This window comes from Sminthopsis crassicaudata, chromosome 6 (assembly GCF_048593235.1).
Source record: "Sminthopsis crassicaudata isolate SCR6 chromosome 6, ASM4859323v1, whole genome shotgun sequence".
Classification (NCBI taxonomy): Eukaryota; Metazoa; Chordata; class Mammalia; order Dasyuromorphia; family Dasyuridae; genus Sminthopsis; species Sminthopsis crassicaudata.
In genome coordinates this window covers 43,437,161-43,581,339 of record NC_133622.1, presented here as the reverse complement: position 1 = coordinate 43,581,339, position 144,179 = coordinate 43,437,161, and positions in this window count along the sequence as shown.

Below are 144,179 nucleotides of genomic sequence, written 5' to 3'. Positions count from 1 at the left end.
AAAATAGATAAACCTTTGGTAAATCTGATCAGAAATAGGAAAGAGGAATTACAAATTCAAAAAAAGGAAAATCAAAATTTTAGTCTTAAATATGAAAAGGGGGAACTTTCCACCAATGAAAAGGAAATTAGCGTAATAATAAGGAGTTATTTTGCCCAACTTTATGCCAATAAATTTGATAACCTAAGTGAAATGAATGACTACCTTCAAAAATATAGGCTTCACAGATTAACAGAGGAGGAAGTAAATTGCTTAAATAGTCCCATTTCAGAAAAAGAAATAGAACAAGCTATTAATCTATTAATCAACTCCCCAGGAAAAAATCCCCAGGGCCAGATGGATTTACTTGTGAATTCTACCAAACATTTGAAGAACAATTAGCCCCAATGTTATATAAACTATTTGAAAAAATAGGGAATGAAGGAGTCCTACCAAATTCCTTTTATGACACAGACATGGTGCTGTAGGTTGAAAATTGAGAAAGAAAACTGTAGACCAATCTCCTTAATGAATATTGTTGCTAAAATCTTAAATAAAATATTAAGATCAGATATTAGCAAAAAGACTACAGAAAATCATCCCCAGAATAATACACCATGATCAAATGGGAGTTATGTCAGGAATACAAGGGCTGGTTTAATATTAGGAAAACTATTAGTTTAAAGGACAATATTAATAATCAAATTAACAAAAAACATATGATCATCTCAATAGATGCAGAAAAAGCATTTGATAAAATCCAACATACATTCCTACTAAAAACACTTGAAAGTATAGGAATAAATGGATTATTCCTTAAAATAGTTAGGAGCATCTATTTAAAACCATCAGTAAGCATCATATGTAATAGGGATAAACTGGAACCTTTCCTAGTAAGATGAGGAGTGAAACAAGGTTGCCCACTATCACCATTACTATTCAGTATTGTACTGGAAATGCTAGCCTCAGCAATAAGAGTCCAAAAAGAGATTTTTTTTTCAAAGAGATTTTTTTATTAATTTTTATAATTATAACATTTTTTGACAGTAAATATGCATAGGTATTATTTTTTTTTACAACATTATCCCTTGTACTCCCTTCTGTTCCAGATTTTCCCCTCCTTCCCTCCACCCCCTCCCCTAAATGGCAGCCATTCCCATACATATTAAGTATCTTATAGTATATCCTAGGTACAATATATATGTACAGAACTGAATTTTGTTGTTGTTGTTGCCAAGGAAGGATTGTATTTGAAAGGTAAAAATAATGTAGGCAGAAAAACAAAACAAAACAAACAAACAAACAAAAAATGCATACAGTTTACACTCATTTCCCAGTGTTCCTTTTTTGGATGTAGCTGATTCTCTCCATCATTGATCAATTGGAATTGGATTAGCTCTTCTCTATGTTGAAGATATCTACTTCCATCAGAATACATCCTCATACAGTATCATTGTTGAAGTTTATAATGATCCCCTAGTTCTGCTCGTTTCACTCAGCATCAGTTGATGTAAGTCTCTCCAAACCTCTCTGGATTCCTCCTGTTGGTCATTTCTTACAGAACAATAATATTCCATAACATTCATATAGCATAATTTACCCAACCATTCTCCAATTGATGGACATCCATTCATTTTCCAGTTTCTAGCCACTGTGAAAAGGGCTGCCACAAACATTTTGGCACATACAGGTCCCTTTCCCTTCCTTAGTATTTCTTTGGGAAATAAGCCCAGTGATAGCACTGCTGGGTCAAAGGGTATGCATATTTTGATAACTTTTTGGGCATAATTACAGATTTCTCTCCAGAATGGTTGGATTCTTTCATAACTCCACCAAGTTGCATAAGTGCATAAGTGTTCCAGTTTTCCCACAGCCCCTCCAACATTCATCATTATTTGTTCCTGTCATCTTAGCCAATCTGACAGTTGTGTAATAATATCTCAGAGTTGTCTTAATTTGCATTTCTCTGATCAATAGTGATTTGGAACACTCTTTCATGTGAGTGGAAATAGTTTTAATTTCATCATCTGAAAATTGTCTGTTCATATCCTTTGACCATTTATCAATTGGAGAATGGCTTGATTTCTTAAAAATTAAAGTCAATTCTCTGTATATTTTGGAGATGAGGCCTTTATCAGAACATTTAACTGTAAAAATGTTTTCCATTTGTTACTTCCCTTCTAATCTTGTTTGCATTAGTTTTGTTTGTGCAGAAACTTTTTTATTTGGTGTAATCAAAATTTTCTATTTTGTGATCAGTAATGGTCTCTAGTTCTCCCTTGGACACAAACTCCTTCTTCCTCCACAAGTCCGAGAGGTAAACCATCCCATGTTCCTCCAATTTATTTATGATTTCGTTCTTTATGCCTAAATCTTGGATCCATTTTGATCTTATCTTAGTATGTGGTGTTAAATGTGGGTCCATGCCTAGTTTCTACCATACAAAAAGAGATTAAAGGAATTAGAGTAGGTAATGAGGAAACCAAACTATCACTCTTTGCAGATGATATAATGGTATACTTAGAGAAGCCCAGAGATTCTACAAAAAAGCTATTAGTAAATAATTCACTACTTAAGCAAAGTTACAGGATACAAAATAAATCTATATAAATCTTCAGCATTTTTATGCATCACCAACAAAATTCAACAGCAAGAGATACAAAGAGAAATTCCATTCAAAATAACTGTCAATAGTGTAAAATATTTGGGAATCTATCTACCAAAGGACAGTCAGAAATTATATGAGCAAAATTTCAAAACATTTGCCACAAAAATAAAGTCAGATTTAAATAATTGGAAAGGCATTAAGTGCTCTTGGATAGGCCGAGAGAATATAATAAAGTACTCCCTTAACTAATCTATTTATTTAATTCTATACCAATCAGACTCCCAAGAAACTATTTTAATGACCTAGAAAAAATAACAGCAAAGTTCTTATGGAAGAACAAAAGGTCAAGAATTTCAAGGGAATTAATGAAAAAAAAAAAAAAAAATCAAATGAAGGTGGCCTAGCTGTACCTGAACTAAAATTATATTATAAAGCAGTAGCCATCAAAACCATTTGATATTGGCTAAGAAATAGTGTAGTTGATCAGTAAAATAGGTTAGGTTCACAGGACAAAATAGTGAACTACTATAGCAATCTAGTGTTTGACAAACCCAAAGATCCAAACTTTTGGGATAAGAATTCATTATTTGACAAAAAAACTGCTGGGAAAACTGGAATTAGTATGGCAGAAATTAGGCATGGACACACTCTTAACACCACATACCAAGATAATATCAAAATGGGTCCATGATTTAGGCATAAAGAATGAGTTCATAAATAAATTAGAGGGACATAGGATAGTTTACCTCTCAGACTTGTGGAGGAGCAAGGAATTTGTGACCAAAGGAGAACTAGAGATCATTATTGATCACAAAATAGAAAATTTTAATTAGATCAAATTAAAAAGCTTTTGTACAAACAAAACTAATGCGAACAAGATTAGAAGGGAAGACAAACTGGGAAAATATTTTTACAGTTAAAAGTTCTGATAAAGGCCTCATCTCCAAAATATAGAGAGAACTGACTTTAATTTATAAGAAATCAAGCCTTTCTCCAATTGAAAAATTGTCAAAAGATATGAATAGAAAATTTTCAGATGATGAAACTATTCCACTCATATGAAAGTGTTTCAGATAACTATTGATCAGAGAAATGAAAATTAAGAGATACTACTACACACCTGTCAGTTTGGCCAAGAGGATAGAAAAAATAATGATGAATGTTGGAGGGTCTGTGGGAAAACTGGGACACTGATACATTGTTGGTGGAGTTGTCAAAGAATACAACCACTCTGGAGAGCAATCTGGAATTATGCCCAAAATGTTATCAAACTGTGCATCCCCTTTGATCCTGCAGTGCTACTACTGGGCTTATTTCCCAAAGAAATGCTAAAGAAGGGAAAGGTACCTATATGTGCCAAAATCTTTGTGGCAGCCCTTTTTTGTAGTGGCTAGAAACTGGAAAATGAATGGATGTCCATCAATTGGAGAATGGTTGAATAAATTATGGTATATGAATGTTATGGAATATTATTGCTCTGTAAGAAATGACCAGCAGGATGAATACAGAGAGGCTTGGAGAGATTTACATGAACTGATGCTGAGTGAAATGAGCAGAAACAGGAGATCATTATATACTTCAATAACATTACTGTATGAGGATGCATTCTGATGGAAGTGGATATCTTCAACAAAGAGAAGATTCAATTCAGTTCCAATTGATCAATGATGGACAGAATCAGCTATACCCAGAGATGGAACACTGGAAAATGAGTGTAAGGTGTTTGCATTTTTGTTTTTCTTCCCTGGTTATTTTTACCTTCTGAATCCAATTCTTCCTGTGCAACAAGAAGTTCATTTCTGCACACATATGTTGTATCTAGGATATACTATAACATATTTAACATGTATATGACTGCCTGCCATCTAGGGGAGGAGGTGGAGGGAAGGAGGGGAAAATTAGAACAGAAGTGAGTGCAAGGAATAATGTTGTAAAAAATTACCCATGATATGTACTGTCAAAAAAAAGTTATAATTATAAAATTAATTTAAAAAATAAAGTATAAAAAAATAAATAAAATAAAATAAAAATCATTGCATTTCCCTTCTTAATTTAAATATTTCCAAATGATTCCAGCAAGTTCATTTTTATATCATTAAGTGCACAGTTTAAGAACCAGACACTAATAGAGAATATATCAATCTTGAAATTAAGATCAATTGAGTTTAAATCCAGTTTCAAATATTTAATAGTTATGTGACCCTAATTAAGTTACTTTAACTCTGATTCTCGGTTTTTTCCATCTGTAAAGTGGCAATAATAATAGTATCTAACTACCTTAGTCATTGTAGTATATAAATGAGAGTTTATGTAAAATACTTTAAGAAACTTAAAGTATAATTTATATTGTGAAATATTGTTATACATATTTTGTACTGAATTGTTTTTCCTTTGAACCTTTAATAAAATTCCCAGTCCATGTCTCTTCCAGAGCTAATTACTTTTGTCCTACCACATGTACGCTGAATGCATTGTTAACTTGCCTTTATCATGTGCTGAAAGGAAAAAAATGCCTTCCACGTAATGAAATTTAAAATATCATTAAATAATTGGTGTGTAACCATAACTAGAGATGAACATAGCCTCAATATATTTTTTCTCTCTCTTCTGACATTGTAAAGATACCACAATATACCTTAAGGAACTGTCAAAGGAAAAAAGATCAAATGTCCCTTACACCTTTGACATAGAGAAATTCTAATTAATGAGTCATAATGTACACTAAAAACTTTTAGACAGCTTCAGAAGATATACTTTCATATTTGTGTTTTGTGGAAGTGAGTTATGAAGTTGTGATGAATATGTTGTTTTCATTTCTTGCTTTTTATGCACAATTTTTTTTGACTAAATGAATACTATTGTGGTAGATTCGATGCAATTCATTTGTTCTGCCTCCTTGTGCTCAATTAAGTTTTAAAAACTAGGGGAAGAACCTAAATATTATCAAGTAAAAATTCAGGACTTAGTAAAATATATAATGGGAAATGGCCAATGAGCTTAGTGGACTTCACAGTTGACAAAAATCTGTACTTGGTTCCATTTTTCTTACTCCAAGATAAAGTGGCACCATTTATATTCTCTGCAGCTACATAGCCAGTCTTAATTTGACTTCTTCCTGCTTTGCATAGTGAGAGAAGAGGCAATGTTGTAAGAGAAGAAGTCTCAGGTTCTCCCCATGCCAGGTCAATATGTAGTTCAGGAATATAAACTTTGTTTTTTTCTTCAATCTTTATGATTTTTTTTTCTTTTCAAGGTGAGGAAAATTCAAGGAAACAGTCTTGTGATTTTTGATACATCAGAAGAGCAAACCACCAAGAGATTTTTGACATGAAGACCTTTGAATTGTTCAGCTTTGAGGTTTCTAAGGATCAAAGATCTGCCTTTGGGATCTAGCCCACTGATAGCTGAGACAGTTTGATCCAGAAACAACATCACATTTAACTGTGAAATTTATAAGAAATTGATTTTAACATTATTTCATTGCTAGAAGCAGCTACATTTTTGACCAATAAAGAGGGGTGGGGATATTTTCTCTGACAAATACTGATTGTGTTGTAATATATGGATTTTCAGAATGATATGTCATCATAAGCAACATCTAACAAGGAAAGAGTTATGGTTGGAAATAGTGTTCAGGAACAATGGAAACATCAACAGGCTAAAGTATTTTTTTTTTTCCCCCTGAGGCTAGGGTTAAGTGACTTGCTCAGGGTCACATAGCTAGGAAGTGTTAAGTGTCTGAGACCAGATTTGAACTCAGGTCCTCCTGAAATCAGTGCTGGTGCTCTATCCACTGTGACACCTAGTTGTCCCCAACAGGCTAAAGTATTAAAAAAAAATGTGAAATGCTTCTAATTTAGATCACAGTTTTAAATGCCCTCCTAAACATATACACAATCCATCTACTTCTAGAGTGATTAGAAAAGTTGAGAAAAAATGTTGAATAAAATGAGTTTGCTTCTTATGAGAGTGGGAGACTTTTCACAATTTAGTAATTAAACCATTTCTAAAATACTGGAATGAAACAATAATTTAGCACCCTGAATGCAGGATTAGGCATTGATTTCTGTGATACATAAGAAAATTGAAGAACTATATATTATCATGAGACATGATTTCACTAAATACAGATGATTTTTATTCTAAATTACTTTGGTTCAGTGATTTCTGGTAGTCTTTTAAAAGCTTCATTATCCATATGACTCCTTAGAAGAAATATTTTCCAAGTATTCATTTGGTTGGCCCTGGAGCCTCAGATCCAAGCATAAAATGCTAGATGTCTGTTTCTTTTATTGACTTATAAAACTTTGGAGGAGGAAGTTACTTCCCCTACAAATCCCTGCTTATTCAACTACTTTAAACATGGAGGTGACCTTACGGAAATGAATTGAAAGCTTTTACAAGAGCTACTAAATCTGATTCAAAAACTACTTGTTTGAGAATTTTCTTTTTCCTTCAAATGATTTTTTTTGGCCATCTATAGAAATGCAGTAAATGCAGGTGATTTTAAATGGATAATTAACATAAAAAAACAGTTTCATTGGATACTTCCCATTCAGTGGAACATTTTAAAAGAAAAAGAACTCATCATATTTTCATATTTTGGGGGGCAGGGGGAAACATGATGCCAGAAAGTGGGGAATAGCTGGAAAATAACCCTAAAGAAATGCAGAGAAGATCATAAACAGCAAATGATGGTAAGCCCTCCTCCAGTGACCCAGATTCTGTATTAGAAAGAATGTTAGAAGCCTATTCAGGCAGCAAAAAAACATTGCCATCTATATAGATCCTGCCAGTTGGTGGAAAGCAAATGTGATTAAATGAATAAGTTGGGCATCATTCTTGCCCAGGAATTGGTGAGGCATATGGGAAGAATATCCCATACTAGTATGAACATTGGGTACAGCTGGAAAACAGCTAAGCTCTGAAGATTGGGTAAGGGAAGTTAAAATGTCAGTCCCTTGTGAAGAGTGAAGGATTCTCTGCTCTTTGTGATTTTCTTTTTAATTGCATTGCTAATTTCATTTTCTTCATGGTAAAAGCTGATAATCTATAAATTAAAGCAATTTGAGATATCTTTTAAAGAAAGGGATCTAACATTATAATAATTTATGAATAATGATAAATCAAAATTGTACCTAGATTAAAAATCTGAAACAAAATCCCCAAAAAAGCAAATATGTTTATGTTCTGAGCATCCTCACTTATTGATAAGAAAATTACTCGACTCTAAAATACACTAGAAATAATGTGGAATAGTTAAAGTTGGATTAACACCAACTCAGTAATTTCTTTAACTATGAAACTTGGAGTTGAAATTTAGCTCTAACCCCTATGAAGTACAAGTGCTCCTCTGGCCTGTGTCAAATGGAAACCAACTATTTCATGGAAAAGACCTCAACTATAGTATTAGGCTTGCTAAGTGCTTAAGATCCCATCCTCACAAGAGATCATTCCTCAAGAAATTTGATGAAGACTTTTAAGTAAAACATGGAGAAAATATGATCCCATGCAGATGACAGAAATACCATGACTAATGAAATCAAGGATACTTTCATGTACTCAAGAAGTTATATTGGGTACAGCTACCAGCAAGGTTTCAATTGCTATGACTATTATTCCCTAATATCAAAGGTTTACTTGAGAGCCCTTGCTATTTTAGGGATCACAGCACTACCCATTCTTAGCTTTTCAGGACAAAAAGCTATTCTTCTTTCATCTCGATTTAACTTTTATCTCCACTCATCTATCAATGTTCCATCCTTTATATTAATGGGATACCTTTAGTATACTTCTGTGGGAAGCAGGGACTTCAAATCATAAGATAGCTTTTGGTACCAGTTATAAGGACTAACAAACTAGAGAATGTTGGGTGAACTATTTCCTGTAGCTGAGGTCCCATTAAGTGAAATGTAAATGAAAATAATAAAGTATTCCCAGTCTTTATCACAAGATTTTGTGGATAAAAGCATTTTGTGAACTATAAAGCTCTATACAAATATGAGTATTGCTATATTTCCTGTCTTCCAAAAATAGTGAGTTGAAAAATTATAGTTTGGAGAAAGTTCTTGAAATCTTTAAAGCACAAGTATAAACATAGCATGTAGTCTTTTAAAATATGAATGATTTGGGACATGTACATGTTAAGATTAATAAGGTGATCTTAAATTAGAAATTCCTAGAGGGCAGGAAAATACTCAAAATTACACATATAAGTCCTGTGGATCCTTTCTCTCCAAGATCTCTCTCATTCTTCCCTTTTGTATGCTCTGCACCATACCGGCATTCAATCTCACCTATCAGCACACATAATACTCAATCTAGCCTAATAAATTCAGAGTACTTCATTTCACTTTTTATTATATTCACATGCCTTTTAAATTTGAGACACACTTTAAAAACACTGAGATAATGTTGAAAGATATATCAATTTTAAGAGAATCTGAATGATGTTGAAAGATGACTAAACTGACTTTTTTTTATTTTTAAAGTATTATTTTGTCATTGTGTAGACAACTTGGCAATATTTTTACAAACTCTCCTGAAAAAAATCAACATAAATATCATGGTGACAAATATACCTTTTTACACTTTAGAAACCTTTCATTCTAAGAAATGAATTGAAGAAACTGAATGAAGACCAAAATTACAAGTTCACCAGAAAACATATAACTAAAAATAAAAAACACATTATATTTTTGCTTAGAATGTGTATCCATAAATACAGTTCTCAATAAATCATGCTTTTTCTTTGAAGCTTTGAATAGTGAATTTTCTCTCCATATAAACCCAGGGAAAGAAAACACTTAATTGTTTTTTTTGGAAGAGGGAAGAAATATTTCCTCAATACTTCTCACTAGATGTTTCTGTTACTATTACAAAGAGAGCTACACATTGTAGCAAATATGGCCATATAGTGCTATGTGAGAACAAAAAAATAGTAAGGGTATAGTTGTTGAGCTATATATACTTGTATCATCCTACTAATATACTTTTATCCCTTGTGGACACTATGAAAGTTTCATAAAATACTACATTAGCCAGGATCCAAAGGAATCATTTTATCTCTGTTTAACGTTGTCTTTTAGAATCCTTAGTTTCCTTGAAGGTAAAGATCATTTTTAATAGGAAGTTTTTCTTGATCCTCTAGTTGTTAGTATTATTTTCCCACTCAAATTGTCTGATATTTACTTATATTTTCAGATATTACTTATGACAGCTCCATAAGGACATGTGCTGGCTTTGATTTTTGCTTATATATCATTTACATTCAAAGAAGATTTTCAGTCCAGGTGACTAAAAGTGCCTTATACTACAAACCAATTTACTATAGCCCAGACTTAAATAAATCAAAATACTGAATTCAAGTTTTTGTTTTCTTTTGTTTTTTTTTTCCAGGTAAGCAATGGAAAAAAAAAAAAAAAAAAGGCCTATTAAAGATAATAAGGAAGTCTTGTTTTCTTTATTTCATAAATAATTGGATAAATAAATAAAATACCTTGGATCAAAATCCCCCTAGCTATGGAATATGTAGTAGCATCACTACTTTCAGTAGTCTTTAAGAATCCTATGATTTTCTAAGATGTGATTTAGCAGTGGGAAGAATAAAATAAATTTGTTTATGATTTATGGCACAATTTTCATTCCCCTATGATCATAATTTGTAAATTTATTGAATTATAAAATACAGAATTAAAAGAATCTTAAATATTATGTATTCCAATATCCTATGTGGTACAGATTGGTTTTTTTTGTTTGTTTGTTTTTTTGTTTGTTTTTTTTATTAATCCTAGAAAGCTATGTCTCCTTAAATGTCTGTCTTCACAAGGAGATTAGTATTTTATGAGGCACTCTTCAATTGGCCAGTTAGAAGTTTTTTTCCTTGATTGAATCTGGGCTTCTAATGTGCACTATGCTTCCTGTTCTTCAACAATCATGATAAAAACAGACTTTCTCAGTTCCTAGAACACTATGTTTTATGTCCTTTGCAAGTTTATGACCCAAGATGACACAAAATGCCTGGGTTGGCTTATCCAGTGGGCTATTACTATAACAACTCAATTTCTTAACTCAGGACATGGGCAAGGAAAATTAGAACTTTTTTTTTTTTTCCCTGAGGCAATTAGGGTTAAGGGACTTGTGAAGGCTCACACAGCTAAGAAGTGTTAAGTATCTGAGGCCATATTTGAACTTAGGTCCTCCTGACTGCAAGGCTGGTGCTCTATGAAAATTAGAACATTCATAATTCAGCTTTTACTGTCCATCTCTAATGATGCATCATGATAGAAAATACTTCTGAATTCTCAAAACCTATCTAATTTCTAGTTCTCCAAGAGTAGCTCAGAGTAGCTTGAAGAAAACCATCACTGCAAGATTAGTCACCAAATCCTCTTCTCTTCCGGGCTGGTGCTCTATCTACTGCACCACCTTGCTACCTCCAAATAAGTCATTTTCAAATGATGATTTGTAAAGCCATCAGTCAAAGGTATCTCTCCCCCACCCATGGGGGGGGGGGGCAGAGAAGCACTGCCATGTGATCATTTACAAAGAAAAAAAAAAAAACATAACTTCAACCAAGAATAAAAGAATAGAAATATTCACCCTAGAGGTGATAGTTGAATTCAAGTGAGGATTCAGCATAAATAGAGTTGTTTTAATATGTGAGGCTTATGAAAACCAGATTTCTGAATTATCTCCATTATACATGGTTCTCCTAGGTATTTTGTAAAAACTAGACTTTGGCAGAAACCAGCTGTAATTATATTAAATACCCATTAAGATAGATATAATGTTGCTTCAATAAAATGCATATAAGTAGCTCTGTTAACGTAATTAATATAATGGAACTTGCTCTAATATATGCAAAAGGAAAAACAGACTACTTCAGTTCTGTTTCCAATCTTGCTAAACAACTATCCCAAGGTAAAATGTCAATGACAAGAAAGTGGGGGCACAATGTCCTTGCTGTAGAATTTTGCTCTTTCACTCATCCTTGACAATGTTCTAATTAGAAATTCAAAATCATTTTATTTAAACTAAAAGTTAATGGTTTTCTTTTCTCTCTCATCTTTCACATGACTGCTTTTCACATAGAAATTACTTGTGCAGGATAGGAAAGAAACAATATTCACAATTTTCCATGAATAAATGCTTATCAGTGAGGATATAGCATTGTTTTCCCCTGGGATTTTTTTTTTTTCAGGAAAGAAAAATCTTTGGAAAGCAATTGGGTAGTTAAACCAGAGAATCAAAATATTTACACAGCTTAGAACATCTTGCCTAAATTTCTCCAAATAGCAAGATCCCAGTTTTAAAACCTGAGCATTTTGTATGAAATTGTTTAAATATGAGTCTGATTTAATAAAGAGAAAGTTGATGACCTAAGTGAAGGACAAAGTTTATCCAAGTGATTTTGAAAACAAATAGATATTTTTCAACTCTAAGATACTACCTTATACCTATCAGACTAGCTAACATGAAAGAAAAGGAAAATGTCAAATGCTAAAGGAGATGTGGGAAGAATTGGAACTCTAACATATTGTGCATGGACTTGTGAACTGGTTCAACATTCTGGAGAACAATTCAGGAAAATGTCCAAAGGGCTATAAAGCTGCATACTTTTTAACTCAGCAATGTCACTATTAGGTCTGAATTACAGAAAGATCAAAGAAAATAGAAAAAGACCAATTATGACAAAAAATAGTTGTATCATTTCTTTTTATTGTAGCAAAGATCCAGTACCTGAGGTGAATTGAGGAAAGTCTGAACAAGTGGGAGTATATGAATGTGATAGAATACTATGGTTCTATTAAAACAACAACAACAAAAAAAAAAAAAAAAAAAAAAAAAACAAGCAAGATGATTTCAGGAAAACTTGGGAAGATGTAGTATGAACTGATGCAAAGATTATACAATGTTCAATTCTGACAGAAATGGCTCTTTTCAACAGCGAGGTGATTCAGATCTGTTCAAATAGTCTTGTGATGGAGAGAGTCATCGCACCCAGAGAAAAGACACTGAGAATTGTAAGTGGACCACAAGACAGTATTTTCACTCTTTTTGTTGTGGTTTGCTTGCATTTTATTGTATTTCTCATTGTTTTTCCATTTTGATTTGATTTTTCTTATGCCACATGATATTTGGGGAAATATGTATTGTAAATATTTAACATATATTGAATCACTTGTCATCTAGGAGAGAGGGTCATCTAGGAAGGAAGGGAAAATGGAACCAAATGTTTTATAAGGGTAAATGTTGAAAATTACCAATGTATATATTTTGAAAATAAATGTTTTAATTAAAAAAATAAAATTGTGAAAGATTTATCTATTCTGAGCAACATAATGATTCAAGTCAATTACAAATGACACATGCTGGAAAATACTATCTTCCTCCAGAGAGAGAGAGAGAGAGAGAGAGAGAGAGAGAGAGAGAGAGAGAGAGAGAGAGAGAGAGAGAGATGAACTCTGAGTATAGAGTTTACATTCCTTATGTATAATCAGTTCTATATGACTTGCCTTCTTAAAGAATGATGAAGAGATGGGAGCAAGGCAGAAAATTTGGAACTCATATTTTGGAAATGTTAAACATTTTTCATGTAATCGAAAAAAATCTGATGAAATCAAAGCAGACTGTAAAAAGAATGTCACTGAAGTCATTGAAGAATAATTCTAGATTCAAAGGGAGATTACCAAAAGTACATGCATATAGTGAAGCTATTTACTCAATATATCTTGATTTTCAGCTTGTCTTTTTCCAGACTTTGGGGAATTTCTGTTTGGATATAATGTGGATCTTTCTTTTCATTTTAGTCGAAATCTCATCTCATTATGCATTCTGTGTATTTTCTGATAAATTATAATCTGCACAGGTACTCCAATTACTATTTGCTGTTTTGTTGAATAGATGGTTTAACCAATATTTGTTTTAATATTAAACTTTAGTAAGAAATTCAAACTTGTAATTGTAAGTTAAGGGCTATTGACTTAAGAAGGTACTTTTTGTTCTCAACTCCGCACAGGGTAGCGGGAAAGAGGGAAGAGAAAGGAGAGATGGAGGGAGAGGTAAAGAAGGATAGAGGGGGAAAGAAAGTCAGAGAGAAACACAGAGAGAGAAAGAGAGAGAATGCCCCTAGAATGGCAATAAATAAGAATAGAGATATAAAACTAATCCAGTGCTCCTCTCTGTATTAAAAAAAAAAGAAGTACCTAGGCACCCAGATTTAGGATCCTTTTACTACTCTCCTCAAGTCTCAGTTTCCCTTGGAAAGAGGTAGTCAAGATTTCATAAATATCTATCGATATCTTTCTAAAACTACATTAAAATGACAATTGAAAATGTGTTTTATATAAGCAACAGAAATTATTAAAGTAGCATTATTGAATATAAAGTTAATTTAGATTTTGTGTGTTTGAAAATTTTTTGATCAAGTACAATTTTATCTTGAGTGATTTGGACACTTTAGCTAAATTGATGCAATAGATTATTATTTTTCTCTTATTATTAAGCTCTTAGCTTGCTGGCTGGTCAGGCTAAAACACTGCTTAAAATTTAAGAAAGCACTGTTCTTGTATGTTTCTTATTTTTAAAGGAATTTTAAAGTTATTGAGGCAGAGAATGAATCATGGATGTTTCCCTGAGATTGAATTTAATAAATTGTGGTTATAATATTTCATTTTAGAAACTCTTAGTATTTTTTCAACCTTACTAAAAGGTCATAGCATTTCATAACTGAGGGAAATAAGAAAATATTGAAAATGAAGTGAGAAGGAAATGACATAAATTAGGGATAAAGTCAGAGGGTAATGAATTTCTAATTCTTGTAGCAAATCTAGTTTAAGGGAAAGCGCAGAAATGTTCAAATTCAGGTTTTCTCTTTGTGTAACAGATGTGTGGATATGAACCCTAAATAATTTGTATTAATGTAGAAAAATAAGTAGAGATGAAAGAACTTATCTTCAAAGGAAATTACAAGGGTAGATTTGAAATGCTGTTATATACTTGATCATACAATATGCAGAAGTTTCACTGTGTTCACCAGAAACAATGAATCATTGGACTGGATGGCTTCATTTCCTTTGTAAGGATAATGGTTTTCAGGGTTCAGTGAAATTCTTATTTCTTGGAGAAAGAAATAACCTATCAAGCAAAATTTAATGATTAGTGAGCATGCTGAATGTATGTCCTGATACATCATTATATGGTAAGTAAGCTAGGTTCAAATGAATACATACCAGTACGAAAGCCAAGCTTGTAGCTGCTTTCTGACATTTATGGTCATATGGTGCTATGAGTGCAAAGTGCATTATGTATATGATCTCTTTTGATAGGTTCAAGTTTCTTTATTGTTAAAATGTTAAAGTTTCATTCAAATAAGCAATGTTGTGAGAGTAGAGATTTTTCAATTCCTGAAATGTATTGTCCTGAGTCCAAACTTTTATGAATTAAAAAATGTTCATGAAATTATGGAAATAAGTCACATTATTGATGAAATCACTCATAAGAATTATAGTCTTTTTGGTCAATACATTTTTGACATCCTGAAAGGATATGTCAGGGAAAAACTATGGTTAAATATTTATGTTTCTCAAATATAGATCATATTGACTGCTGGCTCTCTTCTTTCTTAACAATGTTATCTCATATCTAACACTTTTGCTAAATGGAGAAATCATAAGTATACAAGATGTGGGAAAATGTAAAATTAACCAACTGGTATTCTACTTCTGATAGGTATAAATTTACCTTACCTATAATTTTACTTCAGGAGGAAAAAAAAATTTTATAAAAAGGAACTTAAATAAATATTAAACACATCTTACTTTTCTTAACTGTTAATATAAGACAACTTGTAAACCTCAAAGCAATATATACATTCTCATAATTACTCTTTTCAAAAAGAAATTTTGTCACACAATGTGGTGGGTTTTGTTATACAACACCACTAAGAGTATTCTGGGTAATCATTCATTATTGAGATGATGCATTAATACTCTAATGTTGATAGGACACATAGGAATGTTTGGATACAAACTTTCTTAGTTGCAATATCACTCATTTTCAATTATAAAATTTATATTGAACTAGCTCTTTATTAAAAAAAAAAATAAACCCAGTCACAAGATAAGTTAAGAATGATAGAATATGAAAGATACAATCAGCATGACTGTAAAAGGGAAACAACTACTTAACCTACTTAATCGTATTTATATAAAATTTCAGGTTTGACTGCTTTGTTTTGTTTTTTTACTTTACAAATTATTCTTCAGCACTCATTAATGTGAAAGTTTTATCTAAATAGGAGAGCAATAAACATGGAGACAGGTGTGTTCTATCCTCTTCTCTCACTGACTGATTCTAACCTTGAACACTTTGTAGAACATTTCTGAGTCTGTTTCACTTCCTGAATAAATTATCATGAAGTTCATATCCAAGATTTGTTTCAGTTCTATCTTTTGTAGATGGAGTACAAAAATACAATGTATTAATGTTCATCCAAGATCCTGTATAATAAAACTATTTCCATGTACTAGGAAAAGATAATAAAGGGATGTTTACCTGATCTTCAGAACAAATGAACTGCTTGGTCTCAGTCCAAATAGCAGGAAGTCTACTGCAGAAAAAAAAAAAAATACCAGAGGGTATTTCAGAAGAGAACTGACTGGAATCCTCTTTAATAACCAGTCTGAAATAATTTACTATTCTCCTTTCCAATAATTGTAAGCTCGTAGGGGAATATTTTAAAAAATAATCACAATATGAAGCTTGGGAGTAAAGATGAACACTTGAACTATTTGCTTGTGTCTTTTTTACTTCTAAGTGCCTGTTCTCTATTGATTTCTTCCGATTATGTGTGTGTATATATATATATGTATGCATATATATATATATGTATGTATATACACATATACATATATATATGTTTATTTGTATATAGTAATTCTTAAAGATATTAATACATATATCTATCCATATATATGTGTGTGTGTAGATAGATAAACATAGATCTACATATAGATAGATGACAAATAGAAAGACATATATCTATCTTAGATAAACATATATAGATGTAATGGTATATATGTTGTGAGGAGATAGAAGGGATACAGAGAGAGAGATGGATGGATGGATGGGTGGATGGATAGATAGAGAGAGAGATGGATGTTAAATAGACAAGATATATGGATAGAAGGATAAATATATAAACAGATACATAGATGATAAGTAGACTAGATAGATAGATAGATAGATAGATAGATAGATAGATAGATAGATAGATGGAAGAATGGATGAATAGATAGATGGACAGAAGAGACAGAGAGATAGAATGAGAGAGAGAAAGAAAGAGACAGAGAGAGCTAGAGAAGGAAAGAGGGAGAGAGAGTGGGAAGGAGGGAGAGAGAAAACACAGACAGCTTGTATAGACATAGTCATATCCATGTTGTCTCCTTTTTATGAGTATGAATTTGTTGCAGGCAGAGGCACTTTTTTTTCCTTTTTTTCCTGAGACTGGGGTTAAGTGACTTACCCAGGGTCACACAAAAGTGTCTGAGACCAGATTTGTACTTGGGTCCTCCTGAATTCAGGGCTGGTGCTCTATCCACTGTGCCACCTAGCTGCCCCCTGGCAGAGGCACTTTTAATGCCTTTTTTGTAGCCCTAGAATTTTGCACAGTGGCCAGTAAGTGTTGAAGAACAGTTTATTGTCTGACTAACTGGATAATATCTCTCCTGATCATCTCACTGTTGGCATCAATAGCAACAAACTGGATAACATGGTTACTAGTGAGAAAAGTATATATAGCTGAAAAATGGTCACAGCCAATGTAAGATATCCAGGACAAGTCATTATAATGAAGTCATATGTCTAAATTCTCTTCCATTTGAAAATCACTTTCATAGCACTGGATTTGGCTCTTTATAATGATACTTTCTGAGTTCTTCCGCTAATTTACATGAAAATTGTGAATGAAATCTGCCTGTTAGAATCCAAGGTTTCCGCTGAAACAAAACTCAGATATTATCTTTGATATGAATCATTTCTTAATGTTCTTTACTTTTACTGTCTTTCCCTCAAAAAATCATTATATACATATATATGTATGTATATATATATACATGTATGTTGCACATATTTATATATATATATAGAGAGAGAGAGAGAGAGAATGTTTTCCCTTCCAATAGAATGAGCTTCATTTTGTTTGTATTCCCAGATTTTAGGAAATTAAATACTTTAAAAATATTTTCTTAATCCATGTGTATTTTTTGAATGGTAATGATTTAAATATTTTAGATATTCTTTACATTTCATTCATTTGGTGACAGTTGAGGAGAAATAATGTAGTAGAGTAGAAATACTGCATCTTACCATTCATTGACTAATAAAGTTCTTTAATCTCTAGGTGCTTAAGGCAAATTCTATTGCATATCTCTGAAATCATAGACAAGTTTCACTTATGTTGATATCCTAGGCCCTTGACTTAACTAGGGATATCTGTATGTGCATAAGATTCATATTTTCAAAATGAGTCTTAGAATTTGAAATCTCCAAAAAGAATTTTGCTAGTATGCTCAATAGAGTGGTCTGACATTATAGAAATTGAAATTACCCAGAGAGCTTTATGGAAAATGGTTAACTCTAATTTTGATTCAACATATATGTTCAATCTACTTAGTTTACTTTTTTTAGCAGTAAGTCTGTGTTTTCTTCATAAATATAGTGCTTTTTAAATCTGAAACACCTTTTGTAAATAAAAGAGTGTTTATCTTCACATAATCTAATAAAACTGTAGATATTTTAGATTCAATTTCATAATTATCTAAACAATCCTTGATTGATATTCTAATGAAAGTTCATTGTTTTTGACCCTTCAGTTATATGAGTCTATTCCATACAAGGTTTCAACAATTATAAAAACAGAAATCTCAGAGTGAATTTGGACAGATGTAAGAAGCAGTATCCACTTTTGTGGCACAAAGAGACAGGAGACAGTAGACCTTACTAAAAAGCAATTAAAACTTTTTAACAGTTGAGTTTATCAAAAATATGCTTTCACGAATATCTTATTATGCTTTTATCAGGCATGCCAATGAGGTTTCTTTCAATAGGATGGTGTGGTTTGGCAATGATTATCTCCAGCTTCCAAATTTTAGCGCAAAATTGATGAAAATCAATATTGCATTCCCAGTCAGATAAAAGAAAATATCTTTTTTCATTCACTGAGTGGTAACAAGAATAAGTTGCAGATCTTTCAGCATATCTTTCATCCTACTGGATTATTAAAAGTTATCTGAAACTTTGCTCAAATTCAAAAGAATTTTTCCCCCCTGAGGCTGGGGTTAAGTGACTTGCCCAGGGTCACACAGCTAGGAAGTGTTAAGTGTCTGAGATCAGATTTATACTTGGGTCCTCCTGAATTCAGGGCTGGTGCTCTATCCACTGTGCCACCTAGCTGCCCCAAGAATGGGTGTCTTGCCAAGATTGTGAACTTTCCTGAAATAATAAGAGGTTTTTTGTCTCTTTATTTTATTTTTATCCCAAAATATAAAGCAAAGAGTCTATAGCAGTGGTCCTCAAATTTTTTAAACAGGGGGCCAGTTCACTGTCCCTCAGACTGTTGGAGGGCCGGACTATAGTAAAAACAAAAACTCACACTCTGTCTCTGCCTGTAAGCCCATTTGCCATAACCCAGTGGGCCGCATAAACATCCTCAGTGGGGGCATCTGGCCCGTAGTTTGAGAATCCCTGTAAGCCTATCTGAGTAAATTCTTGTTCTTTTATCTTTTAGGTTCCTCTTCTGGGTTTTTCTTCTAGTTTCTCCCCCCCCCCCCATATACATAACCCAACTCCCATTCCTTATGTGCCTTTGTCCTATGTTTGGGTCTTTTCAAAATTTATTTTTTTCTCTTCAAGATCCAGCTCAAATAACATTTACTGCATAAAACCTTCCTTGTTATCTTCTTCCTAGAAACACTAAGAAAAGAAGTCAGCCCACTTCAATCTCTCACCACACTCTGGCCTCTATTATTGACTTAATTATATTCTACTTAACTATATTTAGTTGTTCACAAATCTCTTTTTGCTACTAGATTATAAGAAATATGCTGATTAGGGACATGAACTTTGTTCTTTTATAATTGTATCCCAGTATCTAAAACCTTAGCCATATTCTTAGGCTTTTTATAATTATTAGTTAAGTTGACTAAAATTTACATTTGAATTAATATATCTATAGATTCTGAACTTCTGTAAGAAGATAAGTATAAATAATGGTACTTTCAAGGCATATGACTTCATTGCTCAAAAACCTTAAATATGTCTCCACTGCTTAGTGAATATCAAAACACATTTATTTATCATTCAAATTTCCTGATAATCTGACTCCAACTTACCTCTCTAGCTTTATTTCAAACTTATTGTATTTGTCATGCATACTGCATTACTACACAACTTACCCTAAATTGTCCTCTACTTTCCTGCCTCGGTTTTTTTACTTGTCATTCTCTAAACATATATTGGCATTTCCTAGATATTATTTGACCATGTTTCACCAAGTGAAATGGTATCTGTCTTTCCATGATCAGTTAAAATGCATTTCAAAAATAAATAAATAAATAAATAATTCAAATTCAAATTTTTAAAGAAAAATATGTATTTCCCTTCCATGGAACTGTCTTTGATTCCTCCATCAAGAAGTGATTTCAATAATTCCAATGAACTTTTATTTTGCATTGTTTCTCATTAGCCATTGTCATGTATACTACTTTGTTTTACTTATTAATTTACTCTTCCAAGAAACATTCATTAATCATCAAGTGTGGGCAAAGTACTATGATATGTACTGGAACATGGTTCTTACTCATGAGAAATTTCAGATTTTAGTTGGAGATTAAAATTATAGGTCCACATTGGAGCTTGGAAGGATCATAAATTTAAACCTGGAAGGGGTCTTAAAGTCCATAGAGTCCATATACTCTTGTTTACAAATGAAGAAATTGTGATACAATAAAATTGTCCAATGTTACAAAGCTGATAGGTTATTGAAGATGAATTTAATTTCCAATCATCTTGACTCCAAATCCAGTTATATATACATTTTATAAAATGAGCATAAATATAAAATATGAATGCATAAGAACATTATAAATTGGCATAATGTCAGTTGAGAAAGACATTTTCCTTGAGACAGTCTATTCACTTCCAAGGCAAAATATAAAGATAATAGAGGAGGTGTGAAGATGTTCTTGGTGATGGGTCAGAGAAATTATCCTCTAACCCCATCTCACCAAACATCACTATGTTTTTATTGACCTCTCATTACATGAAGCATAAGCAAATTGGTCTGCTTTGATAACTACAGTACATACTCCTATTTTAGCTTCTATGTTGTTATCAATCAAGCAGTTGAAAGAACGCAATCAGTTTTTAAGTGCTTCTTCACTGATTAGGCCACTATGTTCCAAGTACTCTTTCATTGGGGACATTGATGTTGTCTTAGATTACTTGGTCAAATTGATAATGAATTATGCTCCTCCAGGCTGTGGTTAATTAAATTGGCTACCCTTTTGTCTTCAGCATGGGCAGCTAGGGCATTACACTGCCTACGATTGATGAGTCCTAGTTAAGAGAAATCCCCCTGGGATGTGAATTCCTGCTGTCAGACAGGAATATGATTCACATCACAAAGTTCTCCAATCTATTAAATAGGTCACAATCTCTAAGGGAAGAATATAAAACAATTTAGGGTCTCTTAAAATATGTAACTGAGCATAATTAGTTCTTGTATCAAATAAACCTATAAAATGCTGAGTTCCATAATAGAGTTTTGAAGAAACACTTGGGAAAGCCTTTGAATTTAATGTGGAAATGTTCAGACTTCAGAACAGTGTTGTAAATAGCTATATGGTCTGGGATATAAGGTCTTTCTGGAACTTTGACATTTTAAAGAAAATAATATATTCCAAAAGAATACTAATAAAAAATACTAATAAGAACTAATAAAATATAAGATGGAAGAATGTCTATTATAATACACATATGAATATATAGATATACATCTTCATATGCAGACGTGCATCTTGTGTGTGTATATAGAGAATATAGATGTGATTTTATTGATAAGATACATTTCAGAATAAACTCTCTCAAATAATACGTGGTGGCCCCTTCCCTAAAATTTATAGCCTTAGAGTATTTCCTCAAATAAGAAGACTTTTTGAGTTGCTGAAAATTCTCTTCCTATCTCCATCTAGTTTTGTTTTACTACATCACTCCTTCTGCTTTTTCTCTCTGTTTCTGTCTCTATCTCTCGCTCCCATTCTCTTTCTCTGATTCTGCCTCTCTCCATCTCTGTGCATCCCTGTATCTCTATTTCTGTTTCTGTGTGTGTCTCTGTCTCTGTCTCTCTCTCTGTCTCTGTCTCTCTCTCTGTCTCTGTTTCTCTCTCTGTCATTTCTGTCTCTTACTGTCTTTTCTGTCTCTTTGTCATTCTCTCTCTCTTTCTCTCTCTCTTTCTCTTTCTCTCTCTCTCTCTCTCTCTCTCTCTCTCTCTCTCTCTCTCTCTCTCTCTCTCTCTGTGTGTGACTCTGTCTCTTGTGTTTGCGTATTTCTGTCTTCCTGCCCTGTCCCTGTCTCTCATTCCCTTTCTCTTTCTTTGGCTCTGTCTTTTTTCTATTTCTGTTTTTTTTTTTCTGTCTCACCATCTCTCTGTCTCTGTTTCTCTTTCTATCTCTCTGTTTTTCTGTTTGTCTGTCTCTATCTCTCTTTCTTTCTCTCTGTCTCCATGTGTCTCTCTCATTTTTTATGCATAATGTGTTTTATCCCCAGAGAACCTACCTGTTTAATCTTTCTCCAGAGCTCCAGAAATCCAGAGCTTCAAAGCTCTACTCATTTATTACTTTTGCTTATTTCAAATTAGACTGATTATGACCAAAATAAAACTCATTCTCTTTCAGACAAATCCTGATGCTCTTTTGAACTTCTCTATTCTCACAAGCTCTGATTTATCCTTTAATTTGCATCTATTCTTCACATGATTTGATCAGGGTTGGAGTTATCTTCCCATTAAACTTACTCCTCCATTCCTCTTTACTCCTTTCCCTTACTAATCCATTTTCCACCTACTATCAAATTGCTATTTCAAAAGTACAGATCTGACTATGTCCCTCATCTTTTTGATAAATTACAATGGCTTCCTATTATTTTTAGAATAAAAAAAACAAATTATATGTTTGGCCAAAAGCCTTTCACAATCTGTCTTCCATCTAATTTTAAAGGTGTAGTGATGTTATTCTCATTCATGTACTCTATTTTTAGTCAAATCTATTCCTGTCACAAATAATATTTGATTTCCCCTCTTAATGCTTACTCAGGGAACATAATATTTGCTCTCCTCTCCCCCCAAAAATGGGAGTTAGTTCCCTCAACTGATATTATCTAATTCAACCAAATTGTCTTGGTCTTTACTTTAATTTCACGTGTATATACTTATTTATTCTGAAGTTGTTTCTCCAAACTCCTGAAAATGAGGGAGATTTTTGCTTTGTCTTCATATTCCCAGTGGCCAACATTGTGTCCTATTTCATAGGGTTTTCAGGCTCAAATGAGAAAATGTATACTGTGTTTTGAAAAATTTAAAGCATTATACAAATATAATTTATTTTTCTAGAAAGGATGTTTATTTCTTTTAAGGTAAACCGTTTCTGAACTGCAATCAATGCCCTTAAAATAAAGAAACTAAGTGGTGATTGCTTTTTTCATAGGCAAATATGGTGCTATTTTCATCTGTATGAAGAAATTAGCAGAGTTCTAGTGTTTATAGGTCCTCTCTGATGAATTGAAATTATCAAGTGAAGCCCAAGTTTTTACCTATTTATCTCAGAAATATGCAGTATCTTATCTATTATTATTATTAGCTATTTGAAGTTATAATATAAAAAGTGTTTTTATAGCAAAACTTCAGATAACTCAGATTTGATATTCTTCCCTGAAATGAGTTTGAACAAAGGAAAGGAAGATAAGGAGGTAAAAGGAATATGTACTTTAGGACTACAAATGCCCTCTAATATGTATCTGCATAAAAGCCTATGAAATAAAAACTATTAAAATATTAAATAAGAGCACTAAATTCCTATCATCATTTAATGGAATATTGCAATTTGGATAGCCAAAAAGGTGAAGAGAGAAGAGAGAAAAACATGTTTTTCTGAAGATGCAGAGGAAGCTGTGACAGTAGCTACATAAGAATAAATAACCACATTAGACAAAAATAGCTCAGAAGTAAAACTTACAAAGAATGATATCCTAGAAAATGGATTTGGACAAAAAAATTTGTCCTGTGAAAAATCAAGGAAGAAACTTTGGTTTGTAAATAGCATCTGATTGTTAGGACAGTTACTGTGTTCTAAAGTATAAGAGATGGAATGTCACAATGAATATTAAAGCATTGAATTCGAGATACGATTTTAAAAAGTAATAAGTGATTGAATAAATGAAGGATTTATTAGTGAAGTGTTTATTATGGGCCTCGACCACTCTTTCATGGGCTAGAGATGCAAATAGAAAACAAGGCAGTTCTTACTTTCAAGGAACACTCATTCCCTTTGGAGGAAACTAGACAAATAGGAGAACACATCTGCAGGGTAGATTAAAGATCTTGCATCCCTAATGCCTTAATTATGGGGCAAGGAGAAAGCCTTACATTGGTTAGAGTTTTTTTAGTTTATCAGGTGGCAGTTATATTGAAACATGGTGCCATATCAAATGATAAGACATGGCAATAATCCACTTTGCCAAAAATAATATGGTGATAGCTCCTTTGATCACTTTCCAAGCTATGTGACCAAACACATCCTCTCTGTAGGAAAGGGGACCTAGGTGACCCAGTCTATCTATACTGGTAATAGGAGTGTCTAGTCATTGAGGGTCTAGTGATAAAGTTATTCTGAATTCTGTCTTGCTGGGTTGGAGAATTAAGATGCCAGAATTCAGTCAGGAAAAGGGAAGAAGACAAAGAAAAGTGACAGGAAAGTTGGGGAATAGCTCGAGTTATTTGATTCTTCCATATTTCTAGGTTGTGTAAATAAGTAATAGGATAGGGAAGATGAGTTAAGGTTGTAAATAAATTGTAATGCAGATTAAGATGAAAAGGCACTGCATAATAATATTGCTACATGGTATAAAACGACAGGTTAATAAAACTAATAGTTGATTACTGAGGTTTTCCTGGTTGCTATCCAGCATGTGTTTAAAACATGTATAAAGGGAATTAAAGGAAATATTATTCAATAAAATGAATAAGAAAGACTGTTAATTGCAGGTACATAAAAACATTACAAATTCAGCACCTTTCATCCATCTGTTTCTATTTCTCATAAAAGCATCTTGAAAAATAAGCTATTTGCACCTTTCTTCTAGGCAGCCAGAGATAGTTAAGTGAGAGATCAGGTTAAATTCAACTGAGATAACATATGTAAAGCCCTTTGCAAACCTTAAAATGCAATATAAATGTTAGATATTACCTGGCTGAATGCCTGAAGATTGGCTTCCGGCCGCAAGCTATTGGCAGCAACTTTCAGAGCACCTGAAAGAAGTGTCACCAGGGGTGACCATAGCCTATCCACACTTACCTCCTTCCAAAAAGCCTGCACTGTGATCACTGAAAGTCCTTTCACTACTTTCAAAATTTTGAACCACCATTGAAAGGTGAAAGCAATTTGCATTATTCTACAACACTTCAGTTCATGAGCACAATACAAAGAACACTACTATTGTATCATGCGGCCTCATATTTAAACCAACAAGCATTTATCAAGTGCCAGTTATGGAGTAGGTACCATGCTAGTGTCTAGTTATATGAAGTCAAAAATGAATTAGCCCATGTCCTCAAAACAAAATTTTATTTATAATCCACCAAATAAAATGACCATCATATTAGTTGAAAATTTAAAGATCAAGATGCCTTAAATGATATGGTTGTCAAAATATTTTATACATTGTAAATCTATAAGCTATCAAACCCAATACAAATGGAAAATATGACTATCCTCAGAATGATGGAAAGAACTTTAATATTCCTAAAATAAAAGTATAATAGCTTTACATATTTTTTTCAAATATATTCAGCCATTTCATCTTGCTTAGCAGAGAAAAGCCTATATTTTAACCCCCCCCAATTTAGCTTCTGCCTTTTTTTACAGAGTTATTTAATATTCCCTTCATGAATTCAGCATTTTTAAAAGCAAGGTTATTTGCTATTTCATAAACTCAGCCTTCTATTTGCTACCTTTGTGTCTTTACATAAGCAGCTCTTTCTTTAGAATGCATTTCCCTTTTATTTCCTCTTCATTCAAGTCTCAGCTTAGGTGCCACTTCTTATACCAGAAGAAAGAAAAATTATGATAGTTTATTTTTTATTGTTTTTATAGAAAATGAATCTATAGTTAAGTGACTGGATCTAGAAAAATGTTATTTTTATTACTGGATCATCCTAACTTTTTTGTCCAAAGGTCCAATTGTGAAAATATGATCTCAGATAGATGACATGTCTAAAGAGAAGGATTTATACACCTGTGAATGTCTCCATAAAAATAAATTAGTGGCTTCTTTTAGTTTAATCAATTCAATTAAAGAAATATTTATTATTATATAAGATGCAAAGGATTTCACTAGCTGATGGACATATAAAGACAAAAACAACACAATCTAGACAATGCTTATTGTCCAAGATTTTGCCTTCTCTTATTTGAGGAAAAGAGATTAAGAATGAATAAAAATAAGCTAATTGTAGAGTACCAGGTAAAGAAGACAAATACAAGACCAAACAAAAAACTCAAGGGGAATTTGGAGTACATGAGAGTATCAATGATTGGTTGAGATAAAAGAAAACTTCAGAGAAAATTAAGCACAGGAGCCAATGATGAAAAAATTATTCTGAAAGGGACAAACTGGAGGTAATACATTCCTAACATTGCTAGTTGAAGTACACAAGAGGCATTTTAAATTTGGGGAACAGCAAGTGTTCTAGCTTATCAAGTGTTCTTATTTATCAGGAATTCAGAATAGAAAGGTTTATCTATTTATCTATATAAATATAGATCTGTAGATCTGGATATTTATCCATCCATTATTTATCTATTTTTCTATCTTTCTACCTAGATCTCTAATTAACAATATCAATAAGCTTCACAGAGAAATTTGTAGGTTCCCATGACCTTTTGATTTCAATTTAAGAGGATGGCACATCAACTAATCCAGTCTGTGAAGCAATAAAATCCCAAGAAGAGTTTCAACATTTCAAGGGGGAAAAAATAGCTTAAACAATGGGAAATAGGGACCTTAGGAAAAACTAGCCCAATTTACATGTCAAAATAATAGAAAATACTTTTATCACAAAGGTGCTAGTAATATGAGAAGAGGGAAGGGAGGTGGGGGAAATGGGAGATTTATCTCAGTTCTTCCCTATTCTGAAGGGTCTATCTAATACATAGATTAAGTGAAATAAGTCAATCATCATGATGCTCTATGTAATGATATTTTTGTGGATAATGCTTAATGGACTGAGGATTTTCTTGCAAAAATGAAGATGGGCTGACTTTCCTTCAAGACAATACTTAGCCAGCTTCTTTCTTTAGAGTTTGGTTGTTAAAATTCTTTGCTATCTAGATGATGTCTCTCTGGATCTGAATTTTGGACTGTAGTTTTACAATACTTCATTTGTATTTCTAACAACGGTTAGGAATTGTCAGTAAATTCATTATGCACATGCATAAATAGTTAGAAAATTACCTGCACAAATCAGGGAAACAACCAAGCACTTTTATTTTGTAATTAGGGATTGGTAAAGGTCTCAAATTCAGTTCATCTTGCATAAGAAGAAAAATTGTAGGTAATTATGTGAGCCTTGTCTAAATTTTCTAAATCACCTGTGATTATCAACTGGGTTTTTTTATCCTGAATTTATATACATCTCTTGTTGATTTTGCATAGTCCATCCATTAATTGTGAATAGGATGCTTTTTAGAGGTACTTGAATGGAACAAGTAATAAAAAACCCAGCATATGAAAAAGCTCTAAATGAAGTCATTTCATTTCAATCTTCAACCTGCAGCATTTTGAATGATTTCTTAGCCTGATATTTGTTTTTTTCTGCCTCAAATCTCTGCCTATGCCAATCTATTCTCCACTTGCCCGAATGACTTTCCTAAATCACATTCTGACACTGTCACCCAACAACTCAGTCTTTAATAGCAAATATGGGATACTTGGCTATTTAAGCTCTTCATGAACATTATAACCTCTACTAACATTGTGAGTCTTCTCCCACATCACTCTCTGCCACAAACTCTATCGGTAACTAAAACTATATAAGATATCATTACTTGTGCAGGCTCCAGCCTGATCTTTATGCCTTTATACTGGGTATCCCATAGACTCTCTTCCTTAATTTTTAGCTTCTTTCCTTCAAAAATCCCCTAAACACCTGGTTTTTAAACTTTTCCTGGAGGCTTTTTCTGGTTTCTAAAGCATTTGGTACTATCTCTTTCAAGGTGGCCTTGATTCTGGTATCATGCACAAACACACATAAACAGACACAAACACATATGTGAATATATGTGTGTGTGTTTGAAGAGGGGACCTCAAAATTCTAAAAATCCTTGAAGGAGAAAATCTCCTTCAACTCTGCCTCACTGAGGAACCCTGCCCCAAGGAACAAATAATTTCATTCTTGTTACCTAGATGGGGTCGATTCAGTCCTAAAACTCATTGAATTCTAGTTAAATTCAGCTCAAGCTGAATCCCAGATTGTAGAACTCTACCCAAGAGTTTCCTTCAGCTTGTTGCTAAAACTCCTTTATTATAAAAGAGCCAATCTAAAATCCTCTCTTTGCAGAGGTTCCAAACATGCCAGCTATGCCATGCTTGCTATGCCAAAGAGCGTCTGTCCACTGGAATATTCTTTTCCAGTGACACTCTCTCTTTACCCTCACCTATTTCCCTAACCAGACTTCATGTTTCTCTGTCAGGATTTCTAATCTTACTTCCAAATTCCTATAATAAACCTCTTTTATCAATCTAGGTTTTCGAGTCTGTAAATTCCTTTACAGAAAATCTCTGCGCTGCCAGAAGGGAGTTCCCCAAAACTCCTTACCCTTTGTGCCAAATCCAAAGTGGGGGGTGCAGGAGAGCCAAACCTTTCCATTTGGAACCCTGAACCTCGCGCCTGCCACAGACCTTATCATTTAACTCCCTGACAACTAGAAACCCTACCTAATCTCATATTGGTTCCCTAAATCTAGACCTTATCATATTTATACATGTATATATATATATATATATATATATATATATATATATATATATATATATATATATATATATATACATATATATGTAAATTAAATATATGTATATAAAAAGCAGAAATGCACAAATCATTACTAAGCTTATAACATATTCATATATGTGTGTAATATGAAATTATATATGTAATAAATTTGTATTGTGTTATATATTGTATTATGTAATTAATTTGTATTAAAAATATACTACTATATAAATCAGGGCTTCTCAAACTATGGCCTGTGGACCAGATGCGGCCCACTGAGGACATTTATGCAGCCCACCAGGTTATGGCAAATGGGCTAGGGGACAGAGACAGAGTGTGAGCTTTTGTTTTTACTATAGTCCGGCCCTCTAACAGTCTGAGGTACAGCAAACTGGCCCCCTATTTAAAAAGTTTGAGGACCACTGATATACATACACACATATATATTACATATGTATTATACAGTACAACATTTATGGGATGTAAATAAAAATATTATATATGCATGAATATATATATATATATACATATAATGCAATTATATGAAGATATTGAAGGAATTGAGGAGATTAGGACAACAAGTGGTTAATTCTGGATATCAAATGAACCACACTGACTCCAATATGTGATTCAATTCTGGACCTAGTTGAATTCACCTTCTGTTCAGTTATGGAACTAATCCAACTTCTATCTTGTGAGGACTTTATTCATTGTGAGAATTTGAAGAAAATGTTATCATATTATTTGAACCTAGCCCAGCATTGCTAGAAAGTTAAACCACTTCTATTTACTTCTGAGAGACAAAATTAAAAACACAGGTTAGGCTAGCCAGTCAGATTTAAAAATATCGCTAAAAGTTTTCTCATAATTGTTCATCACAAGAAACCTATAGATCTTATCTGAAAACTGGCCCCATAATGATCGTTGTTATTATTTCCATACCCCTTTCATTGTTCATGGACACCTGGAAGGGGGAGAGGGAGGCATCTCTTTTTCTGGTTTCAGAAATTATAAACAGGAATTATATCTGTTTTCTCTCTTTCTTCTAATCTGCAAAGTCTCTAATCTTTTATCCAATTATAAATCGGATTACCTGATATATTGTTTCTGTCTATAATTAATTAGCTTTATTTGATTAATTTTTTTTAACATATAACAGTCTCTCTTCCCCTGGACTTGGGGGCTAGTCTAATCTGAGGAGGTCTGCTCCCAGTTTGTTGGATAATTGCCATGCAGTGCTTTATAAATCAAAATATTTGAAAAATTGAGCCTTTCTTTCCTCAGTCATTTAATCTTTCACCCACCATATTACATACCTAATTTTATACTACATATATGTATATGTATACATATGTATGTGTATATTATAAACTTATCAAGGGCCCTTTGTATTTTTCAGTTTATAACAATGCTGGATAATAAATAAGTACTTAATAAAGACTTTTTGGTTAATAGTTAATGCTCACTCTTACCTACACATAAAAAGGGTTTTAGTTGGAACAGTTTATTTATAAAGGAAGATATTGACTAAGAAGGGTAATGTATTCAAAAGGGATCCAGCAATGTCCTAGTCTGTTTTTTTTTAATTGGAAAAAGTGCAGTTTAGACAAATTTAGATTTTCTTCCACATGAGTATAGTCACTTGAGTAAAATGGATTTAAGTCTGGCAATATTTGTACAACTTTTGTTTCACAATGACTACAACTTTCTGCTTCTTGAGAAACTAAAGAAGAAAATGATAATATTTGATCTCTTAGTACTATCATTAATGAAACCATTAACTTTAAAAACCATTCTAAAGATATTTAAGATGAAAGGAAGAAACATTTTAACACTTGTCAATAATACAGATTTATCCAGCTTAATAATGTTTTTTTGAGATAAAGTTTAAAATTATTTTTTTAAAATTATCAATGCAAAAGTGTTCTAAAGATTCTCATAGTAAGTATATGTTTTCTAAAGGAAGAGAAGTGTCTAAATCTATGATTTCATTAGTATCAGAAATCTATCTATTTCCATAGATAGATTTCACTGATCTAAAAGTCATCTATGGATGACAGACTAAGGTATTTCCACAGGCAAATTTGAAGTTAGGTGATTTGCAATTTTTCATATAAAACCAATTACTAAATAGGGATAGAAATTGAACTCACATCTTATTGACTTTAAAGTTGACTACTATGAGAAACTGCTTCACAATGATTGTATTCATTTTGGAGGGAAAATAGCATATGCTCTTTAATAAACTGTATGTGCTTTTAATAAAATAAGACCTGAAGAATGGTGAAGTGGAATGAGCAATGTACCTGGAGTCAAGATACCTTGGAGAACCTGATTTTGAATTCTGTTTCAGATATTTAATATCTATGATATCATGAACAGGTCATAAATTCTTTTCACCTGAATTTTCTCATCTGTTAAATGAAGAGATTGGATTGAATGGGACTTATCAAAACTCTCTTACTCTTGCAAATTCATGTTTCTATAGGATGTAAACCATATCCATCTTAAAGAAAAAAAAATTAATCATATTGATCTTCTATATGTATATTATTGTTGTTCATCCTTCACTCTCAAAAAAAAAAAAAATGAATGACTTCATAATGGTAATGTCTCAATTTGTAAATGAATTGGACCTAAATGAATCAGAGCTGTGCAAAGTTATAACTGACTATCTCTTTAAAAGATATCAAACTCCAGTGGAATGACAAAAATCAAAACTGGTAATGGCCCAGGATGCATTGGATGACCTTGACTTTGCTGAATTAAGGTCTTTCCTAGTCACCAATTTGTCTGAGGCAACTTTCATTCAAAGATTAAGGGCTAGATAGAGACAAAAGATATCCTAATCTATTGTCATAAAAATATCAGTCTGAAAAAAGACTTTTGAGCTTCTGGCCAAGATAGAAAACAGCTATTATTTACATGAATTTTAAGCTATCAAAATCTAAACAATAAAGCAAAATGATATTAAAATTTCAAAACTAAATGCAATTAAGTGGAAAGAGCTGAACTGAGCAAAAACCAGAGTGTTGGGCTCATGATTAAAAGTAGTTTTTTTGTTTTTGTTTTTGTTTTTTGTTTTTGTTTTTTGAGAAGTGACTTAAATGCCTCTTGACCCATACAAAATCCCATAATTGTTGCCAAAAATGAGGCAAATTTTTGTCTTCTAACCCCTAGTTCAATACTGTAGTACAGGAAGGATGAAATGGAATAGCTTGTGAAAAAGCCTTGCAATTAGTTTGCTAATATTCCATCTTATCTTAGAATCAGCATCTGTCCCCCTTCAAGGTAGTCTACATTCTCTTTTAAACACCTTGACACTATTTTAGAGATTTAAGTGGTACAAGGAACTAAGGCTCAAAGCCCTGAAATATCAAAAGTCAGAAACTTACAATATGTTGTTTACAGGAAACACATTTAAAGCAGGGAGATACATACAGAGTAAAGGTAAAAGCCTGGAGCAGAATCTATTATGCTTCAAGTGAAGTCAAAAAAGCAGGGGGTAGCCATCCTTATCTCAGATCAAGAAAAAGCAAAAATTGATCTAATTAAAAGTGATAAGGAAGGAAACTGTATCTTGCTAAAGGTAGCATAGACAATGAAGCAATTTCAATATTAAATATATATCCACCAGTGGTATAGCCTCTAACTTCCTAAAGGAGAAGTTGAGAGAGTTGCAAGAAGAAATAGACAACAAAACTATAATAGTGGGAGATCTCAATCTTGTACTCTCAGAATTAGATAAATCAAACCACAAAACAAATAAGAAAGAAATTAAAGAGGTAAATAGAATATTAGGAAAATTAGGTATAATAGATCTTTGGAGAAAATGGAATGGTGATGGAAAAGAGTATACTTTCTTCTCAGCAGTTCATGGAACCTATACAAAAATTGACCATATATTAGGACATAAAGATATCAACATTAAATACAGGAAAGCAGAAATGGTAAAGTCTTTCTTTTCAGATCATGATGCAATAAAAATTATATTCAACAAAAAGTTAAGGATAAATAGATCAAAAAGTATTTGGAAACTAAATTACCTCATCTTAAAGAATGATTGGGTGAAACAGCAAATTATAGATACAATTAATAATTTCACTCAAGATAATGACAATGATGAGACATCATACCAAAATGTGGGATTCAGCTAAAGAGATAATAAGAAGAAACTTATCTATTTAGAGGCTTACTTGAAGGAAATAGAGGAATAGAAGATCAATGAATTGGGCTTGCAACTTAAAAAGCTAGAAAAAGACCAAATTAAAAATGCCCAATCAAATACAAAACTTGAAATTCTAAAATTAAAAGGAGAAATTAATAATATAATAAAGTTCAAATACTATTGAACTAATCAATAAAACTAAAAGTTTGTTTTATGAAAAAACCAATAAAATAGATAAGTCTTTGGTAAATCTGATTAGAAAAAGGAGAGAGGAAAATCAAAATTTTATTCTTAAAAATGAAAAGGGGGAACTTTCCACCAATGAAGAGGAAATTAGAGAAATAATGAGTTACTTTGCCCAACTTTATGCCAATAAATTTGATAACCTAAGTGAAATGGATGACTATATTATCCAAAATATAGGCTTTCCAGATTAACAGAGGAGGAAGTAAATTACTTAAATAGTCCCATTTCAGAAAAAAGAAATAGAACAAGCTATTAATCAACTCCCTAAGAAAAAATCTCCAGGACCAGATGGATTTACAGGTAAATTCTATCAAACATTCAAAGAACAATTAGCTTCAATGTTATATAAACTATTTGAAAAAATAGGGAATGAAGGAGTCTTACCAAATTCCTTTTATGACACAGACATGGTACTGATACCCAAACCAGGTAGGTTGAAAAATGGAGAAAGAAAACTATAGATAAATCTCCCTAATGAATATTGAGGCTAAAATCTTAAATAAGATATTAGCAAAAAGACTACAGAAAATCATCCCCAGGATAATACATCGTGATCAAATAGGATTTATACCAGGAATGCAGGGCTGGCTCAATATTAGGAAAACTATCAGTATAATTGGCCATATTAATAACTAAATTAACAAAAATCACATGATCATCTCAATAGATGCAGGAGAAGCATTTGATAAAATATAACATCCATTTCTACTAAAAAAAATTTGACAGTATAGGAATAAATGGACTTTTCCTTAAAATAATCAGTAGCATCTATTTAAAACCATCAATAAGCATCATATGTAATGGAGAAAGACTGCAAACATTTCCATTACGATCAGGGGTGAAACAAGGTTGTCCACTATCACCATTACTATTCAATATTGTATTAGAAATCCTAGCTTTGGCAATAAGAGTGGAGAAAGAGATTAAAGGAATTAGAGTAGGTAATAAGAAACCAAATTATCACTCTTTGCTGATGATGTATACTTAGAGAACCCCAAAGATTCTACTAAAAAGCTACTAGAAATAATCCACACCTTTAGCAAAGTTGCAGGATACAAAATAAACCCACATAAATCATCAGCATTCTTATATGTCACTAACAAAATCCAACAGTGAGCGTTACAAAGAGAAATTCCATTTAAAGTAACTACCGATAGTATAAAATATTTAGGAATCTATTTGCCAAGGGAAAATCAGAAACTATAGAGCAAAATTACAAAACACTTCCCACACAAATTAAGTCTGATCTAACCAACTGGAAAAATATTAAATGCTCTTGGATAGGGCCAATAAAGATAACAATACTACCTAAACTAATCTATTTATTTAGCACTATACCAATCAGAATCCAAAAAAAATATTTTAATGACCTAGAAAAAATAACAACAAAGTTCATATGGAAAAACAAAAGGTCAAGAATTTCAAGGGAATTAATGAAAAAAAAATTTAAATGCAGGTGGCCTAGCTGTACCAGATCCAAAATTATATTATAAAACAGCAGTTACCAAAACCATTTGGTATTGGCTAAGAAATAGACTAGTTGATCTGGAATAGGTTAGGTCCAAAGGACAAAATAATTAATAACTCCAATATTCTAGTGTATTTATATTTGACAAACCCAAGGACTCCAGCCTTTAGGATAAGAACTCAATGTTTGACAAAAATTAATGGGAAAATTGGAAATTAATATGACAGAAAATAGGCATTGACCCACACTTAACACTGTACATGAAGATCAGGTCACAATGGGTTCCCAACCTAAGAATAAAGAATGAGATTATAAATAAACTAGAGGAACATAGGATAGTGTACCTCTCAGAACTGTGGAAGAGGAATGAATTTATGTCCAAAGAAGAACTAGAGATCATTATTGATCATGAAGTAGAAAACTTTGATTCTATCAAATTGAAAAGTTTTTGTACAAACAAAATTAATGCAGATAAGATTAGAAGGGAAACAAAGTGGGAAAACATTTTTACAGTAAAAAGTTTTGATAAAGGCCTCATTTCCAAAATATATAGAGAATTGACTCTAATGTATAAGAAATCAAGTTAATCTCCAATTGATAAATGGTCAAAGGATATGAACAGACAATTCTCAGATGAAGAAATTGAACTATTTCTAGTTATATGAAAAGATGCTCCAAGTCATTATTAATTGGAGAAATTCAAATTAAGACAACTCTGAGATACCGCTACACACCTGTCAGATTGGCTAGAATGACAGGGAAAGATAATGCAGAATGTTGGAGGGGTGGGAAAACAGGGACATTGTTGGTGGAATTGTGAATATATCCAGCCATTCTGGAGAGCAATTTGAAACTATGCTCAAAAAGCTATCAAACTGTGCATACCTTTTGACCCAGCAGTGTTACTACCAGGCTTATATCCCAAAGAGATCTTAAAAAAGGGCTTTCCCTGTATGTGCAAGGACCTGTATGTGCAAGAATGTTTGGGGCAACCTTCTTTGTAGTGGCTAGAAACTGGAAACTGAGTAGATGCCCATCAATTGGAGAATGGCTGAATAAATTGTGATATATGAATATTATGGGATATTATTGTTCAGTAAGAAATGACCAACAGGATGATTTCAGAAAGGCCTGGAGAGACTTACAGGAACTAATGCTGAGTGAAATGAGCAACACCAGGAGATTGTTGTATACTTCAACAACAATACTATATGATGATCAATTCTGATGGATGTGGCCATTTTCAACAATGAGATAAACCAAATCTGTTCCAACAGAGCAGTAATGAACTGAACCAACTACACCCAGCAGAAGAACTCTAGGAGATGATTATGAAGCACTATATAGAATTCCCAATCCCTCTAATTTTGTCCACCTCCATTTTGGATTTCCTTCAACAGGCAAATTGTACCCTATTTCAAAGTCTGATTCTTTTTGTATAGCAAAACAACTGTTTGGACATGTATACATATATTGTATTTAATTTATACTTTAACATATTTAACATGTATTGATCAACCTGCCATCTGTGGGTGGGGGAGGAGGGAACAAATTAGAACAAAAGTTTTGGCAATTGTCAATGTTGTAAAATTACCCATGCATATATCTGGTAAATAAAAACTATTAAAATATAAAAAAATAAATAAATAAATGCTTATTAACTGACAAAAAAATAAATACACACTATCACCACACAGACACACACACACACACACACACACACACACACACACACACATATACACCCCATTCATATTCATCCAGGATCTATAGTTGTAACCATTCAGAGTTATTTAGAATAGTGAAGTTTCATTATAATAGATAAACTACTGTAAATATTTTATAAATAGCTTATAAATAAACTATATAAATAGCTAAACTAAGAATAATAATTTTAGGTAAAAAACAAAAACATTTAAAACCTCAAAATTTTCCCCAATAATGTCTTCAAATAAAAGTTAAGAAAAACCTGATATAAGTAAAAACTTAATCCTAGAGATACCAAGCCAAATGGAGAACTATGCTATGCAAATTGCTGATGAACTTCTGGTAACCTTTTGCAACTACAAATCATCAAAGAGGAAATCAATGGAAATGATATTTAGGGTTAGCAAAACATGATAAATATGATTGTTGTCATCTGTAATTATCTCAAAGGGTGGAAGAAGGCATACATTTTGTCATCATTAATATAAATATTGGTTAGCTAACTATCATAATTGAATTATGGCTTATCAGTGATATGTAAAAGATTAGAGAAGTCAAGCAATGGCAAAAAAGAAGTGGCATTATAGTATTCTAGTGATAAGCTATGCTTAAATGAGGTAATTCATGAAACAGTGCAATGAAATAGAAATAGGAGATGTAAAAATAAGAAAAATAAGGACAAGAATGGCATATATTTTATTAAGCAGTGATTGGGGAATTAAACTTTCTAGACATAAGATGAAGCACTATTTCTACTAAAAGTAGAAATAGAAATAAAATATTTTCAATATTACAAAGCATTATATAGTGTTTCATTTAATTCTCATAACATTCTTATGAAATAAGTACCATCTATTATCATCATTTTACATCAAAGATGCTACACAATTGTTTCCTTATTGTTTGTTTAATGTTTATGGTCACAAAACTACTAAGTGAGAGGGGTGAGATTTGGACTCTGTTCTCCTGGCCTCCAAATGTAGCTCTCTATCCATTATGCCTCCTTTGCTTTAATGAGGATAATTTCATTTTTCAGAATGTGGAAAAACAAATCAGGAACATATGTCATGAATCAAATTCCCATTATTTTAATAAAAAGTGGAAATGGTTTTGTTGGGACGAGAGAGAAACTTCACCAACTACTTGCAAATTAAGCCAGGGAGAGGATATCTATGCAGAAAATGGAGGCAAGGAGACATAATGAAAGTATAAATACTAAATCATAACATTTCCCTAAAATAATAATGTTATTGATGACAAATTCTCAAATAAACTAAAACTGTCTTCAAAAATTAACAATTTTTTTTCTTTTTTACTTATTTGGTGAAAAGATGTTGTAGTTTATATTAAGATGCTTTCTTATACAAGAATATTTGATTTCAAATCCTGACTGATACTGACTGTGGTTCTTTGGCATGGATGAATCACAAAATCTTAATATCTTTGGAAATTCTAATTTATAAATAACAAGAAGTGCTGAGGGAAATTCCACACCTCAAAACTTCCTACACTGATAAAATTACATGTTAAGGACCCCAAAATAAAGCCAATAGGAGAATAAAATGGATAGCAACACTACTAATATTGCATGGTACAATGATACCTGACAACACAGAATAATCCAATTCATTTTGCTAGGAACTTAGAACTAAAAAAGACAAAATAAAATGATCAATAGGGATTGGAGATACAGGAAAAAATAAATTTGTAGGAAGAGTGCACAAATATAGTGTTGAAAACTTGAAGTTACTTATCCCAGGTGAACTGGATTGTAGAATACTAAAACAACTGTCTAGTATGTTAACTAAACTTTTTTTTTTAGTAACTTTAGAAAGACTAATAACAGAAGATAGCTCTCCAGGATTAGAAGGGCAGCTGTATCCTTTTTCAAAATTAGGAGAGATTCTAGACCAGAGACAAATGATAGTGATTTTCATTTTTCTTAAAATTCTAATGGAAAGACTAATGTACACCTAGAAAAGATCCAGCAGAGGTTAATCAAGAAAAAAATCGTAACAGACTACATTTCTTCTGTTATAAAGTTACTAAACTGATAGATGAGAAGGAATATGTTTGCTGTATTTTACAAGATTTTAAGAAAACTTTGATTAAGTCTACATTACACTATTCTTATAGGAAAAAAACACAGATATGAAAAAAGAGTAAGAAAATAAGGTAGATTTGTGACTGGTGGAATGGATAGATTCATTGAGTCATTAATTTCTCTTTAAAAGTATCAGAAAGCTTATAATGAGAATCCTGGAAATATTTCCTGTTAAACTTTTTTTTTTTTTTTTTTTTTTTTTTTTTTTTTTTTTATCAATGATTTGGATAAAGAAAGGCAAAGATGACATTGTTGTCATAATTATTGTTCAAACTTTTTCAATTGTGTCTCTCCCTTTGGGACCCCATTTAGAGTTTCCTTGACAGATACTAGAATAATTTGTTCTTTCCTTCTCCAACTCATTTTATGAGATGAAGAAACTGAGACAAGCAGAATGAAGTGCCTTGAGCCAGGTCATACAACTAGTCAGTGTCTGAGACCAGATCTGAATTTTCTTAGTGTTCCTACTCCAATCCTGACTTTCTATACACAGCACCATTGAGCTGCCAAAAAAAATGTAGGTAATACAAAACTGGAAAAAATAACTAACTCACCTCAGTATCAGTTAGGCTTCAAAGGGATCTTGTTTGCCTGGATCACTGGACTACTTAAGCTAGAATCTAAGTATTGAAATGGGGTGTGAAAAACAACACAAAAAGGGCATATTGGGTGGGAAAAATGACTAAAAAGCAGTTTGTCCAAAAGAACAAAAAAATAGATCAATATCAATTTAAAATAAAATATCAATATTGTGCTTAGCTGCTGAGAAAGTTAACAAACATTTAGAATGTCTGAAGACAGAAACAGTGTCCTGTCCTGAGGGAGTTAAGAGGGCTATTATATTCTACATTGATCATATGATGTCTGGATTATCATCTGGATTATCATATTCAGTTCTGTATAAAAAATTCTGGGCAGGACCTTGGAGAGTTTCCAGCAGGGCTGATCAGTTGAAGGAATTAAAGATATTTTACCTAGAGAAGAAAAAACTTAGGTAAGAAATGATAGATATTTTCAAGGTTTTGAAAGTCTTTCCTACAAAGACAAGTTTGGTCTTGTTTTATTTGTTCCCAAGGGTCAGAAATAGGGGCATGTATTGGAAGCTGCAAAAATAATAAAGTTAGGTTTGATATAGGGAAACTTCCTAATGGATAGAAGGATCCAAAAGTGAAAAAGACTACTTGCCTGGTGCAGATTAGGCACAGTAATGGGTCTCATACCTTTTCTGTTTGCCTTTCTTTGAAAGCTATTCAGCTTATTGATATCCTTCTTAAACTACAGCATGTACAATTCAACATAACATTATAGATATGACCTAAACAGAGTACAGCAGGACTATGCAGGATAGAGTACAGGAAAGTTATCACATATTTATTCCTGGAAACTATGCCTTGCTGACTGCATTTCAAGGTCAATAACATGAAAACTTAAGCTTTCCGCCCCCAAAAAAAAAAAAAAAAAATCGTCCTGCTAGTTCAATGAGCTTACAGCCCAATTAAATTCATAAATTATTTTTTTGGGAAAAATACTTAACTATATCTCCCTATCTTACAATTTAAAGTTTATTTTTTAACTCAAATGTACAATTTATTTAATTATGCCATACTCCAATTCCATTCTTAATATGTTAAGAACTCTTAGAGATTTTTTTGAATTTTGACTATAGAATTCAGTGAGTTTGCTATTTTTTGAAGATATTATGTAACCTCTAAATTGTGTAACTATTCCATCTTTGCTTTGTTTTTATACAAGCTATTTTAAATTAAAAAAAAAAAAATTAAAAGTACACAGAACAAGGGCCAAGCACAGAGTACTGGAATACTTCACTAAAAACTTCCTACCAAATTAATCACTCTTGACACTGTGAGTTCTCCAGTCAACTGATTTCCATCTAATCATACTACAACCTAGTAAACAAACTTGATCACAAAAATGAAATACTTTAACCAACATGTGTTAAACTGTATTAGGAAAACTATCATGTAATTATTAGTTTAGGGATGCTATTAATAAAAGAAGCAATATGCTCTGAAAAGTCTTGTTCTATTCGTTATAAGAAAAGCATAAAAGTGAGCTGTGTGTAGGGGGCCATATCACTAGATCTTCCTTAATTGAGGAACACATTGAAAATGGTTTGACAGTAGGTATATTGGTATTTTGGGCTCTAGAACCAAAAGAGTCATATTTAATATCCACAGTCACCAATTTTCTAGTACATTCTGACACATCAAATCTAAGTGACTAGAGCAGTCATTTCAGTCAACTATTCATCAGTCTATGCCAGTGTCATTGAAAGTTTTAGAAAAGGTGTCCCCTAAAAATGACTTTTACTCCTCACATTCTAGGGAGGTTAAAAACCATTAAAAAAAAAAAAAAAATGAAGGTTTGGACTGCCATCCTGCCTTTGTCAATTTATTTATTTATTCATTCATTCATTCATTTGTTTGTTTGTTTATTTGTTTATTTGCTTGTTTATATGTTTATTTATTTATTTTTAGCTCTATGATCTTGGGCAACTTATCCTTAGCTCTCAGTCTCATTTATTTATTTATTTGTTTGTTTGTTTATTTATTTATTTTGCTGAGGCAATTAAAGTTAAATGACTTGCCCAAGGTCACACAGCTAGGAAGTGTTAAGTCTGAGGTCAGATTGGAACTCAGGTCCTCCTGACTTCAGGGCTAGTGCTCTTTTGACTGTTCCACCTAATTGCCCCCCTCAGACTCATTAAAAAAAAAATTTGCACAAAACTCTGAATTTTGAAGATAAAATAACTCACAAAATTATTTTGTATAGCAACTATCTATAAAATATTATATAAAAGTGAACTACTTTAATTATTTAAATAGTCTTATAATATTTTAATTCTACTCACATGTTTTAAAAATACAATTATATTTACCTATTTTATTCCCCCCTTATAATTTTGTTGATTCATCTGTAAGCTGAGTAAGGTATCCTTTGAAAGTGGGGAAAACATGGAAAGCTTTGCTTTCACTTAGGAAGACATACAGAAGGTTATAAATATCACTAGTGATATTTAGCAAATTCCCAAGCAGGCCCATTACATTTTTGTTTATGCAGGTGAAGATGTCATTGGGAAGACAGAGAATCAAATAGAGGCTTGTGATGAGGGATAATGGATACCAGAGAGCTATTTTCTTTTAAGAAATCATTATTCATGATCTACAAATATCAGGCTTTCAGACTATCTCAACAATCTGTCAGTATTAATTACAGGCACAGAGCTTTAAAACTCCACTAGTCTTGTCAGAGATGACTCTTAGTTGTGCTTTATCTTTCAAATTCTAGCTGTAAAGTTGAGAAGAAATTAGTTTATGTGAATCAAGAATTTCTTATTGCCTGATTAACTGTCTAGTTTAAAAGCTCTTCTTACCCTTTTGTTTTATGAAGAAAGTTTTCACAAAATAAACATTTTTTTCTTCATCTTTTATAATTATTGGCATATTCTAGGAGGAAGGCTTTGGAAGAGTTGACATTATTAACTATCTGTATCAGTGATGGAAGAAGTTGAAAGATGGATGGTAGGGGGATCAAAAAAGGTAAGTCAAAGTGGCAGACGAATAATAGACCAAGGAAGCATGAAAAGAAAAATAGTAAAGGAATCTAGACAAGTAAACTAAATTCACATCAAAGTCACACACATATTGAACACTACAGAACTAGAAATAAGCAAATAGACAAATACATACATATAAAATTAAATTAATTTCAGTGATTATTCTCCCAAGCAGGGAAAATGGATAATGAATGAAATAGAGGACTTTCAATGATTCCTTCTAAAAAGTCCAGAAATGAATAAAAATTTTGACTTTCAAATATATGACTCAAGAGAAGCTTAAAAAGATAAACAGAAAAGCGAAATTATAAGGGACTTAATAAGGCTAACCTGTTCGAATTCTTATATGGGAAGCTTGAAACTTATAAAACGTTCATATGATGAAGGAATAATATTCAAAAAAATAAAAATAAGGGGTAAGAGGGATTTCCTGAGAGAAAGTGAAATGGAAAGGTAGAATGAGGTAAATCATCTGACATAAAAGAGACAAGGAAATGTTTTTTACAATTGAGGAGAATGGAGAGGTGAGGGACAGTGAATGAGTTTATTCTCTTCAGAATTGTCTCAGAAAGGGACTAGCAAACATATTCCATTGGATATAGGAATCTATATTATCCTGAAGGACAATAGGTAAAGAAGGGGATAAGACAACGGGATGAGGAGTGTGATAAAATGCAGGAGGGATTCGGGAAGTGGGTAGCAAAAAAACAAAACATTTTTGAAGGTGTACATAGTGAAAGGAAAGAGTGAAGAGATTAAATAGCAGAGGAATGGGGTGGAGGGAAATACAGCAAGCAATAGTAATTGTGAAAAAATTTCTCTAATAGAGGTCTCATTTCTAAAACAGATAGAGGACTATCAAATATATAAAAATAAGAGCCATTCCCCAATTGATAACTGATTAAAAGATATGAAGTTTTCAGATAAAGAGATCAAACCTATCTAGTTATTTGAAAACATGCTTAAATTCACTATTGATTGATTGGAGAAATGCAAATTAAAACAACCCAGAAGTACCTTCTCATGTTGATTAGATTGATTTATAGGACAGAAAATAAAAATGACAAATATTGGAGAGCATATGAGGAAAATGATATTTACTGCACTATTGGTGGAATTGTGAACTGACTGAATCACACTCTAGAGCAATGTGGAATAAACTCAAAGTGTCACAAAAGCATGCATAACATTTTACATAGGGGCACTACTAAATTTATATGACCAAAGAGATAAAAAGGAAAATCTCATGAGACTCACAAGAGCTGATACAAAATGAAATGTACTGTATACAAATCAATAGCCATATAATAAAATGATCAACTGTGAATGAATTAGCTACTTTCAACAATACAATGATCCATGGTGATGAAATAGAAGTTATGATAAAAAATGCTGTCCCTCCCTAGAGCAAGAAATGATAGTGTCTGAATACAGATTGAAGCATACTTTAAAAAGAAAAAACCTTGCTTTTTCTTGAAGTTTTTTATTTGTTTTCTTTCATAAGACTAACATGGAAATGTTTTACAGAAGTACAAATGTATAATCTATATAGAATTGCTTTCTCAGTGGGGATAAGACAGAGGAAAAAAGGAAGAATATTTAAAATTCAAAAAATTTTAAATTAATTTTTAAAATATTTTTACATCTAACAGGGAAAAAAATAAAACAAAATAAATGTTTTAAATTTAAAAATTAAGTTCCAACTAAAAGACTCCTAAATATTTTATTTTTTTTCTATGGGATTCATTCCCTCTCTAGAATCTCCTTTTCAAAATTCCAAAACTCTTTACCTTAATACCTTACATTTACACTGTCAGTATAAACAGAATCCAACTTTTTTATACTCTTTGACTCATGCTTAACTTCTCTAATTTCCTTAAGCAAAGAAAGGCTATTCTTCTCTCTTTCTTCTACTTACTTAATTCCTCTGGTAAACCCTTTTTGGGGGGGTAAAGGGGTAGAGGGATTTTTACAATCCATACTATTTTCTTTAAAAGCCTTTAAACTGTCAGAATTAATTATAATCTCATAGTTATTTGTAAGTGATATGCAAATAGACCCAGAAACTACTCATTCAGCACAAGTTCTTCATTACTGGGTGTCACAGATTTCAGTAAACAGGATGACTTTGGAAAAGAAATCATCTATCTTCTCAAAGCTAATGATAAGGTCTAGAATTGGGGGTACCTAAATGAAATTAGGGTTTAATTGAGGTTTAGTGGCAGGTTCGTGGTACAGGAAGTCAAATAGAGCTTCCCTGAAACCCCTTTGGATTTGGCGCAAGGATACAGAGTTAAATGAGGTCTAGTGGTGGGACAAGAGTCCCCTGTAAAGGAATTTACAGACCTGAAAACCTAAATTGATAAAAGAGGTTTATTATGTGGTTTGGAAGTAAAGTTAAAGTCTAATTAGTAAAAGGTGTTAAGTAAAGAGAAGAGGGCACCGGAACCAGTGTTCCAGTGGGCAGAAATCCTTTGGCATGCCAGGCTTAAGGCTGCCATGTTAGGAACCTCTGAAAAGAGAGAGCTCCAGCTTGGCTCTTTTATGAGAGATTTAGCTAAAGGGGCCCTGTGGATAGAGTCCCAAATTGGCTCAGATCTGGGTGGGGGTTGTGAGAGCCTGGATATCTCCTAGTAGAATTCAAAGGGATGCTTTTGACAGGATTTGGGAATCAAAGATCCTAGCTTCTTGAATTGATAATGCATCAGCTAGGAGGGTTTGGGAATCAGAAAAGAATAAATCAATCTGAAAGGATTAGTTTCTTAAAGGGAGCACAAGGTATATCAGTTAATATCTTTTATTCTAGAAAACCATTTATCTAGCTATTTTGGCAATGCTCAAAGGGGATCAGTCAAAGTTCAACCATGGCCAGCAGTATAACTGGAATTGTTCTATTTGAAAACTACCTTATAGAAACTATACTTTTTTGAAGGATTCAGGTTGATTTTTTTTTTTCTATTTCCTTTCAAATCACTCAAAATTAAGTCCATTTATTTTGTTTTTAAATAATTTACAAATTGATTTTTTCCTCTCAAAATTTCAATATTTTTTACCTTTATAGGACATATACTCATTTGAATTTGATCTTTTTTTACCCTAAACACTCTGAATTATTTGACTATAATCATTTATGGCTTTCAGATGGACACCTTTACTTTCAAAGCTGCTACCTCTGTGAGCTACTCAAAAAATTCTTGATGGGTCTGTAAACAATCCTAATACCATGAGCCTTGCTAAAGACATTTCTGTTCTATTAAAGGATTATAGAGCTCCACCATTAGACCTTATTTTCTGCAATGGAAATCATGTGCCCTGCTCCTCCCTCACAGGTATATCTGCCAGCAGTATTGCCCTTTCCCCTTTTCCCTTTTCATGTAAACTAAACCATTCCTTATATTTTTAGGATAGGGAAAAAAAGAGGTTCCTATACTGAAGTATCACTAGATTCAATTACCTTCATCCTGGCAATTGAAGATTTACTCACAGACTTGAAATACAGATTCATAAAACTAAGAGATCGCTGAGGAGGCAGGCCCTAACTAGTTTCACTCTCTGTTAAGTGTGCATGTACTTAATTTGTTACGATGGACATCTTTTTATACATATTCTTGTTTAATTCTATCTCCAATGATTATTTATCTTATTAAAAGCCTTATTTATATAATTTGAACTTTTTTCATTAACCAATTGATTTCAACACAAGTTTTACTATATTTTATCATACTAAAACAACTGACTTAAACTGCAGTAGTATCATTAAATTTCATTTACCTTCACTTGCTCTCTGATTTCAAAGCAAATTTTCTTTTTCTGTGAGCACTTTGGGTATCACCTTCAATCTCCCTAATCAGGACTTGCTTGGTGTCTTCAGGTACGTTTTTCAAAAGCAGTAAACAACAAAAGGATAAATGAACTCCAATTTTACCCACTTTTATTCTTTTCTGAAGATGATCCTTATTTTTCTTTTTATTAATAAAAATTACTCCTTGAAATAAACTAACTGCAATTTTGAGTACAGTTATTAAGTATACCTTTAGTCTACTCTAAAATTAAAACTAATTTCACAAATTGATTTTGAAAAACTTCAGACTTAGAAATTGGCTATTGAAACATATTCAGGTATAGCAAATGTGTTTCCTTTTTAAAAATTCTGAGTTATGAAATTACATAAGCTCAAAAGAGCTTTATTCTGAATTCATTTATACTATTCCCCAAGTTTTTTTTTAATCCTTCCCTGAATTCCTATTTCAATTTTCAATAAATCTCTACTGAACATGTCTCCTAAGTAATGACTTCTTAAAATTCAAACTGCAGCTCTAAATCAATCTCTTGTCATTTAAAAAAATCTCTTTTAAAGAATAATTGATCTTGTCATTGTTTCCATAAAACTCTACAGAATTTGGTTGTACCCCATAAACTCATCAAAATAATTTATAAAGACATCCAAATTTCAATTTAGAAGTGAAAGAAATAATTATTCATTTTCACAAATTTTTCCATTCTTTTTTTAATCTTAGTTTTTAATTGATTTATGTACCTGTCTTTCATCTTTTCATCTCAGCAATCTCTGTTGGAAACAAACAAAAAATAAAAATAACAACAAAACAAAAAGAAGAAGACTGATTTCTCTCCTTTTAGGGCTTGTTTTTAAACATACTGTTTCTTTTGATTCATGCCAAAAGAAAAAGGTACAGATAAAACACCTGTTAGTTTTGAGCACAACAGACTCTTATTTCCTATTGTCTTAAATATTTCCCTGATTTTACAAAATTCAATTCTATCTGAAGTAAAGAACACACTACTCCTAAATTTAATTTCATCATTTGCAAAACAGATACACAGAGAACATATTATAAGGTACAACAAGAAAATTGCCCTGAACTTCTAAGTTTTTCTCTAAGAGATTTTGAAATCAAGATCTTACATGTTTCCTCTATTAAACATAGACCTTCTGAACATCTAGTGGCTTCGGGTCTTGCTGTTAGCTTAGATAATTCTATTTCCTAATTGTGTTAATGCTTTTAGAATCTTATTAATTAAAAATGTAATTCAGTAACAATATAAAATTGCTTTGGTCTAATTTGTGAATTGGGTTCACCTATTTAAAGCACACTTTGTATGTAGAACAAGTGCTTAGTAGATAAAGTTTCATTCCTCTAGACTTTTTGCCAAAGTATAATCACAGGAAGAAAAACTGAGACTGATGAACAATTTAACAATAGCAATAGTTTATTTGTTCTAAGCTGATTAAAGAATATTGTTCAATAAAATTCTATAATTTTTTAAGTAATTAAAACTTCCATTGTTTGACCAAAACAATTCCCTAGCCCCTGTGTATTCTCAAATCAAACTTCACACAGTTTAATAGTTCTTTCTTTGGTCATCCCCTGACAAAGAACCCAACTTTGTCCCAAAAGGGATTTTCTAGGTTGAATTTCTCCTCTTGCCAGACCCCATTTCTCCTGCCAGCATTCCTATCCAGGAATGGATATCTAAGGATATTCACAGCTTGGCAATTTACCTTTGAGATCAGGAACCTCTCCCCTAAAACTATTAATTCTGGCCTGAATTATTACTCCTTCAAAGTGGTATCAGATGACTAGAATGGGGGATAACTCTCCCAAATCTTACCCATCAAGCTACTCAAAAAGTCCTCTAGATGGTTTCCTCAGGCCTCTGCCAATTTGAGACATTTCTCTACTGATAAAAAAAAAAAAAAAAAAAAAAAAAAGATTTGATTACTCCTTGTTAAAATATTTTAATAAAGTCAAAAAAAATTGCCCCTTTTGGTCCTGTCAATAGGAACTTTTAAAATTAGTTAGGTGACTATCTGGCTGAAAATGAAGAACTCATAACATTATTAGTAGATGAAATTATATTCATGAGTGTCCATCTTTTCTTTACTTCCGTGTACATTGTTCTTTTGTTTTCTGCTATGCATTTTTTTTAGTTTATGCTTTCTCTATCCTTTCCTCTGACCCCATCCCCAAGCAAGCTATAGTTAAGAAAGGATATATTTATACACACATATGTGGATATAGACATATACATACCTACATACATACACACACACACACACACATCTCTTTCCTATTCTTGCTGACCCTTTGCTTCAATTCTGCTCCTAACTTGCCTTGCTATTTATTACTTAACCTCCCCCTATCTATGGATCCCTCCTTTATCTTCTTCCCTCATCCTTTGCTTCCCCCTCCACCCATCCCTCCCCACTTTGCTTTAAGCAAAGCATAACTGCTTTAGAATTGTATAGGATTTATCAGCAGCTACAATAAAAGACCATAGATCCTGTAATAATATATATTGACAGTCTAAAAACTAGTCTTTATAGATTTGGAGAGTGTTACACCCTTCAGGGTATATATATATATATAAAATGTTGTCTATTTAATTTATTCCTGTGTGTGAGTAGGTGTTCAGAACTTGCCCTCTAAAGCCTCTTTGTCTATTCTTTCTCTGCCCCTCATTTGTATGACATAATTATCATTTTTATCTAAACTCTGCTAATCTTTCTTTTGAGCTTCCCTATTTTTAATGTCAACCTTAAACATATGCTATTTGTTTCCCATATTAAAAAAAAAACAAAAACAAAACATAAACAATTGCCCATGTTGAGTTCTTTTGATCTTTGATATTGGCTTCATATGTTTAATTTTCTATTAAATTCGGGTTTGCTTGATAGAAAGACCTGAAAATTTGAAAGTTCATTTAATGGGGGATACTTCTTAAAGAAAATGAATTTAGGATAAATCAATACAGACTCACCCATCTTGAGGAAACTTGTTATTTGTCCTTTGTTTTCACAGAGAATTTGAAGGAAAAAAAAAATTGAAGAAAAAAAAGGGGCATTTAACAAGCTCACATATTTTCAGGACTTTAACTCAATCAAATCTGAACTAAATTTAAAAAATAATAATAATAACATATAAGAACCAAGATCAAAAATTAATTTCAAAGGACTCAAGAACAAAATATTTATTTATTTATTTATTTATTTATTTATTTATTTATTTATTTATTTATTTATTTATTTATTTATTTATTTATTTATTTATTTTTAACATGGAAATGTAAACCACACATTTAAGATTGCCACCAAAAATTAGGTAGTTAAAAAAAAAAAATGGTATGGTCAGAGCTGAATATAATCTGACTCTAAAAAGCAAAACTGTATAGGAAAAGGTAAAAATTATAATTATATTATACAAACAAGGTACAGATAAAGAACTGACACAGAGGCATTAGAATGGGGAGGAGAGCTGGTAGTTCTGAAAACCTACTCACCTCAACAATGGGTCACATAGGGAACAATACATACATACATACATCTATCTATCTATCTATCTATCTATCTATCTATCTATCTATCTATCTATCTATCTATAGAAATCTATGTGTGGGGGAAGTTAAGTAATAGAGCAAGGCTAGTTAAGGAATGCAAGAAGATGTCTACACCGATAAGGCTAAGAGAGTTTCCACTCTATTAAAGCATTGTACTTTCACCTCTGAAAGGAAATGTAATATTATTTTCTAATACCTGGAAAGAAAAATTAAGATCTTTAAAGCATATTTAAGGGAAAGCCATGCTCACCTTTGCTAGCATCTAGGTCACTGAATATAGAAAGAGCTACAGCTGATTTACATTTGAATTAGACATAAATCTAGGGAGGTAATTTAGTGTTAATCTATTTTTTGTTTTGTTTTTAATAAGGATACCACATTCCTAAGAGCTCTAATTACAACAATAACTTTGGAGTCTGGAAGACCAAAATTCCAATCCCACCTCTGAAAGTTACTAACTATATGAACCTTGGTAAATCTCTTAACCACTCTGGGTCTCAGTCTGTAATGTTCTGTTGTCTCCAGAAACTGAGGATCACTCTCTGGGACTCAGTCTCTTGGCCAGATTCTTCTTCCTGTTGAGAGCCCCTAACTCTGACCTAGAGTAGAGACTCCTCCCCCTTGCTCAATGTTGCTTCTTTTATCCTCCCAAAGAATGGGCGTGGAATCACTCAGGGGCTTCTGGGAAAAAAATACTTCAACCAATGAACTTGTTCCTCTTAAGCATGTAAGCTCCTCCCCAGAAGTTCAAAGGGGTAAAACTCCCCTTAAAAGCTAGAACTAGAAAATTGGTAAGTGCCAACTTAGCACTTAGTAAGAACCTAATATCTCATTATCTCATTAGCACTTAGTAAGAACCTAACATCTATTCTCCCCCTTTCTTTTGATTTAGAACATAGGGTGGTCATGATTTTGAAACATAAGTCTATCAATATGGGAGGTATTACACATAATTACATAGATTACATAAACACATAATAACATAGTAACATAACACATGCTAGAAGTATGTAACAAATAACATGATCAAATAATCATAAATTGAGAGTTTATACATGTCCATAAGTCCATTGTCCATTAGTCTTAACTTGTGTTAGGAAATCTAATGATCCCTGCTGGTTTTAAAGTTCTTTAACAGTCTTCTTATTAGCCATGCTCTTTCAGTGTCAGATATTTCTTACATTTTCTCCTTTGTTTTGAGGTATGTCTCTCTCCAGGTTCTTGTTGCCACCCATCTGTTTCCTTCTTCATCCATTTCCTTCTGTCTGTTAAAATACAAGCAACCCTCTCTCCCAGGCAGTTAACCTATCTAATTTCCTTCTATTAGCACTTTCTAAATCTCTTCTCATCATCTGGCAATTACATTGGAGTTGTTTGCACTGGACACAGCCCTGTTGTTTTGAAAGGCTTGTATTCTCCCCAAGTGTAATCCATTTTTGCAATCTCATTGCCTTTTGGCTGACTTATCAGGTAATCCCTTTCTGCCATGTGATTGCTTTTCTGCAGGTTGATCAAATCAGAGTCCTGACCTTTTAAAGGCTCTTTGGGTGTAACATCAGCTGCCATCATGCCCCCAGTCTTTTTTGCCTGGGGCCCTGGCCTCATCCCATTTCCCTGAATTAGTCTATACTCTAATGCCCAATGGAGTCCTCTGTTGCATTTTGGACATGGAATATTGGGTCTTATTCTCCCACCCTGTCTTCTCAGTCTATTTTCATACCTACACTGAGCTCTTAGATGTCCAATTTTTCCACATTAGAAACATCAACGAATTTCTCTAGAAGTCCTTTGCCAAGAGAGACCATGTTTTTCCATGTTCATCATAATCCAGGTGTAAAAAGCATTTGTTTCCACTGTAGCACATAATCTTATGATCTCCTCTAAAGGAGCATCTTTGTCTAATCCCCATATAATTCTTTTGCAGATCTCATTGGCATTTTCCTTAGCCAGATGTCTGGGCATTATTTCTGTAGCTGCATTTTCTCCAATAGTTCTTTTGACAGCAGTTTGCAAAAGTCCCACAAAATCTGCAAAAGGTTCATTGGGACCTTGCTGTATTTTAGTGAAAGCCTCTCCACGATCTTTCTGTCCAGGGAGGACACACCAAGCTTTTATTGCAGCCTTAGCAATTTGATCATACACTGTCATGGGATAATTAATCTGTTCTGAATTCTCTCCATATTGCTTCACCAGCTAATTGCTCAAAAGTGAATTGTGTGTTAACTCCTATTTCCAAATTGCATCTGAGTTGGATTTTACATAATTCATGAAACTCCATAAGACACAACAAGTTTTGTCCAGGTTCTAGACATGTCCTTGCTATGGATTTCCAATCATTCGGGGTTAGGACTTCATAAGACAAACCAACTAGTAACATTTTAACATAAGCTGCTGTAGCCGCATAAAGGATACAACCTTTTTTCAAAACTTTAATTTTATTCAAATCTAAAGGTGTATATCTTCTCCTTTTTTGACCTACAGAGTCAATGTCTTCAATCATAGGATATGCATGTATAAAATCACTTATATCCTGTACTTCTCTTTTAGTTTTAACCAATGTTTTTTCTAATCTTGTCATAGGCTGCTTAACAGGCAATTCTGTTTGTATTTCTGCCTCTTCCCCTCCTCCTTCTTGCTCCACCCCTGAAGGGTTAATTGAGGGAGGGGATGGGAAATGCTCCTGTTGCTCAGAATTGTACTTAACTTCATTGTTATCTGATTCATCCTTTTCATCTAGTTTAGTTGACACCTCCCCATTTTGCTCCTTCTTCTCTTCCTTTAGAATAACAATTTTTAAAGCCATTTGGATTAAATTGTAGGTATGAAGTGTATCTTTGGAAATTAAGTTTGGTTTGGAATTGTAGTGTTCACCTAATTTCTTTCTTACTAATTCCCATTCATCTAGATCCAATTCTTTTCCAGAGAAAAACAAGGACATATGACCTGCACAGTTTTTAAAAGTTCAGTAATCTCCAAAGTTATAATCAATCCTTGGCTTTTCATAACCTTGATAATGCTATCTAAACATTTTCCTTGAACAGAAGGCATTTGCCCTATTTCACTGAAATTCTACTTGAGCTCTTTCATAAAGTTAAACAAAGTTTAACAAAAGTTTAACAAAGTTTCCTTGTTACTCACTCTTCTGGTTCAGAGAGACTTTTCCACTGAGATCTGGATCAGAGATTTTTCCACTGGAATAAGGATCTTGTGGGTCCCTGTCTTGTCCCTGTTTGAGGCACCAAATTGTGAAGGTCCAGGCTAGCTCCTCTGAAGGGCTCAGAATAAATCCTTGTCAGGATAAGCAAAACTTCTTGCCCCATGTTGTGGGCGTTAATATATAATGTTCTGTTGTCTCCAGAAACTGCTAATCACTCTGGGAGGAGACCTGCTATCTCCACTCAATCTCTTGGCCAGATTCTTCTTCCTGTAGAGAGCCTCCAACTCTGACCTAGAGTAGAGACTCCTCCCCCTTTCTCAAAGTTGCTTCTTTTATCCTCCCAGAGAATGGGCGTGAAATCACTCAGGGGCTTCTGGGAAAACATACTTCAAACAATGAAATTGCTCCTCTTAAGCATGAAAGCTCCTCCCCAGAAGTTCAAAGGGGTAAAACTCCCCTTAAAGGCCTGACCTAGAGAATTGTTAAGTTCTGACTTAGCACTTAGTAAGAAGCTAATATCTCATTATCTCATTAGCAATTAGTAAGAATCTAACATTTATTTTTTTTTAATTTTATAATTATAATTTTTTTTCTTGACAGTACATATGCATGAGTATTTTTTTTATAACATTATCCCTTGTATTCATTTTTCCAAATATTCCCCTTCCTCCCTCTACTCCCTCCCCTAGATGACAGGCAATCACATACATCTTAAATGTGTTACAGTATAACCTAGTGTTAATATATGTGTGTAAATCCAATTTTCTTGTTGCACTTTAAGAATTGGATTCTGAAGGTATAAGAAACCTGGGTAGAAAGAGAATAGTGCTAACAGTTTACACTCAATTCTCAGTGTTCCTTCTCTGGGTGTAGTTGTTTCTGTCCATCATTGATCAATTGGAAGTGAGTTGGAGCTTCTTTATGTTGAAGATATCGACTTCCAACAGAATATATCTTCATACAGTATTGTTGTTGAAGTGTATAGTGATCTGGTTCTACTCATTTCACTCAGCATCAGTTCATGTAAGTCTCTCCAAACCTCTCTGTATTCATCCTGTTGGTCATTTCTTACAGAACAATAATATTCTGTAACATTCATATACCATAATTTACCCAACCATTCTCCAATTGATGGACATCCATTCATTTTCCATTTTCTAGCCACTACAAAAAGAGCTGCTGCAAAATTTTGGCACATATAGGTCCCTTTCTCAACTTTAGTATTTCTTTGGGATATAACCCCAGTAGGAGCACTGCTGGATCAAAGGGTATGCACAGTTTGATAACTTTTGGGGCATAGTTCCAAATTGGTCTCCAGAATGGCTGGATTCTTTCACAACTCTACAAACAATACATTAGTGTCCCAGTTTTCCCACATCCCCTCCAAAATTCATCATTATTTGTTCCTGTCATCTTAGCCAATCTGACAGGTGTGTAGTGGTATCTCAGAGTTGTCCTAATTTGCATTTCTCTGATCAGTAGTGATTTGGAACACTCTTTCATATGAGTGGATATAGTTTCAATTTCATGATCTGAAAATTGTCTGTTCATATCCTTTGACCATTTATCAATTGGAGAATGGTTTGATTTCTTAGAAATTAGGGTCAGTTCTCTATATATTTTGGAAATGAGGCCTTTATCAGAACCTTTAATGGTAAAAATATTTTCCCAATTTGTTACTTCCCTTCTAATCGTTTTTGCATTAGTTTTGTTTGTACAAAAGCTTTTTAATTTGATGTAATCAAAATCTTCTATTTTGTGATCAATAATGATCTCCAGTTATCTTTTGGTCATAAATTCCTTCTTTTTCCACAGGTCTGAGAGGTAGACTATCCTCTGTTCCTCTAATCTATTTATGATCTCATTATTTATGCCTAAATCATGGACCCATTTTGATCTTATCTTGGTATGTGGTGTTAAGTGTGGGTCCATATCTAATTTCTGCCATTCTAATTTCCAGTTTAGCCAACAGTTTTTTTCAAATAATGAATTCTTATCCCAAATGTTGGTATCTTTGGGTTTGCCAAACACTAGATTGCTATAGTTGTACTCTATTTTGTCCTGTGAACCTAATCTGTTCCACTGATTGACTGGTCAATTTCTTAGCCAATACCAAATGGTTTTGGTGACTGCTGCTTTATAATATAGTTTTATATCAGGTATAGCTAGTCTACCTTCATCTGACTTTTTTTTTTTTTTCATTAATTCCCTTGAAATTCTCCACCTTTTGTTCTTCCATATGAATTTTGTTGTTATTTTTTCTAGGTCATTAAAATAGTTTCTTGGGAGTCTGATTGGTATAGAACTAAATAAATAGATTAGTTTGGGGAGTATTGTCATCTTTATTATATTTGCTTGGCCTATCCACGAGCACTAAATGTCTTTCCAATTATTTAAATCTGATTTTATTTTTGTGGCAAGTGTTTTTTAATTTTGCTCTTATAAATTCCTGACTTTTCTTTGATAGATGGATTCCCAAATATTTTATACTCTCAACATTTGTTTTGAATGGAATTTTTCTTTGTATCTCTTGCTGTTGGATTTTGCTGGTGATGTATAAAAATGCTGAGGATTTATGTGGATTTATTTTGTATCCAGCAACCTTGTTAAAGTTGTGAATTATTTCTAATAACTTTTTTATTAGAATCTCTGGAATTCTCTATATCATCATATCATCTGCAAAGAGTGACAGTTTGATTTCCTCATTTCCTACTCTTTTCCCTTTAATCTCTTTCTTGACTCTTATTGCCGAGGCTAGCATTTCTAATACAATATTGAATAATAATGGTGATAGTGGGCAAACTTGTTACACTCCTGGTTTTACTGGGAAAGGTTCCAGTTTATCTCCATTACATATATTATGTTTATTGATGGTCTTAAATATATGCTCTTGACTATTTTAAGGAATAGTCCATTTATTCCTATACTCTCAAGCATTTTTAGTAGGAATGGATGTTGGATTTTATCAAATGCTTTTTCTGCATCTGTTGAGATGATCATATGGTTTTATTAATTTGATTATTAATATGGTCAATTATACTAATAGTTTTCCTAATATTAAACCAGCCCTGCATTCCTGGAATAAATCCTACTTGATCATAGTGTGTTATCCTGGGAATGATTTTCTGAAGTCTTTTTTGCTAATATCTTATTTAAGATTTTAGTATCAATATTCATTAAGGAGATTAGTCTATAGTTTTCTTTCTCAGTTTTCAATCTACTGGTTTGGGTATCAGTACCATGTCTGTGTCATAAAAGGAGTTTGGTAGGACTCCTTCATCCCCTATTTTTCAAATAGTTGATATAACATTGGGGCTAATTGTTATTTAAATGTTTGGTAGAATTCACATATAAATATATCTGGTTCTGGGGATTTTTTCCTGGGGAGTTGATTAATAGCTTGTTCTATTTCTTTTTCTGAAATGGGACTATTTAAGCAATTTATCTCCTTGTCTGTTAATCTAGGAAGCCTATATTTTTGGAGGTAGTCATCCATTTCACTTAAGTTATCAAATTTATTGGCATAAAGTTGGGCAAAGTAACTTCTTATTATTTCTCTAATTTCCTCTTCATTGGTGGAAAGATCCCCCTTTTCATTTGTAAGACTAACAATTTGATTTTCCTCTTTCCTTTTTCTAGTCAGATTTACCAAAGGTTTTATTTATTAATTTATTAATTCAATAGTTTTGTTTTGTTTGTTTTGTTTTGTTTTGTTTTGTTTTTTACTTTTAATATTATTGATTTCTCCTTTTAATTTTAGAATTTCAAGTTTAGTTTTTGGTTCGGGATTTTTAATTTGGTCTTTTTCTAGCTTTTTAAGTTGCAGGCCCAATTCATTAATCTTCTCTTTCTCTATTTTATTGAAATAAGCCTCTAAAGATATAAAATTTCCCCTTATTACTACTTTAGCTGCATCCCACAAATTTTGGTATGATTTCTCATTCTTGTCATTATCTTGGGTGAAATTATTAATTGTTTCTATAATTTGCTCTTTCACCCAGTCATTCTTTAAGATTATTTAGTTTCCACTTACTTTTTGGTCTATTCACCCCTAACTTCTTATTGAATGTAGTTTTTATTGCATTGTGATCTGAGAAGAAGGCATTTCCTATTTCCTATTTCCTATTTTTTTAAATTTTTATTTATTTATTATCTTTATTTATCTATTTATTTATTTATTTATTTATTATTATCTATCATATTTATATTTATTTATTTTATTAATATATTTATTTTATTAAAATATATAAATATTTATTTATTATTATTTATTAGATTATATTTATTATTAAATATTATAATATTTATTTATTATTTTTATTTACTATTTCCACCTTCCTGCATTTACTTTTGAGATCTTTATGTCCCAATATATGGTCAATTTTTGTATAGGTTCCATGAACTGCTGAGAAGAAAGTATACTCCTTTCTATCACCATTCAATTTTCTCCAAGGGCCTATCATACCTAGTTTTTCTAATGTTCTATTTACCTCTTTAATTTCTTTCTTATTTGTTTTGTGGTTTGATTTATCTAATTCTGAGAGTGCAAGGTTGAGATCTCCCACTATTATAGTTTTGATGTTTATTTCTTCTTGCAACTCTCTTAACTCTTCTTTTAGGAAGTTAGATATTATACTACTTGATGCATATATGTTTAGTGTTGATATGGCTTCATTGTCTATTAGCAGGATATAGTTTCCTTCCTTATCTCTTTTGATTAGATCAATTTCTGCTTTTGCTTGATCTGAGATAAAGATGGCAACCCCTGCTTTTTTAGCTTTACCTGAATAGATTCTGCTCCAGCCTTTTACCTTTACTCTGCATGTATCTCCCTGCTTTAAGTGTGTTTCCTGTAAACAACATATTGTAGGATTCTGACTTTTGATCCAGTCTGCTATCCACCTCTTTTTAATGGGAGAGTTCATCCCATTCACATTTTCAGTTAAAATTACTAATTCTGTATTTCCTGCCATCATATTATCCCCTGATTATTCTTTTTTTTCCCTTGTCCCCCTGAACCCCTTCCCCAGTATTTAATTTATAGACCCCACTTGTGATGTGAAGCCCTCCCTTTTTAGTATCCCTCTTCCCTCCTTTTAACTCCCTTCCCCTTTCTTCTACTCTTCCCTTATTCCCCTTTTCCTTTTCCCTTTTCCTCTCTCCCCTTATAATTAGGTGAGAGAGAATTCTCTGAAAAACAAATACATCAATTATTTACTCTTTAAGCCTACTCTGATGAGAGTAAGATTCACACAATGTTTCTCCCCCTCTCTAAATTCCCTCAGATGTGGTAGATTTTCTATACCTTTTCCTGGGATGTAGTTTCCCTCTTTTTATCTCTCCTTTCCCTTTTTCTGTTATTATCCCCTTCACTTTACTACTTCCCTTTTCTTATGTTATATCAGTAAAATCAAATGATCCATGTAGACTTTCTGTATATCCACAACAGTTCTCAAGAGTTCTTCTTACCTTTTCCTGCTTCTCCTGTGTCTTGTGGATGTAGATCAAATCTTTTGGTTAAGTCTGGTTTTTTTTTTTTTGTTTTTGTTTTTTTGTTTGTTTGTTTGTTTGTTTGTTTTTCTTAGAAACAAATGGAATTCCTCTGTTTCATTAAATGTCCATCTTCTTCCATGGAAGAAAATGCTAAACTTGGCTGGGTAGTTTATTGTTGGTTGCAGTCCTTTTGCCTTTCGGAATATTAGGTTCTAGGCCCTTCGATCCTTTAATGTGGAGGCAGCCTGATCTTGAGTGACCCTTATTGTGGCACCTTGATATTTGAATTGTTTTTTCCTAGCTGCTTGCAATATTTTTTTCCTTTGTTTGATAGTTCTGCACCTTAGCCACAATGTTCTGTGGAATTCTTTTTTTTAGGGTCTTTTTCAGAAGGTGTTCGATTCTTTCCATGCCTATTTTCCCTTCTGTTTCTATTATCTCTTTGATGATTTCCTGTAAAATAGAATCTAGGTTCTTTTTTTCATCATAATTTTTAGGAAGTCCAATGATCCTCAGATTATCTCTCCTAGATCTGTTTTCCAGTTCTATAGATTTTCCCAGTAAGTATTTGACATTTTCCAGCTTCTCATATTTTTTGTTTTGTTTGACTGATTCTTGGTTTCTCAATGAATCATTCATTTCTATTTGTTCAGTTCTGATTTTAATGAGTTATTTTCTTCATTCACATTTTTAGTTCCTTTTTGTATATGTCCAATTAAGTTTTTAAATGAATTATTTTGCTCTGTTGTATTTTTTTCCATTTCACTAATTTTTTTTTTTGAGTGATTTATTTTCTTTTTCCAAATCACAAATCCTACTTTCTTGGGAATTTTTTTATCTTTTCCAATTCACAAATCCTACTTTCCTGTGATCTTTTTGCCTTTTCCAATTCACAAATCTTGTCTCCCTGTACTTCCTGTGAATTATTTATTTTTTCCAACTCAAATTTCAGGACGTTGTTATTCTCTATCACAGCTTCTCTTTCTTTCCCCCATTTTTCTTAAAACGCTCTTAACTTTTAATAGTCTCTTCAAGGAGAGAGTTATGTGATGGAGGGCAGGTATCATTCCCTTTTAGGATGTTATCTGGAGACTCTCTGCTGTTAGTCTCCTTGGGGTTGGATACCCACTCATTCTCTGTATAGAAGGTGTCAATCATTCTCTTCAGCTTCTTACTCATTGTTAACCTCTGTGTGGGGTCTGCCCTTTGGATAGGAAATTTATCAGCTTCCTCCCAGACAGGGATAGGTTACCGCTATCCTGTGTCTGGACTAAGAGACAGCTCTGGGAAAGAGTTCCCTTCTCCCCCTCCCCCCGGAAGTGACTTAGAGATGGTTAGCACAACTGCCTTGTGAGGAGTGCCCAGTGAAGGACCCTTGCTGTGTGAGTGCCCTGAGACTAGAGGCTGAACAGTAAAAGTGTCATAAACCCCAGCCAAAGCCTCTTGTGGGGCCATGGATATTAGCAGCTGAAGGGAAAAGCCCCTGTGCTCAAACTGGAAATGTCTGCCCAGAAAGCACAGTCCCTGCTGCAAAGGTTCCACTGTTATGGGAGTTCAGCTGCTGCTGGAATTTTACTAAGGGAGAATTCCACTGCCTCAGGATGAGCCCAGCACTATGTGGATTAGAAGCTGCCCCAAGCTGTGTCCTCCGCTGTTCAGGTTCTTAACTGCCCCAAGGAAAAGCCCTGGACAGCAGCAGGTGGCTGCACAGTTCTGCTGAGATCTGTTAGGTCACTTCTGGTTTGGGGTGATTATATTTCCTGGCTATTGCTTTAACGTGGTTTTGATTTCTCTTCTGATCTGCTATTTTAAAAGCAGAGTAGAACTATCAACCTGTGCCAGATTCTTCTATCTCAGTGGCTTCTCTGATCCCAGAGTTCTCCCCAGTCCATTTGGCACAGTGTGATAGCCCCAATCCAATACTGTCTGTGCTCATTTTTTTTTTTCCTCCCCTCAGAACTGACCTTTTCTGTCAAAATTCCAGAATCCCTTCAGCTGGTAAGTTGTGCTTCTAATCCTTGTGGTTTTTATCAGTCCAGCATTATTTTTGATGCTGATTTAACTAGTTGGTATTGAGGGAAGAAAGGAGCTTAGAAATGCGTGTGTATCTTCTCTGCCATCTTGGCTCTGCCCCCCTCTTCATTTCTTAAATGAAAATATTGGGCTAAATGTCTTCTAAGGTTTATTCTGGCTTTCAACTTCTGATGCTATGATCCTATAAGCACTTCAAATTTCAATCTTTATGTAGATGAGGTTACACATTTTTGCTATTTTATTACTCAGTATAATCTATTTAAAGTATTTTGTTTGCCACATTCTAAGATTTTGCTCTTTGAGTAAGTTAGTTTTAATGTGTTTTGCTGAATTAAACATACTTTGTCTTTCAAAATGTGTTAATAGTTGTCAATGACCTGTTTTTACAGGGTTGATTTATTTGAATATTATACGTACTTTTTGACATTCTAATTGTAGACTTTAGAAGACATTGAGAGGAGAAAAGTAGTAAGGAGCAAGCTTAAAAGGCTGCTTTCTTGGGAGGAGGAAGGTTTTATGGTATATTTTATATTTGAAATGTTTGATTTTTTTCTTTAACATCCATTATCACCTTTTTATTGTATTTTCAAGATTTTATTTAGGGGGATTCATTTCATCTTAAAAATATTGTTTATCACCTTCATTATATACTGGTTGGTAGTTTCTAATAATCTGATTTCAGATCAAATCATATCTTTGAATATTTTTTTTAAAACCTAAACTACTCTTACTCAAAAATACTGATTGCTGTCCTTTTTGTCATTTGCTTCTACAAAAGGTATTTCTCAACTCTGCAATTTTCTGGTCTTGTTTTAATATGTTGCAAAGAAGGGGCAACATGAAATCAAGAAGATAGGCATTCAATTCATGCTTGTGAGATTTGTTTGATAATGAGCCTCTGAGCATCAGTAGTTGTAGTTGGTATATAGTTGGAAAAGGAAGTTCCTACACCAACAGAAATCCTTCACTTATCATCTGCAGTAGGAAGCTAAGGAATATCCTCTTACTGACCCTTCTTATTGGTGACATCATCTCATCTGATCATCATAATTATATTTTCTGCTGATTTTGCTGCTCAATGCTTTTGTTAATATAGTGTTTTATCTCTAAATGAACTTTTCCCAATGCAATCTTATACTATCAAAGTGATAAGGGCCTTCCAAATCATGTAAGTAGGCAGTCCCTTGCATAGACTGAATGGCATCAGTGAAATTCCATTTTTAAAAGGCAGGATAGGATGCATTTTGGTTAAATAGCTTTTATTTTTCCTTCACTGGACCAAGCAAAAGTTTAGATTACCCAATGGCATGCATTTTTTTTTTTTTTTAATTCAGGAGGAAACAGTTAAGCACTTCCAAACTCATTAAAGAATTAACGCTTTTCAACAACAGTAAAATCACAGCTAATTACCCAATATCTCTGCACAGTGAACCTTGTACACTTGCTCTGAGAATCAAGGTCATTGTTTTCATTTGCCTATTCTACAGGCACTAATGATCATTTTATACTGCACTCAGCTTCTGTCCTCAAATTCGTAACAGGTTACAGAAGACAAAACCCTGCTAGAAACAGCTTTTCCAAAGCATTGGCGTTCTGTGAAAATCAGGTTTTTCAAAATTGCAAGTCTATTTTTATAGCTGAATAGATACCAGCATTAAGACAGAATCAATTTACTGTACTACAAAGCAATGTTAATCACAATTTTTCCATGGGAACAAAGTTATTACTCTTTTTTAAACACAGGACAACACTGCTGACTTCTGAACAGAGATTGTATAATGATTTTTGATGTAGCATTCCAACCACCATGTTTCAATTAATTTCAGTGATTATTCCCCGAAGCAGGGAAAATAAAGTTTACTGACTACATACTATTTTTTGTATCTTCATTTCCCACCTTGGTACATATGACTTTTTTCAAGAAAACAATTTCTGTTTCTGGCTTCCTAGAGAAAGAAAGTAGAAGAGGAGAGGAAAGATTAGAAAAAAAAAAAAAATCTTTTTGCTGAAACTCTGTCTTTCCAGAAATCAGCCGGAGTCAGGATCACTAAATGTCTTTATTCTTGATCTTTTACGGTCAAGGTCAGGGGTTTAGGTCTAGCAATCTCACACACACCTTCCTCCCTCAAACGCCAAGAGAGACTGACTAAGCTTTAGTGTCTCAATTTCCTCTTCTTACTCCTCCCACACACATCACTTCCCCCTCCTTGTTCCACCAATCAAGTAAGCATAGAATAGCTGGGGAGGGTCAACCTTCAAACAAGTTAATAGGAAACCTTCCAATTGGCAATTAGTCTCACGTGCTCCATTATCCAAATGCATTTGCTCAGTTCTAGCCCTTTACATCTTTTGTGTGGAAAGAATGCTTATCATTCCATTGTTTATATAGAACAAATAATACTTAAAAGGAAAATGGTATAGAAGATAAAGTTTTGGATTTAGGGTCAGGAAAATATCAAATATTGAATAGCTGTGTTTTGTTACCCTCTCACTCAGTTTCCCCATCCGTAAAATAAGGATAATAACAAAACCTACCTTCCAAAGTTGTTAGAAAGTTCAAATGAGATGTAGTACATAAGGAGCTTCACAAACATTACAGCCCTATATAAACCTCAATTGTTTTGAGTAACAATAAACCTAATTGTTGTTATTGCAGTTGCTGCTTTTCCTGCTCTTGTTAGAAAGGCAGTCTGTTGTAGTGTAGGATTAAGGGCACAATATCTGAGTTCAGATTTTAACTCTGACACTTTTTTCACTTAACTGCGTAACTGCAGGCAATTATATTTTTCCCTCTCTGGCCTTAGGTACTGAATCATAGACTATTGTATTTGTTGTTGTTTTGTTTTTGGACTTTTGGCAAAGCAATTGGAGTCAAGTAATTTGCTCAGAGTCGCAGAGTTATTAAGTGTTGTTTCTGAGATTGGATTTGAATTCAGGTCCTCCTGAAATCAGTGCTTTATCTACTGCACCAGTTTTGCTGCCCCTATAGATTGTTTTGTTTTCTTTAGAGAAAAATCACATACTTCTAATGATGTGATAGTAATATAGAAAAGTCAAGAAAAAAATTAATGTCTACTCTGTGCAAGGAACTATACTAGTAGAACCTTACAAATACATTACATTTAACTATCCATGATTTTTTTTTTTTAAACAAAGTTGCCATGGAATCAATTATAAAAGTAGCAAAATGAATCATTATCAAAATCCAATATTTGCATAAAACATGTAGAAAAAGAAGAGGAAGTAAGGAAGAAATACCTTTTCTCTTTTACTTTTCAAATGGATCTAAAACACATAGTGAGACAGAATAAAGTGAAACTATTTTCTTGAAGGGATAAGAAATGTTCATGAACATTTTCTATTTTCTTCATCCCTGGAAAACTGATAGAACTTAGAAAATGTGGACTCTTAAAAATGTATATTGAATAACAAAGAGAGTGCGATGTTTGGAGTCAGTGCAAAAATTTGAAAATAGTTCTTTTTAAAGATATAATTTGTAGAAATTAGCAAGGGGGGCAGAGAATTTTAAAAACTACCTGAGGAAAAAAAATAGAAAATTAATCAAAATGATATTAACTGAGACTGAAAAAAAACCACAAAACTTTGCTTATATATATTCAAATGTGAAAACACTTTTCTAGCAGAAGCAAACACTGAAAAAAGACACTTCTGAATGTTGCAGTCTTACATTATATATTGCTATTAAATGTTCCTGGACTGCTTGACAATTTTTCATGTTCATTTTTTAAAGAAATGATACTTCTTTTAATTTCGAGGTGAGAATGACACATAAGCTGCATCAACCATCCCAGATTTGTTTTAAAGGTAATATATGCAGAGAAAGACATGCTATATATTTCAGAAGATTATATGTTAGCTGCTCTCACAGAAACATAGAACAATTTTAAAACTGAATAAATACAAGGGTATGTGTGCGTGTGTTTTCAACTAAAACCACAGGTTCTGCTCATGCATTATAAAAAATATTTGCCATTTTCCAACTTCAAGGGTCACAGCATGTGATATACATTCCATTGGTTGCTAAATGATACATCCATCTGGCAACAAGAGGCAGCTTTATTGACTAATCTTACAAGCCTAGAAAAGACTCTTGATAATTACATCTTTTCACACTAAGCCTTCTGTAAAGAAAATGACTTTTCCCCCCTTGTTTCCACCATATGCTACATTGTATTGAACTCTCATTTTCCAAAATAGGATAAAGAATAAGCACAGGGAATTGGGAAGCAGAAGGCTTGTTGGTGGACATTTCACACACATTCACTTAAAAGGCTAATGTATAAAAGTTAAAATGATAGATTCCTCAGGGATCTAAGACATTTTGCGGGATGGGATGGCTTGTGACTTCATATATGCAAAGTGAGGGAGACATTGTTGGGCAAAATCAATTAATCAATCAATTAACATTAATTAAATGCTATTTGGCATTTAAAAGGTAAAGGACAATCCATGCTCTTCTCAAAGAGTTTACAATCTAAAGGGAGAAACAACATGCAAACAAATACATACAAAGCATTGTCTATACAAGATAAATAGAAAATTATGGAAGCAAAGAAATAACAGGCATGGAATCAAGAAGAGTTTGGTAAGGTTTCCTATTGAGTGTAGGATTTTAGTTGGGGAGTTAATAGAGCATAAATTCAATAAGTAACATACTAAGCACTAAATGAATCTGTAATATCATTAAGGTAGATATAGCTTTTAATACTATGGACTAAAGTTCATACATACTTGCCCATCTTGTGTGACTCTTGCTCATGATCTCCCATGTTTGTAAACTGAGACCACCTATGTCCTGGGGGAAAAGCACATATTAAATAACTACTAAGTTGAAGATATTGTGCTTAGCATTTTACAAGTATTATTTCATTTAATCCTCATAACAACCTTGAGAAGTAGCTGTTATTTCCACTTGAAGTTGAAGAAACTGAGGCAGAAAGAGTTGAAGCTACTTGTCCAAAGTCACATAGCTAGTAGATTTTTGAAGCTGAATATGAACTCAGGTCATCCTGATTCCAGATTCAGTCCTCTACTCACTATACTACCAATTAAAAAAAAATGTTTCCTTGACTTCTCTAGATATTATAAAGATATCAGTGGAAGAATGAGTAATTTTTTTTTCTCACTATGACAAGTTCATCTTTTTTCCTAATATATATTTCATCAATGATTTAATTTTAACATACATTTATTTGATCTATACATTTAATGGTATCAATATGCACACATCCATCCTGAACCCTGTGCATGATAATTCATTTTTAAATCTTTAAGCGTTTTATGACACAGAGCAATATGATAATTATATGATGTGAGAGATGGAAAAAGTTGAATGCAATCTTAGGCTGCATTTAAAAATGTTTAGTTAAGAAAAATAAATAATTATTTTGCTATACTCTATCTCAGTGAAAGCACCTGTGGGATATTGTTTGGGGTTCTAGACATCACTGTTTGGGAAGTAAATTTTTAAATTGGAAAATATTATTTGCAGCATTTTTACTTTTAAAACAAAACTACAGCATTCTAAGAATTAAAAAGTGATTTGGTGGCTGGTTGTCTAATTTGACTCATATATGAACAGGGACCCCTTCTATAGGAGCCTCTTTTAAAATTCTCTAGGAAAGGAGAACCTATTGTTTCTCTACCTAGTTCACTCTATTCCAGAATTCTAATTGTTGGAAGCTTTCATCATCATCGTCACTGTCACCATCATGGTTGTATTTTGTCGTTGTCCTCATCATCACTGCTATATATTATTGTTATTAGACTGTGTTACCATAATTCAATCTGGCTCAAAATGAAGCAACCCAACCCTGACTCTGAATGGTGTGAAAACTTTTACCTGTTCCATTTTAAATCAAGACTGATTTATCTTTTCATAGGTAGTCTAATTACCACATTATTGGAGCCCCATCATCTTGGTGCCAGATTTAGTGAAGACATCTCCTTGGATTTAGTCCTATTGCAGTTCAGTGAGTCCCTCAGCATTAGCCTTAGTTTCAGCCTATAATAGAGATTATAGACATATGTTGCCATACATAACAGAGAGTTTTGATTTATTTTTTTTTCTTTATACTGGCTCAAATTCTGCTCTATTCAACTTCTGCCAACTGCTACAAAATTTTGCCTCATTTCACATTTTTAGATCTGTTTTGTCCAAGAAGAGTTATATATATTAGTTGGCATAGACCTTAGAAATATTATCTATTTTCTTTTTTTAATATGAAATGTCAAAAGTGCATTACATTCTTTTTAATATGTGTATAGGAAATTTAATAAGAAGGTAATGAAATAGCCTTATTTGTGCATTTTCATTCTTCTTATTTATTTTAAGTGTTTTATTCATGCTTTTAATTTTTTAATTTTAAAAATATTTATTTTCAGCATCCTTTTTTTTTTTTAATTTTGTGTTGCAAATTATCTCCCTCCCTTTTACCACCTCCCCTGCACTGAAATGACAAACAAGATTATATCAATTAGGCATGTGAAATCATGCAAAATATATTTCCATATTACTCATATTTCCAAAAAAAGAAAGAAAATTCTGAGAAAATTATACTTCAATTTGCACTCAGAGTTCAACAATTCTCTCTCTGGAGGTGGATAGCATTTTTTTTAAATCATGAATCCTTTGAAGTTGTCTTTGATCAATGTATTAATCAGAGTAACCACGTTTTTCACAGTTGATAGCCATTAAAAAAATTTCTGTTACTCTACACAACTGTCTCTTAATAATTGTACATTAATTTTGAATCAGTTCAAATAGGTTTTAATATGTTTTGCTTTTCCTGAAATCACCATTCTAATCATTTCCCATTGCACAAGAATCATCCCTCACAATCATATGCCACTTCTTCAGCCATTCCCCAATTGATGAGCATTCCCTCAATTTCCAATTCTTTGCCAACACAAAAAAGAAACTTTTTTTGTATTTATTTTTGTATGTGTGTTTGTGTGTGTATGTGTATGAGATTTCCTTTTCTTTCATTTCTTTTTAATATAGACCTGATAGTAGTATTTCTGGGTGAAAGGGTATGCACAATTTTTTTGATTTTTGCTGTTTTGCAACATTGACCATTCCAAATTGTTCTCCAGAATGGCTGAACCAGTTCACTACTCCATCAACAGCCCATTATCTTAATTATTTTTTCCCTCATTCCCTTCAAAATTTGTCATTTCTTCCAGATCTGAGGTGGTACCTCACAGCTGTTTTAATTAGCTTTTCTCTAATAGTAATTTATCCCATTTTTTTCTGACAGATAGCATTGCTTTCTTGTAAGAAGTCACTGTTTATATTCTTTAACCATATGTTGATGAATTGCTCTTATTTTTACAAATTTGACTCACTTTTATATTCAGTATATATTTTAAGAAAGGAGGCCTGTATCAGTGAAACTTGCTATGAATTTTAATATTACATCATTGTCTATTATATCTTTTAGCAAAATGCAGTTTTCCCTTGAGGGAATTATTTTTGTCATTTTACTTTTGTGCCTTTTTCTGCATGTGGAAAATTCTGCATTTTAAGGAGTTCTTTTCTTCAGTAAATTTTTGATTTTTTCCATTTGGCCAAATTTTTTAAATTTTTTTTTCTTTTTCTTTTTTTTTTAAATTAATTTTATAATTATAACATTTTTTGACAGTATATATGCATAGGTAATTTTTTACAACATTATTCCTTGTACTCCCTTCTGTTCTGAATTTTTCCCCTCATTCCCTCCACCCCCTCCCCTAGATGGCAGGCATTCTCATACATATTAAATATGTCATAGTATATCTTAGGTACAATATATATGTGCAGAACCGAATTTTGTTATTGTTTTTGCAAAGGAATAATTGGATTTGGAAGGTAAAAATAATCTGAGAAGAAAAACAAAAGTTTTTTTCTTCAGTGAATTTTAGTATGTCTCTTTTACCAGTGCAGTAATTTTGTCTTTTAAGGTGATAGTTTTTTCAGTATTTTGTGTCATTTTTTCCCGAGCTGTTAATTTTCATTGCATAATTTTCTTGTATTACTCTCATTTCTTTTCTCAAATTGTATTGTACCATGCTAAACTCTTTCTTTAACTCTTCCAATAATTCTTTGGGGTTTGGGTACAAATGGCATTTTTTTTTTTTGAAGCTTTAGTTCTACCTGTTTTCACAATGCTGTCTTCTTCTGAAGTTATGTCTTTTTTCTTCCCTGCCACCATAGTAGCTTGGTGTGATCAAATTGCCTTTTTGTTGCTTACTCATTTTTCTAGCCTTTTTTTTTTTTTTTTTTTTTTTTTTTTAAACTTTGAACTTTTTGTTAAAGTTGGGTTCTGCTCACCTTGAAGTGAGGAATACTGCCCCAAGTTTCAGGTCTTTTCATGCTGTTGTTTTCAGAGTTAGTTCATGAGATTTTCATAGGTATGGCCACTGCTCTCCTGGTCTGCCTTCTGAACTTTACTCAGAAAAAGTTTCTTTTTCCCTGACTCCACAATTTAATATTCACTTGCCCTCAGAACTGTGACTCATGTCCCTTCTCCCTTGTGACTGATCCCTAGACCCTATTTTCCCTGTGACTGTGTAGGGCAAGACAGTTGCCAATTAATGCCAACTGTACCTAGAACTAGCAATGAATCCCCTGTAACCACATTCTGACTGGTTGTCCAATGCCCTTACCATCTCTGAGCTGAGAACTCTCAAATCCACTGTTATTACTGTTGCTACCACTATGTGTTCACAATTTACCACTGAAACAAGCTTCTGCTGACCTTTATTTTTCCCTTTTAAGCCAGAAAAATGTCTCATTCTGACATTTTGTTGGCTCTGTCACTCCAAATTTGATTTGAGGTGACATTTTAAAGTTGTTTGAAAGAGAATATTGAGAAATTCAGTTGGTTTCCTCTAATCTACCCTCTTTTATTATTTTTTTTTCCTATTTTCAATGGGATTCTTATTATTGCTCTTATTTTTTTCAAATATGGATTTTCCTATTCTACTACCATCACCTAATTCAACTCCAAGCTAAACATTGACTCAAGCTAAATGTTCTATAAGAGTTTTGTCACATTAGTGACATTTTTATCTTCATTTGAGATATAATATTTTGCCTTATTTCTAAAATATATATATATATTATATATATATAAATATATAAAACTCAAATTTATAATAGTTCAAGCTATTCTCCAATTGTGTAAATGGTCAAAGGATATGAACAGACAATTTTCAGATGAAAAAATTGAAACTATTTCCACTCATATGAAAGAGTGTTCCAAATCACTATTGATCAGAGAAATGCAAATTAAAACAATTCTGAGACACTACTACACACCTCTCAGATTGCTTAAGATAATGATGAATGTTGGAGGGGACATGGAAAACTGGGATACTGATACATTGTTGGTTGAATTGTGAAAGAATCCAGCCATTCTGGAGAGCGGTTTGGAACTATTCTCAAAGGGCTATCAAACTATGTATACCCTTTGATCCAGCAATGTTACTACTAGGCTTATATCCTAAAGATATCCTAAAGGAGGGCAAAGAACCCACATGTGCAAAAATGTTTGTGGCAGCCCTTTTCATTGTAGCAAGAAACTGGAAACTGAGTGGATTCCCATCAGTTGAAAAATGGCTGAATAAGTTATGGTATATGAAGGTTATGGAATATTATTGTTCTGTAGGAAATGACCAGCAGAATGATTTCAGAGAGGTCTGGAGAAATCTACATGAACTGATACTAAATGAAATGAGCAGAACCAGGAGAACATTATACACGGCAACAAGATTATATGACAATCAATTCTGATGGACAAGGCTCTCTTCAATAATGAGAGTATTCAAACCAGTTCCACTTGTGCAATGATGAAAAGAGCCATCTACATCCAAAGAGAGAACCATGGGAACAGAGTGTGGACCACAACACAGCTTTCTCACTCTCTCTATTGTTATTTGCTTGCATTTTGTTTTCTTTCTCAGTTTTTCCTTTTTTTCCTTCTTGATTTGATTTTTCTTATGCAACAAGATAACTAAGAAATATGTATACATATATTGGATCTAATGTATATTTCAACATATTTAACATGTATTAGACTACCTGCCAGAAAGAGGAGAGGGTAGGGGCAAAGAGGGGAAAATTTGGAATAGAAGATTTTGCAAGAGTCAATATTGAAACTTTGCCCATGCATGTGTTTTGTAAATAAAAAGCTTTAATTAAAAAAAAAAATTAACATTCATTAATCTTGAATTTTTTGATGCATTAAAAACTGCTGATCATCCTTTCTTCTATATTATTCTCAATTCTCTGGGTTTTTGTGCCAATGCCCTCTCCTAGTCCTTCTCTGATCTTTCTAGCTGCTTTTGCTCCATATCCTTTGTTAGCCCATCACCCTTTTCATGTCCTTTAACTTTAACTATTTACATTATATACAATAACAAAATTATGCAATGATCATGTAAGAAAGACTTCTCAGTGGTTCAGTGATCCAAAGCAGTCCCATTAAATTTTGGATAGAAAATATCTTTCCTTTGCATTTACTTCCACCTTCCCCTTCCCCCCCTCCCTTATTTCTTTATAGGTTTTGGAGAGTGCTATACCCTTCATGCTATATATGTATGTTGCCTATTTAATCCATTCCTAATGTGAGTAGGTTTTTAGAGTTATAAGCCTCCTCATCTCTCTAATGATTCTGTCTATTCTTTCTCTGCACCTCATTTGTATAAATCTTTCTTTTGAGTTACCCAATTCTTGATGGCAATTGTAAATATATGATATATATTTGCATATAGAAAACAAATAATTTTGTTCATGTTAAATTTCTTAATAAAATATTGGATATTGGGTCTTATATATTAAATTTTCTACTGAATTCTAGTTTGGTTGATAGAAAGTCCTGAAAATCTGAAAGTTCATTGAATGTCCTTTTTTTTTCATTGACTATCATGGATAATTTTGCCGGATATGATATTTTGTTGCAGGCATAGTTGTTTTTGATCACTGGTATATAGAATTCCAAGACCTGTGGTCTTTTATTGTGACTGCTAATAAGTCCTGTACAATTCTAACTGTAGCTCCAATGTATTTGAATTACTCTTTTCTTATTTCTTCCGAAATTTTCTCTTTGATCTGAGAGTTTCTAAATTTGCCAATAATATTCTTATGTGTTTTCCCCAAAGGATCTCTTTGAGGTGGTGATTGGTGGATATTTTTTATTTCTACTTTTCCCCTCATGATCTGTCACTCCAGGCCAATTTTCTTGGATTATTGTGTTAAGGCTGTTTTTTTGGTCACAGCTTTCAGGTAGTCTGATTATTCTTATATTTTCTCTTCTTAATCTGTTCTCCAGATCTGTTTTGTTTTTTTTTTTTTTTTTTTTTTTTTTTTTAATAAGATGCTCTTTTCTATTTTATAATATTTTGGTCTCATAGCTTCACTGATTTCCCCTTGCCCAATTCTAATTTTCAAAGAGTTAAGATTCTGTATCTCCTTTTCTAGTTGTATAACTTTTTTCCCATAATTTTTTTCCCTTCAATGTCTCTCATTTGCGTTTTAAATTCTTTTTTTTTTTTTAGTTCTTTTATTAATTCTCTCAGGGAAGAGAGCCATTTCACATCACCCTTTGAGTTTGAATAAGCTCTTTTTAGTTCAGTATCCTCCTCTAGAGATAAACCCTAATTCCTATAGTAAGTTTCTATGGTTGGGTTCTTCTCTCCCAATTCTTTTTTTTTTTTTTTTTTTTTTTTTTTTTAATAAGAAGTGTCACTTCTTTTTGTCTGTTTTTCTTTCTTTTTAAAAAAATCTCTCCCGTGTTTTTTTTTTTCCTTTTTGCTATGATTTTTCTCTCCCAACATAATTCATGAAGCAATGTGTATAATAAATAAATAAATAAGGGTGTGTGTGTGTGTGTGTGTGTGTGTGTGTGTGTGTATAAAATTTTATTTTATTTTTTTTAAAAAGAAAGCCCCTCCTTCCCCCACTTGCTGGGGATTAGCCAGTGTGAAGTGGCTAGCTCTGTAGAAAGATCAAGTAGGAATTCCTGGACCTAGCTGGGTTTGGTTGGAGTCATAGCAGAAACCACAGAAACTTTTACTTCCAGGACAGCTGTGGAGTCAGGGTATGACTCCATGAAGATTGAGGGAACCTCAGCTGCTTAGGAATTCTAGCTCTAGCTATGTTGCAGAGATGCTGGCCATAGATGACATTTTCTGTAAGTGTATTGGGATTGCTTTGGAACATTGAACTCTTGAGAAGAACCAAGTCTTTCATAGTTGATCATTGCACATTTTTATTGATGTTGTATACAATGTAATCCTGGTTCTGCTTGTTTCACTTGAAATCAGTTCAAGTAAATCTTTCCAGGAATTTCTAAAATCAACTTGTTCATCCAATTATTTGGCATCCACTCCTTTTTCAATTCTTGGCTACCACAAAAAGAGCTGCTACAAACATTTTTGCACATGTGGAGCATTTTCATAAATCCCTTTTATGATTTCCTTGAGATATAGATCCGGTATTGATATTGCTGGGTCAAAAGTTTTATAGCCCTTTGTGCATAGCTCCAAATTGTTCTCCAGAATGGTTGGATCATTTCACAACTCCACTAGCAATGCATTAGGATACCAGTTTTACCACATCCCCTCCAACATTTATCATTATGTTTTCCTGTCATCTTAGCCGATATATGGTATATATTTGCATATACAAAACAATTTTGTTCATATTAAAATTTTTAATATAATATTGGACATTGGATCTTATATATTAAATTTTCTACTGAGAAATTCCTGAAAATCTCCAAGTTCATTGAATGTCCTTTTCTTTTTTTTTCATTGAATATGATGGATGATTTTACTGGATATGATATTTTTAATTTGCATTTCTCTAATTAGTAGTGATTCAGAATTTTTTTTTTTTTTTTTTACTATGACTACAAATGGCTTGAATATCTCCATCTCAAAACTATCTGTTCATATCCTTCAACCATTTATCACCTAGGGAATGGCTGGTATTCTTATAAATTTGACACAGTTCTTTATATATTTTAGAAATGAGACCTTTATCAGAAACACTGACTATAAAAATTTTCCCCCAACTTTGTACTTCTCTTTTAATCTTTTTGTTGGTTTTGTTCATGCAAAAACTTTACTAAAGCTGTGAATTATTTCCTGCAGGTTTTTAGATGATTTTCTAGGATTCTCTGAGTATATCATCATATTATCTGAAAAGAGTGATAGTTTTATTTCCTCATTGCCTATTCTAATTCCTTTAAATTTTTTTTTTTTCTTATTGTTGAAGCCAAAATTTCTAGCACAATTTTGAATGATAGTGGTAATAATCGGCATCCTTGTTTCATTCCAGATCTTATTGGGAATCTCTCCCAATTGTGAATAAGACTTCCTTGCCCCTAGACTTCTGGATCTTTCACAAGTCTATTTTCACCCTGAGGCACAAATCTGTACTCTCAGAGGAGGAAACATGGAGATTATGCAAAGCACTTCATATATCCTTTTTAATTGATTGTATTATGGAGGTGACCAGTGAAACATTTTCTGTAGATTTTAACATTTTTCATTAATAAGATATTGTACTACTGCTACTACATTCTTTTAAATTTTGAAATATAATGTATATATGTTTTCTCTCTTCATCACTATAATACTTTTAGAGAGATATTATATTCATTTTATAGATGAGAAAACTGTGAATGAATTAAATGATGTGCTTAGGCTTTACATAACTAGTAAATGCTTATGTTAGGAATTGAATTCAAGCTTTTCTAATAACAAATTAGGATTCTATGCCACTGAGCCATCTATCTGACTCAACAAGTCCATTGAAACAGATTTGAAGATTTATTTCTATTAAACTAAATTCTACTGAATTCTGAGTTCATTAAAATGGGTTTACTTTAGAATAACATGAACCTCAGTCTTAAAAAAAAGCTCAATCTTAATAACTCCCTCAACTGATTAAATATCTGAACTCTAATTTTAGAATACTTTAAAGTGCTTTGAATTCTTTGGGAAAAGGATATATGGAAACAATATTTTATTCACTTTTTCTTTATATGAAAAGGCAGTTACCCTAAAATTTCTTAGACTATACCTGTTGTTATTATTGTTGTTGTTGTAAGCCTATATCCTTGTTGCCCATATTTGATTGATATGTTGGAGCTAATAAAGGTATTTATCTAAATTATTTTATTATAAGCAATGATATTTTAATTTAAAGTCAAAGGGAATGATGTTTTAAAATAAAGCAATTACTGTTTCTCCTGAAATTATGACTCAACACAATATTTAAATATTCATAAGAACATAAGTATTCTTTCCCATACTGAACAATTTTTTTTAGAAAATAAGTGATTATCCATTGACATGCAATTTTCATTGAGAAAAAAATATATAATTAAGCACTTCGAAATCATTAAATAATGCATACTTTTTTTCCCTTTTTTTTCTGAGGCTGGAGTTAAGCGACTTGCCAAGGGTCATACAGCTAGGAAGTGTTAAGTGTCTGAGATCAAATTTGAACTCAGGTCCTCCTGACTTCAGGGCTGGTGCTCTATCCACTGCACCACCTAGCTGCCCCAATACTTTTCAACAACAGTATTGGAGCTAAAGGCCAATATTTCTGCCCAATGAATCCTATTAAAAGGTCTCAAAATCAAGGTCACAGTTCACATTTGCCTATTTTATGTGCATAAACAATTGTTCATCCAATGATCAGCTTCTATCATAGTAAAAAATGTTATAGTAGACATTGTTACAAACTTTTCCCTGCTTTTCATCCTTCTTTTCCTTTCTACCTTTTTTGTTTTCCTTTCTTCCTACTTACCTTCCTTCTTTATTTTTTTCTTCCTTATAGCATTTGGTGAGCTGAATTTGGAGTCTGGAAGACCTCTATTCAAATCTCACTTCAAATAACTTAATTATAATTTTCCTGAGCTTTAAAATTAAGGAAATAATAATGTCCATATCAAAGAATTGATGATGAAATGAGATAAAGTAAAGAATTGTATAAAACTTGAAAGTGTATGAAAATATCAATTAATAATATTTTTTGCACATATTTACATATGTTGCATTACTTGCCATCTAGAGAAGGAAGGATAGAGAAGGAAGGGAGAAAAAAATTGGAACACAAAATTTTGTGAGGGTGAATGTTGAAAATTATCTGTGTATGTTTTGAAAATAAAAGACTTTATTAAAAAAATAAAGTTAAGAAAACTCTCCAAAAAAATAAAATTAATAATATGCTTTAACCACTGTGATATACCCCCTACTTCATTCAAACAACTAGTCTACTAAATAAAAGAAAATCTGTTAAACCTGGATATCTGTGGGGTAGTGAGGTGGCTCAGTGGATAGAGCAGCAGCCTTGAGTTCAGGATGACCCTAGTTCAAATCTGGTCTTAGACACTTAACACTTCCTAGCTGTGTGCCCCTGGGCAAGTCACTTAACCCCAGCCTCAGGGGGAAAAAAAAATGGATATCTGTTGGTATAGAGTGAGGGCAAACATAAACATTTAATTTACTTCTTCACTCTTAAAATTGTCATTCTGACCATTGATTAGATGATATTTTCCTGATTTATGAGTTGTTTCCTTGGAGAACCCAATATTATTTTGTGACAGTCCTCTAACATAAATAAGTTCTTCCTGGGAGGACAAAAGATTCTCTGATTATCCTTCTGCAACTTTTTCTACAACTAGGATCACAATGCTCTCCTCCCTTTTCTCCAGAGTAGATAAAGCTAACAATAGGTTAAGTCCTTGTCTGAGTATCCAATTTATGTAAAAGAAAAGTCATGGGAACCAGCCCAGAATGGAGACTACCTTAAATACTTAAGGTGCTGAAAACAGCTTGCAAACCTTTATCGCTGGCAATGGAGAAGTGGAGAGAGAAGAAAAGCTCAGAAATACACACAAACACAGAGTATTGAGGTGATCTATGATGTCATTTAGGTATAAAACCAGTGAGGGGTGGAAGGCCTCCTAAGAAAAGAAGTGTGAGGAGGATAATGATGGTTGTTGGCATTGATTTATTTCATAGGCCACCAAGGGATTTTACTTTGGTGGTGTTTGAAAAGTTGAGGTTTAGGAATGTGGTTAGGGTGGCTATGATATAAATGACAAGGCTAAGGATCATCATGGTGGGGTTAATGTGTACAATAACTGCTATTCAGCCTATATGGGCAATGGATGAGTAGGCTAGAATTTTTCATAGGTGGGTTTGGTTGAGTCCCCCTCATCCTCTGAGGATGATAAACCCCAGTTTGTCATCAGATGATAGTAGACCCCAAAAGTTTGGTCTTGTGAAGAATTCACAAGTGGCCGTTCTCTTTGGCAAAAGGTAGATTTATTTAGGGGAATCGGTTACAGACAAAAATAAAGGGATACAATAGACACTGGAATGGTAAATATGAAATAGAGTGGGAGAGCATAGGAAAGACAAGTTCCTCAGTGGAACCCAGTAGAAAGGGAGCTTTCCAGTCCTTAGCTATCAGGCTAAATCCTGAAAGGAACTGAGCACAGAAGTGGGGTTGGGAAGCCTAGGGGATTAGGGGAGATACTACATAGCATTGTGGAAAGGGAAGGACAGAGTGTGACTGTGAACTAATCAAAAGGAGGGGAGCAGCAAAGCCAGGAGCCATTAAGTTTTTTAAGAGAAAAATTTTAGCCTTAGGGTCTTGATATAACTTGGATTTCTGACTGGATTACCTTTAGAGGGTATGACCAAGGAACTAAACTGATCTCCATTATCAGAACCTTCTTCCAGTTTGGCTAAAGGATTAACTTTTATCAGTTCTTCTGCTAACCACACCTAATACTGAAGACCTCTTCTGTATAACTCTTGTAAGAGTAATACTACACCGGGGAGCACCCTAAGGAGGAAGTAAGAGTTGCTCAAGCAGGATAGTAGGCTAGTGATAGAGGGGAAGGTTCATTTCTAATAATGGGCTACTTATACTCTGATTTTCCCTGAAGCTGGCTATTTCGTATATCAGTAATCAGGACAAAATACTACTTTGGAATTCTGAAATGTCTCTTCAATTGGAGCTTTACCCTTACCCACACACAAAAGGCAAACTTTGTCAGATTAACCCAGTTTTGTGGTAACTTAACATCTTCCAGCATTAGTAATCACTCTCTCTTGTACTTAAATATTGCGGTTAAATGTCCTCCCACATGTTGGACTGGTGACATAAGGTTTTCCCATGCTCCCTTCAATTCTGTGATTCTTTTAGCCTGCTCTCTAACAATTGCTCTTTGGTGTGGATGATCCTTGGTTTCTGAAGAAGACCCAGGACCGCACTAGGGGATGTTTTGACATGCACATGAATGGGATTTAAGTGAGGCAGGGCTACACAAAGCAATCAAGTTTATTCTTTCTTCCAGAGTCACTGAAGGCCAGTGGTTTTGGCCAAGGATTCATGGAGGATCTTGGCCCCTTCACGTCTGAACAGGCTCTAAGCACTCCAGAGCTGCTGCTTCAGCTGTCTTAAGTCATAAGGACTGTTGGAACAAATTGTTCTCATCCACTCATTACTAGGAGCAGTTTTTAAGTGACTGGAGTAGGCATCCCTCAACTGGCAAAAGGCTGGGAAGTCTATTGGATATCTTTACCCTGGTTTAAGAGGGTGTAACCACTACAAATGTTACAGCTTATTGGACGTAAAAATGAGAGTAGAGTGCTAGGGAGGCACTCGAATTTCCTAAAATTTATTATTAATAATAATTCCCTTCCCATGTTTTGCAATCTCAAATTTATCAAACATAAGCCATTCATATAACTTTAATTCGATTTCTAAATTATAGATTCTTTTACATTCATGTACTGCTTAATGCTGTAACAAATATCTTTAATAATTAACCACTTTATAATATTATTTGAGATCTGGACCAGCAAGTCTCTTGTCCTTTTTCTTTTATTCATAATTTTAATTGATAGCCATATACATTTGTTCTTCCATATAAATAGTGTAATCACTTTCTCTAATTATATAAAGTAGCCCATTGGTTTTTTGATTGATTGTGAATTAAATCTATAAATTAATTTGGTTACAATTGCCAACATTATATATAATATTAATTTAATTTAACTATACACACTGCTTAGCAAATCACTTACTTAATTCTAGGGTTTTTTTCTTGTTAAAAATAAATTCATAATATTATTCTTATAGGATTTCTGTATTTTAATAGGCTAAAGTCCAAATATTTAATCATTCTGTCATTTTTATAAAAGTTATTTGAAATTTATCAGTTCTTTTCTTTTTCATTCTCTTCTCTATTTCTATTACTTTCCTTCATTTTTCATTTATTCCTTCTTTCCTTCCTTTTTTCTTTCCTTTTCCCCATCTCCCTCATTCCCTCTCTCTTCCTTTCTTTCTTCATTTTTCTTACTTTCTTTTCTCCCTCCCTCCCTCCTTCCTTCCTTCCTTCCTTCCTTCCTTCCTTCCTTCCTTCCTTCCTTCCTTCCTTCCTTCCTTCCTTCCTTCCTTCCTTCCTTCCTTCCTTCCTTCTTTCCTTCCTTCCTTTTTTCTTCCTTTCTTCTTTCCTTTTTTCTTCCTTCCTCCCTTCTTTCCTTTCTTCCTTTTCTCCTTCCTTCCTTTCTTGGCTTAAGATATACAGTTCAACTAATGATTTTTGTGAGTTGGTTGTATATTTTAATATCTTGGTTTATTCATTTGTTATCTGCAATTTTTAAGACATTCTCTTCTGTTTTTCTAAATGCAATGGTCATGAGATCTAAAAGCAGAAATATCATTACCTTGAAAAAAAAAAAAAACCAAACATTTTGAATTAAGAAAGTGGTAGCTTATTTCAAGTTAAATATTGATTTGGATCCATTAAAAATATTTTGGATATGTAAACATATGTGAGTGAATTTTTGTCATGAATCTTACATTTATAGTGAAGGGCACTGGGTGGAGACATATAAAAATTCACATAATAATGCACTGAAAAGTGAACATATCAGTAGCCTGTACAAGTACCTAATAAGTTTATTCATTTATTCTTATTAAGATGAGTGTAGATAAGTTAAAAACTTGTCAAGTGTCAATGATTTTAAATTGAGAGTTTTATTCTCTTTCAAGATTTTGAGTTTGGATATTACACAGTATCTATGAAAAGTAATTTAGAGACATATAGATAATAAGAAAGCTTATCAGGATGATTTGAATTAAAGTAGCAAGATTGACAAATATTGGTCTGTCCCTGGGAAATGCTAGGCTCCAGACAACTCTTTAAGAGACAGTGGTTGATGTGCCTCAGTAAGTTTCTTCATTAAGGAGTTCCATACACTAATTAAATAATAAGTATACTGCAACAGGAACATCTAATTAACAAATAAAAACACTAATATTTTCTATAAGACTAGCAAAAGCTCCTCCTCTTCTGCTTATTTTTTAATATAAAATAAATATTGAGATTTTTTTTTTTTTTTTTTTTTTAAGACTCAGGGCTATTTGTAGTACCTTCCAAGAAGCCAAGAATTTAAATTAATATCAAATGAATTCTACACAGCTTTCCCATTTAGAAAATAAGTGCATTAAAGGTCATCTGCCAATTGGAAATTCAAAAATGGTTTCTGGAACTTCAACTTGTCCCAGGAGCCAAGGACCCAGAAACCTGTGTGGTACCCACCCTAAGTAAAAACATTTCCAATTTCTCCTTGGCTCTTTTCCTTCTTTCTCCACACTTTTTCTCCCTCTGTAATCTCAACTGAGCCCATGGATAAATTCAATTATCATTTCAATTAAAATGTCTCCTAAAATTTGTCCTCCAATATTCCACTAAGCTGTGGTCTCACCATTCTAGCTGGATATACTAGTGTTGCTTCAAACTCAATAGCATCAAAATTGAAACCATCATCATCTAAATTTAAACCATCTTTCAACTTTCCCCTTGCAGTTGATTGGAATCATCATTGATAATATTATCAAGACTCAAAAACCTTAGATCATCCTAACTCCTCCTGCTCCCACTTCAATTACTGAGGCCTATAATTTCTATCTCTTCAGTAATTCTCATGAATAGCTCCTCTTTTATAATCCCATTTCTAAAACATTATTTTATTCTATCATCACCTCTCATCTATAATATTATAATAACACTGTCTTCTATAAAATAAATACAAATATCTGAAGCTAGGCAGCTAATATGGGAGCAGTGGATAAAGTGCTAGGCCTGGAGTCAGGAAGACTCACGTTCTTGAGTTCAAAATTGACCTCAGACTCTTAACAGCTAGGTGACCCTGGGTAAGTCACTTAAACCTATTTGTCTCAGTTTCCTCATCTGTAAAATGAGCCACAGAAGAAATGGCAAACCATTCTAGTTTTTGTTTTTGTTTTTGTTTTTGTTTTTGTTTTTGTTTTTGTTTTTGTTTTTGTTTTTGTTTTTGTTTTTGCCAGGAAAACCCTAAAAGGGGTCCTGCACATTTGGACATAACTGAGAAACACTGAACAAGTGTGGGACGGGTGTTAGACCCCCTTACCCAAATTAACTAATCAGAGGCATCTTCAGGTACAAAGAGAAAGCATTTTCCTGCAGGGACAGGTCCAGAAACACCTGGCAGGTATCCCAGGTCCCACCATGAGTTCCTGGACCTGGCAGGCCAGAAGTTTGTCAAGATTTAAATAGCAAAAGATTTGAACCTTTTCATTGGTTAGACTAAATGGAGGTAACAATAGTCATCAATGTTGTCTGCTTCCTTTGGATCGTCACTTCCTGTAGCTTACCTAAGGGCTTTTAACCTTTTAGAAATCTCTAGGGCCAGAGATCATGTGACTTCCTACAACCTTGGCCCAAGGTTTGATCTTCCAGCTGTGGGAATATGGATCACATGACTCAGGCCTAGACAGACACTTGAGAAATCTCCACCTGGTCCCATCCAAACAAAATACCTTAAGCTAACATTCAATTTACTTGATAACCTTTTTCTACCCTATTTCTTTTCTAGCTTTATTTCTTAATACATCTATTTATGGACTCTGATCAAGCTAATTTGGACTATTTAGTTCCCCAAACTTAATTTATTCTATAAACTATAAACAGGTTATTGAAGCATTTTAATTCTCAGTATCTACATCATTAACATGAAAGTAGATTTCTAACATTATAAATCCTATGATTCTGTAGCACGGTAGAGCATTTGGATAAACCATCTACCATACCAGTAATGGATTCTCAATATATCTGAGGCTTCTGGATTTATTTTCTTCCTTTAATATCTATGTCGGTTGTCACCTCATACGTGAATCCTTTTCTTACTCCCCAGTTAGATATAGGCTCCTGTCACTGAATTTCTTATGCTTCTCTGATCCTCCAGTTAGATGTAGACTCTTGTCATTGAAATTTTTATGCTTCTCTGATCTCTCCTGTGTGCATGTTTGTGTCCTGACTTACATTATCATTGTTTGAATACATATCTTATATCCCTTGAGGGCAGGAATTATGTTGATTTTCATCTATGTATCTCAGGAATGGCCACTGTCCTTCCATCTTAATGCTTAATATTTTATAATTGAACTGAGTTACATAAAATATAAATATATAACTGGAGAGTATCTATCAAAATGAAAACTTTCTCTGAAGCCTTCATCAGTTGGCTTCATTGTTTTCATAAATGCATGAATAATCCAATTGGAAAAAAATGCTTTCTTTCTTTGATGATATTTATTTGACAAATATATTGCTCCATCTAGCCAAAAAGAAAGCTGTCTTGTGTTGTTTTCACACACACACACATACATACACACACACACACACACACGCACACACACACACACTCCTTTTTTTCATTATAATTCTATAAACTTAAATAAAAGGCAGAGGAGAGCTTATTCTTAACTTTGGCAGAGTGAAGCTTCCAAATGGAACTTTTCTTCCATGGCCCTATGATGAATGGAATGTTCTTCATTTAAATATTGAAAAGTAGGAAGATTGCCAATTGAGGAAAGCTCTCTAAGAACTTGTACTCCATTATCACAGGACCTTTGAAACAGTGCCTTGCTGAGGCAGAATGGATAGTGTCTTTCAGAAGAAAAAAGAATCAATAAAGACTGCAGAAAAGGAAAATGGCAAAGTACTGTAGGTTCTTAAATGAAAATTGATTTCCACCATTGACCATGGAACAAGCTCATCAGTAACACCAAATTTAGAGGGAATCTAATTGTTTCTTCTCCAAGTCGGGTTTGAGCTTGGCAAAGAGGTATAGGAGGGAAATCAATCCTTTGTCATCACAAGTAGCTTAGTCACAGCATACCAATTCAAGAAACAGGATTGTGTACAATATTGTTTCAACTAGTCTCTGAAAAGTTCAGATAATTCAAGTTCTTACCCACAAGCTTATAAATGCAATTGTTCTTTCCATTTCCTCAATTGTCGTAGAATGAATCCTTAATTTAAGGTAGTACTGTGGTTAATAGCTACATGTACTTTTGATCATAAAAAGAGTTGGGAGAGATTGACAGCTTGAGTCAGTGCAGAAAAATCACAACTTTGGTGGGAGGAGGGTAGGGCCTCTATGAGTCTCCTACTGATTATGGATCATTTAAACTCTTTTCTGGTCTCAACACTGGACTGTGTATTTAAGTATTAGATTAAATACAGAGAAGCATATCATTATGTTGCCCTTAGGGTAAACAGACAGATAGACATGTGTATATGTATGTAAATGTATGTATGCATTTACATATGTGTGGAATCATAATTATATAATCTGTGTTAATATTCATACTGATAAAATCACATATTATTGAACTACTGTTAAATACATAATTTTACTAAGATATGCCTCCTTAGAACTAGGGAACTAGACAATTAGGAAATAAACAAAAGGAAGTTAGGGAATCTACTAAGTCACATATTAGAAAACCTCTGTGATTCATGTACTAGAGATACTCCAAAATGATGAAATATTTAGTTTTCTTGAACTTGGATTAAAAATGCTCTTTAGCAAAGGGTTTCTCCATTAACCATTTCATCCATAATTATCATATCTATACAATTGTGACACTTTTTAGTTTCATTCATGACATCCTTTAAAATGTTATTAAGCATTGTCATGCTATGATGATAAAAATAACATCATCCTTTTAATATTCCTTCAAGAACACACACCTTTGGTTTCATTTTACATAATTCTGTAATCAAAATATGATCTTTCAAGTTCCCATCCATTCCTAAATTGATTATTTTTCTACCACCCCAAAGCCAGACATCATTACCCATTGTTCTTTGGTTGATTTTAATGAATTTTTTTCAACTTCTATTTCCCTGAGAGAAAAATTGTTTTTATAGCATTATAATAAATCATTGTTGTAAGTTGAAAGATAATTTGCTAGGAACACAATCACAGACAAAAACCACACTCACCAAAGTTATGAATGCTTTCTTAAGCTCAAAATCTAAAGGTCTTTTCTTCATCTTCATTCTCTTTTAACTTGCTTCAGAACTTCATATCGTCAATCATGTTCCTTCCAGACACTTTCTTCTCAATTTTTGTGCCCATGGTTTCTCTTAGTTGTACTCCAATCTGTCAGACCACTTCTCCATTTCCTTTGCTGGTCTTTGATGCAAGTCCTTCCTGCCTGCTAACCAGATATCCCCTAAGACTATCCTGTGCCTTCTCCTCTATTGCTTCTGTATCTTTTCACATTAGCTTCCATGGATCTAATCCTCTCTGTTAACATGATTCTCATGTATTTGTCCAGTATTAAACTCCCTTAACATCTAGTTCCATGTGTTCAATGGACTATTATCCTTTACAATGTGGAAAGACATATGAAACTCAATATTGAATTGAATTTAATATCCCCCCAACCTTCTCTCCCCTGTAACTTCTGAGAGCATCAGTATTTCCCCAAACACTCATCACTACATCCTCCCAACTGCATCACTCTCTATGTGACTCTCTGTCTCTCTGTCTAGGTCTCTCTGTCTCTTGGTCTCTCTTTTTTTCTCTCTTTCACTCTCTTTTTGTCTCCCTCCTTCGATTCCTGTTCTCCTCTCTCTGTCTTCATATCCAATTGCTGAGTCCAACACATCCCCTTTTCTCCTCTGACAACTGACATGCTCATATATCACTACCTCATTCTGAGACTATTATAATGAGCTTCTGGTTAAACATCATACCTCAAGTCTTTCCCATACATAAGTACATTTTCCACTCCACTAATATTTTTTTTGCTAAAACTCAAGTGTGTTCATATTGACCAAGTAAACTCCCGTGGCTCCCTACTCCCTTCAGGATAAAATATAGAGCTTGTGTTTGCTGTTAACCCTTTCATTACTGGTTCTTTTACTACATTTCCCCTCTTAGTCTTTAGTGGCATATATATATATATATATACATATATATATATATATATACATATATATATATATACATATATATATATATATATATATATATATATATAATATGTGTGTGTGTGTGTGTGTGTGTGTCTCTTAAACCAGGCCTTTTCCAGTCTCTACTCCATGGCTCTTTCCTCCTTACCTCTATCTTTTGGTATTCTTGGCTTCTTTAACTTCTTAGTTCAAATCCCCCTTATTGCAAGAAGTCTTTCCCCACTCTCCTTAATTCTAGTTCTTTTCCTTTGTTGATTATCTCTTATTTATGTATTTGGCTATATGTATCATGCCTTCCCCTTTAAAATGTGAACACCATCAGGATTAAGGGTCTATTTTTTTTTTTTTTTTTAATGTTCTTTGTCTCTCTAGTGGTTGACATTATGCCCATTACATAGTAAGGATATGGCATTTGTTGACTGATTTTCCTTGACTTATACATCTTTCCATACATATAGAAAAAGAGATCACCTTACTATAGATTTTCAGAGATCACTTGCCCCATACTTCTCCTACAAGATCTAATAACTATAAAGGGCTTCTCATTGTCTGCAGATTGCCAACTTTACTTCCAATAATGATATGGAAGAATCAAGAGTTGGGATTCTATTTAGTACACTAAGGTAGAAAGATGATTACCTCTAAAACACAGACATGAGAGACAATATAACTGAGGTATTCTTAAATCACTCTTGAGCACCCTTCCCTAAAAAAGAAGGCTCAAGTCATCATTCCAAGAAAGGCCTATTAACTTTTTATTTATCACACAGTTTGTGTTGAACTTCTCAGAGTTGTTTTTGTTGTTGAGCAAGGCAGTGTTAATCAAAAGAGAAGAGTCAATTTTGCTATTTCTCTAAGTTTTTTGGTCTTTTTCTTTTTCTTTTTTTTTTGACCCATTCCTAATCATCTCTCAATGAACATCACTACACTCTACTTTAAGGACACCTAGACCTTGATATTTGCTCTTTTGTTGTACTAGGATGACCAGAACCTATCAACAGCAAATAAATGTTTTATCCCCCAATTAGAATGTAAACGTCTTGAGCTCAAGGACATTATTCTTGGCATCTAGTAAAACTTAATAAATATGCTTTTTATTCAATCAAGAGGTTAGCTACAATGATAATCCCCAGTGGATCCTTATCTGATATCCTGGAGAAAATTATCTCATTATTACTAGGACCTGTAACAATTAAACTAGTGGGTCCAACAACAACAGAGTGTCAAAATGATTATCTAGCACTTTTAAAAGAAAATAATATGCTTAAGATGCTAACAGAGTTTGGAGCACTTGCAAGTGGGGATGTTGAAATTTTCTACATTTGGAAGAACAATTCCAAGAAAGTCATTGTTTTCTGAATACTCATTTTGGGATTAATGGTAAATTATTCAAAAACTCAAAAAAAATTAAGGGCAAAAGATTATCAGTCAGAGCATGTGAAACAATCAAATAACTGAAAAGTTCTTGGGATTTGCTGCCTATACCTTGGAAAGATGTTATTTAATTACAATTATCCTCTTTGTTCATTAAAAAAAAATCATTTTATGGATTTTAAGGATTAGTAGAATGAACAACAGGTATTTGTTAAAAGACTCAAGAGTACAGGGAATAAGATTTAAACATAGCTCTGCTCTTTCTATCCTGCTACACTGCATGTCAGGTTTAGACACTGCTTCTTGTTAATAGAAACACACGCACATATGTTTGTATATATGCATGTATGTATGTATTTGTCTATATATTTTTCACATTCATACCAATACCCACATCTATATATCTATATCTATATATTCATCTATATACATATACACATACATTCACATATATGAATACATGCATCTAAAACAATATTAACAGGGTGTACTTAATGTAGATTTCTCTGGATTGAACTGTTAAGTTTGACTTTTTCTGAGATCAATGATTTTTTTTTTCCCTAATGAATTCTAATTCCTAATGAACTCCTGATCCTTGATTGTATATATTTCTTACTTTCCATCCCTGCTAATTCTTTTTCTTTAATTTCACTACTTAACTTCCCTTTCTATTACTTCACATTCATACACCCAGGGATCCCTCTCTTATCTTTTCCCTCTCTCTCTATCCTATTCCCATTAATCTAAGGACCTTATCTCACTCTGAATTATTCAAAAGACCCTTCTGTGCCCCACCTTAACCTTAGCCATACTTTCTCTCCCTCTTTATTCATTTCCCACTAATCTATATATCTTATTCCACTGCCATAAATCTATACACCCTTCTATATCCCACCTTATCCTATTCCCTCCCCCTTATTTATTTATAGATTTGGAGGATATTATGCCCTTCATGGTATATGTGTATGTGTGTGTGTACACACACATATACACACACACATACACACACACACACATATATATGTATATATATATATATATATATATAAAACAGCCATTCTCCCCCTCTAATGCCTCTGTCAGTACTTTCTCTTCACCTCATTTGCATAACATAACAATTTTTTTGACCTTTTACTCACAGTTTTGTTTTTTAGAGGCAGATCATACTAAATTCTGCCCCAATCTTTCTTTTGAGCTACCCAATTATTGATATCACTCTTAAAATATGGAACACATTTTCATATTTAAAAACATAAATGATTTTCCCATATTGAGTTCCTTAAAAATGATCTTTATGTTGGCTTTTTTATGTTAAATTTTCTACTGAGTTCTTGTCTGTTTGAGACAAAAGTCCTGAAGATTTGCAAGTTTGTTAAATGTCCTTTATTTTTCATTCAATATACCGGTTAGTTTTGTTGGATATTGGTTGTAGGCCTTGTCATTCTGATTATTGATATATATTATTCCAGAACCTGTTGTCTTTTATTGTGTCTGTTGATAAATCCTGCATAATTCTAATTGTAGCTCCAACATATGTGAATTGTTTTGTTTGTTTCTTGTAGAATTTTGGTTTTGATTTGGGAGGGATAATATTCCTATGTGTTTTCCATATAAAATCTCTTTGAGGTAATGATTGATCATTTTTTCCCCCCTACCTTCCCCTTATGTCCTATCACTCTAGGACAATTTTCTTGGATTATTTATTGCATTATGTTGTCATAGTGGTTTTTGTGGTCACAGCTTTGAATAGTCCAATTCTTATATTTTCTGTTCTCTATATATTTTGTTTTTCATATAAGATGTTTTTTTCATTCTTTATATTTTGTGTTGTCCCTTGCTGTTTTATAGATTTACTGGCTTTCCCTGGCCCAATTCTAATTTTCAAAGGTGGAACTCCTAATTAAAAATTCCCTCCTCCTGCATGTTCCTGCAGCAAACAATTTCCAGGCTGCATTACTTCTGCACTCACCAGGTGGTTCCCTCAGTCTGCCTGGACTCAGCTCCCTCCCTTTCCCACCACACACACACCACACACAATCCAGAAGGTGAATGTTCCTATGGCTCCTGCTGAGGTTTCCCCCACCACTATCTCCTCCCATTGCAGCTAACCCCAATTTCCAGCTTTCTCTCTCTCTCTCTTTGGCACTAGCCCAGAGCTTCTTGCACTTCACATAGATTAATTCTGTGGCTGGGGTCTTTCTTCAGGTCCTCTCAGAGTGTTCCTGGAGGACCCCTGCTCAGCTCCAAGTCTTATTTGTGTTTGACCACTTTATGTTCACTTTGAGGAGCAACTTTGATTTGTTTGTGTGGGAAATCTGAAGAATTTGGAATTTTCTTACCTATTCCACCATCTTCCAAGAATCCTCCCCTACACACTGCCCCTAAAATGACAATTCTCTGCCTAACATCACCTGGGTAAAAACATTCACTCAAAACTTTCCTTTCCTTTAATTCAGGTCTATTCTTACATAGACTATTAAATCAGAAGACTATTTCCTCATCTATGACTATATTGTATAACTTTTATTTAGGGTGCAAACCTAAATCGCATGATTAACTACACATCCCAATTTCACTCATGTTTAATTTCAGTTCTTTTTTCCTCATCAGCATATACAAGGAAACAAGTCTACACTTAGCTTAAATTTTCACACACACACAAATATATACAAATTTTACTATAGATATACATAGGCGTATTTGTGTATATACATCTATATGTATGTAGATACATGTGTAGATAAACAAATATGCCTGTGATTCATTCCAGGCTCAAGAACAATTACTTTATTTTTGCATTGCATACTTCTAGACAGATGGCATAACTTTCTAGAAATAACCTACATATCCATAGAAATATCTTTCCATTATCCATACTACTAGGCTATACTGGATAAAGGCCAGACCTTCCACTGTGACCTAGGACAAGTCCTTTCTATCTGTCCCCTATTCCACTCTTTAAGATCACGAGTTAGTTGCTTGTCTGATTGGTAGAACTACATGGTAGTTAGTTTCCTTTATTGATAAAATCCCAGATTCAGACCAAAAAGCAAAAGTGAATATGTAAATCTATTGATTTCAAAACATCCTCAGAATGTTGCTAGATTTTAGCAATATTTCTAATGTTACATGTGATGAAATTAAAGTACAAGTCAACAGCAGAGCAAGCAACAAGAACAGATAAGCAATGTAGAATAATGAAGAGAGTCAAGATTCACTCTCCCTCTCTGCCATTTGCTGCAACCTGTGTGACTTTGGGTAAGCCATGTCACATTCCTAGGTTCTACAGAAAAAAATGAGTAGAAACAGAAGCTTGCATTCAATGACCTCTAAAAGACTTGGATTTACAATCAATGATCTGATGATCTTCTGAATTCCAGTTCATTTTGAATTCTGGTAACAAATTTGTTTACTCGTTTTTTTGAAATCTGATTATACTTACTTTATTTCACTTTATGTCAGCAGCTTCTTAAAAAGAGCAATTTTAAAAGCTGATTAATTTGATAAACTGAAACAGGCAATGCAAGCCTTAATCCACATAAATCACCAGTGACACCTTTGAAGCAACTAAGTGGGGTAAAATGGAAAATGTATGGATCTCAACCAGGGTGTCTCTACTATCAGGTAAAAGATTGTTTTGATTTTAACCCCACTTCAGTGATGCCTGCTAAAATCAATGGAAAACATGTTCAGTAGTGCAAACTACTGGATAAATGTTTCCCACAGGGATTGCACTAATACCACAAAGTCATTTCATATTAGCCTTCAAACAACAGGAACAGAATAATGAATTGTAGTCTCTTCATACTTGAACTTAAGGAGTCCTCAGAGCTCCTAAAGAGGTAAGAGATTCCTGACTCTTGGCAATGTCAGACTGGTCTACCTTGCATCCTTTTGACAAAAAAAAAAAAAAAAACAAAAAAACAAAACAAAACAAAAAACCTGGCTTTACTCCTTACCTTTTCTGTCAAGTTCATTCATTAAAAGTTGTTTTTGTTGGTGGTGGTTTATTTTTGTCCTGCATTTCTATTGAAAATGCTTACAACTTTTGAAATAAATATTTAAACACACAGGAAGGAGGTAAGGTTTGTGTCAGTATGATCTGAGAATATTCTTGAAGTGACACATAGCAGATATTCATTCCTCCTGAATTGCATCCTCTGTGATAGAATTCTACATGAGAAAGGGGAAAAATGCAGAAGAGATCATACTACAGATTTCAATGCTATTCTCTGGCAAGTTCCTGGAAGTTAGACATATAGTTTACCTGATAGACAAAAAACACAGTGGAAACATTTTCAAGGCAAGACTTTGAGAAAAAAAAAAATCTAACAATTTGAGGAACTCTCCAGGAGCAAAGCTATCATCTTGATATCTTTGCCTTTTTAATATTTTACCAACATAACACAAAAGGAAATTGTTCCTATTGAAAAAGTATTAAATTACACTTGTTCTAGACCTTAGAGTGGGAATTAAAGAAACAAAATCGTTAGAAATTTATCACTTTAAAAATTGTGCTGTGATATTTAACACTTTCTGTTATAGATGTACATTTCATTTCTTCACTTCTTGTACCATATCTAACATATGCTCCATATATATATATATATATATATATATATCTTACCTTATAGTATAAACTCTGTACCTGCTTTCACTATGACCAATTAATACACCTAACTATGAAAAAACTTTCCACCAATGACACTAGCCTATGTCTATGATTCATCTCCTTATCCATTGCCCTATCAGTATCCCTCCACAAATATAGAAATATGGTGTATGTAGTACATTTCACTTTGCATCAGCTCATGGAAACCTTTCTAGATTTTTCTGAGATTATTTTGTTCATCATATCTCATGGCATAATATCATAATTATATACTATAATTTATTCAGCCTTTCCTCAATTGATGGGGATGCCCTTAATTTCCCATATTTTTCTCTCACAAAAGAAGTGCTATAAATAAATTTGTACATAAAAATATTTGTACATTAAACCTTCTTAATTCTAAATCCAATTCTCTAGCATGATTCCATGCTGCCTCTATGTAGAATAAAGAATTTTTTTCTTGGTGGGGGAAAGAGCACACCTGTGATTTCATAGGTATAGAAAAGACCTTGCTAAGAACAGTCTTTCCAAGAAAATCAATTTGCAACTAAGTCCAACCTTTCTGAAATTTAGACTTAAGAAATTCTTATGAGAACTTAAGAGAAAATGAGTAGCTCAGAGTCATACAACCAGGATGTATTAGAGCCATGGCTTGAATCCAAATTATTCTCAGATAGATATACTTTATATATACATACATATATATATACACACATATATATAGATAGATAGATAGATGTATATATATATATATATTTATATATACATATATAGATAGATGTATATATATTTATATATACATATATAGATAGATAGATAGGTGTATATATATATAATTATACACACATATTTATGTGTGTATATACACATAGATGCACACACACATTCGATACCTATATTACATACTATATGTATGCAGCTAAGTAGCATAGTGGATAGAGTGCTGAGTCTGAAGTAATGAAGGCTTATTTTCCTGAGTTCAAATATGGGTACAGACATTTATCAATTATGTGACCTTGGGGAAGTCACTTAACTCTGTTTCCCCAACTGTAAACTGAACCGGAGAAGGAAAAGGCAAACTACTCTAGAAGAGACAAGCAAACAAAAAATGAGATCACACAGTCATATATAGCTGAAAAATGACTGAACAATTATATAGATATATTGATATACATGAGTATATATCTGTATCTATACATACATACGCATATATCTATATCTGTTTATATCCACAGTATATGTATCTATACATGTACATATATATATATATCCATAATATACTTATACATGATCTATCTATCTATCTATCTATCTATCTATGGATAGAAGTTATATAGATTTAGATATAGATATATGTATATACGGCACATAAGAAACCTGTGTCTATATGATATATAAGAAGCAATGTGTATAATGGATAGTTAATTGGCTTCAGGTGCTGAAATCAATAAATGAATTTAAAAATACATTACGTCCTTACATGTAAGGAATATAATTTTTTAAAAGATAATGTTTACTCTCAAGGAGTTCACAAATTAATTGCGAGAGGTGGCATACGAAAGAAATTTCAGTTCACAAAATTGTCTGGAAAAGCTCAGTAATCCTAAGAGATATTATGGGGTGGTTGCCAAAGCCCAGTAGCCTTTTATGTTATAGCAGTAGATATGATGACAGATTTTTGTGTTCCAGAGGGTATAAAGACAGGGCTAATGATAAAACCTGTTACCACATAGCAGAAAGAATGAGGTTTTCTGACTTGCATCTTATCCAAGCAAGATGGGCAGTCAAGCAGGATAGATGCATTCTGAGTAGCCAAGAGTAGATGCTGATGGTGACATAGAAAGGGCAAGATCCTCTGGGGTGAAAAGTGTTCTTGTTTGGGTTCAAGATTTTCCTCTAATACTATACTGGCTGATGAAATTACTTAACTTCTAAGTACTCTAATTAATTGTTAATTTCCTACAATGTGCAAGACACTATACTCTAAGCTCCAGCTTCTTAAACTGTGGCTCGTGACTACATATGAGGTCTTGTAACTAAATGTGGGGGACTGTAGTGTGCTTTCTAGAGCCCCCACGCTGGGGTGCCAAAATATACTGTCCGGACTAGCTCTCTGGAGAACCTCTGCACCAGCCTGAGTCTTTGGTCTTAGTGGAGGACTGAAGAAGCAGGAAACCCAGGAGGAAGGTCAAAGATGGAGTCTGTTTATTTCAAATCCTTACCTTAGTACCATTACATCACTATGGCACACTGAGCATGGGCCAACTATAGTACCTCACCCACCAAGAAAAAATTATTTATTCTACATAGAGGCAGCATGGAATCATGTTAGAGAAACTGGATTAGAATGAAGAAGACTTGTGTTCTAATGCCTTCTCTGATGCAAAGCAGCTGTGTGAACTAAGGCAAGTGATTTCATTTCTAGATGCCTCCTGTATGTATGTTTTTAAGAGATGGATCACAGGTAAAAGTTTCCCATGTTGGTAAAGTCATAGATCCTTCATATAAATATGCTCTAAACTGGAAGAATGTGCCCATTATAACATCAATTAAACCTTGATGAAGACAGAATTTATTGTGATAAGACTTTCGCCCAAGCCTGAAGAATTCTGTTCTTTACTCATATGTCTCTCTTTTGCCCCCTGGATCTAATATATGTAGATACTACTAATCCATTTTGTTCTGATTTCATCAACTAATACATTAAACCTTCAAGTCATAACCTTCTTTAAGCTTGTGAGTATATATTAAGCAAAATAAATCATTTAAGTCATTCATGAAATAATAGATCAACATAGGATCAGAGATTTAATGCTGAAAGGGTTATTAGAGATCACGGAGTCCATGCCCCTTATTTTATAAATAAAGAAACTGGGTGAGGCCGGTGGAAGTAAAATGACTTTAGTGTGTCACACTTAACAAATTAAGTGGCAAAGCCCAGAAAAATTGTGAATTATGTTTTTCAATTTAACTCATGCACATATTTAGAAAGAAGAATATAAGTCATCTTAAGTCAGCAAGCATTTATTAAGCTCCTGCTATATGCACTATACTAAAAAATGGGGATAAAATCCCAAATAATGAAAGCAGTGCCTTGAAGGAGTTCATATTCTAATGTAATGGAGAAAGTGGGGAGAGAAAATAAATACAACATATATAAAATAATTAACATCAGAATATGAACAAAATAATTTCAAGAGGAACCATAAGTATCCTATAAAGGAGATGATACATGAGTAGAGTTTTGAGGAGAATAGTTCAACATTTCAAAGCCTATAATTCTTAGGGTTTCTTGAGTCAGGAATGAGTCTGAGGGCAAGAATTCTACAATCAACTACAAAAGCTTTAATTATCTTAGTGCATATACATGGATGTCATTTCTTATATCCCTGGAGATGTTTCCTTGTTCCAAACAGTTAGAAAAGAAGGATATGGCAGGCTTGAATGTTCCTCCCATTGACAAATTCTTAAGACTTGCCAATAGTAATGTTGTTATTTTCTTTGAAGTTGCTGCTGACTAGAGAGAAAATATACATCTATTGCATGAGAAATAAACAATGATTTACATGATACCCCCAAATATACCAAGGCTGAGTGACTTTAATTTGTACATTTAACAAACTCTGTGGAATTCTGAGTATGTTTTATACAAGCTTGTGATGGAGAATAGGCATTTTGTTAGTGTGATTAAAAGATGGCATTTTCCTCCATTACAATTCAATTCACTCCTTGTTTAGGAACTCATGTGTTCCTAGTAAAACATGATGCATATAGATGGTGTGTGCCCTGAGTGAATTTTTCTGTTTATCCCTGAAATTCTTACCTAATTAATCACTTTAGAAATGACATATGGTGTGTGTTGGGTGGGCAACGCATCCTTGGAAAGCTAAAATGCCCTGAAAGCATTATTTCTTCATTAGGTAACTCTTCACTTATTTGGCTTGGAAAGGACCAAAGAAATACACGGAATGGATTAAGCAACAATGCAAAAGACATCATTTGTTGCAGTCTGTGAAAGTGATTGCCAAAAGTTATTAAGCAACTTACTCAGTATGCTATATATTTTATGTAGTCTGCCAATATGTTAGAAATAGATCACTACACAGGTGGAAGTTAAAGGGCCATTGAACACTAATTTTTTCTAATATAGAGGAGCTCTTAAATTATAAAAGGTGTGTGCATATTAACTTTATGCTGATGTAGCATGAAAAAGCAATGTTGCAGAGCCCTCGGTGAAATTTAGATTTTTTTTTTTTTTTGAAACTGGTCCCTTTAATACAGATATTGCTGTAATAGTAAGTTCATAACACAGACACACTGACCTAATGGGCGTGTTTAAGATTGTCTTTTATAATTGCAAGTGTGTGATTGGCTTCCACATAAAAGTAATATTTCTGGAATCTAAAGGCAAAAGTATATAATAGTATGTTAAACAAATCTAGCTACAGTCATCAAATAGTTTGAAACAGTTTGAAATCATTAATTTGATTGTGAGTTTTCAGCTATATTAATAAATAAGTGCCAAAACACTTTAATTAGAACCATTAGAATGATGGAAATAACCAGATTGTGCCATAATTGGTTGTTCCAACCTTGGAAGAAAACTACTTTTCTTCACCTTATATATTGATTCATTCTCAAATAAACTATCATATCAAAATTATAAAAGGCTAATGAAGCATGACTTGGTAGTCTTCAGCATTCCTACCCCCATTTTTCAGGATGACAGACCATGATATCTTGATAGTCAAGGCAATGTGTAAAGTTGATGAAGAGATAAAATGTATAAAGGAACTGCACAGTTCTATGGGAAAGGACAGATAATGGAATATTATTATGCAATAAGGAGAGGGGGAGGAGTAGAGAGGGAGGCAGGAAAGCAGAAATGAGGGCCAGGGACAGAGAAAAACTTAATTTCTTATCAATTTTGTAAACTTAAGCAAAGTTTCATCTCTGTGAGCTACAGTTTTCTAATTTATAAGACTGGGAAGGGAGGGATTAGATTATTTGTATAAGTGTTTTGTTTTGTTTTGTTTTGTTTTGTTTTAATAGTTCTAAGTTCTACTTGATTTAATTTTGCCAAACATGCAGTTTCACCAAGATGTCCTTAATGCTCATTTTGTGTTTGTCTTAGTTTTTCCTTTGAGGCAGATGGTAATTATTTTAGTTTTTAGTTTTAGAGAGTTACTCAAGATGCTCAGAGATTAAGGAACTTGTCCAATGTCAAACTGCTAATGATGTCTGAATTGAGCATCTACTTCTAGAAGCCAAGATAGTGAAGTAAGCGATGAATTGCTGTAGCTCTCTCATTTCAACTCTGGGCAATCATAAAACGGAACCCCAAGACAGGACCTAGATAAGTAGAAGTAGGAAGAAGATAGAGTGAAATAATCATTTAGCCCAGGAAACATGGAGGATCAGTGGCAAAGGTCCTTCTCATTCAACTAAGTGGCTGTGCTGTCCAGGACAGAAAGCTTCCATTGAGCTAGCAGCAATGTACACTTCAGCAAACTAGAGAAAAACATACTGAACACCATGTGGTGAATCAGGCAAACACCAATACCAGGACCCTCCATGTGCCTTCGTAAGCCAGGGGGAGACAGTGCATGCCTCTAGTAATTGTTCTATGTTTTAGTATAGCTTCCAAGGTGGGGGATGTCCCTGTCTGATTTACCCCACACACACACATCCTTCAGGGGTCAGATCGTCATGTGCTTCAATGTAGTCCCATGTAGAAGGAGAAAAAGGAGGAGGAGGAAGAGGAGGAATAGGAGGAAGAAAAGGAGTAAGAGAAAGAGGAAGAGAAGGAGGAAGAAAGAAGGAGGAGAAGAAAAAAAGGAAGAGAAGGATAAAGAGGAAGAAGAGAAAGAGGATGAGAAAAAGGAGGAAGAGAAGGAGGAGGAGGAGAAAGAGAAAGGGGGAGAAGGAGGAGGAGAAGGAGGAGGAAAAGGAGAAAAAAGAAGATAAGGAGAGGAGAAGAAGGAAGAAAACGAAGGAGGGAGAAAAAGAAGGAGGAAGAGGAGGAGGAGAAGAAAAAGGAGGAGGAGGAGGAAGAGGAGAAGAATGTTATATCCTGCTTTCTAGAGCCCCCAAGTTAGGGTGACAAAATGTGCCATTGCTTTCCAGAGCCCCCACATGGGGGGTGTTGTCACCTCAACTTGGGGGCTCTAGAAAGGTGGACACAACAGAAAGAAGAGGAGGAGGAAGAGGAGGAGGAGGAGAAGGAGGAGGAGGAGGAGGAGGAGGAGGAGAAGGAGGAGGAGGAGGAGGAGGAAGAGGAGATGGCTATAAAAACTTATTGTGATGGGGGCAGCTAGGTGGTGCAGTGGATAGAGCACTAGCCCAAGTCAGGAGGATCTGAGTTCAAATTTGACTTAGACACTTAATGCTTCCTAACTGTGTGATACTGGGGGAGAGTCACTTAATCCAAATTGCCTCAGGGAAAAACAAACAAACAAAAAAAACCACCTTATTGTGATGACAAGTAGGATGAAGACACCACCACAGAAGAGGATAACAATGTCCAAACATGGGCCAAACACCAAAGATAAAAAGAAGTGGTCTTAAGACCAGAAAGAACTCAAAAGGGAGTTTTTTAAATCATATAATTAGAAGTAAAAATGAGGAAAGAAATGACAGTGATACAAGACAAGTATGTAAAAAGTCAACAGCTAAAATGTAGAATTGGCTAAAATGGAAAAGGAGATATGAAAATCTGCTTAAGAAAATCATTCCTTAAAGAATTGTTTTCCATTGGCCAAATAGAAAAGAAAGTTACAGACAATTCTCAGATGATGAAATTGAAATTATAACCACTCATATGAAAGTGTCCCAAATCACTACTGATCAGAGAAATGCATATTAAGAAAACTCTGAGATACCACTACACACCTGTCAGATTACCTAAGATGACAGGAATAACGATGAATGTTGGAGGGGATGTGGGAAAACTGGGACACTAATATATTGTTGGTGGAGTTGTGAAAGAATCCAGCCATTCTGGAGAGCAATTTGGAACTATGCCCAAAAAGTTGTCAAACTGTGCATACCCTTTGATCCAGCAGTGCTACTATTGGACTTATATCCCAAAGAAATACTGAGGAGGGGAAAGGGACCTGTATGTACCAAAATGTTTGTGGCAGCTCTTTTCATAGTGGCTAGAAACTGGAAGATGAATGGATGTCCATCAATTGGAGAATGGTTGGGTAAATTATGGTATATGAAGGTTACAGAATATTATTGCTCTGTAAGAAATGACCAGCAGGAGGAATACAGAGAGGCCTGGAGAGACTTACATCAACTGATGCTGAGTGAAATGAACAGAACCAGAAGATCGCTGTACACTTCAATGCTGTATGAAGATGTATTCTGATGGAAGTGGAAATCTTCAACATGAAGAAGATCCAACTCACTTCCAGTTGATCAATGATGGACAGAAATAACTACACCCAGAGACGGAACACTGGGGAAGTAAATGTAAATTGTTAGCACTACTGTCTTTCTACCCAGGTTATTTATACCTTCAGAATACTTAATGTGCAACAAGAAAATGGTATTTACACACATATATTGTATCTAGGTTATATTGTAACATATGTAAAATGTATGGGATTGCCTGTCATCAAGGGGAGGGAGTAGAGGGAGGGAGGGGATAATTTGGAAAAATGAATACAAGGGATAATATTATAAAAAAATTACTCATGCATATATACTGTGAGAATATATATATATATATATATATATATATATATATATATATAAAATTTAAAAAAAAGAAAAGAAAGTTAAAAAAGTTATTTGAGAAAAGCAGTACCTTAAAAGTTAGAATTAGGTAAGTGGAAGCTAATCACTCTATAAGACATCAAGAATCAATCAAACAAATTCTAAAGAATGATAAAATGTAAAATACCACATGGGAAAAACAAGTTAACTAGATAATAGATACAGGTGAGACAGTGTCAAAATCATTGAACTACTTGAAAGACATAATCAAAATGAAGACCGGAATAGCATTTTTAAAGAATTTATCAAGAAAAATTGCCCTACTATTTATCTTGGAACGAGAGGGCAAAAAAGGTATTGAAAGAATCCACTGATCACCTGAACAAAGAGATTCCAAAGTAAAAATTCCAAGGAATATTATAATCAAGTTTCAAAAGAATAAGATTGAGAAAAAATTACTACAAATAACCAAAAATGTAAGCAAAATCAAATTCTGGGTAATCACAATCAGGACTTTACAGCACTTGGCAGCCATAATATTAAAGGATCAGAGATCATGAAATTACATATTGTGGAAGGTGAAGGAGTTAGGAGTATAAACAATGATTACCAACATGGTAAAATCAAACATAATACTTCAAAGGGAGAAATAGTCATTCTATGAAATTTAAAAAAAAAAAAGATTTCAAGCTTTCATAAGGAGAAGAACAGAATTAAACCAAAAATTCAACCTGTAATATCAAAACCCAAGAGATACATAAACAAGTAAAAGGAGAAAATAATAATAAGGTATTCAATTGGGCTAAACTGTTAACATCCCTACACATGAAAATGATACTAGTAATTCATATTAATTATATAAATAATAGTACAACTAAAAGAAATATATGTAGACAGAGGGTATGCATATAAGTTGAATTTGAGGGAATGACATACAAAAAATTGAGGGATGAGAAAAAAGTAATACATTTGGTGCCAAAGAAAGAGAGGTAGAATGGTGCCAATTGTTTCACAAGAAAATAACTGAAAGCTAATTAACTGTGAAGGAGAAGATGGGAGGGAGAGTGATGAATATCCCCTTGAACATTACTTTCATATGTATTGCTCGAAAAGGGAATAACATATCCAATCAGTTGAAATAGGAGATGAGTGAATTAGTTAAAGAGGTGGGGGACTAATAGAATTTTGGAGTGACAGAATCCACATAAAGACTTCAATTTTAAAAATCAAGATAGAGAATAAAAATGATGGAGAACAATAACAATGACCACAATCACTTTGACTATAGAAAGCTACTATGGCAACAGGGACAGATCAAAACATACCAAAAATAAAGGGCGACAATGTCAAAAATTTTAGATGTGAGGCTTCAGCGATAAATATGAATTAGTTTCAACCCCCAAAAAAAGTCCTCTTAGAAGTCAAAAAAGGTTTTAAAAATCAAATATGAAGAGCAGAATAAAAAATGGAAAAATATGAGTGTTATACAAAAGAATGACGAAAAAAATCATCATCTTAGAAAAGGAACCCCAAAAATCACCTGCGAAAAGCAAGCCCTTAAGAATAGAATTGGCCAAATGGAAAATAAAAACATTCCATTATAGAAACCAACTCTTCTAAAAGTAAAATTGGTCAAATAGAAAAGGAGACAGAAAAGGTAACTGAAGTAAACAATTCCATAAAAACTAGAATTATGCAAATAAAAGCTAATGATTCTATGAGATATGAGGAATCAGTTAAAAAAAAAAAAAGAATGAAAAAAACTAATAGAAAATGTGTTTTACCTAATAGGATCTGTATAAACTATATAAAACCACCTATCATTTTCAGAAGGAGAGAGGAATATTTGGAACTTAAAATCTTTTAAAAATAAATGATGTTTTCTTGACATTTAATTGAAAGAAAAAAGATACATTTTAATTAAAAGAAAAGAAGTATGACTTGAATTCAAATATTTTTATAACCAAATATGTTTTACTGCTTTATTTAGGTTTTTATCTAAATACATACACACACACACACATATATATATATATATATATACGTATAAATATTTATTTATATGTATATATGTATATGAATCTGTTGAGTAATTGAATATAATGCAAAAAATAACCAGATGAGAATGATAAAAATTTAAGTTATAGTTTTTTTTAAAAAATAGTTTTAAATTCCTTAAGGTACATTAATTAGAAATACCCAAAATTGTAAAGGTCTTTTAGAATCCTACTTTAATAGTCAAATATAAATGATATAATTATACTATATTATATGTGCAAAATTATTTTATTTACTCATTATCCCCATGTAAACAATTGCAGTAACCAGTAGGTTATAGTATATATACACAGAAGTATACATTATACACACACAAACATGTATATACATACATATTTATATGTTTTATGTATATGCACATATTTATACATGTATATATATGTACATATAAATATGTGTATATGTACAAAACACATATCAAAAATTTTAGAGATACTTCAAAGATCATAGAATGTCATAAATAATAGTTCAAAGAATATTTATAAATTTGTACTGTGTAACACAAAGAATCATTCAAAATGAGAAGGAATAGATCACAATGAAGAAATGCCTAAGTTGGTGAGGTCAAGGATTCATTGAAATGTTGGTATAACAATTTGATTTTTAGAAATATAGATATAAAATTTAATAATATTTTAATTGTTTTATTTTTTCTGGTTTCACCTGTATTTTAACTTAACTTTTTAATACACATTTCTTTATGAATCATCCTGGGGATCAAAAAAAAGCAAAACAAAAGGGAAAAACTATGAGAGAAAAAAAAATAGTAAAAAAAAGTGAACATAGCCTGTGTTGATTTATATTCAATCTCCATAGTTCTCTTTCTGGATGCAGATGGAGTTTTCTATCCAAAGTTTATTGGGATTGCCTTGGATCACTGAACCTAAAATTTAACAATATATAAAACAAAAGAAAGGATCACCAGCTTAACATGAGTACATATTATATAGTGTGGAGGTAGGAAATCATGCCTATAAATCAACATAAAGCATAAAAAATGCGATGTATTTGCCAGGTATAAATTGTGATATTTTTGACTGATTTTCTTTTTTCTTTTAATCATCCACTTTATTTACAAATCTTCTAAGAATTACTTCTTCAGTTGGCATTTCTTGGTTACAATTCAAGGTAAAATCTGTCAGAAGTTTCTTCTTTAATACCAAAAGTTACATACTACAGTTTGCCATCTTCTGAAAGTAGACCATCTCATGGATGTTACTCTCATGCAAAAAGTCAAAGAATAGGGGACTGAAGCATGAAATTGCCAATGAGATTTTCCTAAATGGAAAATATTTTCTCATTTTCATTTATAGTTGTGAACCAGGCAAATATCTGAGACTGAAAGTAAAAGCTATGATTTCATTGTTTAATTTTCACATTTCTAAGAGAAGGTTGAAGTAATTATCTTGATCATTCAAGCAAAAAAAGAGCAACAAACCATTTCTGTCTGAATAATTCACCAAGGCCTAAGTGTAAATGTCTTCAACTCAAATATTAGGTGTTAAAGGAAACAAGGACTACTATCTACATCTACTATTTCTTCACAAACATATAACCCTCAAGATGAGATCCAGGAAAATATATAAACATACACATGTAACACATGCACACATACACACATACACGAACTGACCATATTATTTAGGAAATAGAGAAACAGAAAGAGAATTATGAGCCACTAAAAGGAGTCTAGGGTAAAAGGGGCTATTTCTAATGCTGTTTTAATTTCAGAGCTATTGGAGCAGTGTAAACTACTCTGATAAAGTTTTCTATAATTCTGTGAAATCTTAGCATTTCCATTGATACAGAAAAATCATAAATGTATAAGGATGGATATGGATCTATACATGCATAAACATATCTATGCCATGTATATGTTTATGTTTCTACATATATTGAACTAGTCATAATTGGTTATCTTTGTAATTTTATATTTTTTGTTTTCTACATTTTAAAATATTATTCATTATGTTGTATACAAAGTCTTCACCAGATTGTCAAAGGGGTTCATGACATAACAGGTTCATAATCCCTTTTCTAGAATAGATCTGTCATAAATTTTGACTAAAGATTAGGCTTAATCATTTTCTTTTTTTTTTTTATTATAGCTTTTTATTTACAAGATATATGCATGTGTAATTTTACAGCATTGACAATTACGAAGCCTTTTGTTCCAATTTTTCCCCTCCTTCCCCTCCCCCAGATGGCAGGTTGACCAATACATGTTAAATATGTTAGAGTATAAATTAAATACAATATATGTATACATGTCCAAACAGTTATTTTGCTGTACAAAAAGAATCAGACTTTGAAATAGTGTATAATTAGCCTGTGAAGGAAATCCAAAATGCAGGTGGACAAAAATAGAGGGATTGGGAATTCTATGTAGTGGTTCATAGTCATCTCCCAGAGTTCTTTTGCTGGGTGTAACTGGTTCAGTTCATTATTGCTCTATTGGAACTAATTTGATTCATCTCACTGTTGGAGAGGGCCACGTCCATCAGAATTGATCATCCTACATTATTGTTGTTGAAGTATACAATGATCTCCTGGTCCTGCTCATTTCACTCAGCATCAGTTCATGTAAGTCTCTCTAGGTCTTTCTGAAATCATCCTGTTTTTTATTTCTTACAGAACAATAATATTCCATAATATTCATATACCACAATTTATTCAGCCATTCTCCAATTGATGGGCATCCATGTAGTTTCTAGTTTCTGGCCACTACAAAGAGGGCTGCCACAAACATTCTTGCACATACAGGTCCCTTTCCCTTCGTTAAAATCTCTTTGGGATATAAGCCTAGTAATAACACTGCTGGATCAAAGGGTATGCAAAAGTTGATAACTTTTTGAGCATAATTCCCAATCATTCTCCAGAATGGCTGGATGTATTCACAATTCTACCAACAATGTATCAGAGTCCCTGTTTTCCCACATCCCCTCCAACATTCTGCATTATCTTTCCCTGTCATTCTGGCCAATCTGACAGGTGTGTAGTGGTATCTCAGAGTAGTCTTATTTTGCATTTCTCTGATTAATAGTGACTTGGAGCATCTTTTCATGTGTCTAAAAATAGTTTCAATTTCTTCATCTGAGAATTGTCTGTCTATTCATATCCTTTGACCATTTATCAATTGAAGAATGGCTTGATTTCTTATGAATTAGAGTCAATTCTCTATGGCCTAATCATTTTCAATAGTAACAAAGTTTCTCTATGTAATGCACACTCCTGAAAATTTCATTTATATTTCTTCCCATTTAGTACACATTTTCTGCATACTTTATCCTGTACAGCTTATCTTGTTTAGTTTATTTACATGGCTTATCAATAACAACATGGAAGTCTACAAAATCTCATTTAGATTTTGACAAGATTCTGTGTGTTTACATATGTGTGTGTAATGTAATATATTTATGTGTATATGGAAATATATGTCTATAGTTTATATGCATGTATTTCATTTTTTCTGTTTTATCAAAGTGTTAAGATTTTATTGAACTAAAAATTCTAGTAAGATATTTTGCTTTGCTCCAACAGGTGCTGCTCTGAAACTCAACAGCCCTAGAAAAGGCTTATTTTACCCTAGACGGCTCTTAGTGGTTCAGATGACCCACTCTTAGTTTTTCTATTTCTCTAGAAAAATCACGGTCTGCTAGTAGAGTATGGAAAACTGTAAATACTATTTAGGAACTTGGACAGTAAAAATGAAAATGAGGAGCACTGCTGGGAAATTAGTAATAAGTGCTATTACAATTTAATGTTACATCTTCTGCCTTTATAGAAAACCTATACATCTGCCAAAACAGGAAACACTGACTTGGACTGAGTCTCTCTACTTTGGAAAGCCATAGTTAACAGTGTTGCTAAGTATATGATGTTTTTTGATGGTTCATTTCACAAATATTTAAGCCTATACTGTGAGGAAGATATACAAAAATCCAAGAAATATGTGACTATTTTAGTTTATTTTAAGGAAATATTTTATCTCTAAGTCTAAATAAGTAAACATTCTTTTATCAAAAAAAAAATCTTTGCAACTCAATGGCTTTCTCTTTTGGCCTTTGCAGGTTTCATTAAATTAATTAAATTGAGATAATTTATGAGATCATTATCTCAATTCATTTTCTTCAGTTCTATAAAATGTTGACTCATTTTGACAAAACAGGAAAATTAGAAATACAAATAAATATGTACACACATATACAATTATGTACATATATGCATACCTCTTTATGCAGATATTCATTTTCATCTTAAATTTAACTGTTTATAATGATTTCAGATATATGGTGCTTATCTGCTTCTTAGATGGCCTTTATTCAGTTTTAATATGTCATTTTGTATTGCTTTTTAATCTACCCACCCATTTAAACTTTTTTAGGGTAACTAATTTGCTTCACAATGAATGCAGACATTATACTATGCAAATGTTGCAATTTTCAAAAAAATTTGCAAGTTTGTATTTTGCTAAGACTTATAAGTACTATTATTAATAATATGAATTAAAATGTGGTATATGATGTAAATTTAAGTGTTTATCTTAGACTGATGATCCAATGTTCAGAACATAACATCTGGAGTTGGGAAGATCTCAGTTCAAATCCAGTTTCAGTAATCCCTACCTACTAGTGTTATTGTGAGGATGAAATGAGATAATAATGGAAAAAGTACTTAACACAGTGCCTGGCACACAGTAGTGACTATATAAGTTCTTATTTACCTTCCCCTATTTTAGGAAACTACAGCTAATTCCCTAAAGAAGTATGTAAGGGGTATTTTTGTCCCTTGCACTTGATTCTACCATTTTATCCTTACTACATTTAGGAGAGAAGAGAAACTAACAGGAAAAATCAGGAATTCTATGAAGTCCAAATACCTATGGATTATTACAATGGTATTTAGTGTCACGATGTATTTGATACAGACCATGTAATTTGATTCTTGATGGAATCTATTTGTTTTTCTTAGACCTGTACATGCATTATAGACTAAAAGTTCATTTATAGCTATGAATGTGGTCGTATAAGATTGAAAGTATTTTGGGCAAAAAGAAAAAAAAATTGTTACTTTTAGGTAAGACAAATACTTCTTGAATTGGAGTCAAAATTTGCCTTGGCTCAATCCCACCTTAGAAAATTACCAATCCCTGTATCCATGAACAAGTCACTTGATTTCTTAGTGAAACAATAATTTCTATAATTGAACTAACAGCTAGTTTTCACATTGAAAGTTGCTCACATTAATGAAACTGAAAGTCCAGAATCCCTTTTCTTTCCCATCACCCTAGGGTGTATATGCAGGGAAGGATGCTCCCTTCACAGGATTGTTCTAAGGATCCAATGATAAAATGTATGTAAGACGTATTACAAATCTTAATGTGTTATATATATTTTAGTTATCATTATTATAATCATAATTGTTGACATTTTTATATAATTGTATGATTTATTGAATGTACCCCTTAATATTAAAGATGATTACTATAACCATGAGTAGTTTCCTCTCTAGTATTCTTTATTTCTGCCTCTGTCTCTATGTCTGTGTGTGTATGTGTCTGTCTCTGTGTGATGTCTGTCTGTGTCTGTCTGTCTGTGTCTCTTTCTCTGTGTCTGTGTCTCTGTTTCTCTCTCTCTCTCTCTCTCTCTCTCTCTCTCTCTCTCTCTCTCTCTCTCTCTCTCTCTCTCTCTCTTAATTCCAAGATATTAGTAAGACCTGTCATCAATTAATCAAAAGTTTTGAGTAACTGTGTTCCTATATCCCAAATCATATCTTGGAATTTTTTTTTTATATTGGATACATTCCTATGGAATTCAAACTCAGTTTATTGGTAGAAGATACTAGCATTTTAATGATACTGAGTGTAAATTGTTTATTATTTATTAATTCAAAAAATAATATATCATTATAAATACAAGGTATTATCAGAAAAAAGACAGTAACCAGTTATATAGGAGTGATAATTGAAGAATATCAAGACATCCTTGAAGAATATGCAGAAGTCCTTAAAGATATGATTAAAAAGGTTAAATATGAGAAAACTTCAGCATGTTGAGTAGATTCCAAAAAGGAAGTTACTATTAGGACATGAATAAAGACTTCATAGAATAAGAAGACATTGATTAGTTTTAATCTATATCAACTGATATTTCTGATATTTCTGATCTATCAATGTATAAGATTCATGCAAGTAATTATTCATGATCCATAAATATATTAAAATAATATTATAAATATATGCTATAAGTGTATCAATATGTAAAATCATCTTAGGTTTTTAGTAGATTTATAAAGATTGGAAGATCACGCAGATGTTAATTACTAACATGTGCCAAGGGCCTATAAAATAATTTCAAGGTAAATGAATAACTGTCATTCATATAACACCTTAAATTTTGCAGAGGTCTTTGTAAAACTAAGGTAGGATAGAGAGATTGTATCATACAAGTGTTACAATTTGTTAAAAAAAACAAAAACAAAAACTGTAATTTGCTATTTTTCATTTTGCTTGAATTTTTAGCATGAGTTTAAATATACTAGATGAATTTAAACTTTTTTATGTTCTTTTATTTTATTTTTTTCTTTTTTAGTAATTTTTTTTCAGTTATCAAGAATTAATTTTTCCAGCCCATTCTTTTTTCCCTTAGGAAAAAATAATCATAAAACTTGTAACTAATGTAAAAATAAATTCCCATACTGATCATGATCTTAAAAAAAAACAACAACAAAAAAAAACCCTTTAATTTTCTGTAGCATTTCATCTTCATCCTCTAAAATTATAATTGATTGATTGCTGTATTGATCAGAGAACTTTGTCTTTCAAAATTGCTTACATTTATAATCTTGATATTATAGGATTTTTCTCCTGGTTTTGCACACTTCACTCAGCTTCATTTCATACATGTCTTCCCAGGGTATCTTAAAACTCTCTCTTTCTTCCTTCCTTATGGATGGATGGATGTCTTTCAGTTGTTTTCAATCATGTCTTACTCTCCTTTACTCCATTTGGAATTCTCTTGCCCAAGATCATTAATTGGTTTGCCATTTCCTTCTCCAACTCATTTTACAGATGAGGAAACTGAGGCAAAGTAGTTAAGTGACTTGCTCTTGGTCACAAAGCAAGGAGGTGTTCAAAGCCAGATTTGAACTCAGGAAGAGAAGTCTTTTTCATTTAAGCCATGAACTCTATGCTCTGCCTAACTGTGCTTCATTTCTAAGAGCATACTAGTATTCATCAATAGTATTCAAGTAATAATATTATTCCAGTAAGTGATATTTCATTACATGTATATACCATAACTTTTCAGGTGCTTCCCAATTGATGGCCACTCATTTAGCTTCTAATCCATGACAAAAAGGAGTGTTATTATAATCATTTTTGGTTATATACAATCTTTTCTTCATTCTTTGATTTTTTTTAAATTTTTTTTGCTGAGTGCCAATGGTAATAGTATAATTGGATATGCACTATTTAGTAACTTTTAGAGCATAATTTCAAATTGCTTTCCAGAATGCTTAGATCACCCACAGTTCTGCCAACAGTGCCATTTTCCCACAGTTCCTTAAATGTTTTCTGTTTTTAATTTTTTGCTCTCTTTCCCAGTCTAAGTGTGAGGTGCTACCTCAGAGTTTCTTTAATTTGCATTTCAGTAATTATCAATGATTTTTTTAAATGACTATAGATAGACTGGATTTCATCCCCTCAAGAACAGTCTGTTCACATCATTTCACCAGATAGCTATTTGGAACTGCCATCTACTAATATGATTTAGTTCTTTCTATGTTTTTGAAATAGGAATTTTATCAGGGAAATTTGTTGCAAATATATTTACCAGTTAATTGGCTTTCTACTATATTTAGCTGTTTTTTAGTTATTTAAAAAACATTAAATTTTACATAATCAAAATTATCCACTTTATCTTTTGTGATCCTTTCTTTTCCTAGTTTCATTATGAACATTTAATATGTATATATACACATACATATGTATATGTATATGCTTCTATATATGATAATTTCTTTATTTGTCTAATTCATTTATAATGTAACCTTGTGAATTAAATACTTTGAGTATTATAGACCCTATTTTACAGGTAAGGACATTGAAGTCAGAGTTGCTAATTAATCAGAAGAGAAGCTTTTGTGGGGACAAGATAGTTAGCAAATATTTCAGAGGAAGTCATGTGGAAAAGAGCTTAGACTTTGTCTGATTTCCCAGAGGGAAGATGCAGAAGTCATGAGTGAGCTCCTTTCCAATTCTGAGATTATGTGAATATAAGATATATGGAAGATAATCTTTCCTTATGCATTCATGCATATCTCTTATCTTTGAAACAATATCTTAGGGTGGGGAAAAAGAAACCCTCTTTGGTGACAGTCTTGAAATATTATATCCTATAGCTGCAAAACTCTGGTTTCACCCTTGACTGTGAAATATTAAAGTGAATAGGTTTTGAAACACTGAGTATTGGTCTCCATAGACCCTTTTTAACAGGCACCCTCTTTTCTAGATGTGATAATGCTATATTTTGATATACTTTAAGCTCCTTAGAAGAATATTGCTATATAACCCCAAGTATTATAACTCCAAGGGATATACTTTCAAACACTATTGTACTGAACTTGAAATTTTCTAAATGCAGTTCAACTAAACTGAAAAGTTCCCATCTATCCACTTTATAGCTCAGAGATTTGAAGAAAAGTAAGAGTGAATTTCCATTTTCCTTTCCTATATTTCCCAACAGGAGCTTTTATTTCTTAAAAATAACTTCCTTTAGAAATATGGTATGCTGTTCCCCATGGAAGCTAATATATTGTCCACTCAAACAGCATCCAAGTGTAAAAAAGCTATTAAATGATCAAATGATTTTACTTTAGTATTTTCAGGATCTGTGTTTTTGGGGAATAGGTACTCTCACTACTAATGTATTCCCAACAGTCTTCTAGAGAGGTGTTGGTCAAAAATTCAGCATGCTGCAGCAAAAATATTGAGTTTACCATAAACAACTTTTGGAAGGTTAATCGTCAGGAGAAAAGAATGCTCTTTTATTTTTATAAGGTAATGGCTAAACATGGGTGTGAACACATTTAGGCAGATAAAAAAAATTATAATTTAATTAGATACTATACTGTATGTATATATAAATGTCATCATCATCATCATCAATTCCTTCCAAGAAAGGTCTCTTTTAAACAGTGTGCCCCATTATTTCAAATAGAAATCAACCAAATGATTAATCAAGCATTTGTAGAAGCATACTTCCAATGGTACTACAAAATGGGAACACAAAGAATTTCTATTTTTGAGTAACCTACATTCTACAAGACAAATGTGTGCAAAAAAATAAAATAAAATATTTTAAAAATATTAAAAATTTAACTTATTATTCCATAAGGATGTGGATCTCCCAGATAAGTAAATTTACACTATAAATGCTAACTGGCACTACATATAAATTAGGATGAATTATAAATCCTATTAAGTGGATGCATTGTATTTGAATTCAAGCTATTCTAAATATGTAAAATATGTTGATTCCTTCAAACCAAATGGAAATATGGAATATGAATTCAAATAATTTCAGGGAATTCATTTGATTTAGGTGCCTTGATTTAGATTTTTAGAAACAGTAAGAAATTAAGTAATTTGTCTAGTTTTCACAGCTAGTCATTCATTTATTTACATTTATTTATTCATTCATTTATTCACTTATTTGTTTACTTATTGATTCATTTGTTCATTCATCTATTTATAATTATTAATATAATATCATTAAATGTCATTGAAATTATAACAACTGTTATCATTCTTGTGGTGAGCGGTGGGCACCAAAAACTAAGTGCCCTTAAGTTAACAATTAAAGGGAAGTAAGTCTTCCAAGCAGTAGGGATCAGAAGGAAGTACATCCTCAGCATGGGAAACAGCTTATGTGAAGCACAGAAAAAGCAGATCATGAAATTTACCAAAAAGGCTATTTTGACTGAAGTGCATAAGGGAGTAATGTAAAATTAATCTAGAAATGGAGGTTGTACCCAGATTTTAAAGGGCTCTAAATAATCAAATATTTATATAACCAAAATAATTACCAATAAATAATAAAATTTTATTTTTATTAACAAATATTTTATTGAGTATGACAGAGAAAAAGACTGCTGGTTTAGGAATATCATTTTGGTAGTTGTATGAAAAATGGATTGCAAAGAAGCGAGACTTGAAATAAGAGAAGCAATGTGTAAACTGTATGAAGAACAATAACATATCTAAACATTTTATCTACCCATCATTTATCATTATACTGTGCATAAGCTTGGGACCTCCAAAATTCCTTCTAGGAGTTAATACACATAACTTTGAATTTCCTTCCTTGGGGCTAAGTTGTCTTGAATAATGAACACACACACAATTAGATTGCTATATCTAGCCTGTTTCCTACTAAATCTTTCCTGAAATTCCATCCAACTATCCATCCAAGTGATTTCCATGTACACTAGCACCATTGCTTTCTTCTTATCACCTTGGGCTTAATGATCAATAGCCTTATCAAGCAGGAAGATGTCAACTTAATATCCTATGAATCAACTCACCACTCCTCTGACTCCTTAAACTCACCAGAATAATTTTCAGATTATAGCATTGCTTTCTACAATTTATATACATGTTTTGACTCCCCTTAAGTCTTAATTTCTTGAGCAAAGGTATTTTCTCTTTTATTTTAAAAAATCCATAATATTTAGCACAGGACCAGGCTGATCATATTGCTTATTATTATTATTTTTTTAATATATGACTTCATTTGTTCAACCAAACTTATTCAAAAGCTTGTATGTTGCATGAGTTTCTTAGCTGAATATGCTTATCCCATCCTATTCCCAGGCTAAATCATCTTTTGTTTTACTTTGTTTTTCAAGTAGTTATCTCTTTCTCACCTTGCCAGTGGGGCAGAGGGGGGGGGGAGGCGGGGGGGGGGGGAACAGATATATACCAAACAAAAATTTAATGCAATGACTCTCAAAAATTGTGTGATATAGGCTTTTTTTTTTCCTTCCTATGGGTAAGGGGAGGGAATGGGGGAAATTTTTAAAACTAAAAGTAAATACTTAAAAAAATGCAAAAATAAATCTAGGCATTATTAAAATTAAAAATGAATGTTTTGTCATTTATTCTGAATTTATCACCTCTCAATGAATAGATAGGTAATCTGCTTCATTATCAGAACCAGGGTATGACAGGGGTGGAGGGAGTCATGAGAGGGAATGAATTTAGATGGCAGAGAAAAATCAGCAAATTGCCTGAGCATTCCTTAGTTTCCTTTGAACCAATATTAAAACAAGCCTCTAAATGAATTCTAAAGTGACAAAATACACACACACACACACACACAAAATAAAAAATGAGTGAAACTGATTTGCAGCCTAAGATAACCTGAAAACTTTTCAGGAAAGGTCTATTTCATTTGGGTAAAAGGGAAGCACATCTCCATGTTGCCAGTCTGTGCAAAATAGTAGCAGACATAGATAAGAAACAGACTCCTGGGTTCTGGCTGAGCAGGTCAGCTTGGAGACCTCCAGACCCAGCACATCAGAAGTGACTAGACCAGGTTATTCCAACACAGGGGGCAAGCTGCCAGCCTCAAAGGTCTTGGCACAGAAAGCCAGTATCCAGGCCCCCTAGTCACCAGTGCAAGAAGCTGTCTTGTATAACCCAGGAGCAGAGCTCAACTTGAACAATCAAGAAGTAGGCTGAAACATGAGCAAAAGAGAAAAAAGTAAAAAAAAAAAAAAAAAAAAAGCTCTGAAAGCCATTATCACAAGTGAGAAGATCAAAACACAAAATCAGGAGAAGACAAGAGTGTCAAAATTGCTAGATGTGAAGCCTCAAAGAAGAATTTGAATGTATTTCAAGATAAAAAAAGTCTTAGAAGAGCTCAAATAGCATTTAAAAATCAAATAATAGAGGTAGAAGAAAAATTGGGAAAAGAAAGGAGAGATATACAAAGAATTATGAAAAAAAATTATGAAAAAAAAAAAAAAGAAGCACAAACATTGATTGAAAAAAGCAACTCCTTAAAGAAATTGGCCAAATTGGGGAGATATGTGTGTGTGATAATTGTGAAAATATGTATAGAAGAATTACACATGTTTAACCTATATGGGATTGCTTGCCATCTAGAGGAAGGGCTGTGAGAAAACAATTTGGAAAGTAAGGTTTTTCAAGGGTGAATATTGAAAATTATTTTTGCATATATTTTGAAAATTAGAAGTTATTATTTAAAAAAAGAAATTTGGGGCAGCTAGGTGGTGCAGTGGATAGAGCACCAGCCTTGAATTCAGGAAGACCCGAGTTCAAATCTGGTCTCAGACACATAACACTTCCTAGCTGTGTGACCCTGGGCAAGTCACTTAACCTCAGCCTCAGGAAAAAGAAAAAAAATAAATAAATAAATAAAGGAAATTAAAAAAAATAATAATAAATTCAGTTCACTATAGAATTTATTGTGCCAGTAGGGAATTAGAAAAGAAAATTGAGGTGTTAATAGAAGGAAGGGCAGATTGATGGAGGAAGCAGTCAAAAGCAAAACATTGGTGAAGAAGGAAAAGGTAAAAGGAGAGAGAAAGAACAGGATGAACAGGGAAAAATAGAATGGCAGAAAATACACAATAATCTTACCTGTGCATGGGAATAAGGTGAACTCTCCAATAAAAGCAGACTGGATTAAAAATCAGAATCCTATAATGTTGTTTACAAGAAATAGTTTTGAAGCAGAGAGTAAAACTTTAAACAGAATAAAGATAAAAGGCTGGGGAAGAATATATTATACTTCAGCTGAAGTAAAAAAAAAAATCAGGGGTAGCTAGCATGATCTCAGATGAATACAAAACAAAACTAGATCTAATAAAAGTTACAAAGAGAATTATATCTTACTAAAAAGGTACCATAGACAATAAAAATATATCAGTATTGAAGATTAATGCACCAAGAACTGAGGGGGATGGAGTCAAGATGGCAGAGTAAAGTCAGGAAGCTAGAACAGGAAAAAAGGAAGCTAATTCCTGTAAGACAGCAGGAATCAGTCAAACTAAAAAGAATAAAAAAAATGGAAGAAAATGTGAAATATCTCATTGGAAAAGCAGTTGATATGAAAAATAGATGCAGAAGAAATAACTTAACAATTATTGTCCTACCTGAAGGCCATGAACAAAAAAAAGAGCCTGGATAGAATTATTCAAGAGATTATTAAGGAAAACTGGCCCAATATTTAGGAAGCTAAGGGGAAATACTCATTAAAAGAAAACTATAACTTCAAGGAAAAAATACTGAAAGTTGCCAGACAAAAATAATTCAAATAACAGAGAAACAATCAGGATTATCCAGGACCTGGCAGCTTCTACAACAAAGAATAAGAGGGCCTAAAATATCACATTCTCTAAGGCAAAAAAAAAAAAAAAAAAAAAAAAAAAAAAAAAGCATTAAACCACGAATTAATTCAGCAATCATCTTGCAGGGGAAAAGATGGAGCTTCAACGTAGTAGCAGACTTCCAATCATTTCTATTGAAAAGAACAGAACCAAACAGAAAATTTAATTTATAAACATGAGATTCAAGAGAAACACAGAAAGGTAAACGGGAAAATATTTATATATTAAAAAGTTAAACTGTTTACATCCCTAGATGGGAAAATGATCTTTCTAACTTTTGAGAATTATGTCTATCATTGGGGCAGAGGGGGCATCACATGACAGAGGGTGTGCTTGTGAATGGACTCTGATGTAATGATATCAAAGAAAATAAAATAACATTAAGGAATGGAACAAGGTCTGTACTGGAAAAAGATGAAAGAGAAGATATAATGGGGCACTTAGCTCACATGAAGAGATGCAAAAGACCTATTACAATGGAAAGAAAGAAGAGAGAGGGATGACAATAATCTGAAGCTTTATCTCATCAGTTTTCTTTATAAGAGAGGATAATTTAATCATTCAGTTGGGTCCAGAACCTACTAAAGAAGTAGGAGGAGAAAGATGAAAAGAAAAGAGAGAGAGAGAGGATGGAAGAGAGGGCAAAAACACTTAAGGAAAAAAAATTAAGAGAAAGGGAAGGGGTGACAGGAAATAAAGTAGTGGGTGGGGTGTGTTAAAAAACCCAACTAAGGGCGCAGAGTAGAAAGAGAAAACAAAAGTTTATAGGATGGAGAAAATAGGATGCAGGGAAATACATATAATTTGTAATCATAATTATGAATGTGAATGAGCTAAACACCCATAAAGCAGAAACTAATAGCAGAGTAGATTTAAAAAAAAAACAAACAAAAAAAAAAACAGAATCCTACAATATGTTGTTTACAAGAAACACATTTGATACAGAGAAACACTTAGAGTAAAGATAAAAGACTGGAAGAAAAATTATTATTCTTCAGCTGAAAAATGGAAAAAAAAGGAAAGAGAAAGCAAAAAAAACCAAAAAACAAAAAAAAAAAAAACAAAAAACAAACAAACAAAAAAGCAGGGGCTACAATTCTGATATTAGATAAAGCAAAAGTAAAAAAAAATACATAATTTGGACATAAAGGATGATACCATAAATAGATATAATTTACCTATCAGATCTTTGGAGAGGGGAGGAATTTATTGTCAAAGAAGAACTAGAGAATACTGTAAAAGATAAAATAGACAACTTTTATTACATTAAATTAAAAAAGGTTTGCACAAACAAACCCAGCAAGACCAAGATAAAGGGGAAGTGCAAAGCTGGGAAAAAATATTTAAAGTTGGTGTTTCTGATAAAGGTCTCATTTCTAAAATATATAAAGAACTATGTCAAATTTATAAGAATACAAGTCATTCCCCCATTAGTAAATGGTCAAAGGATATAGGCAATTTTCAAATGATCAAATTAAAGCCATCTATAGCTATATGAAAAAATCCTCTAAATCTCCATTGATTAGAGAAATGCAAATTAAAACAACTCTGAAGTAGCACCTTACACCTCTCAGATTAGTTAACAGGAAAAGATAATGATAATTGTTGGAGGAGATGAGGGAAAACTGGGACACTAATGCATTGTTGGTGGAGTTGTGAAATGATCCAACCATTTTGGAGAGCAATTTGGGATTATGCTTAAAGGGCTATAAAACTGTACATACCCTTTGAGCCAGCAATGTCGGTATCTCAAAGAATTCATAAAGGAGGAAAAAGGACCCACATGTACAAAAATGTTTGTAGCAGCTCTTTTTGGGGTAGCAAAGAATTAGAAAATGAGTGGATACCCATCAGTTGGATAATGGTTGAACAAGTTTTGGCATCTGAAGATGATGGGATATTATTGTTTTATAAAAAATAAAGAACAAGCTGATTTCAGAAAGACCTGGAAAGATTTACATGAACTGATGTTGAGCCAACTAAGCAGAATCAGCATTACATTGTACCCAAGAACAGAAACAGATGATCAATTTTGAAAGACTTGGTTCTTCTCATTGGTTTAATGATCCAAAGCAATCCTAAAAGAAAAAGAAGTAAGGAGTCTGAATGTAAATCAACATATGCTATGTTCACTTCTTTTTTTGTTGTTGTTTTTGTTTTTGTTTTTGTTTTTGTTTTTGTTTTAATCTCTCCCATGTTTTTTCCATTTTGCTATGATTTTTTCTCTCCCAACATGATTCATAAAGCAATGTGTGTTTAAAAAAATTAACTTAGAAAACTAAAAAAACTAAAGAAAAATATTGCATCAACTGGTATAACACCCAAATTTCTAAAGAAGAAGTTAAATGAGTTTATGGGTAAAATAGTAAGATTATACTAGTGGGGAATCTCAATCCCCCATCTTAGAATTAGATAAATCTGGCCACAAAATAAATTTAAAAGACCTTCATGATGTAAATAGAATTTTGGCAAAGTTAGGTATGATAAACCTCTGAAGAAAACTGAATTAGTACAGAAAGGCACATACTTTTTCTTAATAGTACATGATACCTACCCAAAAATTGACTATGCATTTTTTTTTTTACTTTTCAATTTTTTTCCTGAAACAATTGGGGTTAAGTGATTTGCCTAGGGTCACACAGCTAAGGAAGTATTAAGTATCTGAGGCCAGATTTGAACTCAGGCCCTCCGGATTCTAGGGCTGGTGCTTTATCCACTGCATCACCTAAATGCCCCTGAATTTCTTCATTTTAAAACTATGGGTTTGTATTATTTAATCAGTTGTCTATTTGCGAATGCATCTTATCCTTGGAGTCTCATATCTTAAAAATGATATGATGATGTTTCCTATCTTGACAATTATAAGTGTATCAGAGAAACTGGTCTACCTAATCTTCTGAATCCATTTATCTGATTATATTATTCTTCTACTCAAAATCCTGTGATTATCCATTTTCTACTGAAAAAAAGATCAGCTCATTATTCTGATATTCAAGGCTTTCTATAAGAATTAATCCTCCAATACAATACAATATAAATTAACACTAAATACAGTCTTACATCAAACAACTCTCCATCAAATACTGGACTACAATCCATGGACTTCCATATCTCTAACCAATTAATCATTTCATCCTTCATACATAAAATAGACTCTCCAATTCTGTTTCTCAAAATCCATTTCCCAAGTCTCAGGTCATCTCTAAATGTAATTTAGATTACAGGGTAATGATGTAAACCTGATGTTTGCCTGATGTCTATTATAGAACTTTAAGAAATTTTGCCTTTCACCTATGCTATTCTATGTTATTCTATAGTTATATACATGTATGATGTACTACTCTTTTTGTTCATTGTGAGCTTCATGAGTCCGGAACTATAACTTCTTCCAGTTTTGCATCCCCAGAACATTATATGGTTCCTTGTCCATATTAAAGGCTTAATAAATACTTGTGGCAATATAATAAATAATATATATGTATATATATACATACACACATATATACATACATACATACATACATACATATATATATACATACATATATACATACACACATACATATATATATATATATATATGTTTGTTATATTTAAATACAGAGCCCAGCTATCAGCATCATATTTGAGGTGAGCAAATTAGGACTGAGAGAAATTATGAGCATCGTCCATCTCTTCTATTTTTCTTATTAGCCCTTTCCTTCACAAGCCAAATGTCTCGTTCAGCATTTGCCCTATTGCTCTTTATCTTGCCCTCTGATAAATGCTTTTGAATGCAGCTTAACTTTCTTGCATCCCTTCCCTACCACCACCTTATTAGCAGGTATAGAAAGAATAAGGAGACTCCCTTAACAATAGGATGCTGTGATGCAGAGTTAGCATTTATATTCCTTTTTTGTCTCTATTAATCTTCTGCCCTTTTGTAATTGTACATTGCCATGATTTCCATTGTAGGGTTCTGTTTGGAGTAGTTTTACAACCAAAGGATTATCATTATTACAGACACACCACAAAAATAGTTATCTACCAGCAGCAGTGACAGGAACCCAGCAGAGATACTCTTATTATGTTAATGGCTCGCTCTCATGGTGGCCTATTCTGTCATACTCTTATTCCTTGCTTATATTACATATAGGACATTATGTCCTATAACCTCCATGTTGAATTCTGGGAGCCATTGCTTAGTGTCGTTATTATTACTGATAATAACTAACCTTTTCAGAGTGAGTGAAGAGTTTCAAAATGCTATACATATATTATCACATTTGATCTTTACAGTAGCACTGCAAGGTATATTTATCCTCATTTTAGAGATAGAACTCAGACTCAGAAATTTCAAATTAACTTGCATGGTCACAGAGGTAAAACTATCAGAGAAAGAATAAAAATATGAGATTTACTTGAGTCCAGGTCTAGCATATTTTTTTTATAATATACTTCACTACCTTCCAAGAAGTAATTCTGAGCAGAATTGTGTAATAGAAAAGACACAGGGATAGTTATTGAAAGACCCATGTCTTAATATTGGCTCTGTTATTCTTTGGTTGTATGGTGCTGGGAAAGTCATTTAAATTTCCTGGGGCTCAGGGTTCTTATCTATAAAAGAGGGAACTTAAAAGAGGCATCTCTTAGAACCTTACAGCCCTTCTATTCATGATTCATTATTAATTATCATGGCTAGTATTCTTTGCTACATTTGTTGTATTCCTGGATCGAATCCTGGATCATTTTCATAAAACTCTCTAAAGAGGATAATGACTCAATGCTGATTGTCTGAAGAGTGATGTTGGTTGAAGAGCTAGACAGAAGAGAAAATGTATTCTTCCTTTTTATTTTAAGAGAGAATATCCTTTTGGTGTAGAATATATATATATATATATATATATATATATATATATATATATATATATACAGAGAGAGAGAGAAAGAGAGAGAGAGAGAGAGAGAGAGAGAGAGAGAGAGAGAGAGAGAGAGAGAGAGAGAGAGAGAGAGAGAGAGAGAGAGAAAAGGAACAGAATCTGGAAGGCAGAAATGTAGCTGAAAACTAGATCCTTGACATGTGCCTTTCCTGTTTGCTACCCAGAAACTTGGGAGTATTTCAACTTTGGAGAAATTAGTGATTCTTAGATGAGATTTTTTTTTATTTTCAGAAGAAGAGATCATACACTTTGTATATAATTTGATCTTGTCTAATCTATGTAACTACACTGATTTTATTTGCTATCTACTTGAAGAAATAATTTTCCCTGATATTCGTTATTCTTGATGGTCTTTTGTAAAATGTATTTACTAAGAAGAAACCAAAACATTGGATATAAGTTGTAACCTTATTCAAATGGTAATAACAAGGGAAGCAACTGGAACCTAAAAATTCTTATTTTCTATACTAATAATGTTTATGGGGATAGATGGATATAATTCAAATCTGTTACCAGCATTCCAGGAAAAAAATTAATATATTCCTAGTGGTTCCTTTAATTATTTCCTTTTAGGTGGGAATTAAAGTTTCTCATAGAAAAGGTGGGTGAAATTTTAGAGAGTAGATTTTGTGAAATTGCATTTTGACAAATCCATATACTATATACGTGGGCCACACACACTTATAGGAATACATACACAGACACACAGCCCTTATAGTGCCTTTGCTACTCATCTCTACAGTATCAGATGTAGAAGGGTAGAGAACAGTGTGTCAGCTTTTACCAAGTAGGAGACAAATATAAAATAATAGTAAATGCTGTCAAAAATGCTAAGAATCAATAAAACAAATAATATTATAATCCCCAGGTGAAATCCAAGAATTCACCACTGAGTGAGTTACCAAATTCAAAGAGATACTTAGGAAAATGGTCCAAAAATATATAGGTGCAGGGGACAAAAGAAAATAAGGGTCCAAGAGCATAATGTGTGTGTGTTTTTTTTAAAGACTGAGCAAAGTAGAGAATGTATTTTGTGTTGTCAAATGACATTCCAACATGCACCCTGATGATACTCTCTATACAGCAAAATAGCTGTACCTTAAATACTGTATCTACTTGATAGAAAATGTATACATGTATATGTATGCACAGTACATGAACTGGCAATAATGGTATTACCTCTAAGATACTGTCCATGAATTATTACCAATGAGTGTCTTGTTATGACTTTAATTCAGGAGGATGACATGATGCACTGCACACAGTATTGTGGTGGATGAGGCTGCACCAGGCCAATTGACCTAATGGAATTGAGAGCTAATTGACCTTAACGCTAGTCTAGCTAGTCAGCATTTTTTTAAAGGTACTTTGAGAGGATCCAGGTGATTACTGCTTTATCCTTGAAAATCACTAGCTAAAATAAATCTATGACACACATCTAATTAAAACACACACACACATCAGGAATTAGCTCAGCCAATTCTTTTGTATGCAAGCATTTTTTTTTCATTATGACAGGTTTGATAGGTCTTAGGCTTTAATGAGCAGAGAACTGTTACCTAACATGCAGGGGTTGTAAGAAGTATCAAAGAGCATGAAAGAATTCTGCCAAACAATGTGCTATACAGCTGTGTCATTTGAGGAGAGTTGTGTTTTTCCCTCTAGTATAAAACAGAAAGCCTATTAAGTAAAAAATGGTAGGAGATAATTTAAAAGATGTGAGAATAACAAGAAAATGAGAAGGCAGATCTCATAAAAGAAGAGAGATAACAATATAATTTTTCATTTCACGTGAAGCATCTGCAGTACATGTTTTTTGGACTCTGTGTATGTATCTATGCACACAATTAAAGTGGAAATTATTCATTTTATTCCTTTGAACCAAACGAAATTGATTGTCTGCAACCTTGGGACCTAATTTTATAAACATGTGTGAGAAAAATTTTACCAGCAGTTATCATTGATCCACTTGTAAAAAATGGTAGGATCATAAAAATGTAGGGCGGGAAAGGATATCAAAGTCACCTTTTCCACCTGGGCAGAAACAATTGAAACAAATGGATTCTATCAGATGGCTATCTGTCTTGTTCTTGAAAATCTCCCCTAAGAAAAATACCACAATCTCCCTAGGTAAATGGTTCTAGTGTTTCATTGTCCTGATTATTAGAAACTCTGATTAATGTTTCACATAAATTGCTTTTAGGGACTCTTGAATCCATTATTTTTGCCCTTTTATTTCAGTGATTCACATAAGCCTCCTTCTTGAAGGATTATTGAAAAAAAAATGCTTCCACTAATATCCAAGAGGTGGAGAGATTTCTCCTGGCAAAGCCCAAGAACTGGAGTCTTGATTCCCTTACTTTCTCTGACTTTTGTGGTAGTATCCCTTTCTCCTATGCTCATATGACTTAATGCACAAAGACAGTTTGAATGCACAGTAAAAATTTTGCAATGGATTAAGGTCATTTGGGATATAATTAAACAGTTGAGATAGTTACAAGTTGTAAAAAAAAAAAAAGCTGCTGGTCACTGCAAATGAGAGGCACATATATTAAAATACTAAAGGGACTTTTCAAAACACAGTATGGTCATAGAAACCTCCTTCCCTTTATTTTATAAACTTGTGATAGACATTTAAGGTTCAATTTCTCTGATCTGTCTGCTGTCAAATCAGATCAGAGAATATATGTATATATGTATATATGTATATATATGTATCTATACATACACAGAGTATATATGTATATATACATACACACACATACACATACATATATATTTATACATACATCTCCATGTGCATACACATACTCAACTTCTAGGTCAAACTATAATGAGGTTTTTCCAATATGCTTCATTTTCATTTCACTACTACTTTTAACAGTTTTCCTCAAATAAATTCACAAAATACTTGGAAATTTTCCAGATAATTCTTACTAGATTCTATGAAATAGGTAAGTACTTAAGATCGTATTGAGTTCCATATCCTTCATTCTTACCATCCAGTGGATGAACCTTCAGTTCATCATAACTCTTTAAGAGATAGACTTTTTCAAATAATATTTTACTTAAAATATAAAAAACATCTGTGAATTTTGCCATTTTGCTATTTTATAGAATAAAAATCATAGAACTGTAAGAGAATTTAGCAATAATCTAACGACCTCTTCATGTTTTAGATGCAGAAACTGATGTCCAAACATGTAATTACTTGTTTAAGATAATTTAGATCTTATTCATTAGACCCTATATTTCCTTAAGTACCATCTATGTAGTTTTAAAAGTACTTTTAAAAGATTTTTTTTCTTTTAAAAGATTTAAAAAATTGCTTTAGAAAGATTAAAAGATTTGCCTTAATCCTGTCCCACTATCATTTTGTCCAAAACAGTTCGTCAACATTCAAAATTGTATTAAGAACTTTAGGCTTAGTAGAGAAGATGAGATGTTTTCTAACTGATTAATGCCATATGGATTTTTATTTTAGGATTCAATTCATATTTTTATTAAAAAGCATAAAAATCTTAAGAATCTTTCAAAGTCCACAGTTGATATTACTTAGCAAAACTAGAATCAGAATAAATGGGACCTTAGAAGTTTTTCAAAAATTCCTAAGCAATTTGTTTTTACACTTGTTATCTAGTTGGAAGGTGTTGAAAGGCATATAAAGTAACATTTTGTTTTACAATATGAAAAAATGCTTTTTTTTTGTTTTTTGTTTTGTTTTCTGTCATTTGCTAACATGAACTTTAGCCTTACACATTCTGTAACTTTCAGTCAATTGTGTGATGGTCAAAATGTAGTCTACTATGGAAAAACATTTATTTAAAATTTAAAAAGTTTAAAAATGACTTTCTGTTTCTTACTAAAACCCTTATTATCAAGTCATGGAAGTTGAAAGTTCAAATTGATCTTATGACGCATCTAGTATAACCCATAGCCACTATAAAAACACCAATAAAATTTCTTCTAGTCCAGCCTCTGCTTGAAGACCACCACAGATAGAGAACTTACTACATTTCCAGGAGGCCCATAGCACTTTCTGTAGCTCTAATTGCTAGGATGTGCTCTGTGTGTGTGTGATGTGAGAGATAGACATAGAAAGGAAGGAAAGAAGGAAGGAAGGAAGGAGAGAGAGAGAGAGAGAGAGAGAGAGAGGAGAGAGAGAGAGAGAGAGAGAGAGAGAGAGAGAGAGAGAGAGAGAGAGAGAGAGAGAGAGAGAGAGGGAAAGAGGGAGGGAGGGAGGGAGAGAAAGAGAGAGAGAGAGAGAGAGAGAGAGAGAGAGAGAGAGAGAGAGAGAGAGAGAGAGAGAGAGAGAGAGAGAGAGAGAGAGAGAGAGAGAAACAGCTGAATGACAGTGCTTCTTTTGTTATTTTTTTCTTGTGGTGGGGGTGGTTTTTTTCCTGACAAAGTCTAAAATGATTACTTTACAACTCTCACTCCTTGCTTTTGTCTTTCCTCTCTAAGTAAAAAAAGTGACAAGCTTAATCCCTTCCCTAAATAGGAGCCCTTCAGATATTTTGAATGTGGTGATATCAAGATACACTCTATACAAGTGCTTATTTTCTTTTAATATCTTTACAAAAAAATAAGGAAATAATCATTTAGTCCAACTATGTCATCTTATAGCTGAGGAAATTAAGGCTTCAGGAGATAAAGCGCCTTGCCAAAGTCATACAAGGACTAGAGAGGAGAGCTGGGATGTGAACCCATTTCTGAAGCCAAAACTCCAAATAAATCCACTCTATTACCATGGACATGTGAAATATGTTCAAAGCAGCTTCATGTTGCCAGAACAGTGGCTACCCAAGAGGGAATCCCAGCTGCAGCACAGCCAGAACAGCACTTGTAGAGTCCCAATTTTCTTATCTCATTGAACAGGTACCTAGATCAATGTTCAGCCAGAATGTTACTCTCAGAACAAACAGATTGTTGAATATTCAGGCCATAAATCTGCCACCAAAATTTGGGGGGAAGTCAAAATAATAGGGTGAAGAACTAGCACCCAGATTTACAAAAATGTCATACAACACTTTTCCCACAGACAAACTGGAAGTGTTGGCAGAAGTCTTTCTATTCTCTGGCATATTAACACAATACCCTTTGCCCATATTATGTAGAAACAGTATTTTTTTTCTAGAATATGATCCCCTGAGGTTCAGAATCAGACAAAGATAGATCAGAAACATTCTAATTGCTCCATTGCTAGTTATTTTAGAATACGTAGGGTTGAGGACACAAGGGATTCCTGATGCAGTGGGTATAATACTGGATTCAGGAAATCCTCAGTCACTTCTGACCTCAGAATTTAACATAGTAGCAGTATGATCTTGAGTAAGTTATTTGATTTGTCCTTCAGTTTCCCCATATGTTAAATAGACATATTAATAGTGATTAATGCCTATTTCCTATTGTTCTGATGATAAAACAAAACCTTAAGGAAATATATATATGTATATGTGTGTGTATGTGTACATACACAATTACCACCTACCATGACTACTATCATTCCCACCAATACCATTACTACTACTACTATCCTCCTCCTTTTTCTCCTTCTCCTCTTCCTACTATTTCTACTACTACTATTTCTACTATTATAATCACTGCTACTTCTACTTCCACTATCACTACTACTACTACTTCTACTACTATAACTACTATCACTGCTATTACTACTATTATCACTATTACTACTACTATTTCTACTACTACTACTGCTACTACTACTTGTACTATTACTATTACTCCTACTTCTACTACTATCACTGCTGTTACTACTACTATTACTACTATTGCTACTTATACTACTATTACTACTACTACTATTTCTACTACTACTACTACTATGCTGCTACTGCTATTACTATTACTACTACTACTCTTACTACTACTGTTACTTTCACTACAACTACTATCACTGCTGCTACTATTATTACTATTACTACTACTGCTACTTATACAACTACTATCACTGCTGCTACTACTATTACTATTACTACTACTACTCTTTACTACTACTGCTACTTATACTACTACTAGTATCACTGCTGCTACTACTATTACTACTCCTCCTCTTACTACTACTGCTACTTACACTACTACTACTATCACTGCTGCTACTACTATTACTATTACTATTACTACTACTACTCTTACTACTACTGCTACTTACACTACTACTACTATCACTGCTGCTACTACTACTACTACTCTTACTACTATTGCTACTTATACTACTACTATTAATATCACTGCTACTACTACTATTATTATTACTACTACTACTCTTACTACTCTGCTACTTATCTACTATTCTCACTTCTACCACCACCACTTGTACTACTACCACCACCACCACCATAATAACAACTCATCACCACAACTACCAAAACTGGCCTGCCCTTTACCTACTTTGGAAAAAGCATGAACCTAAAGAATTTCTCTAGATTGGAAAGGGCAGGAAGAATTTTGTGGGCTGAAGTTAGTTCTATATCACAACATTTCTTTCTTCTTTTGAGTTTGAGTATACCTTCAGGTCCTCAGTAGCCCAAACATGAATGTAGATAAGAACACAGCATTTTAAACTACCATCAAAGTATGAGGATAGTATAGGGCATAATCAAAAACCAGTTCATTTTCTAGAAACACCCAAAAAAGGCTCTATGTATGTAGACTAGAACAACCTCAAAATATCACAGAATAGAGAGAGCAATGATTATTCTGTGTCTGGCAGCTGGAACCACAAATATCTGAAGATGGGCTTTTGCTTTCCTAATGATTCCCATCCATAATACAACCTTTTCTATTCCAACAGTGATTTCATTATATATAAATTGATTTATTGCCTGAGCTGAAGAGCAATGCACTGAAATTCTGTACAAGCCCCTCTAATATGTTACTGAAATGTTAGTTGGTTTCATGCTTTTATCCTTCAAATGGTCCTGTGTTAGAGGGAGGCAGAAGAGCCAATAGAGAAGTCAAGGACAGAGAAAGAAAAGTCAGGGATATGGAGACAAAGGAAAAGAAAAAGAAAAGAGGAAAAGGAAGAGGGTTGAAGAAATCTCTTTTATTTTTCACCTTTAATTTTCTTTTGGTTCTATTTAGAGTTTTAAAAATATGATGAAACATCAAAGGTCATGTGCTAACTTGCTGACTGCAGAAAGAGAGAAGCCATTGATTCACTACTTAAGCTCAGAATTGTATTTTCAGTTATTACTCTTAAAAATACTATGGTCCTTAGAGGGGGAAAGGCCATCATGAATATGTTGTAGGTTGACTAGCTTACCATGACTGTGATTGATGATAAGAATGGGCATTGCTTAATAGAAAATGGAATAAAAGGGAGGTCAGACACACCAGACCCAATTCATATTTGTGAAATAGGAATAACCATACTTATTCCAAACCCAATTCATAGTTGTAAAATAGGAATAATCATACTTATTCCAACAACCTCACAGACTTTTCTGACATTCAATTAAATAATACCAGGAAAGCCCTTTTTAATACAAGTTGTTAACTCCCAAGCAATGAATAAAGCGAAGAGCACAAAGTAAACTTCAGAAATTTCCATGAAATATTAATTAGTTCTAAAGGCAATATTGCATTTTGTATTGAAAATAAGAACCAGGGAGCATCCATTAGAGGTATAAACTCCTGCAGGAATTTTTTTTTTCCATATGATATTCCTATTAGTAGGAATTTATACACACACACACATAGACAGGAGGGAAACAGAGACAGAAAAACAGGGGAGGAAGAGAGAGAAGGAGAGAGACACAAAATGATATATATATATATATATATATATATATATCTTATTAATCTCTCAGAATTAGAAGTACAACCTTGGATTAGACATTGCATAATCAGCACCCTTAATCAACCATGGAGGAAAGATCAAATATACAGTTTTAACCCAGGAGACACATATAATTCTGAATTGGAGTGAATATAAACCCTGAGCACTTGTAGATGTACTATGCTGCTGAGTCTTACTCTAGTGCTAGAACATGGTATAGAGTTGTCCACAGGTCACCTTCATGAAGATTATAATGGCAGAACATAAGATTTAGCAGTTTCTATACATAAAGATATAAAGGCTTTATCAAGGTCCCAGAAAAAGATGGAGCAACAGTATGAGGACCACCATACTTGTGTACAGGGGGCTTTAAAAATAATAGTCTCGGCACCAAGTGACCAACTCATCCATCTTGACAGCCCTTAAAACATTGAGAAAATATTTCATAGCTTGCTTCCACTTCCTTAATAATCTTGGTAGAATATCAGAAAAGAGGGAAAGGAGGGCTATCATACTATTTTTAGACTACCTATAAACATATTGGTAAAATAAATGTGAAATCTTTGACAATTATGCATAGAATTGTCAAACTACTCAATCAACTTTATCATATAAACATTAACATCCTTGATATAAATGAAATGAGAAAACATAAACAAACTGAAGCTGATTAAATTGATAATTCCAAATTTCTTCTTAGAGAAGCAAATGACAGATTTGGGAGATTCTTCGCATGGAACATCAACATTGATTTTATGATATATATGGTGATTTTGTCTTTCAGGGAACATCGTAAGCCAAAGAAACAAAAAAATGACCAAATTCTTAAAGAACTAGTATTTATATAGGTTATATGTATCTGTATTTATCATAATAAAAATTAAAATTGATATTTTAATATGTATTTATTTATTTAAAAGAATAATATTAAACCTATACTAAATTAATATCAATGAAATATTTAATTAAATATGTTTCCTAAAAATTAAATAGTTATATCATTTTATACATTTTTTACAAATCATTTTAATATCTGTCTTAATATAAGATTATTGTTTTCTTGTATCTACTTCTGCATTTCTGTTAAAATATATTGTTTTTGTTGAAGTATATGAAGAAATATAGTCTCACACAGATATGTAGTAGGACACAGATGTAGTATTTTGGTAGGTACATAATATCTTAATTTTATTCTGAGAATAGTTTTCACCTCATAAACTCCCTTAAAGGGTCTCAGGTACCTGTAGCAGTCTGCAGAGAATCGCTCTTTATTAAATCAATATATGCACTAACACTAGGTGGCTTCTATATGGAAGTACACCTAGGATTTGATAATGCAATATAGGTGAGAAAATATGATTTGCCATTCAATTCAAGCCAATAAACATTTTTTAAATCTCTGCCGTGAACAAAAATTGTGCTAGGCTCTGGAATTAAAATGACAAGATAAAAAAATCCCTTTCCTCAAGGACTTTACAAACACATGTGTACAATTAATTATGATAAAAATAATATTTAGGAGACAATCTTGACTGAGATAGGCTTCACAGAATATATACCCTGTTGTTTAGACTTGAAGAAAGTCAAAGATTCTGAGGCAGAAGTGAGGAGAGTATCTTTCTTGTATAAGAAACTACAAGTAGGAAGGCATAGAGATAAGATATGCATTCCAGATCAAGAAACAAATGAATTCGAAGCCTACAGTACAGATTTTTGAGAAACATAATACCTATGTGAAAACAAAACATAACTAAATTATTACTTATCCATTTCCTTTTCCAAAATGGAATGTAGATTTTGAGCTTATCTATCCCATTGTTTTTGTTTTTTCTTAAAACCAGCTCCTGCATTTATTTTTTGGCTCAGTAGTTTTTATTACTTTCAATCATATTAATACAACCTTTGATTTTTAGAATTTCCAATTTGGTGCTCAATTGGGGATTTGCAATTTGTTTTGTTTTGTTTTTCCCCAAGGATTTTTAGTTGCATGCCAAATTCATTGACCTGTTCTTCTTGTTTTTCTATTTTGTTGATGCAAGAATTTAAAGAGATATTTCCCCCAATATACTGCTTTGTCTGCATCCCATAAAATTTGCTCTGTTATCTCAATGTTGTCATTCTCTTCCATGAAATTGATTGTTTCTATGATTTCTTCTTTGACCCACTTGTTCTGTAGGATTAGATCATTCAATTTCCAATTAATTTTCCATCTATCTTTCCATTACTCTTTGTCAAATTCAATTCTTATTGCATTGTGATCTAAAAAGGAATACATTTAATATTTGTGTCTTTCTATAATTGATTTTTAGATTTTTTATGCTGTAACACTCAGTTTTTATATTTATGCCATATATCACCAAGAAAATTCCTTTCTGTTCCCACTCAGTTTTCCCAAAAAGTCCATCACATCCAATTTTGCTAGTATTCTATTTACCTCCTTAGTTTCTTTCTTATATACTTTTGGGTTGGGCTTATTGAATTCTGAGAAGGAACAGTTGAATTCCCCCACTAGTATAGTTCTTGTTACTCACAATTTTTCCTTTAAGAATGTAGATTCTGTATTATTGTTCTGTAAGAAATGACCAACGGGATGATTTCAGAGAAGCCTGGAGAGATTTACATGAACTGATGATGCTGAGTGAAATGAGCAGGACCAGGAGATCGTTGTATATTTCAACAACAGTACTATATGATGATCCATTCTGATGGACGTGGCCATTTTCTTTCTTTTTTTTTTCCTATTTTTTTTCTTTATTATTAATTTTTATAATTATAACATTTTCTTTGACAGTACATATGCAAGGTAATTTTTTTTTACAACATTATCCCTTGTACTCCCTTCTGTTCCAAGTTTTTCCCCTCTTTCCCACCACCCCCTCCCTAGATGAAAGGCATTCCCATACATATTAAATATCTTATAGTATATGCTACGTACAATAGGATTGTATTCGGAAGGTAAAAATAATCTGGGAAGAAAAACAAAAAAACAAACAAACAAACAAAACAAAAAACAAACAAAAAAAAAACAATGCTCACAGTTTATACTCATTTCCCAGTGTTCCTTTTCTGGATGTAGCTGATTCTGTCCATCACTGATCAATTGGAATTGCATTAGCTCTTCTCTATGTTGAAGATATCCACTTCCATCAGAATACATCCTCATACAGTATCATTGTTGAAGTGTATAATGATCCCCTAGTTCTGATTGTTTCACTCAGCATCAGTTGATGTAAGTCTCTCCAAGCCTCTCTGTATTCCTCCTGTTGGTCATTTCTTACATATACCTTCATATGCCATAATTTACCCAACCATTCTCCAATTGATGGACATCCATTCATTTTCCAGTTTCTAGCCACTACAAAAAGGGCTGCCACAAACATTTTGGCACATACAGGTCCCTTTGCCTTTTTTAGTATTTCCTTGGTATATAAACCCAGTAGTAGTATGGCTGGGTCAAAGGGTATGCACATTTTGATAACTTTTTGGGCATAACTCCAGATTGCTCTCCAGAATGGTTGGATTCTTTCACAGCTGCACCAACAATGCATCAGGGACGTGGCCATTTTCAACAATGAGATGAACCAAATCAGTTCAAATAGGGCAGTAATGAACTGAACCAGCTACACCCATCAAAAGAACTCTGGGAGATGACTATGAACACTACATAGAATTCCCAATCCCTCTATTTTTGTCTGCTTGCATTTTTGATTTCCTTCACAGGCCAATTGTACACTATTTCAAAGTCCAATTTTTTTGTACAGCAAAACAACTGCATGGACATGTATACATATATTGTGTTTAATTTATAGTTTAACATATTTAACATGTATTGGCCAACCTGCCACCTGGGGGGGAGGGGAAAAATTAGAACAAAGTTTTGGCAATTGCCAATGTTGTAAAATTACCCATGCATATATCTGGTAAATAAAAACTAATAAAAAATGTAGATTCCGTATTACTTGGTACATATATGTTTAGTATTGATATTGCTTCATTGTCTATGATACTTTTGAAGCAGATATAATTTATTTTCCTGTCTCTTAACTAGATATATATTTTTGCTTTTTTTTTTTTTTTTTTTTTTTTTTTTGGTCTATGATTGGGATTTCTACCCCTTCTTTTCTTTTCCTCAGGGGAACCACAATAGATTTTACTTCAACTCCTTACTTTTACTCTTTCTGCCTGTGTCTGTTTCAAATATCTTTTTTATAAACAAATATATCATATGATTTTGGGTTTCCCTCTCCTCAGGTTTCTCTTTTTTAATTTTTAAAATTGTATCTTTATTAGTTACATGTAAAACAATTTTTACATTTGTTTTTAAAATGTTGAGTTTCGGGGCGGAGCCAAGATGGCAGAGAAGATACATGCGACTGTGTAAGCTCCTTTCTTCCCTCACAACCAACTAGATATAATCAGCCTCAGAAATAGCGCTGGACTGATAGAATCCACAAGGACTGGAAGCACGACTTACCAGCTGAAGAGAATCTGGAGTTTCAACAGGAAAGGTCAGCTCCCAGGGGAGGAAGAAGAGAGGCCAGTGCAGACAGTGGGGTAGTGGCACACTGCGCCGATCGCACTGGGGAGGGCTCTGGGATCAGAGAAGCCACTGAGATAGAGGAATCTGGCACAGGCTGTTAGCTCTTCTCTGCTTATAATACAGCAGTTCAGAAGAGAAATCAAGCCAACTTAATTTAAAACCAGATTAGATCTTCCAGGATCCCAGGGGTGACTCAGCAGATCTCGGCACTGTGGGTGTGGCCGACATAGGCAATCCAGGCTTTCACCTGGGGGTAGTTAAGAGATTGAAAAGTGGGCGGGGTGGTAACTCATAGTGCCTGGCTCCTCTGGAGGCTGTGGAACTCAGCCCCAGAAGTCCCAGAGAAGCGAAATCTTTGAACTAGATATAGATAGAGTAAAGGTAAAAGGTTGGAGCAAAATCTATTATGCTTCAGTTAAAGCCAAAAAAAGCAGGGGTAGTTATCCTTATCTCAGATCAAGCAAAAGCAGAAGTTGATCTAGTTAAAAGAGATAAGGAAGGAAACTATATCCTGCTGAAAGGTAGCATGAATAATGAAGCCATATCAATACTAAACATATATGCACCAAGTGGTATAGCATCTAACTTTCTAAAGGAAAAGTTAAAAGAGTTGCAAGAAGAAATAGACAGTAAAACTATAATAGTGGGAGATCTCAACCTTGCACTCTCAGATTTAGACAAATCAAACCACAAAACAAATAAGAAAGAAATTAAAAAAATAAATAGAACATTAGAAAAACTAGGTATGATAGACCTTTGGAGAAAACTGAATGGCAATAGAAAGGAATATACTTTCTTCTCAGCAGTTCATGGATCCTATACAAAAATTGACCATATATTAGGACATAAAGATCTCAAAATTAAATGTAGGAAGGCAGAAATAATAAATGCCTTCTTCTCAGACCACAATGCAATAAAAGCTACATTCAGTAAAAAGTTAGGGATAAATAGACCAAAAAGTAATTGGAAACTGAATAATCTCATCTTAAAGAATGACTGGGTGAAAGAGCAAATTATAGAAACAATTAATAATTTCACCCAAGATAATGACAATGATGAGACATCATACCAAAATCTGTGGGATGCAGCTAAAGCAGTAATAAGGGGAAATTTTATATCTTTAGAGGCTTATTTGAAGAAAATAGAGAAAGAGAAGATTAACGAATTGGGCTTGAAACTTAAAAGGCTAGAAAAAGACCAAATTAAAAACCCCCAACCAAAAATTAAACTTGAAATACAAAAATTAAAAGGAGAAATCAATAATATTGAAAGTAAAAAAAACTATTGAATTAATAAATAAAACCAAGAATTGGTTTTATGAAAAAGCCAATAAAATAGATAAACCTTTGGTAAATCTGATCAGAAAAAAGAAAGAGGAAAATCAAAGTGTTAGTCTTACAAATGAAAAGGGGTATCTTTCCACCAATGAAGAGGAAATTAGAGAAATAATAAGGAGTTACTTTGCCCAACTTTATGCCAATAAATTTGATAACTTCAGTGAAATGGATGACTACTTCCAAAAATATAGGCTTCCTAGATTAACAGAGGAGGAGGTAAACTGCGTAAATAGTCCCATTTCAGAAAAAGAAATAGAACAAGCTATTAATCAACTCCCCAGGAAAAAATCCCCTGGACCAGATGGATTTACATGTGAATTCTACCAAACATTTAAAGAGCAATTAGCCCCAATGCTATATAAACTATTTGAAAAAATAGGGAATGAAGTAGTCCTACCAAACTCCTTTTATGACACAGACATGGTACTGATACCTAAACCAGGTAGATCGAAAACTGAGAAAGAAAATTATAGACCAATTTCCTTAATGAATATTGATGCTAAAATTTTAAATAAGATATTAGCAAAAAGAATTCAGAAAATCATCCCCAGGATAATACACTATGATCAAGTAGGATTCATACCAGGAATGCAGGGCTGGTTTAATATTAGGAAAACTATTAGTATAATTGACCATATTAATAATCAAATTAATAAAAACCATATGATCATCTCAATAGATGCAGAAAAAGCATTTGACAAAATCCAACATCCATTCCTACTAAAAAACTCTTGAGAGTATAGGAATAAAAGGATTATTCCTTAGAATAATCAGGAGCATATATTTAAGACCGTCAGTAAGCATAATATGCAATAGAAATAAACTGGAACCTTTCCCAGTAAGATCAGGAGTGAAACAAGGTTGCCCACTATCACCATTACTGTTCAATATAGTACTAGAAACGCTAGCCTCGGCAATAAGAGCCAAGAAAGAGATTCAAGGAATTAGAGTAGGAAATGAGGAAATCAAACTATCACTCTTTGCAGATGACATGATGGTATACTTAGAGAACCCCAAAGACTCTGCTAAAAAGCTATTAGAAATAATTCAGAATTTTAGCAAAGTGGCAGGATACAAAATAAATCCACATAAATCCTCAGCATTCTTATATATCACCAACAAAATGGAACAGCAAGAGCTACAAAGAGAAATTCCATTCCAAACAAATGTTGAGAGTATAAAGTATTTGGGAATCCATCTACCAAAGAAAAGTCAGGAATTATATGAAAAAAATTACAAAACACTTGCAAAAAAAATAAGAGTCAGATTTAAATAATTGGAAAGACATTCAGTGCTCTTGGATAGGCCGAGCGAATATAATAAAGATGACAATACTCCCCAAACTAATCTATTTATTTAGTGCTATACCAATCAGACTCCCAAGAAACTATTTTAATGACCTAGAAAAAATAACAACAAAATTCATATGGAAGAATAAAAGGTTGAGAATTGCAAGGGAACTAATGAAAAAAAAAGTCAGAGGAAGGTGGTCTAAGTGTACCTGATCTAAAGCTATATTATATTGCAGCAGTCACCAAAACCATTTGGTACTGGCTAAGAAATAGAACCATAGATCAGTGGAACAGATTAGATACAAAGGACAAAAAAGGGTACATCTATAGCAATCTAATCTTTGACAAACCCAAAGATACCAACATTAGGGACAAAAATTCATTATTCAGAAAAAAAACTGTTGGGAAAACTGGAAATTAGTATGGCAGAAATTAGATATGGACCCACACTTAACACCATATACCAAGATAAGATCAAAATGGGTCCATGATTTAGGCATAAAGAATGAGATAATAAATAGATTAGAGGAATAGAGAATAGTCTACCTCTCAGACCTGTGGAGGAGGAATTTATGACCAGAGGAGAACTAGAGATCATTATTGATCACAAAATAGAAGATTTTGATTACATCAAACTAAAAAAGTTTCTGTACAAACAATACTAATGCAAACAAGATTAGAAGAGAAGTAACAAATTGGGAAAATATTTTTAAAAGCAAAGGTCCTGACAAAGGTCTCATTTCCAAAATATATAGAGAACTGACCCTGATTTATAGGAAACCAAACCATTCTCCAATTGATAAATGGTCAAGGGATATGAACAGACAATTCTCAGATGATGAAATTGAAACTATTTCCACTCATATGAAAGAGTGTTCCAAATCACTACTGATCAGAGAAATGCAAATTAAGATAACTCTGAGATACCACTACACACCTGTCAGATTGGCTAAGATGACAGGAACAAATAATGATGAATGTTGGAGGGGATGTGGGAAAACTGGGACACTGATACATTGTTGGTGGAGTTGTGAAAGAATCCAGCCATTCTGGAGAGCAATTTGGAACTATGCCCAAAAAGTTATCAAACTGTGCATACCCTTTGACCCAGCATTGCTGTTATTGGGATTATATCCCAAAGAAATACTAAAGAGTGGAAAGGGACCTGTATGTGCCAAAATGTTTGTGGCAGCTCTTTTTGTTGTAGCTAGAAACTGGAAGATGAATGGATGTCCATCAGTTGGAGAATGGTTGGGTAAATTGTGGTATATGAAGGTTATGGAATATTATTGCTCCATAAGAAATGACCAGCAGGAGGAATACAGAGAGGCTTGGAAAGACTTAAATCAACTGTTGCTGAGTGAAATGAGCAGAACCAGAAGATCATTGTACACTTCAACAACAATACTGTATGAGGATGTATTCTGATGGAAGTGGAAATCTTCAACATAAAGAAGATCCAACTCACTTCCAGTTGATCAATGATGGACAGAAATAACTACACCCAGAGAAGGAACACTGGGAAGTGAATGTAAATTGTTAGCACTACTGTCTATCTACTCAGGTTACATGTACCTTCGGAAACTAATAATTAATGTGCAACAAGAAAATGATATTTACACACATGTATTGTATCTAGGTTATATTGTAACATATGTAAAATGTATGGTATTACCTGTCATCGTGGGGAGGGAGTGGACAGAGGGACGGGATAATTTGGAAAAATGAATAAAAAAACAAACATACAACAACAAAAAAAGTTTCAGATTCTGTGTCTGTCTCCCTCCTCAGACCCCTAATCCTTTAAGAAAGTACATGTAAAGTTTTACAAAACATTTCTATAAAAGTCATGTTGTGAGAGAAAACATAGATCTCCCCCACCTCCCAAAAAAGCCCTCAAGAAAAATAAAAATTTTAAATTATGCTTCAATCTGTATTCAGACACAATCAGTCCTTTCTCTGGGAATGGATAACACTTTTTTTTTTTTATCATAAGTTCTTCTAAGTAGTCTTGGATCATTATATTGATGACAATAGCACACATTTGTTCATCTGACAACATTGTTACTACATTGTGCACAGTACATTTCATTTTGCATGCGCTCATGGAAAACTTCCCAGGTTTTTCTGAGACCATGCTCATCATCTTTTCTTTTAGAGCAACAGTATTCCACCATAATTTCATACCACAATTTATTTATCCATTTCCCAATTGATGAATATCCCCTCAATTTCCAGTTCTTTGCCGTAAGAAAAGATGCTATAAATATTTTTGTACATATAGGTCCTTTTTAAAAATCTCTTTTGGAATAAATTGTGGTATTGTTAAATCAAAGAGTATGCATGCTTTTTTAGTCATTTGGAAAAAAATAATATCTTCTAATTATTTATCAGTTGGGGAAAAGCTCTTATTTTTCATAACCTTGAACCAATTTCCTACACATTTGAGAAATGAGGCCTTCATTAGAGTAATTTGCTTCATAACTATTTCACAATTACTATTGCTAACTGTGTCTCCCTGTGTTTTCTATTCACTTTCTCCTTTTACCCTATCTTGCCTCAAAAGTGTTTTTCTGACCACTCCCTTCCCCAATATGCCCTCTCTTCTATCACTCTCCCTCCCTTCCTATTTTCCAGTACAGTAAGAAATATTTCTATGCCCATATTGAATATGTAAGTTATTTCCTTTTTGAGCCAATTCTGATGACAGTAAGTTCACTCGCTCACCTTTATTTCCCCCCATCTTCCCCGCCACTGTATAACCTTTGCCTTCTTTTAAGGCAGATAATTTATACCATTCCATCTCTCCCTTTCCCTTTCTTTCTCTTCCCCCTTAATTTTATTTTTAGATCTTATCCATTTATATTCAACTCAAACCTTTGCCTGCCCTCTCTCTCTCTGTCTCTGATTCTATGTCTCTGTCTCTCTCTGATTTTGTGTTTCTGTCTGTCTCTGTCTGTCTCTTTGTCTCTGTCTCTCTCATATTTTATATATATATATATATATATATATATATGTGTGTGTGTGTGTGTTTGTGTGTGTATGTATATACATACATATACATATATGTGTATATATACATTCATATACATACATATATACATACATATATACATACATGTATGTATATATACACACATATACATATATATGTACATATATATGCATATACATAGTATATATATCCTAATTGCCCTAATAATGAGAAAGTTCTTATGAATTTGAAGTAGCAACATCTTATGCAAGAATATATGATTTGCCATTCCTGGCAACCCCATTATGCTTATGTCTTCTATTGGAAAATCACATTTTCTATTCAGCTCAGGTCTTTTCATCATGAATGCTTAAAAGATCTCTATTTTATTAAATATTCACCTTTTCCCCTGAAGGGTTATGCTCAGTTTTGCTAGGGAAGTGATTCTTGGTTGTAATACTTGCTCCATTGCTCTCCAGAATATCATATTCCAAGCCCTCTGATCCATAATGTATAAGCTGCTAAATCTTGTGTTATCCTAACTATAGCTCCACTATATTTGAATTAATTTCTTTCTGGATGTTTACAATAGTTTCTCCTTGATATGGGAGTTTTAGAATTTACCTATTATATTCCTGTGAGTTTTGATTCAGGAGGTGATTAGTGGTTTTTTTTTTTCTTTCCTTGATAATTTCTTGAAAATTATATGTAGGTTTGTTTTATTTATTATCAAATTATTGACCCCACACCCCTCCCTAAGAAAATAAGATATAATTAACTTTAAATAGAACTTCACTAGGGCATGAGGATTAATAACAAGTTTATTTATTCAGTGTGATACATTTCAGAAACTATGAAGGATAAAGATCTCAGTTTTATATTTCAAGATGAAGAAATGGAAGGACATTCAGAGATCGCCAAGGTTCACATAAGCTTACTTAACTATCTTTAGTGTTAATTTACAAGAAAGTAGCAAGGGAAATAATCGTAGATGATTAACAGAGTACTATTTATCAACAAATATTTTCCTATCTATTTTTTAATCATGTAAAACATTGTCAATTTCAATTTGAAAACTTTGTCTCACAAGTTAATTGACATACAGGACAGAAAAGAAGGTTTGTGGTCAGGTCCCTAGGAATTATCTCTGAAAACAGCTGCACAAAATGCCTGAAGCTTGAGAAAGTGCACCCTCTACCCTGAAAGCAGAGTATCAGAGTTAAAAGACAAGGAAAATGAGCAGACAACAGAAAAAGTTTCTGATTATGCAAAGTTACTATAGTGTCAAGGAAGATCAAAACATACCCTCAGGAGAAGATAACAAAATCAAAGCTATTACATCCAAAGCTTCCAGGAAAAATAAGTATTGGTCTCAGGCTATGGGATCACTTAAAAGGGATTTTGAAAATCAAGTAAGAGAGATGAGAAAAAAAGTAGGAAGAGAATTGCAAAAAGGAAATTCAAAAAGCTAATGAAGATAAGAATGCTTTGAAAAGCAAAATTGGTCAAATGGGAAAGGAAGTATAAAAACTCACTGAGAAAAATGCTTTAAAATTAGAATTGAGCAAATGTAAGCTAATGACTTTATGAGAAATCAAGATACAATAAAGCAAAATTTTTAAAAAATGGAAAAAATGGGGAGGGGAATGACATTTTATTATACAAACAATTGCCCTAGTAAATAAATCCAGAATAAATAAATTTTTAAAAATATTGGTTTATCTGAAAGTCATGCTCAATAAAGATTCCAGACATTATTTTTCAAGAGATTATCAAGGAAAAGTAGAAATGGACATACATATAATGCAATTGATATAATGAAAAAAATAAGTCAAACGTGATAAAAAGCCAATTGGATTTATTCATTTAAAAGCTGTTTAAATAGTGTTGGGATCAAATAAGCATTTCATAATTGGGTGAATAGTTAGGAAGAGAAAGTATGAAGAACAAACTATTCTTTATAAAAGCTACTGGAGAAAGGGCGGGCCTCAAAAACTTTTCACTTAATAAATAACCATGACTGAAGAAAGTGTTTATATTTATTGTTTGCTTTTTTGATTTTGGGGTGGGAGAGACCTGAGCATGTTTTTAGGAGAGAGAGAGTGAAGGTGAGGGAAGGCATACTATGAACTAAGAAGATAGCCAATGGAATAATATTAACAAGAGTAATAATGCTAATAGTGAAAGAAAACATGAAATAGTTTTAGAGAAGAGAGAATGGGATGAGTCTCTGAAAATATCTGGCTTTGAATATAATTCTGGATATAACTTTTGAATCTTAACTCTGATATATACTAGTTGTGTCAAGTTACTTAAGTTCTCTCTTACTCTCATCTGCAATCTGTGGAGATTTAAAAAAGACTTAATACCTGATTGGTTGGGGATTAGAGGTTAAAAGAAATGAAAGATGTTGTGAAATGAAATAATACCAATAAACAATTTTGTAAATTTCAAATAGCTATTTCAATGACATTTATAATTGTAAAAATTGCATTTTACACAATTGTTTAAAGTTTGCAAAACATTTTGTATAGAGTTGAGAAGGGAGGAATAAGTGAATAAATGGAGAGACTAGTTTTAGCACTGAATAGGGCACCTAAGGCTCTGAGTGTAAAGGAGAAAAGAATTGAAGCATTTAATTTAATTTAAATGAATTAGTAGATTTTTCATTTGTCAGAGCTTGCCAATTCATTTACTAAAGGCCATTGGAAACTCGATGAAATTGATGGCAAAGGAAGAAAAAGTTTCATCTCATAAATTTCCTGATATTATTTACTACAAAGAAAAAGAGGTTTCACAGGAGGAATATATGGATTGGAATATAATCTTTTTGTTGTTGTTGTTAAAGTCACTTCCTCAACTTCTCTTCTTCCCATCTTTGTCATAGAATCTTACAAAAGACTTCCTTTCAAAGCCTGTAGCAATATTTGTCCTACTTTAAAAAATAGTTTAATGTAATTTCCCTTTACAAAAAGTTATTTTTTATATTCTTAGTTCAAAATGTGCCGTTTCCTACAGCTCATTTTTTTTTCCATAGTCCAGTAGTGTCTCTTTTATTAGAGGACTTATGCCAAGTAGCTGTAGAATCTCTCTAATTTTATTGTCTTTCACCATTTTGTGGTTTCTCTGATGCTTGATTATGATCTCTGCCTCTGGCATCTGATATTGCTGCTGCATTTTTTCAGCTTTCAGTAGTGAACTGTTATGAATTAAACATGCTCAAGGGTTCTTAGGAAATAAATGTGTCTCTGTGTGTACACACACACACACACAATTTATTTATTTAATACATATATATGTATATATATATATATATATATATATATATATATATATATATATATATATATATATATATATATATACATATACACACATACATATGTGCATATATGTATTTTAGACTCCCTAACCATACCACACACAAAAAAAGAAAAAAGTTATTTCTTTATTGCCTTTGTCTAAAAAATAAACATAATTATTTTATTTTATTTTTATTTCATGGTGAAGAAGCTATAAAAAGTAACCTAGCTAAATTTATTGCATAAGAATTCAAATCACATTATTTTTTCTCATGTTGCTTACATTAATTTATTATTACTATGCCATAGTTAGAATACCTACCTCAATAGCTTAAGATGACAGAATTTTTAATTGTATTATATGGAGGATATATCCCTAGCCATTTAACTCCAATTTAAAATAAAAACCCTTACTTTAAGATATAAGCTATTTTTTCAGAGATAAAAGTCCTACATGTAAAGAATACTAGAATATAGTTGATGAGGTGAAAATCCTTTTTGTTAGCATAAAAAAGAACTCCCTGGTTTCTTCTGAAATGCTCTTCTATTGACAAAATTTCTGCATGATTAAATTCATCTGTGTCAGGTTTGAATTACTTTTGATTGCGTCTGTTTTCCATTCTCAATTTAGTTACCTGTACTCATCATTTAGGTTTTCAAACTTCCATATACTTCAAATCATGTATTGACTTGGTTATTTGTATCTGTGGTCCTCAGCATCTTTTTTCATTTTATATTTATTTTCAGAGAAGTATTGAGGGAATAACTGGAAAATTTCCAAATATTGTCTTCATGGTAAGTCAGTCTCCTCTTTGGGAGCTATTGAGTGGTAATGGCAGATAAATAGCTGCCAAGCTCAGAGATTTTGGACTCTTTCTACAAAGCAATATTAAAGGGAGATTTTTGTTTTAAAAAGATATTTGAGAAATAATTTTAAAAAAGGGATCTGTTTTGCAAAATATAATGTTCTGTATTAGGTAAAAGCTAGCCTTTAAGCCAGGAAATTTGGATTCTATTATCAGACCTGACACATGTTGACTGTGTGAGACCCAAGACATGTAACTTAACCTATCAATACTCTAGGCAATACTCAAGGATTCTTAAGCTGCAGAGAAGGTATTGAGTTCTATTGTTGAGTTTCCTTTCCTCGTTTTTCAATAAAATCACAAATTTCATCCCAATTCCCTGAGTAATACTTTAAAAATAATATTTCCCTGACAAAAAGTCTCACAATACTTTTCTCTGCCTCTGGCTTCCTGGAAAAAAAAAAAAAAAGGCTTCCCTAATAATATTCTAATCTTCCACACAAAATCTTTCCTGATTTCCCCAATAATATTAATTCTTCCACTTATTATTTCCAAATTATTCTGTATATATTTTGTTTGTCTCCCTTACTAGACTGGCTCCTCATAGCTTTTGCTATTGGAATTACCTTGAAGGAACTTTCCAAACCCTTTGGATTGATCATTCTGCTTGGTATTCCTTTTTCTTGCTATGGGGAATGGGAAGTTGCTCATTCTACTGAGTTCCTCAGAAGCCCTAATACTCCTACTATTACCTTCTTTAATAAATAAATGTATCTATGCAGTGTCACAACAAATTAGAAAGTATTTATTTCAGTTCACTGACCCAAATGGAATCAATAATCAGCAGGGAGTTGCCACAAAAAAATCATTACAGCAACCCACTGGTCCTCAGTAATAATATTTCGAGAATTGGAGCTACTGGATTGGGTTCTTTTGGAAGGACAAAGCTGTGATAAAATATTTCTCAGCTCAAGTGAAAATAATGCTCAATACTTATTTTTCCTCGCACATGTTTGCTTCCTAAAATAGATGAGGATCATTTTAAATAATTTTAAATAATTGAATATCTGCATATGTGCCCACCCAATAATTGTACATTCTAATGAGGCATTTTTAAGAAAAAATGACAGCAGTATGAAAGTGCTTCAATAGTCAGTAACAGCACAATTAAATATGATGGAGGCGTTCAGAATGAAACCAATAGGATATTTTACTGAATTGCCTTAAAAATACAAAATCTTAAAGCTACCTCTTGTGATTAGAATTTACAAATTAATATGCCTTTATAATATTTGTCTTAATTACAACAATTGCAATCCACTATTGTCTCTTGGAAAGTAAATTATGATTTGTGAAGCTGAGGGAATTTTATAACTTGATATAAATGGTTTCTAAAGGATTCTTAAACAGCTAGCGATAAAGAACTATTTTCTTGAAAAATCAAATATGCCCATATATGTATATACATATGTAGATGCATATTTATGTATACACAGATATGTGTGTGAAGTATTTTATGAAGAAGTCCAAAGCTCTTTGCATCAGAAGGGTCATAAGACCACAATACATCCAGTAGCTCAGTTTTACCTTTTGAATAATAAAGCAAATAAGGCTGAGAAAAAGTTTAACAACTTGCTCAGTCACATAAGTTTATGAGTCACAGAGTCAGGAACAGAATCTAGGTCTCCTGACTCAAAGTAGGTCAATAATATTGCCATTATAACATCTGACTTCAAAAATCTCAAATTTCTTTTATGAAAGACTTCAAATTAAATGATATTCCAACTGTAAGGAAGTATAGGAAGTACATATGGTGAAGCTAGATGTTGTAGTGGACAGAGCACCTGCTCTGATCAGGAGGACCTATGTTTAACTCTGACCTTGACTCTTAATACTCACTAGCTGTGACCCTGGGCAAGTTACCTAACCGCAATTACCTCAACAAAAAAAAAAAAATTAAGTCTAAGATAGCTGACTGAGAGATTCAATGATTTGACCACGGTTCTAGGGCTAGTAAACACTGAAAGAAGAATTTGAATGAGAATCTCCCTAACTTAGAGCAATTTGGAACTATGCTCAAAAAGTTATCAAACTGTGTATACCTTTGACCCAGCAGTGTTACTACTGGGCTTATATCACAAAGAGATCTTAAAGAAGGGAAAAGGACCTGTATGTAAAAGAATGTTTGTGGAAGCCCTTTTTGTAGTGGCTAGAAACTAGAAACTGAGTGGATGCCCATCAATTGGAGAATGGCTGAATAAAATGTAGTATATGAATGTTATGGACTATTATTGTTCTGTAAGAAATGAACAGCAGGATGATTTCAGAAAGGCCTGGAGAGACTTACATGAACTGATGCTGAGTGAAATGAGCAGGACCAGGAGATCATTATGTACCTCAACAATGCTACTGTATAAGGATGTATTCTGATGGACAAGGCCCTCTTCAACAATGAGATGAACCAAATTAGTTCTGATAGAGCAGTAATGAATTGAACCTGCTACACCCAGCAAAATAACTTGGGAGATGACTATGAACCACTACATAGAATTCCCAATACCTATGTTTTTGTCCGCTTGCATTTTGGATTTCTTTCACAGGCTAATTGTACACTATTTCAAAGTCTGACTCTTTTTGTACAGCAAAATAACTGCATGGGCATGTATACATATATTGTATTTAATTTATACTTTAACATATTTAACATGTATTGGTCAACCTGCCATCAGGGGGAGGGAAGGAGGGGAAAATTAGAACAAAATGTTTGACAATTGTCAATGCTGTAAAATTACCCATGCATAGATCTGGTAAATAAAAAGCTATAATAAAAAAATAAAGAGAATCTCCCTGACTTTTAAACCATCATTCTTACTACTCACTACAAATCTCTTTATCACCTGCCATATCTCTGACTTCACAAATGCCCATTATTTCTGTCAGACTTCTGCAACTCTCTGATTCATATTCTGTTTTCATAGTTCTCTCTTTGGATATGGATATAACTTTCTATCATAAGTCTATTGGAATTGCCTTCAATTACCACATTATTGAGAAGAGACAAGTCTATCACAGTTGATCATCACATGATCTTGTTGGTACTGTGTACTATATTCTTGTGATTCTGCTTACTTCCCTCAGCATCAGTTCATGTAAGTCTTCCAGGTTTTTCTGAAATCAGCCTGCTCATCATTTCTTATAGAACAATAATATCCCATTACATTCATATACCATAATTCAGATATTCCCCAACTGATGGGCATCTATTCAATTTCCAGTTCTTTGACACTACAAAAATGGCTGGCCAGACAATCATAAAAACTTCTTTGTATGCTCATCACTGTTATTTCCCAGTCCCCATCCCATCTCAACATGGCCAATCAGAAATTTCCAGGAATAAACAGACCAGCCCTTGGAGTTTGTTCTTTCATTCAGAACAGAATTCAAAATACAGTT